This window comes from Felis catus, chromosome D1, assembly GCF_018350175.1.
Source record: "Felis catus isolate Fca126 chromosome D1, F.catus_Fca126_mat1.0, whole genome shotgun sequence".
NCBI classification, from domain to species: Eukaryota; Metazoa; Chordata; class Mammalia; order Carnivora; family Felidae; genus Felis; species Felis catus.
Window position 1 is genome coordinate 58172241 of NC_058377.1, and position 128533 is coordinate 58300773.

Consider the following 128533-nt stretch of genomic DNA (forward strand, 5'->3'; position numbering starts at 1 on the left):
TTTATTAATATACTTTATTTTTTTAGGTTTTTAATTTACAGAAAAACCGAGCAGTCCCCATATAAACTCTCCTTCCCCAGTTACCTTTATTATTAATATTTTATGTTAGTATGAAACATTTGTTATAATTAATGAACCAGTATTGATACACTGTAATTAACCAAAGTCCATATTTATTCAGATTTATTTTAGTTTTTGCCTAAAGTCCTTTTTCTCTCCCAGGATCCCATTCAGCTTAAAAGCCTATGCCGAGTTGTCCTGTTACTTACATCTACATTATACCTAGTTGTCGGGTCTCCTGAGGTTCTTCGTGGCTGTCACATTAACCTTCATTTTTTGAGTCATAAACTGGATTAAAAATCTGATGAAAGCTATGGATCCTCTCCACAGAAAAATGCACCTGCTTCAGAGGTCTAATTTAAGGGAGGTCCACCCATAACTGATTCAGAATCCTAGCTTCAGGAGGAAAAGGTGATCTTTAAAATATTTCTTCCCTCACACTCAGGCTCAAGGTCAGGCTCTACCTCTACTTTGTTGTGTGACCTTTTTGCATAGCTGTTTTCCTACTTGGACCTCAGTTTCACCATCTGTGAAATGAAGGGTTTGATTTACATGATGTCTAAATCCTTTTCTAGCACAGTGGAAGGTGGGCGTCACCCACAAAGGAACAAAGGCTGTTAACAGACCAAGCCAGGTCAGGGAAGTGGAATGGCTTATCAATAATGAGGTCGCAGAGGTTCAATGGGGGGAAAAAGACATAACCTAGGTTCCACTTTATGGCTTCGTGGATTTTGTAAGTCATTTCCTTCCTCTGAGGTTCAATTTCCTCATCTGCAAAAATGTAGAGGCTCTGCTTCTGGTAGTTATGAAACTCCTGGGAGCAACAGTGAGGAATTATGATAAGAAAAAAAAAATGGAGTAGGTGGGTGGGTGCACGGGTGAAGGGCAGATTTAAGGAATACGAGGCAGGGCTGAGGGTTCTGGAGAAGAGAAACACAGCAGACACCTTAGGGATCTCACACCACACGCACACTGTGCTGGGGTCAATTTAACCTAGGTGCCGGCCCCGCCTCCTCCCTCCCCACGCTTCCCCTCCCCTCCGGCTGCGACGCGCCACACTTCGCATGGTAGTCACCGTGAGTCGCTTTCCATCGCGCTAGGGCCGCGCGCGTTCTCGCGCCGCCACCTCACTGCCATCTCTGCCCGCCTTTGGCCCCTTCCGATTGGCTCTCACGTTAGTGACGTACATGCTCCTTATTCTACCTCCGTCACTTCCCCAGGGTTCCGCCCCGCCTCCCCCTTACTTCTCCCGATTGGCGTGGCAACCTAACCTGCCCTGGTCTCCGCTGTGAAGGAGAAGCCGGGAGAGCAGGCTAAACCAGGAAGGCGCTGGCTTGTGGCGCGCACGCGCACGCACGCACGCCGGCGGCCGGAGGGGCGGCACGCTCGCGCCCGGGCTCGCCGCGCGCCGCGCCAGAGGCTCGCGCACTCAGCAGGTTGGGCTGCGGCGGCGGCAGCTGTGGGAGCTGAGGCGCAGCGCGTGAGAGGTCCCAGACGCGTCTGCGGCTCCGGTTCCGCCACCTTCCTCTTCTCTCACCCCAGTCTCGGTGCCGGGTGCTGAGAAGGGAACGGCGCTAGCCTTGGTAACTTAGAGCCCACCCTTGGCTGCTTCCGACACCGCCATCCTTCCTTTCCCAGCCGCGGGCCTCTCGGTGCTAAGGCGACTCTGCGGGGAGGCGGCGGCGACGGCTGCCTGTCTGTGGGGAGGAGTCCTGCCCTCCAGTCTTGCTCCGCCGCCGGGCCCTGCAGGGTCCAAGAGAGCTCGGCGCCGGTCCTTCCTCTCACCTTTTTCGTTAGCCGATTGGTGCAGCGTCGGTCCGAGAGGTCTCTGAGCTGAGGCGGCGGCAGCTCCTTCGGCTTCATCATGTCCGCGGGCGGAGACTTCGGGAATCCGCTGAGGAAATTCAAGCTGGTGTTCCTGGGGGAGCAGAGCGGTGAGTGCGCGGCTCCCCCACTCCTGGCAGCTGGCCGCGGCTTCCCCGCACCGCCCCCAGTGCGGCCCTTCTGTCCGCGAAGGCTCTCTCTACCGGCCTCGCGTTTACGCTCGGTGGTAACCCCCAGCCCTGCCCGGTGTTTGCTGACCTCTGTTAGCCACCGGCTCCTCTTCGTCTTGATCCGTCGGTCAGATTTTTGACCCTTCCGTCCCCGGTTCAGACGTCTCCTTCCACCACCTCCCCCCCCCCCGCCGCAGCCCGGGCCTCTCCCGTCGGTCTGCCCCCTCCCCCCAGTCCTCACCCCGCCCAGCCCCAGCCTGCTGTCCATCCCTTTATTCCTCCCGTCTCCGCCGTCTCACCAACCGTAGCCCCCTTCCTTGAGCCCCACCCTTATCTTTGCTTTTATTCCAGTTCGTCAGCTCTGTGAAGGCCCACCCTGGGAAGCCCCACTCCGGGAAGCCCCGCTCCCGGGAACCGACCCTCTTCAACCTTGGACTAGGAGGGTGGGGGGATTAGGGCGTTGTTTTCCTTAGAGGCTTGGCCCTGGGATATGCGGATCTTATGGGAGGTGGGAAATGGGGGGTCGTAGAAATTCTTGGATGGTTTTCCCTTGGGTGGGGAATTAGTTTGGAAGATATATGTCTGAATTAGAGGCGACTTGAGGATGGAGTGGTTGGGGAGTAAGAGGGGTGGCGGCGGCAGTGGTGATTTTTGTTTCTTGGGTTAGGCTGAGGCTTGTTGGAAAACCTCATTTTCTTCTCATGACTTTGAGCCCTGACAATTCTTCTGGCACTGTTGATGCTTTGCCCATCTCTGCCAGATGCTATGTCATGATCGTTTTACTTGGAATTTTTCACATCTCACCTCTCCTCCTCTTTCAACATGAAGCAGTGTCTGATTCTCTTTAAGGTGGTGCAAACGGGGATTACCGGGGAAATGTTAATTATTTCATTTCTTCTGAGTGTTTTCAACATATAAATATATTTAGGATTCCTGTGAGAGAAGGCCTGAGAATAACGAACATCTTTGTTTTGTAGGATTTCCTTAGGGGCTAGGGAGTAATGGAGTAGAGTAGAATAGATTCATCATCTGGTTATCTAAATTAGATTTCAATATGTAATGCCGTTTCGGCTAAATGACCCTTTTATGCTTAATATTCCACAGTATATGATGAGTAGCGTGATCTTACCTGGTCAGGCTTCTGCTGTCGCTTACTTTGTATTACATACAGGATCATAGTTTTGTGATGGCTTTCTCCAAAATAACTTCTTGTGGTGATTCCAGTTTTATGCTGAATTATGAAACTTGGCACTCGACAATCTAGAGATTATCATCCTTTTTTGTTTTTCTTACATTTTTCATGACCATCTTTAAAATTCACACGTTGAGAGGTTAGTTCCTCCTAAATCATCATTGAGTTACCTGCTAGGTACCTTAAATTAGGCTGTAGGGAAGAAAATTTCTTTTGATTGGAAAGCAGATAACGGATATAAATTCAGAGCTTTTACAACTACCTTGAACTGTTTATACTTATATATATGGCATTGAAGTAGATTAACGTTAGTTGCAAAATTGCTTCTAGTTGGAGCTGAGAAATCACTTCTCTCTTTTCATATATAATCTTTGCCTCTTGCTTCCTTATCAAGGAAAAGGATAGTCTCCTCTTTGCTTATGAATATTCCTGAAGCATGTATAAACTTGTTGAAGTAACTTGGTGAGACCTGTGAGCGTGAACCCAGTCTAGGTGTTTTATGGCACTTTTAGGACAATGCCATGTGTAAAATAATAGTGTATTCGTCATTATTGATAAATAGGATCTAAAGTGCTTATTGTGCACTCTAGGATGTTATTGCCGGCCTTATGTTGTGATGAAGAACTATTTAGTTTGCATGAAGAAACCTTTAATCTCTGCCCTAGGAAGGTTTTAGTATGAGTAGAGATCATAAGTTCGATATTTAAAGGTTTCCTTTGAATTCCTTGAGTATTTATGTTCTAAATGACATTGCAGAGTTCCGTGGCTTCTCATTTTTTACTTTATTTAAGTCTTGACATTGACCTCCCTGTAGTTCCTGAAGTCATCTTAGATTTTTTTTAATAGACTATTTTTTAGAACAATTTTAGATTTACAGAAAAATTGAGAAGATTGTGCAGAAGGTTCCCATATAGCCCCACCCAGTTTCCCCAGTATTCCTCGGTGTTCTTAACATCTTAAATTAGTATGGTACTTTTTTATAATGAATGAACCAGTATTGATGTGTTATTATTAACTAAGTCCATAGTTTATTCAGATTTCTTTTCATCTTTTTTTGTTTCAGGATTCAGTTCAGGATACCACATTACATTTAGATGTCAGTGTTTCTTTAGGCTCCTCTTAGATATTTTCTAAAGTATTGTATTTACATGCTTTTAACTCTGGAACTGTGGGGTTAATTATCTTTTAAGGCTGCTATAATGCTACGTAATGCCATCGGATAGCTTTGACAGTGAAAGATTGATCTCTGTTTTCCTGGGCAGTGTCTGTAGTTTTCTTATGCATTAGTAAAGGGCTTTGGAGCCCATGTCATCTTGATGTAACTCTTCATGAATTATTTATTTTTAGGTTTTACAGTTCCACAATTCAGCTTTCAAAAACTAATCTGTGGCAAAGCATTTACCACATTTATAATTCTTATTTGTATGTGTGTGTGTGTCTGTTACCCACAGCAGAACGTAAGTCCCATGAAGATTACAACTTATTTTTTTGTTCATTGTATCCCCAGTGCCTAGCATAGCACCAGGCTCGTAGGTACCAGAAATATTTGGTAAATGAATGATGGTTGAATCTACTAGGAATCAAAGATGGTAGCCTGTATTAGTCTTTGCTGTGGTGGAATCTATGTTTTATTTTTCCCATAGACACTTAGTAGTTTAACAATAACATTTTATACTTACATTAGTTGATTGTATGCTGGGATACTTTAGATTCTTGGGGTTGGGGAGCAGGGAACCTGCTTTTTTTTTTTTTTTTTTTTTATAACTCTTGCCATTTTGCTTAAAAAAAATAATAATGAGACCAGGATTTTGCATTTTTTGGGGGGTAGGTTGGGAAAAATTAGTTTAGTTAAAGCTATTGTTAAATTGTTTGCTATTAGTGTAGAACCTAAAAGTATGTCAAATGTTATTAAAGATGTGTTCATGGAACTGATTTGGAGTTAAGTAGACTTCTGTTTAGCTTATCAAAAATAAAGCTTCTGTGCTTTGTAATGAAGATGAGTTGTTTCAGTATATGAAGTGTCAGAGCAAGTTAATGATACTAGTCTTGGTAATCTTTCTAACAAGTCTTAGGGTTTATATTTCAGTAGTATACGTGATTTAATAAAGGAATGTTGGAGTACACAATTTACAGCCGAAGTTTCCTTAAGAAATCTCTTTTATTGCTACCTCTGGCTGCCGTCTTGAAATGCTGAGGCACTTTTAGGAATGCATTCATGGTTTATAGTGGAAGATATTACTACAAACAAATGTTACAAATAGGGTTACAAATTAGGAAATATCTCAGGTAGAAGCACATATTTGGCCTAATGCTGCTTATTTTTTCATTCTGTGTTACTCTTTTTACATCAGGTCTTTTGAATTATAACATGCTAGATAGGGAAAATGTGTCTTTCCATCAGGGATCAGGAGTACTGAACAGTTTAGATTGGCTAGATCAGTGATCTTAAACTTTTCTTCTCAAGATACCGTTACCTGTTACGCTTTTACAAATTGTTGAGGCCCCTAAAGAACTGTTCATATGGTTTATATCAATATTTATTGAAAATTAAGCAAAGTTTAAAAATACTTAATTCATTTAAAAATAAAAATAAACCCATTACATGAAAGAACTATTTTGCAAACAAAAATTTAGTGAGAGAATGGCATTGTTTTACAAATTTGCAAATCTCTTTAATGTCTTTGACTCATGAGAAAATATCTGGATTCTGAGATCCTTCTCCATTCAATCTATTGTAATGTCACATGTCATATAGGCTCTGGGAAACTCCACTGTACACTCATGAGAGAACGAGAGTGAAAAAAGCCAAATAACAATATTATGAAAATGGTTTGACTCCCAGGAGGGTATTGGACCCTCTACTGAAGAGTCCTGGGGATCCTGGTGGTCAGTAGACCACACTTTGAGAACTGCTGGATTAGATGATATTAAGCCATTTGTACCATGGAGCTTCATACTGCAAGTTAGGGCAGTCAAAGAGAATGTTTTCCAGATCTGGTTTTGGAGCCTTAAAACTAAACAGTAGAGCTAGTGATTAAGAGCACAGAGTCTGGGTTTCATATTTTAGCACTGGCCACTGGCTTTGGGCAAATTATTTGACTTCTTTGTGCTTCAATTTCCTTCTCTAAAGGTAATAGGAACTATAATACAGAGCTATTGTGAAGATTAAATTAGTTAACAAATGTGAAGCATTTACAAGAGTGCCTGGCACGTGGGAAGTGCTCAAACTATTTAAAAAAATTTTTTTTCTTAATGTTTATTTTTGAGAGACAGAACGCGAGCAGGGGAGGGGCAGAGAGAGAGGGAAACACAGAATCTGAAGCAGGCTTCAGCCTCTGAGCTGTCAGCACAGAGCCTGACCTCGAACCCATAAACCAAACCCATGAATTGCAAGAGCTGAAGTTGGGTACTTAACCCAGGCACTCCATGCTTGGTAACTATTTTAATTTAACACATGTGCATGTAAAACTATGCTGTCAAGTGATTTGATAGAATATAAGCTTAAATTTACATTTTATCAGGAAAGAAATATTGCATATAATATCTAAAACAATACAGTGTAATAAGTGCAGCTGCTTAGAAAAATAGAGTTAAAAGGTATAAAGAAGTGACAGGAGCATGGGGTTTCAGGGAAGACACATTATAAATGACTAATAATTTAAGTACTTTGAGCTGAAATTCTTGAATTAGAACATTACAGAATTGGAGGAGACTTTCAGAATTCATCTTATCCATTTCTCTTAGGGCTTTAAACTGGATAACTTCCCCCCCTCTATTTTTAATAGGTAATACAAACAAAAAGGTGTACTCTGAGAAAACTTACTACTACCCTTGTTCTGGTAGCTCCTTTCTCTACTCCACCCCCTCCTGCCTTATATATTGTTTGTATATATTGTTTTCCTGTGTATAGTCTGGGATTTCTTTATGCAAATACAAGCAAATACGAATATAATTTCTTATTTTCTCTTATATAAGATGTATCAGACTCTACTCCACACCTTTCTTTTTTTACTTAACAATACATCCTAGAGATCTTTCCATATTATTTGTACATACAAAAACAGCTTTCCATTTCTGTTTTTTGTTTTCCAATAAAATTTTTGTAAGGGGCACCTGGCTGGGTCAGTCAGAGGAGCATAGGGACTCTCAGTTCATCTCAGGGTCATAAGTTCAAGCCCCACATTGGGTGTAGAGGTAACTTAAGTAAATAAAACTTTAAAAAAATATTTTTTATTTTATAATAGTTTTAGGGGTGTCTGGGTGGCTCAGTCCGTTAAGCATCTATCTCTTGATTTTGGCTCAGGTCATGATCTCACAGTTTGTGAGATTGAGCCCCACGTCAGGCTCTGCTACCAGTGCAGAGCCTATTGGGATTCTCTCTCTGCCCCTCCCTGGCTTGTTCTGTCTCTCTTTCTCTCCCCCCACCCCCCAAAATAAATAAATAAATAAATACTTAAAAAAACAGAGTAGTTTTATATTGACAGAAAAACTGCAAAGATAATTCATTTGTACATTTTCACAATTAATGAACCAGTATTGATACATTGTTAACCAAATTCCATATTTTATTTAAATTTCTTTAGTTTTATCTAGTGTTTTTTCTGTTCCAGGATTCCATCAAGGATACCACATTTGATTTGTTATTAGTTCTCCTTACGCTGTTTTTAGTTATGACAGTTAAATTGGATCACTCTTAAGTTACTTCATTTATAGAAATCTCCAAGATAACACATTTTTTATTTTTTTTAAAGTTTGTTTATTTAAGAGAGAAAGAGAGTGGGCACATGAGCAGGAGAGGGGCAGAGAGAGGGGGAGAGAGAGAATCTCACGCAAGCTCCAAACTGCCAGTGCAGAGTCCAATGCGGGGCTTGAACTCAGGAACCGAGAGATCATGACCTGAGCCAAAGTCGGATGCTTAACCGACTGAGCCTCCCAAGTGCCCCTGTAATTTTTAATATCAAATTTCCCTGTTTTGAAATTTTCAAATCTATTCCTGTGCTATATTGTTAAGCTCTTGTCCTTGGGGAGGCAACATATATTGATATAGACAGCTCCAGAGACAATCAGACTTTGGCGCTAATCCTGACCCCAGTATTTCAGTGTTATCTTGGAAAGTTTATTTAACTTTGCTAAGCGTTTTTTCCATTTCTTATATGGCAACACTAACCTGGTAGTAGTGTTTTTTTCTACCCTCTAGTTATAGATATCATACATTTTGGTTAGGTCGGTATTTCATTTATACAGTATTGTAATTAGGTAAATGATAGTCACAGCTGAGTCGTGTAGTATACTGATTACTTATACTTTTTTGCATATTTTTTTGTTTTCCTTTGTTTAATTTATATACATATCCTGAATTTATCCCCTAACTTTTTTTTAAAAATTTTTTTTTTTTTAACGTTTATTTATTTTTGAGACAGAGAGAGACAAAGCATGAACGGGAGAGGGTCAGAGAGAGGGAGACACAGAATCTGAAACAGGCTCCAGGCTCTGAGCTGTCAGCACAGAGCCTGACGTGGGGCTCGAACTCACGGACCGCGAGATCATGACCTGAGCCGAAGTCGGCCACTTAACCCACTGAGCCACCCAGGCGCCCCAATCCCCCAACTTTTTATCCACAATGTAAATCACGTCTCTGTGTATAAGAATGCATCAGGTTTTTCCTCAGAAGAAATTCATTTAATTTGAAGACCTCTTGAAGACCTCTCTTCCAGAACCTTCTGACCTATTCTAATATATACTAGTTACCACCCCCATGATGGGTGCTCAGCTGTCAACCTGGGATCTACCTTTGTCATCATTTTGAGGATTTCCTTTTCTCTTGTGTTAGATGGATCCATTGTTTCTCAGATTACATTTTCCTTTTTTTTATTGGTTTACTCTATCATGAGGTTGAACATACTCTCCAGTTGGTAGTTTCCTAATGAAACATGGGAGAAAGTTTTTTGAGACCTTATGTTTCTGAAAATGTATTTGGACAACTTTTACATTGGAAATTTGGTGGAGTTTAGAATTTTAAGTTGGATACATTCCTAAAGAAGTTCAAAAACATTAATGTATATATAGCCTTGTAGATTCTTAGTGTTACCTTTCTGACTCTTGGTCTTTTGATCTTTCATACTGATGTGTCGATTTTCATTTTGTGTGCTGAATAATAGATATAATTTCTTTCAAACTGGAAACTTATGTTCTTAGTTTTTAGGAAATTTTCTTAACTAGTATGATATCCTCTTCTCCATTTTTGGTTCCCTCTTGAATTATTAGACCTGGATTGATCTTCTGATTTTGTCTTATTTTATGTCTTTTCTTTTTCTTCATGTTTCTGTTTTAATTCTCAAAAGATTTTTGCAGCTTTCTTCCATCCTATTTTATTTCTATCATTTTCATTTCAAAGAGGTTTTTTTTTTTTGTTTGTTTTCTGAATGTTCCTTGTCTGTAGCATCTTTTTGATTCTAGTATCTTTGGTTTTTAAAGTTTCTATTTATTGATATTGAGAGAGAGAGAACACGTGTGTACATGTGTGCGAGTGAACAAGGGACAGGTAGAGAGAGAGGGAGAAAGAGAAACCCAAGCAGGCTCTGTACTATGAGTGCAGAGCCCAGCCCGGGCCTCAATCCCATGAACTGTGAAATCGTGACCTGTGCCAAAATCAAGAGACATTTGCTTAACTGACTGAACCACAGAGGAGCCCCTCCAGTATCTTTTATTATTTTGAGGATATTATTGAGATGTATTTCCTATTCCCAATACTCAGTTTTTTTGTATATTGTTAGTACCTCTGTTTATTTTGATTATTCTTTCTTGCTTGATGTGATCCTCAAAAAACAAGTAATTCTTGGCTATCCTCCTATGTTTAAAAAAGTTGAGCACTAAAAGCTTGATTTTAAGCACTTGTGCGGGTTTAGGGAGCTTCTCTGTAGGATGATCTGGCTGAGTTCTTTTGGGGGGAGTTAGCTCCTTTAATTCTTTCTTTTGCCCATCAGATTTGTAAAGAATTATCCAGTGTCTTGCTGGAGGGAGTAAGCTTAGTTCCCAGTTTTCTTGGTGCTGAATGCAGACAGAGTTTGATGATAACATAGAGTAATGGATTTAATTTCCTTGTTTTTAATACTGTTTGTATTTTAGCCCTCACTTGTTTCTGTTATTTCCCAGTCCAGAAGCACTCTATTTTCCTTTCTCATAGAATAACTCTCTAATCTTCTGGTGAAGTGGGAGAGGGACCTGGCTGTGTGGAACAGTGGAGGGGACTTTCATTTGTTCATTTTGTTTTTAGCACCACCTTTATACTTATTTCTTAGATATGCTTGGTGCCCGCAATTCCTGAGCCATTTGGGGGTTCTCTGGCACAAATCAGATTGTTTCTCAGCTTTCTCCATTGTCAGTCTAAAGTTGATCTTTATAGAACCTATTAGGTTAATTACCACTTTTCCATTTACTTTCTACCTTCAACTTGGATGATTTAGATTTTCTGAGAACCAGTACTTTTAGGTGTTTAAAATTGCTTAGGGTTTTCAGTTTCTCTTTTTTCCTTTTCCTTTTTCATTTTATAAAATTAAAACCAACTCATTTGTACCCATGTTTATAGTAGCATTCACAGTAGCCAAAAGATAGAAGCAACCCAAGTGTCTGTCAATGAATACATGGATAAACAAAATGTGTTATATACATAAAATGAAATATATTATTCAGCCTCAAAAAGGAAGGAAACTCTGATACATGCTACAACATGGATAAATATTGATGACATTATGCTAAATGAAATAAGTCAGTCACTAAAGGGCTAAATATTGTAGTATTCTTTAAATTAATGGATAATAAGCATTATCAGTACTGTCATTGTGAGACTGTATGAAACCATGCCCAGACACCCCAATAGATTTCTCTTTGAGATGAAGTCCAAACTCTTCTTCTTGGTTTAAAGACTGTCATAGTCTGGCTTCTACCCTCCTATCTCTGATCTTATACCTAATATTCATCTTTACCCTTTATTGTTATGCATATTACAGAAGAGTTTTTTTTTTTTTTTTTAATCATCATTAGGGTGTTACATGCTATGCAGAATACATGTCTTCCATTCTTAGAATAATAGAATCTTAAAGATCATTTATTCATTTAACAGATGCTCATGGTGTGCCAGGCATGGAGCTAGGTCCTGGGGGATATAGTTATTAATAAATCAGATATTCTCTATTCTTGCTTACAGTCTGACAATAAAGTAGATTTAAATCTTTTACATTGCTCTGGACCTTCCAATCTCTGTTCTTGGACCTCTTTTTCAGTCTATCCTTTAAATTATTAGAATGAATTTTATAAAAACGTAAATCAGTAACTTCTTATCTTAAAAACATTGTGAATGTACTGAATTGTACACTTAAAAATGGTAAATTTATATGTATAGTTTATCACAATAAAAAAATAATTTTCAAAAACTCAAAAGCCTCACATTTGTAGGTTTATTTGGTCACTTATTTATTTTTATTTTTTTATTATTTTTAATGTTAATTTTATTTATTTATTTATTTTTAAATGCTTATTTATTTTTGGGAGAGAGAGAGACAGAGTGTGAGGAGGGGAGGGGCAAAAAGGGAGGGAGACACAGAACTCAAAGCAGGCTCCGGGCTCCAGGCTCTGCATTGTCAGCACAGAGCCTGACACAGGACTCAAACTCACAAACTGTGAGATCATGACCCGAGCCAAAATCGGGTGCTTACCCAACTGAGCCACCCAGGTGCCCCTGTTTTGTCACTTTCAGAATAAAATCAACCTTGAAAATAAAACAGCCAGGTAGTTATTTCACCAGCAAAATGGGTTTATTTGGAATAACAGAGGAATGCCAGATCAGGAGAAGTAAGCCATCGTGAACCATTGGCAAGTCTGGAGAACAAATCAGAGATATGCTCTTTTATAGAGGAAGGGAAATTGGGAGGGGCTGTTATAAACAAAAATCCCTTGGAGTAAACTGGGAGTTTGAAGCCTAGTGACTTTTTGTTGGCTGAGTTGTGATAGTTTCCTATTGGTTGGGCTGTTGCTAGGCAAGGAGGGAATCTATCCTTCTGGGGTAGTAAAGTAGATTTCTCCCTGTTGGGAATGCAAGGTAAATCTCTTCCTGGTGGGTCTGCAAAGGGCTGCAGTGAATGGTATGGCCCGAGAACTCCCCCTTCTGGTCTCGTGACTCCATTTTAAATGAGGTTTCTGTTGTTTTCCCTCTTAGATTAAGATCTTCTGAAAGCCTCGCTGGTCAAGAGTCAGGTTTTCTGTATTTAGTGCTTTTGTCCCTTGGTGTCAGGAAAGATGACCTTTCCCCCATGTTGTGTTCCACATAGGAGGGAAAGTACATAGCAGTTGGAAACCATTTAAGGCCATATTTGAGTAACAAGAAAGTTTAGGCGGGAGAACTCTCAGACACTTCTTACCTAGTCTATATCTTTTCAGGGTCATAAATGTTAGAGAAAATCTTGAAGCACTGAGCTAGCATCATCCTATTGTATATGTCATTTTTGTAAAAGTTTGACATGTGACAAGTAAAAGACTTCAAAATAATTATGCAAAGCAGAATCAAAAGTATGTGAAAAATACAGTTTGATGGTTCTAAACCAGGAGCCCAGGCTTGAAGGTAATTAGTTAAATAGGTCAAAAGATCAGGGGTCATTAGGTGAAATTTGCAGTGATCAGAGGGCTTGTTTTCTGGTTTTGTTTAATTGAATTTCTACCTCTCCAGAGATATTTATCCATGTGCAACAGGTAGTATTTGCTATTGCACAAATGCCTCCTTGTTTAGCAAGTAGGTAATCAGGGACTGTGTAGTTATCCAAAACCACTTGATCTAATGATTCAAGTGATCATTGTTGGGCTGCCACTGCTTTGGCTGTGAAATCAGCTACCTCTCCTAAAGTTAGGGAGTTTCTGACCATGCATTCCTTGGCACTTACCCAACCTGAGGAGAAAGCTCTCCCCTGTGTAGGTAAACCTGGAGTCATATAGGCCTCCTTCAGTTTCCATTTAAAGCAGCCATGGATGTTTAATGGGGCAGAACAATGAGAGGTTTTTTATTTATTACCGATGTTGACAGGGACACTTAAATGTCCCAGTAAGCATTGACCTCCAATTTGCCAGCTATCTAACCATTTGTATGCCCATGGGAAATGCTATCTACTGTAGACAAAAGTGAATCCAGGCAGAGTGCAGAGGAGTAAGGTATCCCTTAGCTGGAATTTCCTGATTGACCTTTTCAAGACAGGGATCAGAGGAATTTAGATGGCATTCTGTGAGGTACCATCCCATACTAAAGAGGACTTTTCTAAGTCTTGCAGAAAGGAGTTAGCCCATTTGTTTATCTCCTTAGTGCAGGGGAACAGGTTATTGGAGAAATTGCCTACAGATAAGACCAAGGAATCTCTGAAATTGTGAACAGTTTCTGGTGATGGATCCAGCAGAGAGAGGGAGACACAGAACTCGAAGCAGGCTCCAGGCTCTGAGCTGTCAGCACAGAGTCCGACGTGGGGCTCGAACTCACAGACTCACGGACTGTGAGATCATGACCTGAGCTGAAGAGAGAGTGGGGGAGGGGTAGAGAGGGAGGTAGAGGATCCCAAGCAGGCTCCACACCCAGCACAAGGGCCCAGCTTGAGGCTTATCCATGACTGTGAGACCATCACCTGAACTGAAATCAAGAGTTGGATGTTCAACTGGCTGAGCCACCCAGGCAGCCTGAGGAGGTCTTTCTTTAAGAAGGTGACAGAAGCATTATCATACTGATGTTGAGTAAATAGGAAAAAAGTAGAAAACTACTAAAGTTACTACTCATTTGTAAACTTTCCATATTTATCAAGTTGTTTATTATGAGACATTTCTTTCCTTTGGCCTGTAAAACTTTTAAACTTAATATGATATGGGGAAAAGTCTTAGAGCAAGAGTTAGGAGAACTGAACTGTGGTCTTTGCTCTCCCACTTTATAAATTATGTGCTTTTAAAGAGTTCACTTTAACTTTTCCATGCCTCAATTTCCTTGTATGTAAAATGAGAAGAATCTTCCCATCCCCATATATGGTATGGATTGCATAGATGGTTCTTTGTAGGCTCTACCCATGGACTTCATGTTAGCACTGTCCTATATTTCTACATATTTAATATTTACAAAGCTTCCAGAAATTGAAAGTAGTTCCTTCCCACAAAAGATTGAGTACATTTAATTTTAAATAAAGCATTCCTTTTGTACTCTCAAAATTCTTTAATTGAACTTCTTTTTCTTTCTAAAATATTGTACATTTGTTTTCAAAGTTTCTGATACTGAAATGATTAAGTCTTTTAAAGTTTTATTTTGTTTCTGAGAGAGAGAGAGAGAGACAGAGCGTGAGCAGGGGAGGGGCAGAGAGAGAGGGAGACACAGAATCTGAAGCAGGCTCCAGGCTCTGAGCTGTCAGTACAGAGCCCTATGCAGAGCTCCAACCCACGAGCCGTGAGATCATGACCTGAGCCAAAGTTGGATGCTTAACTGACTGAGCCATCCAGGTGCCCCTGAAATAATTTAGTCTTTTATGTAAACAATCTAAATAGTTATTTCAACCTTAGTCTGGTTGGTATTATCTTAAATACTGTGATAATTTTTATTTTTCAGAATTTTTAGTCTCTAAAACTGTAGCCTCTAAAACCATGAGGCAGTAAATTTCTGTTGTTTAAACCAGTTTGTGGTGCTTTGTTATAGTAGCCCTAGCAGACCAATAAAGTGCTCAGTATTCCTTTGTAACTAAATGTAAAACTCCATGTAGCACCCCCTGACAACTGTACTGGAAAATATGTAATTCTTATCAAACCACTAAATTTTTTCAATAGTCAGAATACCTTAATTTTGTGAGTAAATTTATGTTTTGTAGTTTCCTGACATTAATATATTTGTTTTGCATACAAAGTAATAATGTCGACTGACATTTGATTACTTACTACATATCAGGCCCTGGTTTAAGTACCTTACAATCTAACTGATTTAATCCTTAAAACCAGCTCTGTGAGCTCCTGGAGAAATGGTTGATTTCAGGGCTACGGCAGGGAAAATACAAGATGAGCCCAGAGCTGCTTCTGGTGGCACAAAGTAAGGAAGTGTTTAAGAAAGAATGGGGCTTCGGGGCGCCTGGGTGGCGCAGTCGGTTAAGCCTCCGACTTCAGCCAGGTCACGATCTCGCGGTCCGTGAGTTCGAGCCCCGCGTCGGGCTCTGGGCTGATGGCTCAGAGCCTGGAGCCTGTTTCCGATTCTGTGTCTCCCTCTCTCTCTGCCTCTCGCCCGTTCATGCTCTGTCTCTCTCTGTCCCAAAAATAAATGTTGAAAAAAAAAAAAAAAAAAAGAATGGGGCTTCTTCTTAAAAGGGCACAGGAACCAATGTGAAAGAGCACCCAATAGAGAAAGTTGGGATAATTTGAGCAAAATAAATGATGATGATATTACATTATAACCCACAGATTAAATATCCATGAATCCAGAGTTAAATAGATAAGAACCACTCTTTCTTATAGAAGAATTCCAGTTAATAAATATAGATGGAATGAGGGAAATGCAAAATCACCGTTAGAATACCACAGTAATGGTGCACCCGTGTGGCTCAGTTGGTTAAGTGTCCGACTCTTGATTTTGGCTCAGGTCACGATCTCACGATATGTGAGATTGAGCCTCACATTGGTCTCTGTGCTGACAGTATGGAGTCTGCTTGGGATTCTCTTTTTCCCTCTCTCTCAAAATAAACTTAAAAAAAAAGGAATACTGCAGTAATTGTTACATGCAAGATCGATTTTTTTAAAGTAATCTGTACCCCAACATGGTGCTTGAATTCAGAGCCCCCAGATAAAGAGTCTGGAGTTGCAAGATCTACTGACTGAGCCAGCTAGGTGCCCCTGGCAAGATCCATTTTTGAATGCTAGAATTGGTTGGCAAAAGTTTGAAAAAACACAGGACGTTTGTTAATTAGTCTCAAAGTATCTCCCCTAAGATAATTATTACAAGAGGAAAAATAGTAGCTTTTATAGTAGAAAAATTATGTAGAGATGACCATAACCAAGTCATCAAGGTTAACATCAGGAATAAGACATTAACATTATATCATGTTCCTCTTGTTATGATGCAGTGAGAAATGCTTATCAGTTTTTGGTAGTCTTGTCAAAAAAATGCATGATCTCAATCTAATGAGAAGACATTAGGCAAATCTAAATTGAGGGACATACACAAAATAATTTACCAGTACTCTTCAAAAGTGTCAACGTTATGAAAACAAGGAAAGACAGGAAATGTCACAGATGAGAGGAGACTAAGGAAACATGACAACTAAATAGTGTCCTAATAGTCCTGGGTTGGATCTTGTAACAGAAAAAGGACATTGGTAGAAAACCTGGTGAAAGGCAAATAAGTTCTGTAGTTAATAGCATTGTATCACTATTCATCTCACAGTTTTGATAATTGTGCTATTTAAGATGTTCTCCTTAGGAGAAGCTGAGTGAAAGTTATACTGGAATTCTCTGTACTAGTTTTATAACTTTTCTGTAAATTTAATATTATTTCCAAATAAAAAGTTAAAACGGTCCCGTAAGATAGGGTACTACTGTTATTCCTATTTTACCTTGAGGAAACTGAGGCACAGAGAGCTTAAAGAACTTAACCCAATTGTATAAGGTTGGTAAATGGCCAAGTTGGGATTTCAGCTGAACAGGTTAGTTCTAGAACTCCAGTAATAAAACCCTAAACTATTATTACCTTTCCTTGTTAAATTTTATATAGGTGAAATATGTGCAGAAAATTTAGGTGTTCCCCCAAACACAGAAGTGAAGTAACTAATCATCTCTTGAAAGTTGAGCTATATGAACTAAATCTGTTAAAGTTAAGTGTTTCTCAGGTATTTTGCACTACCAGACTTTTGTAATTTGTATGATAGAATTCTTTTTTTTTTAAATATTTTATTATTTATTTTTGAGAGAGAGAGAGAGAGAGAGGGAGAGTGAGAGAGAGAGAGCGAGCAAGCCAGGTAAGGGCAGAGAGAGAGGGAGACACAGAATCCAGTGCAGGCTCCGGGCTCTGAACTGTCAGCACAGAGTCGGACGCAGGGCTCAAACTCACAAACTGTGAGATCATGACCTGAGCCAAAGTTGGATGCTTAACTGACTGAGCCACCCAGGCGCTCCAAAATTTGCTTTGTTAATGATTATATTACTGAGTTACCAGAATCATTTCAAAATACTGTTTATATACAAGGAAAACCATAGATCTATTTAATTATGGAATTAAAATGTGATATTCAACTGGGAATTGTTCAGTCTCATCAAGAAGGCAAAAACACAACTGAAAAAATGCTTTAAGTTTGCTATGATACTATACAAAAAAGATAATAGCTAATTACTTTGTAGGTATAAGATCTGAACAAGAAATGCTTAAGCTGAAAAAGTTGTAGATTACACTAGGTTATGAAATCACCTAGAGAATATTTCCTTTTTTAAGTGAAAAAATGATTTTTTGGAGCATTTCAGCATAATGCTGAATGAAGTTTTGTGTATTTGGTTGCACTGGAGTATTAGGTACAAATGTGAAAATAATGTTCAACAAAAAATGAATAGCCACAGTATTCAGGATAAGATTAGTTAGGCTCTGATTGAAATTGTCACATAAACTGCTTTTTATAGGAGGATATAATACATGCACTATTAGGGATTTTGAAAAGTGTTTTGGAAAAGGGAGTAAACTTAGCTTTAACAGCTTTGAAAGAATATAGAAGAAATGCAAATATAGTAGAAATGCTGATTTAAAATTGTGCCTAAAATATATGCGAAAAGGAACTATTTTAATTTCTAGAAGTGTGATCATAAATGGGTAGGAATATATGAAAAGATACTAAAATATGTCTTTGGACAATGTAAAGGGGCCACCTAAGTGGACTGTACTCCTCTTTCTCTGGAATTTTGGGGTAACCTCAGTATAAGGAGGATGCAATGACTCAAATGAACACTGACCCCATGAGAGATTGAGATCCTGATCTACTATTTGGAGATTGCTTCTTTAAAACAGAACAAAACTAACTTGAACTAAAATATGGAACAATTTATCCTGTATACCTAAGTGATATATAAAGTGTGATATTTAAAGTGTACTTATTGTTAGTTTAAGCTCATGTGAGCAAAGATGTTCATTTCCTTATTTCTTGGGACCTAAAAAACATTGATAGGCTGTAAAATTTGTTTTATTAGAGTTGAAGGAAGAATTTTTGTTTTTAACTTATTGTCAAGTTGGCTAACATAGTGTATACAGTGTGGTCTTGGTTTTGGGAAAGGAGAATATTTTCAAGCCTTGTTTTTCTTTGTTGGGGTTTTAGTTTTGATTATTATTGTAATATCCAGAAACATTTTTCCAAAGTCAAAAATTCTTGCTTAAATTTTGCCACGGGGGAAAAGTTAAGGTACACATGAGAGTTTATAGTCACAGTTTAAAGAAAGACTTAACCCATGATACAGATACTGTGTGGTAGAGTCTTAAAGTATTGTTTCATCCTCCTACAAAGTGTGTGTTCTTCATTCTCCATGAAGAAAAACAAAAAGTGTGTGGTTGGTTTTTTTTTTTTTTTTTTTTTTTTTGGTTTTCGGAATAGACCAACCTATCTTGCTTCCTTTTTTTTTTTACCTTTTTTTTTTTTTTTAAAAAGAGAAGAAGAGTGAGCAGGGGAGGGGCAGAGAGAGAGAGGGGGACAGAGAATCTGAAGCTGGCTTGATGCGAGGCTCAAACCGTGAGATCATGACCTTTGCCCAAGTCAGATGCTCAACCACTCAACTGATTAAGCCACCCAGGTGCCCTGCCTTTTTTTTTTTTTTTTTTTTACAATAATGACAACTTTTTCATGGGCAGAAAATATTAGTTTTAATGTGGTAAATGCGTTCTTTTTTAAGAAGTTTTTCCATCTACTGAGTAATGAAGATAGATTCCTGTATTATGTTTTAGAAGTGTTTTGGGGTTTATGTGTTTGTTTGCTTTGCCTTTCACATTTAGGTTTATAATCCATTGATTATAAATTGATTTTGATGTGTGTTCTGAAGTATATGTCAGTCAGGTTTAAATTTTTTCAGCATGGGTGCATATTTATCCAAACATGTATTAAAAAAACAGTACTTTTCCTCACTGCTTTGCCATGTCAGTTTTGTAATAATCAGCTGTCTATAAATTAATCAGTTTGGTTCTGGAATTTCTGTTCTGCCAGTTGGTTTGTCTACCCTTATAACAATACCAGACTTACCATAAGTTTATATTAAAGTGGCTAATTTGGGGCACTTGGGTGGCTCAGACAGTTAAGCAGCCTGCTTTTGGTTTCAGCGTAGGTCATGATCTCATGTTCATAGGTTTGAGTCCATGTTGTGCTGTGTGCTGACAACATGGAGCCTGCTTGGGATTCTCTCTCTCCTCTCTCTGCCCCTCCCACATCTGTGTGCATGTGCACTTTCTCAAAATAAACAAACTTAAAAAAAATTGGCTGAGGGGTGCCTGGGTGGCTCAGTTGGTTAAACGTCTAACTTTGGCCCAGGTCATGGTCTAATGGTTTGTGGATTCAAACCCCGCATTAGCCTCTTGCTGACAGCTCTGAGCCTGGAGCCTGCTTTGGATTCTGTGTGTGTGTGTGTGTGTGTGTGTCTGTCTGTCTGCCCCTCCCCTGCTTGTGTGTGCTCTCTCAAAAAAAAATAAATAAGCATTTTTTTTAAAAAATGACTGATTTCCCAGAGAGTAAATCCTTCCACTTTATTTTTTTTATTTAAGAGTGGCGTGGCTTGGCAATTCTAGGCCTTTGGCAATCTTGAAGAAGGTTGTTAAAATAGAACTTCAGGGGCGCCTAGGTGGCTCAGTTGGTTAAGCATCCGACTTCAGCTCAGGTAACGATCTCATAGTCCATGAGTTCCAGCCCCACATTGGGCTCTGTGCTGACAGCTCAGAGCCTGGAGCCTGCTTCGGATTCTGTCTCCCTCTCTCTCTCTGCCCCTCCCCTGCTCATGCTCTGTCTGTCTCTCTCTGTCTCAAAAATAAATAAAAAACATTAAAGAAATAATAGAACTTCAGTTTCTTTAGTAGTCATAGGACTATTAATATTTTGCCTTCTTAGTGTTTTTCTAGGATTTTGAACATTTCACCTAAGATTTTAAATTTATTACTACAAATTATTCATATTGCCCTTTTATGTCTGTGGGATCTGTAATCATGCTTTTTTTTTTTTTTTATAATTTTTTTTACACTTATTTATTTTTGAGAAACAGAGTGAGACAAAGTGTGATCAGGGGAGGGGCAGAGAGAGAAGGGGACACAGAATCCGAAGCAGGCTCCAGGCTCTGAGCAAGCGGTCAACACAGAGCCTGATGCGGGGCTCAGACCCATGAACTGTGAGATCATGACCTGAGCCAAAGTCAGACGCTCAACCGACTGAACCACCCAGGTGCCCAAGTAATCATGCTTCTTCAATGTCTAATACTGGCTATCTGTATCTTCTATCTTCTTGATAAGACTTGCTAGAGATTTATAAATTTAATAGTGTTTTTTCCCCCAAAGAATTATTAGTCTTCTCAGTTGTGTGTTTTGTTTTTCATTAATTTCTGCTCTTTAATTCCTGTATTATGGTTTCTTTTGCTGGTCTTTTCCAACTTCTTGAGCAATACATGTAGCTGACTGACTTTTAGCTAATACATGCTACATGTAAGTGTGCATGTTGTATAAATTTCCTTTTAAATACTGTTACAGTTGTGTTTTGAAAATTTGATATGCAATACTTCTGTTACTCAGTACAGAATGCTTTCTGATTTGTATTGTGATTTCTCTTTTGACACATTGGTTATTTAGAAGTATATTATTTCCAAACACTTGGGGATTTTCTAGTTTTCTTTATATTTTCCACCTTAATTGTACTGTAATCAGAGAATATATTTTTAGTATTTTTAATTTTCTTGAGAATTTTTTGTGGCCCATGTCATATCAATTTTATTTTATTTTTAAAGGTTATGTATTTTTTGAGAGAGAGCAAGTGGGAAAGAGGCAGAGACAGAGGGAAAGGGAGAATCACAAGCAGGTACTGTGCTGTCAGCACAGAGCCTGATGTGGGGCTCCGTCCAGTGAATCATGAGATCCTGACCTGGGCTGAAACCAAGAGTCAGACACCAATTGACTGAGCCACCCAGTTGCCCCATATCAATTTTAATAAATAGTCCATGTTTCCCTGAAAAGAATGTATTTTATAGTTGTCAGATGCTGAATTCTTTGTAAGATTACTAGATCAATTTTGTTAATCATGTGGTTCAAATATTCTGTCTTTATTGAATTTTTGTCTATCCTGCTATTGAAAGAGATATGTTAAAATCTCCCCCAGTGATTATAGTTCTTTTCATTTTTACTTTATGTGTTTTTGAGACTTTGAGATTAGATATATACAAATGTGTAATTGTTATATGTTCTTGGTGAATTGAACCTTTTATCATCTTCAAGTGTTCCACTTCATTTCTAGTAATGCTTTTGGCCCTAAAGTTTGTTTTGATGTTAATTTAGGTATACCATGTTTCTTTTAATGTTTTTATGGCATTTATATTTATTTCTTTTTACTTTCAACTTTTTTATATTCTTAGGTTTCAGATGTGTTTTAGTGGTCATCCAGTTAGGTTTTGTGTTTGTCCAGGCTGATAATCTGTTTATAAAATTGGAGCATTACTACGTTTACATTTAATATAATTGTATATTTGGATTTAAAGTAAATCTACCATTTTAATGTACTTATTTTTGTCCTTGATATTTCTTTTTCTTTTCTGTTACTTGAATTTATAGTCTTTAAAAATTATTCTATATTCTTGGAGCACTCAGCCGGTTGAGCATCTGACTTTGGCTCAGGTCATGACCTCACGGTTCATGAGTTCAAACCCTACGTCAGGTTCGCTGCTGTCAGTCTGTCAGTGCAGAGCCTGCTTCTGATTCTCTCTTCCTCTCTCTGCCCCTCCCCTGCTTGCGTTTTCCCAGTTTAAAAAGTTATTCCATATTCTTTGCTTTATTAATTGGGAAGTTATAAATTTTTTTCCATTTATTGATTACCGTAGAAATTGTGGCAGGTAGCCATGACTTACAAAAGTTTGCAGCTAATTGATTCCTTTACCCTTCTGGACAATGTAAGGACCTTAGAACTCTACTTACTACTCCTTCTGACTTTACTATGTGTATTTTAAGTGTGTGTGTATGTAAAACCCTGTATGATGTTATTGTTTTAAACAATGACTATTTAGATTTTTTTAATAAGGAAAACTTTCTTGAAGTACAACAGGTAAAAAAGCATACAAATCATAAGTGTACAGCTTGAATGAGAAAATTTGCTAGTCATATTGACTTGAATATTGCCATACTTATGAAAGTTATTTCTTACTGTAAATTAGTAAATTTGACCTTCTGATTTTAAAATCTCAATTTCCTGAGCTTTATTTAAGCATGTCTTATGAGCTGTATCTACTTCCATCTTTTCAAGAATGAAAGGCTGTCATAGACTATTGTATGCTACACTCTGGGCCACCTTTGTAATGAATGTTGTCTACTTGGTGAAATTTCTGTTTATTGGTTAATTTTTCAGTGCCAGCAGGAACTGATACTGTGAGTGTAGATAGCATGAACAAGATAGATGAAGTTCCTGTTCTGCAGCTTACAGTTCATAAGTTGGGAGAGGTAAACTAGTAAATAAATGCACAAACAAGATAATTTGAGATGAGTGTTTTTGGTATTGCCATTTTTTTCTTATTTTTCTTTTTTTCTTTTATTTATCATTTATTTTCTTTATTATTTATTATTTATCTTTTTATCTTTTATTTATTTATCTTTTTATTTTTTATTATATCTATTATTTATTATTTATTTTCTTTTTATTTTTTCTTTTTATCTTTTCTATTATTTCTTATTTTTTCTTATTTTTTCCCATAAGAACAAGCAGATCATGCTTTTTATTATGTTAAATGTCTACACCTGGACTTAATATTTTTTTTTTTTCAACGTTTATTTATTTTTGGGACAGAGAGAGAGCATGAACGGGGGAGGGGCAGAGAGAGAGGGAGACACGGAATCGGAAACAGGCTCCAGGCTCTGAGCCATCAGCCCAGAGCCTGACGCGGGGCTCGAACTCACGGACCGCGAGATCGTGACCTGGCTGAAGTCGGACGCTTAACCGACTGCGCCACCCAGGCGCCCCTGGACTTAATATTTTTCAGTAAAAATGCTGGTAAAATGAATCTTATGCTGGTACTTATTTTAAACTTTCCACTGGACTATTCTTTGAGAGTACAGATGATTTCCAATCCATTTTTTTTATCCTTAAAATACATCCATAGATGGATGTTCACTTTGTTGTAGGAATACCATAAAAGCCTTGCTGCCATCTAAAATACTTGTAGAAATACAATCTTAGGCTGAAAGTAATTTTGAGAGGTAATTTAGTTTTTCTTTCTTTCAGGCAGAACCATAGCTGATACTGAATTTATAAGTTCATAATGTAACCAGGAAAGAAAAGTTCCACAAAATTAGGTTCCATGAGCAAAATCTCAGAGGCTTTAAGGTACATGTTATACTTGAAGAATAACTAATAGCTTTCTATTCTTGTCAGATGAAGTTTGTTTGGCAAGAGTAAGAGATGAGTCTAGAAGGCTAGGTTCCAGTTTGATTGTAAAGGTCCTTGAATACCTGCTAAGGATTTTTAACTTTATCTTATGGACACTAGGGAGCCTTGAAAAATTTTTTAAGTTTATTTATTTATTTTGAGAGAGAAAAAGAGAGCACAAACAGGGGAGGGGCAGAGAGAGAGGGAGAGAATCCCAAACAGGCTCCGCACTGTCAGCTTGGAGCCCAGTGCAGGGGCTCAAACTCATGAACAATGAGATCATGACCTGAACCGAAATCCAGAATCAGATGTTTAACCCCTGGAATGTTTTATAGATTGAGAAAAGATTCCTCTAGCAGTATAGAGGCTGGACACTTTGCCTAGTGCTTTCTTCTCTTGTTCATTCTCTTATACGTATCTCTTTCAGTGGATTGTGAACTCTTTTGTGGTAAGTGCTTTATCACTTGTTTCTCATTCTCATCCACCAACCTCATTGTTCTCTAGCACTTGGTTTTGGAATGAAGTGAGAAACATAGAATTAAAATATTTCTTTACTTTTTTAAAAAAATGTTTATTTATAGAGAGAGAGTGAGAGTGTGCAAGCATCAGGGAGGGGCAGAGGATCCAATGCTGGCCTCAAACTCATGAACCGTGAATCACTACCTGAGCCTAAGTTAGATGCTTAAACGACTGAACCACCCAGGTGCCCCATTTACTTTTTTTTAATGCTTATTTATTTTGAGAGAGAGAGAGAGAGAGAGAGAGAGAGAGAGAGAGAGAGAGAGAGAGACATTCAGCAGGCAGTGTGCACAGGGGAGGGGCAGGAAGAGAGGGATAGAGAGAGAATCCCACTCAGGCTTTGCACTGCCCGAGCAGAGCCTGACACAGGGCTCACAGTCCCATAAACAGTGAGATCATGACCTGAGCTGAAATCAGGAGTCCGACGCTCAACTGCCTGACCTAGCCAGGTGCCCCCAAATATTTATTTTTTATTTATCTTTAGTAAGATTAGCCAGTCAGTCTTTACCTTCATGTGAGTATCTTTCCTATCTTTATCTCTTTTTGTTTATTTAGTTTTTGTTTTAATTCCTGTTAGTTAACATACAATGTTATGTTAATTTCGTGTATAATGTAGTGATCAAACAATTCCAAATATCACCCAGTGTTTGTTTTTTTTTTTAAGTTTAAAAAAAATTTTTTTTTAATGTTTGTTTATTTTTGAGAGAGAGAGAGAGAGAAACAGAGTGTGAGCTGAGAAGGGGCAGAGAGACACACACACAGAATCTGAAGCAGGCTCCAGGCTGTCAACATAGAGCCTGACATGGGGCTTGAACCCACAAACTGTGAGATCATGACCTGAGCTGAAGTCTGGCACTTAACCGACTGAGCCACCCAGGCACCCCTTAAGTTTTTATTTTAATTCTCCTGTCTTCATCTCATGTTCTAATTCCCTCCCCCCCCCCCCCCCCCCCCCCCGGATATCTCAATTTCATCATCCTGGAAACCCGCACTAAAGGTCTTATGCCTCTCATATAAATATTATTGGAAAGCTAAAGCACCTTTATTAAAAACAACTTTCAAGACATACATATCAAATTACTTATTTCAACAAATCTTCTACACAAACTCATAATCCCTATTTTTTAATATGATTGTATAAGGATAGTTGTTTTTTTTTTTAACTTTGGGAGAAACAAAAAATTTTATTTAAGTTTATTTAAAAATTTTTTTAACATTTACTTATTTTTGAGAGACAGAGCACAAGTGGGGAGGGGCAGAGAGAAAAGGAGACAGAATCCAAAGCAGGCTTTAGGCTCTTGAGCTGTCAGCACAGAGCCTGACACGGAGCTTGAACTCACAATCTGAGATCATGACCTGAGCCGAAGTCTGGCACTTAACCGACTGAGCCACCCAGGCACCCCTTAAGTTTTTATTTTAATTCTCCTGTCTTCATCTCATGTTCTAATTCCCTCCCCCCCCCCCCCCCCGGATATCTCAATTTCATCATCCTGGAAACCCGCACTAAAGGTCTTATGCCTCTCATATAAATATTATTGGAAAGCTAAAGCACCTTTATTAAAAACAACTTTCAAGACATACATATCAAATTACTTATTTCAACAAATCTTCTACACAAACTCATAATCCCTATTTTTTAATATGATTGTATAAGGATAGTTGTTTTTTTTTTTAACTTTGGGAGAAACAAAAAATTTTATTTAAGTTTATTTAAAAATTTTTTTAACATTTACTTATTTTTGAGAGACAGAGCACAAGTGGGGAGGGGCAGAGAGAAAAGGAGACAGAATCCAAAGCAGGCTTTAGGCTCTTGAGCTGTCAGCACAGAGCCTGACACGGAGCTTGAACTCACAATCTGAGATCATGACCTGAGCCGAAGTCAGGCGCTTAACCAACTGAGCCACCCAAGCGCCCCTAAGTCTATTTATTTTGAGAGAGAGAGAGAGAGGATGCATGCAGGCAGAAGGAGGGGCAGAGAGGGAGGAGAGAAAGAATCCCAAACATCCTCCACATGTTGTCGGTGCAGAGACCAACGCAGCAGACTTGATTCCGCGAACCGTGAGAACATGACCTGAGCTGAAATCAAGAGTCAGATACATGATGGGGCGCCTGGGTGGCTCAGTCGGTTAAGCATCCGACTGCAGCCCAGGTCATGATCTTGCGGTCTGTGAGTTCAAACCCTGTGTCGGGCTCTGTGCTGACAGCTCAGAGCCTGGAGCCTGCTTCTGATTCTGTGTCTCCCCCTCTTTCTGCCCCTCCCCTACTCATGCTCTGTCTCTCTCTGTCTCAGAAATAAGTAAACATTAAAAAAAAAAAAAAAAAGAGATACATGCTTAACTGGGTGGGCCACTCAGGTGCCACTAGGAGGAACAAAATCTTTATTCAATTCAGGTTTTTAGAAAAAGGCCACTAGATTTATTGAACTTTAGTACTGTTGACTAGGTTAGCTATATTGAAGTAGCATTAGCTTGGTTAATTGATTTTTCTGAGTTTCTCCCCCACTCCCCCCCACCCCCAAGTAAACTCTACTCCCAACCTGGGGCTCAAACTCACCACCCTGAGACCAAGAGTCACATGCTATTCCACCTGTGCCCCACTTTTCTGTTTTGCTATAGAATTGCATTACCTATGAGCGATATCTTTTACATGATATTGCATTGGATTTTGCTTGCAGTTGAGCATTACTCCTATGGTCCCCTTTTTAGCTGCTTTCATTACCATGATGGAATAGTGACTCCAGATAGGGGTTTTTTTGTTAGCTCTGTTACTAAAATCATAGCATCTGATTTAAGTTACTATTAGTATCATAGCACAATAATCTTTTATAGTGGCTTATTTTTGTGGGAAAAAGTTAGAAAAATATAAATAACCAGTTGGTCCGTTTCAGTATTTTCTGACCAGTATAATTGGCTAAGAATTACAAAGCAGTTCATATATTTTCATTATATAGGTTGTAGAATAATTCAGACTTCTCTTATTATACAAACATCTGTCTTCTTTGAATCTTAAGTATTCTTGAAGAGTATATTATGTAAGGAATTATTATACAACTTACAGAAATTCTGCCCTAAATTAGTATAAATTGTTTTTCTAGAGGTCCAATAAGGAGTTTCTCTAATCTTTTTTTTTTTTTTTTTTTTAATTTTTTTTTTTTTCAACGTTTATTTATTTTTGGGACAGAGAGAGACAGAGCATGAACGGGGGAGGGGCAGAGAGAGAGGGAGACACAGAATCAGAAACAGGCTCCAGGCTCTGAGCCATCAGCCCAGAGCCCGACGCGGGGCTCGAACTCACGGACCGCGAGATCGTGACCTGGCTGAAGTCGGACGCTTAACCGACTGCGCCACCCAGGCGCCCCGGAGTTTCTCTAATCTTTAATAATCTGCCCCTTTTAAAGCATTCCTTTTAGTTATCTTTGGTGTTCCATTATTAGATTTTTTTATTTTTAATTTATTTTTATTTTTTTAATTTACATCCAAGTTAGTTAGCATATAGTGCAACAATGATTTCAGGAATAGATTCCTTAATGCCTCTTACCCATTTAGCCCATCCTCCTACCACAACCCCTCCAGGAACCCTCTGTTCTCCATATTTAAGAGTCTCTTATGTTTTGTCCCCTTCTCTGTTTTTATATTATTTTTTCTTCCCTTCCCTTATGTTCATCTGTGTCTTAAAGTCGTCACATGAGTGAAGTCATATGATATTTGTCTTTCTTTGACTAATTTCACTTAGCATGATACCCTCTTGTTCCATCCACGCATTGCAAATGGCAAGATTTCATGTTTTTTGATTGCTTAGTAATACTCCATTTTATACCACATCTTCTTTATCCATTCATCCATCGATGGACATTTGGGCTCTTTCCATACTTTGGCTATTGTTGATTGTGCTGCTATAAACATTGGGGTGCATGTGCCCCTTCGAAACAGCATACCTGTATCCCTTAGATGAATGCCTAATAGTGCAATTGTTGGGTTGTAGGGTAGTTCTGTTTTTAATTTTTTGAGGAACCTCCATAGTGGCTGCACCAGTTTGCATTCCAGCCAGCAGTGAAAAGAGATCCTCTTTCTCTGCATCCTCGCCAACATCTGTTGTTGCCTGAGTTGTTATTGTTAGCCACTCTGATAGGTGTGAGGTGGTATCTCACTGTGGTTTTGATTTGTATTTCCCTGATGATGAATGATGTTGAGCATTTTTTATGTGTCGGTTGGCCATCTGGATGTCTTCTTTGGAGAAGTGTCTATTCATGTTTTTTGCCCTTTTCTTCACTGGACTATTTGTTTTTTGGGTGTTGAGTTTGGTAAGTTTTTTATAGATTTTGGGTACTAACCCTTTATCTGATAATGTCATATGTAAATATCTTCTCCCATCCCATCCGTTGCCTTTTAGTTTTGCTGATTGTTTCCTTTGCTGTGCAGAAGATTTTTATTTTGATGAGGTCCCAATAGTTCATTTTTGCTTTTGTTTTCCTTGCCCCCCGAGACGTGTTGAGTAAGAAGTTGCTGTGGCTGAGGTCAAAGAGGCTTTTGCCTGCTTTCTCCTCAAGGATTTTGATGGCTTCCTGTCTTATGTTTAGGTCTTTTTGAGTTTAGGTCCATTTTGAGTTTATTTTTGTGTATGGTGTGAGAAAGTGGTCCAGGTTCATTCTTCTGCATGTCGCTGTCCAGTTTTCCCAGCACCTTTTCCTTAAGAGACTGTCTTTGTTCCATTGGATATTCTTTCCTGCTTTGTCAAAGTTTAGTTGGCCATATGTTTGTGGGTCCATTTCTGGGTTTTCTATTCTGTTCCATTGATCTGAGTGTTCTTGTGCCAGTACCATACTTTCTTGATGTTTACAGCTTTGTAATACAGCTTGAAGTCTGGGATTGTGATGCCTCCTGCTTTGGTTTTCTTTTTCAAGATTGCTTTGGCTACTCAGGGCCTTTTCCATACACGTTTTAGGATTGTTTGTTTTAGCCCTGTGAAGAATGCTGGTGTTACTTTGATAGGTATTGCATTGAATATGTAGATTGCTTTGGGTAGTATTGACATTTTAACAATATTTGTTCTTCCTTTCTAGGGGTGTGAAATATTTTTCCATTTTTTTTGTGTGTGTGTGTCTTCTTCAGTTTCTTTCATAAGCTTTCAATAGTTTTCAGTGTATGGGTTTCTAACCTTCTTGGTTAGATTTATTCCTAGGTATTTTATGGTTTTTGGTGCAATTGTCAATGGGATCGATTCCTTGATTTCTCTGTCACTTCATTGTTGGTGTATAGGAATGCAGCCGATTTCTGTGCATTGGTTTTATATCCTGCCACTTTGCTGAATTCATGGATTAGTTCTAGCAGTTTTTTCGTGGAATCTTTCCATATAGAGTATCATGTCATCTGTGAACAGTGAAAGTTTGACCTACTCCTGGCCAATTTGGAGGCCTTTTATTTCTTTGTGTTGTCTGATTGCTGAGGCTAAGACTTTCAATACTATGTTGAATAGCAGTGGTGAGAGTGGACATCCCTGTCTTGTTCCTGACCTTAGGGGGAAAGCTCTCAGTTTTTCCCCATTGAGGATGATATTAGCATTGGAATTTTCATATATGGCTTTTATGTTCTCCAGGTATGATTCTTCTATCCCTACTTTCTTAAGGGTTTTTTTTTTATCAAGAAAGGATGCTGTATTTTGCCAAATGTTTTCTCTGCATCTATTGAGAGGATCATGTGGTTCTTGTCCTTTCTTTTATTGACGTGATGAATCACACTGATTGTTTTGTGGATATTGAACCAACCCAGCCTCCAAAGTATAAATCCCTCTTAGTTGTGGTGGATAATTTTTTTAATGTGTTGGTGGATCCAGTTGGCTAATATCTTGTTGAGGATTTTTGCATCCACGTTCATCAGGGAAGTTGGTCTATAATTCTGCTTTTTAGTGAGGTCTTTGACTAGTTTTGGAACCAAGGCAGTGCTTCATAGAAAGAGTTTGGAAGTTTTCCTTCCATTTCTGTCTTTTTGGAATAGCTTCAAGAGAACAGGTGTTAACTCTTCCTTAAATGTTCGGTAGAATTCCTCTGGAAAGCCATCTGGCCCTGGACTCTTGTTTTTTTTGGGAGAGTTTTGATTACTAATTTGATTTCCTTACTGGTTATGGGTCTGTTCAAATTTTCTTCCTGTTTCAGTTTTGGTAGTGTATATGTTTCTAGGAATTTGTCCATTTCTTTCAGATTGCCCATTTTATTGTCATATAATTGCTTGTAGTATTCTCTTATTCTTGTTTGTATTTCTGCTGTGTTGGTTGTGATCTCTCCTCTTTCATTCTTGTTTTTATTTATTTGGGTCCTTCTCTTTTTCTTTTTGATCAAACTGGCCAGGGGGTTATCAATTTTGTTAATTCTTTCAAAGAACCAGCTTCTGGTTTCATTGATCTTTTCTACTGTTTTTTTTGGTTTCAGTAGCATTGATTTCTGGCCTTATCTTTATTATTTCCTGTCTTCTGCTGGTTTGGGGTTTTATTTGCTGTTCTTTTTCCAGCTCTTTAAGGTGTAGGGTTAGTTTTGTATCTGAGATGTTTCTTCCTTCTTTAAGAAGGCCTGGATTGGTATATACTTTCCTCTTATGACTGCCTTTGCTGCGTCTCAGAGGTTTTGGGCTGTGGTGTTACCATTTTCATTGGCTTCCATATACTTTTTAATTTCCTCTTTAACTTCTTGGTTAGCCCATTCATTCTTTAGTAGGATGTTCTTTAGTCTCCAAATATTTGTTACCTTTCCACATTTTTTCTTGTGGTGGATTTCGAGTTTCATAGCGTTGTGGTCTGAAAATATGCATGGTATGATCTCAATCTTTTTGTACTTGTCAAGGGCTGATTTGTGTCCCAGTATGTGATCTGTTATGGAGAACATTCTATGTGCACTGGAAAAGAATGTGTATTCTACTGCTTTAGGATGAAATGTTCTGAATATATCTGTTAAGTCCATCTGGTTCAGTGTGTCATTCAAAGTCATTGTTTCCTTGTTGATTTTCTGTTTAGATGATCTGTCCATTGCTGTAAGTGGGGTGTTGAAGTCCCCTACTATTATGGTATTATTATCAATGAGTTTCTTTATGTTTGTGATTGATTTATATATTTGGGTGCCTCCACATTTGAACCATAAATGTTTACCATTGTTAGATCTTCTTGGTGTATAGACCCCTTAATTATGATATAATGACCTTCTTCATCTCTTGTTACAGTCTTTATTTTAAAGTCCAGATTGTCTGATATAAGTATGGCTACTCCGGCTTTCTTTTGGTGACCATTAGTATGATAGATGGTTCTCCATCCTCTTACTTTCAGTCTGAAGGTGTGTTTAGGTCTAAAGTGGGTCTCTTGTAAACAACATATAGGTGGATCTTGTTTTCTTATTCATTCTGTTACCCTGTGTCTTTTGAGTGGAGCATTTAGTCCATTGACGTTTAGAGTGAGTACTGAAAGATTTGAATTTATTGCCATTATATTTCTTGTAGAGTTGGAGTTTCTGGTGGTGTTCTCTGGTTGTTTCTAGTCTGTATTGCTTTTGATCTTCTTCTTCTTCTTCTTTTTTTTTTCCTTCATCTTTTCTCCCCTCTGAGAGTCCCCCTTAAAATTTCTTGCAGGGCTGGTTTAGTGTTCACAAACTCCTTTAATTTTTATGTGTCTGGGAAACTTTTAATCTCCCCTTCTATTTTAAATGACATCCTTGCTGGATAAAGAATTCTTGGCTGCATATTTTTCCGATTCAGCACATTAAATATATTCTGCCACTCCTTTCTGGCCTTCCAAGTTTCGGTGAATAGGTCTACTGCAAACCTGATCTGTCTTCCCTTGTAGGTTAATGACTTTTTTTTCCCTTGCTGCTTTCATGATTCTTTCCTTACCTGAGTATTTTGCAAATTTGATTATGATATGCCTTGTTGATGGTCAGTTTTTGTTGAATCTAATGGGAGTCCTCTGTGCTTCCTGGATTTTGATGTCTGTATCTTTCCCCAGGTTAGGACAGTTTTCCAATATGAATTGTTCACATAACCCTCCTACCCTTTTTTCTCTCTCTTCGTCTTCTGGGACCCCTATGATTCTGATGTTCTTTTTAATGACTCACTGATTTTTCTAATTCTTAAATCGTGCTGATATGCTGCTTTACCTCATCCATCCTTACCGTGGTGGCATCCATTTCAGATTGCATCTCAGTTATAGCGTTTTTTATCTCATCCTGACTAGCAAAAGCCAGAAGTAAAAACTTCTTTTATCTCCACAGAAAGGGATTCTAATCTATTTTGACCCCAACTAGTATTCTTATAATTGTGATTCTAAATTCTGGTTCAGACATCTTGCTTGTATCTGTGCTAAATCCCTGCTTGTCGTTTCTTTGTACTCTTTCTTTTGGGGTGAATTCCTTCATTTTGTCATTTTGAAGGAAGCAAAGGAATTAGTAAGGAAAAAAATTAAAATTAAAAACAACACACACACACACAAATCAAATAAATGATGCTAGATCCTAGATGTGTTTTGGTCTGGGTGTTGAAAGGGGCTTTATAGATTAGAGAAAAAAGGGAAAAAGAAAAAAAAAGAAAACGTTTGAAAATTTGAAAAAAATGAATACAATGAAATAGAATAAAATGAAATGATGGAAGTAAAGTAGAATTTGAAAAATTGACAAAAAAGTAAAAAATATAGTAGAAATTAAAAATATTTTTAAGAAAAATTGAAAATAAAAATAAATTTTTTTCTTTATTCAAGGAAAAGAAAAGAAACAAACAAACAAACAAAAGAAAATTGAATAGATGGACCAGTGAACATCCTGAAATATGATTGAAATTACACTGTTTTCCCCTAGAAGTCAAACTATGAAGCACTTTATAGTCCATAAACTAAGCAGGCAGAGAGACTTGTATTGTTCCTGAAGAGCAAGGTTGGCCCAGTTGGGTGGGGCTCAGTTTAACAGCTCCGTTCTCCACTAGAAGGCGCTGCTTAGCTTACTAGGGTGGATTGTTGTGGTGCTTTTAGGTATGTATGTGCATGAGTGGGAAGGGTGAAAATGGTGTCACCCACCTACCCAGTCTCTAATATCAGAACTCTTTTCTCCCCAGTCAGCAACCACGCACCCGTCCTTTGTCTGCAGCTTCTGTCCACTCCCTGCTTTTACACTGTCTGTGACCAAGCCATCAGGTTGCCACACGGCACCTCCCTCCTGAGTGTATTCTCAGATACTGCTGTGTTTCCCGACCCCTCACTTATGAGGGACTGCCTTTTTGACCCGTTCTGACCCTCTGCAGGAGGGTCTCACCAAGCAATGGCTGGGTGCCGGCTGCACCCAGGAACGTTCGCGGGATTGTGCTGCTGCTGATGCCCAGAGACTGTGGCTGGGTGCCAGCCCGCCCCAGAAAAAGTTAACGCGATTGTGTAGCAGCAGCGTTTCAGGGATTATGGAAAATCACAACATACGTCTGGCACCAGGCTTCACCCTTAATGATCTTGTTCCAGCACCAGTGAATGTGGTTGTTCTCTGGGGTCTGCTGGGACCCCTGGGGTCTGCTGGGGTGGTCGCACAGACTCTACCAAATGTCCTCCCAGCAGGGGAACTGACTCTCCCTGTGTGGCCCGAAGACTCCCCAGACTTTACTCTGCTCCTGGGGTTTCACCCTTCCCACCAGAGCACTGCCAGGTACCGAGCTGCAAAGTTTTAGACTCGGCACTCCCTCTGTTTATAGAGTCTTAATGGAATTTAAACCCTCTCCTTTCTCCCTTTTTTTTTTCAGTCCCTATGGCTGTTTCCACTTTTCCACTTTCTCTCTAGCTGCTTTTGTGAGAGGTGCTTTTCCCATACTCTCCCCCTGTCTCCATGTTCTCTCCGCAAGCAAAAACAGCTCCCTGCCCTCCGTCACTTCTCTCTCCCCTAGTTAACTTCTCCACGCCACGTACCTGCTGAGTTCTGTGGTTCAGTTTGTGCAGATTGTTGTGTTACTCTTCAGATCAGTTTTCTAGGTGTGCAGGATGGTTTAGTGTTGATCTGGCTGTATTTCATGGACGCAAAACACAAAAAAACTTCCATGCTGTTCTGCCATCTTGGCTCCTACGTTGGAACTTTCGAGATATCTTTGAGTTATAAAGTTCTTGTTTAGTTTCACTGAGGGCAGAAAACATATCCTATGATTTCATACCTTTAAATTTGTTGAGACTTGTCTTATGACCCAGCACTTGTTTTCAGTTAGGGAATACCTAAATTCTAGATTCATCTAGAATTACCTTTACTCTTCCATTGAAGTCTTAGATTGTTACAAAGAGGACTGTCTTCTAAAATGCTAAGAATTGCTTATGTTCACTGAGCATATCGAATCACACTAACCACATTTATATGTATAAGCAACCGTTCTGTGACATAAGATTTATTATTATACTTATTTTATATAGATGAAACTGGGGAACAGAAAGATTAATTAAACTCCAAGTTACATAGATGGTAAAGGTGGGCTGGAAAACAGAAAAAAAATCCATAGCGATAGAAAGTAGATTAATGGTTGTCAGGGATGAGGATTATAGGGATTGACCGCTAATAGGTATGGGATTTTTTTGGAGTAATGAAAATGTTTTGGAATTAGTGGTAATGGTTGTACAACTTTGTGAATATACTAAAAACCACTAAATTTTGTTCTGTAGAGGGGTGAATTTTATGGTCTGTGAATTATTTCTCAAAAAAAAAAACAAAAACAAAAAAACTGAGATTCTGACCCAGAAACTGCTTCATATATTCCTTTTTCATTCAGTAGACCTTTGAGGTTGGAACAGGTTCAGTATTAGAAGTAAAATCTCATCAGAAAGACTATAATTTAGAGATATATCCTTCATATGGCCTATTGCAAATGTTCTGGTTTTTCAGTAATTCAGGTACTCCCATGTATAAATGGAATTACATATTTAAATTTATTTCATTTTGAGTATATTCCGAATAAGATTAGAAAGTTAAATAAAGCTCTGCAAGTAGGCCCTCAAATAAAGGATAGCTCATGGTGCTTGTTAAAGGCCTGTGATGCCATCTGCCCTCTCTCTTTTAGCTAACTTCACCTTCCAACCTCAACTTTAAAGTCATTTTTTTCTGGGAAGTTTTTTCTAATCTTCCAGCCTTATAGAAGACTGTTCCTGCCCACAACATCCTGTGCGTAAAGTAACCTCTTCCCCCAATGGGGGGCTCAAACTCATGACTAAAGACTGGGAGTTGCATGCCCTACCGACTGAACCAGGCAGGTGTCCCACTTCTGTACTTTTTATCACACTCAATAATTAATTTTTTCTGTCTCCCCTGTTTAAACCAAATGGGGGCTATGTTTGTTTTTTTTTGTTTGTTTGTTTTAATCTTAGCATTCGCATTATCTTTGGCATTTAGTGTGTGTGTTCATTAAAATGAAGAAATAGGAGTAGGATCTTTTCTTACATTTGCTTTGGGCTACAAATCTTTAAAAGATACAGCCCTACCATTTGGATTAGATTTCATACCTAAATTGTTTGCCAGTGGTTGTCATTATAGTAAAATGGAATTGGAATTTCACTGAAATCATTGTCATGCCTGGTCTTTAGAGAATTACAAGAGAGTACATAGTATTTTGCAGATGGTGTCATTTCAGAAATGTTATTATAAGTGTTGGATTTGAGCTAGAATTTCTATTTTATATGGAGGGAGCATTAAGACAGCATTTTAAGTGATGTTATAAGTTTTAGAGATCACTTACAAATATTTGCATCAGAATGGGATTTTTAAACTTTTCATTCCAGTTTGCTAATCTAAAATGAGCTATTTAGAGAATTATCTTTTGAGTAAATGTATACCTTTTTGTGTTTAAAACTACCGCTTCTTTGTAAAGAAATTCAGTAGACATTAGTGTTGGTAATCAGTTAACCAAAAGTCATATAATGGGGAATAACGAAAAATGATACATAGACCTTTAATTAATTAATTATTTTTAAATGTTTATTTATTTTTGAGAGAGAGAGACAGAGTGCGAGCGGGAAGGAACAGAGAGAGAGGAAGACACAAAATCTGAAGCAGGCTCCACGCTCTGAGCTGTCAGCACAGAGCCCAACGTGAGGCTTGAACTCACGAACCACGAGATCACAGCCTGAGCCAAAGTCGAAAATTTAACTGACTGAGCCACCCAGGTGCCCCTGAAGTACAACTTTTAAATATTTTTCTTTTATACTGCTTTTTGAGCCCTATTTAAGAAATCTCTGCCTCCCCCAGCACATGAAGATAGTATCCTGTACTTTTGAAGCTTTAGGGTTTAAACTTAAAATTAGGGCTGTGATCCATCTCAAAGTAATTTTTTTGTATATGGTGTAAAGTGTTGTAGGGATTAAGATTCTTTTATATTTTATGTTTAGATGTCCAGTGTCCCTTATCTTCCCCACTGAATTCTGTTTACACCTTTGTAATAAATTAAGTAGCCATACATATGTGAGTTCATTTCTGGACCCTTCTCTATTGGCCTGTTTGTGTGTACATTAATATCATATTGTCTTATTTATAACTGTAGCTTTATAGTAAATCTTGAAATCTGGTAGTGTAGGTTCCTCTGGTAGCGTAGATTCCTCAGTGTTACTCTTCACGATTGTCTTGGCACAGCAACATGTCGGTGAGGACGTGGAGAAAGAGGAACCCTTTTGCACTATTGGTAAGAATGCAAACTAGTGCAGCCACTCTGGACAACAGTATGGAGGTTCCTCAAAAAATTAAAAATAGAACTATCCTGTGATCCAACAATAAAAACAATTAGTATTTATCCAAAGGATACAGGAGTGCTGATTTGAAGGGGCACATGCACCCCAATGTTTATAGCAACACTGTCTACAACAGCCAAACTGTGGAGAGAGCCGAAATGTCCATTGACGGATAGATAAAGAAGATGTGTATATATATACGCTGGAATATTACTCGGCAATGAAAAAGAATGAAATCTTGCCATTTGCAGCAATGTGGATGGAGCTAGAGTGTATTATGCTAAGCGAAATAAGAGAATGATAATATCCTATGATTTCACTCATGTGAAATTTAAGATACAAAACAGATGAAAATAAGGGAAGGGAAGCAAAAATAATACAAAAACAGGGAGACAAACCATAAGAGACTCTTAAGTACAGAGAACAAACTGAGGGTTGCTGGTCAGGTGTTGGGTGGGGGCATGGGCTAAATGGGCAAGGGGCATTAAGGAGGACACTTGGGGCGCCTGGGTGGCGCAGTCAGTTAAGCGTCCGACTTCAGCCAGGTCACGATCTCGCGGTCCGTGAGTTCAAGCCCCGCGTCAGGCTCTGGGCTGATGGCTCAGAGCCTGGAGCCTGTTTCTGATTCTGTGTCTCCCTCTCTCTCTGCCCCTCCCCCGTTCATGCTCTGTCTCTCTCTGTCCCAAAAATAAATAAACGTTGGAAAAAAAAAAAAATTAAAAAAAAAAAAAAAAGGAGGACACTTGTTGGGATGAGCGCTAGGTGTTATATGTAAGTGATGAATCACTAAATTCTATTCCTGAAATCATTATAACACTGTATGTTAGCTAACTTAGATTTAAATTAAAAAAAAAAAGATTGTCTTGGCTCTTCTAAGTTATTTGCTTTTATAAATAAGTTTTTGAATCACTTTGTCAATTTATACCAAACTAACCTAGACCCTGCTCTTTAAATTGGGATTGCATTGAATTTATTTTTTTATTTTTATTTTTTTTATGTTTATTTATTTTTGAGAGAGAGAGAGAGCAAGCGAGTAAGCATGAGCGGGGTAGGAGCAGAGAGAAGGGGAGACGCAGAATCCCAAGCAGGCTCCAGGCTCTAAGCTGTCAGCACAGAGCCAGTGCAGGGCTGGAACTCATGGACTGCGAGATCATGACCTGAGCCAGATTCAGATGCTTAACTGACTGAGCCACCCAGGCACCTTGGGATTGCATTGAATTTAACAATATTGAGACAATACTGAGTTTTCCAATCCTTGGACGTGGTATATTTCTCCATCTATTTAGTTCTTAAGTTCTCTCAGCAGTGTTTCACAATTTTCAGTGTAGAAATCTTGCATATTTTATTAGATACCTAGGTATCTTGTTTTTGATACTGCATAAATAGTATTTTTAAATTTCAGTTTTCATTTGTGGCTAGTGTGTAGAAATACAGTTGATTTTTGTATAATGACTTTGTATGCAGGGCCTTGCCAAATTTACTTATTTAAAAATTTTGTAGATTATTTTGTATCTTTGGTCATGAATGATATTGGCCTGTAATTTTCCTTTTTAATAATCTCATCACTTTAAAAAAATAAATCAGAGTTATATAGGCACGATTGATTTCATATTTGAAAGTCGGCCATTCTAATTCATTCCATTAACTTAAAGGAGTAAAACCATATAGTCATTTCAGTAGATGTAGAAAAAGCATATCACAAAATTAAAAACCTATTTGTAATTAGTTACACTTAAAATTTTTTTTAATGTTTATTTTTGAGAGAGAGACAGAGCACTAGTGGGGAAGGGGCAGAGAGAGAGAGGGAGACACAGAATCTGAAGCAGACTCCAGGCTCTGAGCTGTCAGCACAAAGCCTGATGTGGGGCTTGAACTGTGAGATCATGATCATGACCTGAGCCGAAGTCAGACACTCAACTAACTGAGCCACCTAGGCGCCTCTCAGTATGCTTTTAATTAAGAACAGAAGTGAACATCCTAAATCTGATAAAGGATATTTACCAGGAACCCCCTTCCCCCAAAATAACCTACAAATAACATCATACTTGATAAAAATACCGACCTCATTTCTTTTGAGTTTGGGCAGAAGACTGATGTCCATAGGAATATTTTAAAATCTTTTTTAATGTTTATTTTTGAGAGAGACAGAGAGAGACAGAGCACAAGGGGAAGGAGCAGAGAGAGAGGGAGACAGAATCCAAAGCAGGCTTCAGGCTCTGAGCTGTCAGCACAGAGCCCGATGTGGGGCTCAAAATCACAAACCGTGAGATCATGACCTGAGCTGAAGCTGGACACTCAACTGACTGAGCCACCCAGGAGCCCCTACATAGGAATATTTTAAAGCCAGCCCCATAAATCTAATCATCCTATCAATAGTTCTGGCAATTAGCCTACAAAACAATGGAGAGAAAATATCAGAATGCATAGTCCATAGCAGTTTCATAAAACTTTTACTTCAGTAATATAATTGTATACTGGATTGGGATTTTAAATGTATATGTTAATGTGCTTTTATAGTCAGAATACTTAGGAGCCCACTGTCCTAGAATATTGAATCTTTGAGAAGTCTACCGATTGCTTGAAACTTCACTTAAATGAAACTTTTGCAGTTTGTTTTATTGAGGCTGTTTTGTGACAAATTATTTTTCCTTACTAGTTTTACTGAGGAAGGCTGTTGTCTAATTTATAAACAATAAACTGCACTTCAGGGGCACCTAGGTGGCTCAGTTGGTTAAGTGCCCTACTCTAGATTTTGGCTCAGGTCTTGATCTAGTGGTGTTGAGATTGAGCCCCACGTCAGGCTTTGCCGATCCTGCTCGGGATTTTCTCTCTCCGTCTCTTTGCCCCGCCCCCGCTGGCTCATGTGTTCTCTCTCTCTCTCTCTCTCTCTCTCTCTCTCTCTCTCTCTCTCTCTCTAAGTAAATATTTGAACAAAAAAAGGGGCAACTGGGTGTCTCAGTCAGTTAAGTGTCTGACTCTTGGTTTTGGCTCAGGTCATGATGTCCTGTTTCGTGAGATTGAGCCCCGCATTGGGCTCTCTGGATATGGAGGCTGCTTAGGATTCATTCATTCTCTCTCTCTCTCTCTCTCTCTCTCTTTCTTTCTCTCTCCCTCTCCTTCCCTTTCTCTCCCTCTCTCTCCTTTTCTCTCCATCTCTCTCCTTCTCCCCCTCTCTCCTCCCCATCTGTCCCTCAACCTTGCATGTGTTCACTCTCTCTCTCAAAATAAATAAATAAACTTAAAAAAAAGTTTCTCCTTCCTTCTTCCTCTGCCCCTCCCCCACTCATACTCTCATGCTCTTAAAACAAAAACTACAATTCTTTGAGGCTTGACAGTGCAATAATCACAAAATAAAGAACATCTCCATCATGCCTGAAAGATTCTGTACTTTACCTACTAGCCCTAAGAAACCACTGATCTACCTTTCTTGTTTGCTTTATTTTGTTTTAAGGATAAATGAATAATGAATTAAACAATTTTAAAATAAACTATACTTTTTAGAATAGTTTTAGATTTACAGAAAAACTGAGAAGATAACTATAGTTCCCATAAACCTGTACCCAGTTTCTCCTATTATTGACATCTTTTGTTAATATGGTACGTTTTTCATAATTAATGAACCAATATTATACATTATTATTATGTAAAATTCATAATTTATTTAGGTTTTCTTACTTTTTTCCCCAGTGTCCTTTATCTGTTCCAGGATTCTGTCAGATATCTTATTACATTAGTTTTCACGTCTCTTTAGGCTCCTCTTGGCTGTAATAGTTTCTCAGACTTTTTTTTTTTTTAATGTTGATTTTTGAGAGAGAGAGAGCGTGAGCAGGGGAAGGGCAGAGAGAAAGAGGATCCAAAGCAAGCTCTGCGCTATCAGTAGAGAACCCGATGGGGGGGGCTCCAACTCACAAACTGTGAGATCATGACCTGAGCTGGAGTTGGAAACTTAACCGACAGAGCCACCCAGGCACCCATCAGATATTTTATTTTATTTTATTTTATTTTATTTTATTTTATTTTATTTTATTTTATTTTATTTTATTTTATTTTATTTTATTTTATTTTATTTATTTTTTAACGTTTATTTATTTTTGAGACAGAGAGAGAGCATGAATGGGGGAGGGTCAGAGAGAGGGAGACAAAGAATCTGAAACAGGCTCCAGGCTCTGAGCTGTCAGCACAGAGCCCGATGCGGGGCTTGAACTCACGGACCGTGAAATCATGACCTGAGCCGAAGTCGGCCGCTTAACTGACTGAGCCACCCAGACGCCCCAGATTTTTTATTTTAATAAACTTGACAGTTGGAGGAGTACTGGTCAAGTATTTTGTGAGATGCTCCTCTGCTGGAATTTGATCTTTTCGTTATGATTAGACTGGGGTTACTGATTTTTGGAATTGATTTGCTCTTTTTATAAGAAAGAACATTCTAAAAAGTGGAATAGCCTTCTTAAGGCTGCAGTGGCTGTTTAAATGGCTTTGAGATTGAAAAAATGGTCCTGAAACATTGTGCAGTGTCTGGCACAGTATAAATAACATAATGAAAAAAGAGCCCTGGACTAAGTATAAATGCCTCTTTTTTTAGTATATATTGAGAGCACTGTTTTATTTTTGCTTGCTCCATAGAGACCCTTCATTTAAGTTTTTAAATCCCCCTTTAAAAAAAAAAAAGACATTTTACCCACATGTTCCTAAATTCATCTTAAATTATATCTATAAAATAAACTTACTTAGACCTTACATCTAATGACAGTTTTAGAGACAAATTTGCAGAATTAGGATTAATTGAAGGTATGGCTTTCATCAATGAAGAGTATTTTTGTAAGGGTTGTTAGGAAAGAAATAGAGCCACCTTGAGATTTCTCTGAAATCTTCTTTCCTAACGTATCACTTAGAAAATTTCACTTTTTCGCATTAACTGTGTTTCATTAGCTTCATCCCAGTGCTACTTTTCTCTGTTGCTAGCAAAATTAAATCTTTTCCTTAAACAAGAGTTGGCAGAAAAAAATTAGATCTCTACCAAATTTTGGAAAGGTTAAGGATTAGGATGAAAACATTTGTTCTCTAAAATTCCTTGTGATACAACAGTGTCATTATAGTGGAGATGTTTGCTTGGGAATAAAATGTTAATTTCATATTGGAAAGTTGTTTAAGATTTAAAATAAATTGTTAATTTTCTTATAATATCCTTGAGATGCTGACATGGAAGAAAATTAAAACTGTTGGTTTTCAGGTCCTTTTGTTAGGGGCATTGGGTAGGAGAAAAAATTTTGGTCTCACAGAGATAGAGGTGGTTATTCAACAGCCTAGTTGCTCACTGTTTTCAAGATTGTTTTAACTATTTTAGATCCTTTGCATTTTCCTGTAAACTTTAGAATCAGCTTCTCATTTTCCATTTTTTAAAGGCTGTTGGGATTATGATTGAGATTATGTTTAACGTGTAAATTGGAGAAAATTGATATCTTAATACTGATTCCCCTTAATTTAGTATATGGTATATTTTTATATTTATTTAGATTTTCTTAATATTCTTAAATATAGAGTGTTTTGGTTTCAATGTAGAGTTCTTACACATCTTGTTAAGTTTATTCACCATATGTGGAATTTAACATTTTTGGTTTTGTTTGCTTCTGGTATTTAGAAACGCAGTTGATTTTTGTATATCGACCTTCTGTACTGAGACCTTGCCAAATATACTAGTTCTAGTAGATTTTTGTTTGTTTGTTTATAGTCCTAGTAGATTTTAAAAATTCGTTTCTTAGGATTCTTCTACATGAGAAGTCGTGTCATCAGTAAAAGAGAACAGTGTTTTGTGTGCCTTTTATTTATTTTTCTTATCAGTATTGCACTGGCCAAGACCACCAATACCATACTGAATAGAAGTGGTGGATTGAGGGCATCAGGGTGGGTCAGTCAGGTGAGCGTCCAACTCTAGATTTTGGCTCAGGTCATGATCCCAGGGTCATGGAATTGAGCCCTGAGTTGGGTTCTGCACTGAGAGCCTAAGAGTCTCTCTTCCTGTATCTCTGCCCCTCACCCCCACTTACTTACACACACACTCTCTCCCTCTAAAAACAAAAGTAAAAAGTAAAAAAGAAGTGGTGGGTTGGACATCCTTGCTTCCCCCCCCCCCCCATTCTTTGGAGGAAACCATTTACTTTACCATTACAATGGTGACTATAGATTTCATTGTACATACTGTTTATCTGATTGCTACATTTTCCTTCCATTTCGGGTTTACTAGTTTCCTTAGAGTTTTCATCATGAATCTGTTGAATTTTGTCATATACTATGTTTATATATTGAGATAAACTTACGTATTTCTTTTATTCTGTTAATATTCTGGATTACATTATTTTATTTATTTTGTATGATCTAACCTTTTATTCCTGGGATAATCCCCACCTACTTATGAAGATATTTTTATATTTACAGGGATTTGATTTGCTAATACTTTGTTAAGGAATTTTGAGTCTGTGTTGATGAGAGATAATTGATCCACAATTTTCACTTTATTGTAATGTCTTTGTTAGGTTTATGCTCATCTCATATCATGAGTTGGAAAGTCTTCTTTGTCACTTAAAAAAAAAAAATGTCTATTTTTTTTTGAGCCAGGGGTGAAGAGCAGAGAGAGAGGGAGACAGAGAATCCTAAGCAGGCTCTGCACTGTGAGCACAGAGCCTGATACAGGGCTCAAACCCATGAACCATGAGATCAGACCTGAGCCAAAATCAAGAGTCACTTTTTTTAAAAAAAAGAGTTTAGGGGCACCTGGGTGGCTCATTCAGTTGAGCATCCGTCTCTTAATTTTGGCTCCGGTCATGATCCCAGGGTCATAGGAAGTTGGGTTCAGTGATGAGCATGGAGCCTGCTTAAGATTCTCTTTCTGTCCCTTTCTGTGTGTGTGTGTGTGTGTGTGTGTGTGTGTGTGTGTGTGTGTGTGTGTGTGTACATGTTCAAATATATATTCGGCTCAGGTCATTCAATATATGTGTGTGTGTGTGTATATATATTATACATGGGGGGCACAGAGAATATATCTATAATCGCAGCATTAAATCCTTGTTTTCTAACTATAACATCTGAGTCATCTTGGATTGGAGCCTGTTTTCTTTCTTTCTTTTTTTGAGTATGAATTATGTGTTTTTATTTCTTTGCATTTACTGTTTTTTTTTTTTATTATATAGTAGACATGATGGAGAAAGTATACAGAGACTCTGGATTTTGTTGTTCCTCCAAAGAGTTTTTTGTGGCTGAGAAGGCAGTTACCTTGGCTTGATTCAAACTCTAAACTCCCCGTGTCCTGTAGTAGCTCAATTGTTTCAAAACCCAGCTGCTACTTTTCACTGGGAATCCTGAAGTCTTCCCATCAATCCTCATAGGTAGTTTAGGAAATCAGCTAAGGATTTGGAGATGTTTTATGTTTTAAATGCAGATTTTCCAATTCACTTTCTTTGTAGCTTCTTCTCCATAATCTTTCTAATTGTTCTGTGCCCTGAACTTTGTCCTCCAACTCAAGTCAGTTAGGTTGTGGGCTGCCAGAAACCAAAGTATGGTTGTGTTTCATGCAAAAAATTACAGACTGGAAAACCTCACTTTGCTATTTTTCATTCAAGGATATAGTATCTTTCATTTTGTATTTTCTTACGGTCTGTGTTCAGGTTCTTTAAAACCTGGAGGCTGGGTAGGTAGTGCAACATAATTTCTTCTGCCATTATGGCCATGTTACCTTTTTTTGTTTTTTTTTTAAGTTTACTTACTTATTTTGAGGGGGTGGAGAGGGGCAGAAAGAGAGGGAGAGGGAGAATCCCCAGCAGGTTCTGTTTGGAGCCCAATATGGGGGTTGATCTCATGAACCATGAGATGATGACCTAAGCTGAAATCAAGAGTCAGGCACTCAACCAACTGAGCCACCCAGGTGCCCTACATTTACTTTATAGAGTCCAATCAGTGTTCAAAATAGTACTGCGTATATTGTTTCTGGCTTTCCTTTGAATGATTCTAGCATTTTACCTTTAAGTATGTATTTTTAAATATAAAAAATATTTCAGAAAAACATATACTAACATTAGTTATATATGGGTGGTATGATATACATAATTTTCACTTTGTTCTTGTTATTTTCTGTGCTGCCTGCTTTACAAATATACATTTTACTCTTTTATGTGAAAGAGGTGGTGGGTGTTTTTTTTTTTTTAAATGAAAACTATATGTACTATTTACTAATGAAGAAGTACATAGTTCCAGTGTTGCTTTATAAAGAGACTTCTTCTCAAACATCAGTTTGCTTTTGACTAGGGTCTGGGGACTAGTTATAGCTTTTCTCTTCAACATGCTGTTTTAGGCTTTCTGAAATAAGACATTTGGGGTACATGATTTAGTGGGATTCTTCCTTCTTTGGCCCATTTTTTCCCCTCAGGTTTTCATATGATATATGATTAGAGAATATAATATAGAGGCCAGGATCACACCTCTTTTACATTTGGGGGAGCATTTGAGATACTTATTTGCACAGCTCTTTAATTGACATAATTAATACACTTACTTGTATTAATTTAGTATTTGTTGGATCTGTGTCAAGCTACTGGAAAAATAGGAAAATTAGATATGGCTCTTGCCCTTGGAGAGTATGCCCATTGGTAAGGAAATTGCCAGTATTCCTCTATTTTTTATTTAGTGACACTTTCCTGTGGATTAACCTGAAAATACCAGTACAAAGTAGTATTATGAATCTTTGGGATTGCCTTGCCAGAGAAGTGGAGAGATGTGATCCTGAGATGAGTTTCAATACAGTTTTCCTTGTCACTTCTTTGTTACTCTTAAAACATTGTAGTTCTTGGGGCGCCTGGGTGGCACAGTCGGTTAAGCGTCCGACTTCAGCCAGGTCACGATCTTGCGGTCCGTGAGTTCGAGCCCCGCGTCGGGTTCTGGGCTGATGGCTCAGAGCCTGGAGCCTGTTTCCAATTCTGTGTCTCCCTCTCTCTCTGCCCCTCCCCCGTTCATGCTCTGTCTCTCTCTGTTCCAAAAATAAATAAACATTGAAAAAAAAAATTAAAAAAAAAAAAAAAAACAACATTGTAGTTCTTGTGGCCCTCCTATTCCTCCTAGGATTCTCCATCTTTAGTCTTTATACTCCCAGGAGTTTGATTCATTAAATGAAGTGAATGTGAACCTCAGTTTTTCCAGGTTACTGTCCAATAAGTGAATTATAATTTCTTCAGAGTCTAATCTTAGTTCTGTTAGGGCCCAAGTGAATATCTGCTTTCCCTTTTGTGAATTAGAAATGTCAACATAATTGATTGTTTTCCTCCATCTTTTCATTTTCCTCAATTCTTAACTATATACTCCTTACCTGTGCTCTTAATTTGAGAGATTGTTATCTGTTATTAGAGAAAGGTGTTTCAACAAACTAGGGGCTATATATCTTAAAATTATTATTAGTAGAACCATTGCAGATATTTCCCACTGACTGTAATTGCAGTCCTCTGTAGAAAAATGGCTTGAGAACCCAGTGTAATATGTTAACTAAGTGAATCTTTTTCCTTTTCATTTCAGTTGGAAAGACATCCTTGATCACCAGATTCATGTATGACAGTTTTGACAACACCTACCAGGTATTTTATTTTTGCCAATTTACTGATTGTCTCTATTTTGTGTTAGAAGTAATATTTAAGGACTTTTTAAAAGTTCACATTTACATAAAAGCACTTTTGTAATCTGTAAAATGTTTATAAATACAGAGTATAACTGATTTTGCTCATTGTCCTCAGTCTTTTCACTTGATTTCTTTATCTCCTCTTCCAAAGTCCTTTCCAAAAGATTATTGGTAATTACCATTTGGGATAGAGGTAGAAGTGATTGTAGATACTCTGTTTTGTGGTTCAGGCCTAGGATTATCTGACCTTTTGATCTACACTTAAAGTCAAGAATAAACGAGTAATGTAATTAGAAATCATTAACAGAAGGAGATTTTGGAAATCCACAAATGTGGAAATTAAATAGCAAATTCCCAAATAACCAGTGAGTCAAAGAAAAAAAATCACAAAAGAAATTAGAAAATACTTTGAGACAAATGGAAAAAAAAAACCGAAACCACAACATACCAAAATTTATATGATAACAGCTAAAGCGGTGCTGTAAGGAAAAGAAGAAATACATTAAATCAGTAATTTAACCTTCTACTTTAAGAAATTAGAAAAGTAAACTAAACCTAAAACAAGCAAAGGACACATGATAAAGAACTGTTATCCCAAACATACAGAACTGTTAAAATCTCATAGTAGTAAAGAATTAACTCTTTACATTTTGACATGTTTTGATAGATGTGTATACCTATGAAGCTACCACCACAGTCAAGATTAAGAACATTTCCATCATCCTAAGAAGGAATTTGTTTTTAATTAAGCATTTTATTAACAACCATAAATATCATAGAACAGAAATGACTCATCCATAAATCTGACATTTTAGAAAAGTCTCTTAAATAAAAACCCAGTTAATATGTACTGTATATATTTTATTAATCTTTTGAATATCTCAGAAATGGTTTAGCTACTTCATAAGACATGAGAAAAGCGAGTTTAAAAATGAAAAATAGCTCAGTCAACAAGAGTGCTTCAGTTTCTTTTGGACTCCTTTATATCATATATCCCCAATTCTCTAGGTCCCTACAACTCTATGGCTTATAGGCCTTACTTAGATGACCTTGTCTTTTGTACAGTATCTTGATTCTGAGCAATGCTCTGTCTCTTCTCATCAGAAAAACTACAAATACAAGTCTTAGAGACTAACAAAAATATTGATGTCATTGAGCCATATGTGGAAAATTCCTGAAAAGTGTAAGCTTAACTGTTTGGGAGTAGACCCAAATACCATAGGCTAAAAAATCTGAACTCGGGTCAGAGTCTTGGGCTAAAGACTCACTAGCTAGAGCCTATTTAGAGTTCTCTGGATGTTTCTAAAGGATTTTGTTACACTCATGGTCTCAGTGAAATTAAGTAGATCTTTCAAGCATATATTAAAGTGCCATTGCTGTTTCTTCATGCTGCTGTTCAGTCAGACATATATAAGGGTAGTGATGTTGACATAAATATAGTGATATTGATAGAATTTGACAGATAGGGAAGGATTTTGATTCTTTGTGGAAAAGTTGTTGCTAATGAAGCTAAAATATTGTACTTTGGCATTAACAGGAGACGTTTATTAACAATGTGAGTTACAGGTTTTTATAACAATTAGGTACAGTTCTAGATATTCTTTTAGTTTAGCTCTAACAGGAAAATTTGGACAATGTAGTACCCTAGGTCCTTATTTAATGAAATCAGCTTGACAATATATTAAGTATTATCTTTGAATATGAAGAATTGACCTTCTGTAGTTAGCTGCCAACTTAGTTATCAGGTGAAGAGTTCTTCAGTGAATCATTTGAAGATTCCCCTATACACCCCGTCACACACACATCAGAAAGACTTCTGAAATGACTAATTAAAGAGCTAGTCTCATTGCTAGAAATTTATTATTGGGCTTATAGGAGCCATGTGTAATGTATGTATCAAACTTAGTTTAAGTGAAGTTTTATTTTACAAAAATGATAAACTTTAGTTAATAATTCATGTTCTCTGTATGATTCCTTTGCACTTACTTCATTTCATTTAAAAAGAAGGAAACTGGCCAAAAGAGTCCTTAATTGACCAAAATTTGGGCAGTATGTCAAAGTGAAAAAAAAAACAAACCTGTTCTTTTTAAGTAGAGCGTCTGGAATTGATTCTCTTAAAGTTGCTCTTCTTATTCACCACTTATTTTCTTTATCCAGTTATAAACCCACAGATTTTTCTTTTTTTGTTTATTTCTGTTTTAGATTCATTCGTTTATTTGAGAAAGATTATATTGCTCAGACTAACTTCTGAGATTACTTTGAATTTAGAGGGTTTCTTATTCCAAAGGCTGTTACAAAGTGACAATCAACATAAATTCACCTTCATGGTAGACAATGAGGCTATCTATGCTATCTGTCGTGGAAACCTCAATATAGAATGCCCAGCCAACACTAAACTAAATAGGTTGATAGGTCAAATTGTGTTCTCCATCACTGCTTCCCTCAGATTCGATGGAGCCCTGAATATTGATCTGACAGAATTCCAGACTATCCTGGTGCCTTATCCCCACATCCACTTCTCTCTGGCCACATATGCTCCTGTTATCTCTGCTGAGAAAGGCTACCATGAACAGCTTTCTGTAGCAAAGATCATTAATGCATGCTTTGAGCCAGCCAACCAGATGGTGAAATATGATTCTCACCATGGTAAATACATGGCTTGCTGTGCACCTGGGTGGCTCAGTTTGTTAAGTGTCCAACTTCAGCTCAGGCCATGATCTCACGGTTTGGGGGTTTGAGCCCCGCGCCAGTCACTGTGCAGACAGCTCAGAGCCTGGAGGCCACTTTAGATTCTTTGTCTCCCTCTCTGCCCTCCCCCACTCGTCCTCTCTCTCAAAAATAAACATTAAAGGGGCGCCTGGGTGGCTCAGTCGGTTGAGCAACCGACTTCAGCTCAGGTCGTGATCTCACAGTTTGTGAGTTCGAGCCCCGCATAGGGCTCTGTGCTGACAGCTCAGAGCCTGGAGCCCGCTTTGGATTCTGTGTCTCCTTCTCTCTCTGTCCCTCCCCTGCTCATGCTCTGTCTCTGTCTCAGAAATAAATAAACATAAAAAAATTAAAAAAAAAAACATTAAAAAGAAATAAAAAAAAAAATACATGGCTTGCTGCATGTTGTACTGTGGCAACATGGTTCCCAAAGATGTCAGTGCTGCCATTTCACCATCAAGACCACGGGTACCATTCAGTTTATGGACTGGGGCCCCACTGGCTTCAAAGTTGGCATTAATTATCAGCCTCCCATTGTGGTATCTGGTGGATACCTGGCCAAAGTACAGCCATGCTGAGCAACACCACAGCCATTGCTGAGGCCTGGGCTCACCTGGACCTGATGTCCTGATGTATGCTAAGCATGCCTTTGTTCACTGGTATGTGGGTGAGGGCATGGATGAAGAAGAGTTTTCTGAAGCCTCTGAGGGCATGGCTGCCCTTGAGAAGGATATGAAGAGGTTGGTGTGGATTCAGTTGAAGGAGAAATGAAGGAGGAGAGGAGTACTAAAGTTAAAAATATCACAAAGGTGCTGCTTTAAAGTTGTGCTCTGATCAGTTTAATTTGTATGTAGCAGTGTATACTCTTTATATACAATTACTGATCTGTGCTTTAAAACATAATGCTTTGTTACAACCCACGCTGTCCATTTCTCTGATGGATTTGAATAAAGTATTTGTCTTAATTGGAAAAAAAACCATAAATTCAGGGTTGTATAGTTTAAAATACTGAAATGTTTAAAACAGCTTAAGTGAATTTTTCTAGGAAGATGGTGGTGATCAAATACATCCTTAACCTCTTTAAGTTAAAGTTTTAAATTATTCTACACAAAATTATACTTTGTTATATGGAAATAAAATCTGCACCCAACTCCCACCCCTCCCCCCCCCGCCCCACTAATGGGACTACTTTTCTCATCCAGTGTTTGATTTCTTATTTTTAAATTTTCTTTAATTTTTAAGGACTCTTTTTTCTCCTATCAGAAGTATTGTCATTTTATGGGAGGTAGGGGGAGAACAGTTCCTTTTTTTTCAAACTGTGCTAAGAACACTTAATATAAAATCTACCTCCTAATCAGATTTTTAAGTATACAATACAGTATTAAATATATGCACAATGATCTCTAGAACTTGTTCACCTTGCATAAGTAAAATTGTATGCCTATTATAGCGACTCATTTCTGAAATAGATTCTACATACTTTCTGTTCTAAGTAATGTGGCACAAAGATATCTAAGAGAAAAGTATACATACATACATACATATACACATACATAAATATATATAAACATGTGTAGTAATGGGATGGTTACCTTTCTAAAATGGAACCCATATCAGCGTCTTGCTTCTGGGATCCTTTGCCTTTCTTCATTGTTTTTACTTATCTCTGTTAGTCAGTGTTAGATAGACTCTTCTTTAACTTGTCCACTCTTTTCTTTCTTTATTCTAGTCTTTGCCTTTCTCAACACTTATTCTTGATTTATTTTCTCCTGCTAGGGAAAGCAGCAACTAGGCAACAGAACTTTGTATGTTTGGACCACAAAGGAAGCTGATTATCATTGCTTGGTACAGAGGAAAACTTGTTTTCCTTACTTAATTACTTTTGTGTAGGAAAACTCATGTTCCTTGAAATCATGATGTTGAGGGGTCTCGACTGTGTATGGCATCAGAAAAGGTGATAAACAGTTATGTAGGAAGGAAGTCAGACAAAATAGTAGTTTACATCTGCAGTATTTTATAAAATTGCTATTGGGGCAGATAAACACTGTTCTGAGTGGAGAGCATCCAAGTATAAATATCCAAACTACAGTTATCATTATTATCTTGATGCTGATGTATTAGGTAAGTCATTATTCAATCTTGAATTGTGTGCTCCCACAGTAAAAGTACTCAGTTTAATTTTTTGTCTTTTACAAAGTAGACTTTCCTTACCCAGTGAATTAATTAACACTTAAAATAATGCGAAGCTATAAATTAAGATATGTGGGAGAATTTTCTCTAACCTTTGGTTTCTTCTACAATTATTGCCTTCTGCATTTCTATAAAGAAGATGAGCAAGAGGCAGCACTGATGTCTCATCCCTCTTTTATGAAAGTTTGAATTAGTTCCACATCGGTAACATTTAAGATCCTAGAATAGCTGATAATGTTTAGTTTCCTAGCCATTCTTTCTATTTTTCCTGCTGTTGGCTTAATTCCTGTGGCTGATCGACTTCTTTGCCATTGTAGCTCTGCTTGGAATAAAATTAACTGAAAAGAAGAGCAGGCAGGAACAGGCTATGCTTTTCAGGTTAATTTTGACCTTTATGAGTTCAGTGTATGAATGATGTCCCAAAACTAGGACAGTACAGTGGAAGGAGGGGATTATTATACATTTTATCATAAAGTCTTACTTTGTACTAATTTTAAAAACATTTATATGTGTTGACTGTGAGATCTGAGAATGCATATTTTTGTTTGTAGCTATTAAAATTATTTTTGGCTGTTTATAATAAACATAAAATAACATTGGTAAGTGATATGAGAATTTTTTTCATGTAAAAGAAGTTTAGAGGTAAAGTAGTCCTGGGCTTGTGTGGCAGCTCCATGGTCATCTGGGACTAAGATGCCTTCTAAATTTAATCAGATCTCATTCATATATGACTTCCTTGTGAAGGTTGCTTCATGGTTACTGAATGGTTCCTGGAGTTCTGGGTGTGGTATCCATATCCAGGCAGGAAGAAGGAGAAAAGGAAAAATACCAACAGTGCACCTCTCAACTGAGCCAACCCCATTTAAAGCATAAAGACTGGAAAATGTAGTCTTTTTAATGGGAAAAGTATGGATTTAAATAAATGTTTGATTTTTTTAATAAGGAAGAAGGGGAAAATGGGATATTTGTCTAGACAATTAGCTGCCTCTACCACATTATCTGATTAAATGAGGTTCTACTAATGAGATTTCTTAAATGTAGCCCTATACCATTCCTGTATATTTTTCAGGTTTGTCAATTAGATGCTTTTGCACAATAATTTGAATTTATAAGCCCATTATTCCCAGCCTATAACAGAATAGGATACACACTTTCAGATTAAATGTCATAAGATGGAATTAGAGAGAGAGAGAGATATACTTGTAATATGTAGTCACATAGTTTAGGATAAAGGAGAACGCTAGCTTGCTTGCTTGCTTGCTTGCTTGTATGCTTGTTTGCTTTCTTAATAAAAGTCGGTATATAATTGAAATCTACAAAGCACTGCTCACAAAAAAAAAAAAAAAAAAAATTAAAGATGACTTAAGTAAGTGGAGAGACATCCCAGGCAAAGGGATTGGAAGACTTAATATTAAGATGTCAATACTAACTACTCAAAGCAGTCTACAGAATCAGTGCAATCCCTGTCAGATTTCTACTGCCATTTGTGTAGAAATGAAAGAGTCAGTTCTAATTTACAGAAGCCAAAATAGTCTTGAAAAAGGAAAATAATAATTGGAAGACTAATACTGATTTCAAAAAAAATTTTTAACAGTTATTTTATTTTTGAGAGAGAGACAGAGACAGAGACAGAGTGGAAGCAGGGAAGGGGCAGAGAGAGAGAGGGAGACACAGAATCCAAAGCAGGCTCATGAGCTGTGACATCATGACGTGAGCCAAAGTTGGTGCTTAACCAGCTGAGCCACCCAGGCTCCCCCACCCCCAATTTCAAAATTTACTGCAAAGCTACAGTAATCAAAATAAAGATAGACATATAGGCCAGTGGAATAGAATTAAGAGTTCATTAATAAATGCATATATCTATTGACAACTGGTTTTCAATTAAAGCACCAGGCCCAACCTATAGAATGGGAGGAAATATTTGAAAATTACATATCTGATAAGGGCTTGATATCTAAAGTATATAAAGAACTATAAATCAATAATAAAATGACACACTTAATTTTAAAATGGGCAAGGGAGGGGCACCTGAGTGGCTCAGTTGGTTGGGCATCAGACTTCAGCTCAGGTCATGATTTCATGGTTTGTGAATTGGAGCCCCACGTTGGGCTCTGTGCTGACAGCTCAGAGCCTGGAGCCTGTTTCGGATTCTGTGTCTTCTCTCTCTGCCCCTCTTCCACTTGTGCTCTGTCTCTCAAAAATAAATAAATGTAAAAAAAAAAAATTAAAAAAATAAAAATGGGCAAGGGACTTGAATAGACATTTCTTCAGAGAGGATGTACATATGACCAGTAAGCACATGAAAAGATGCTCAACATTATTAGTCACTAGAGAACTGCTAATCAAAACCACAAAAAGATTCCATTTCCTACCTTCTAGGTTGAGTATTATATATTTAAAAAGAGAAACTAACAGATGCTGACAAGGATGTGGAAACATTGGAATCTTCATACATTGCTATTGGAAATTTAAAATGATGCTACTACTGTGGGAAGACAGTCTAGCATTTCCTCACAAAGTTTAAATAGAATTATCATATGGCTTAGCAACTCCACTGTTAAGTATATACTGAGGAATTGAAAATAGGAACTCACAGTAGCCAAAGGATGGAAACAACCCATGTCCAACAGTAGATGAACGGATAAAGAAATTTTGGTATATCCATACATTATAATAAGTTATTGCTTAATGGGCACAGAGTTTTTGTTTGGGGTTATAAAAAAGTGTTAAAAACAGATAGTGTTGACAGTGGTACATCATTGTGGATGCAATCACTGCTGTGGAATTGTACACTTAACATGGTCAAAATGTCACATTTTATGATACATATTTTACCACAATTTAGAAGTAAAATCTGTCTTAAAAAAATACATGAGTGTCAGGGACGCCTGGGTGGCTCAGTCTTTTAAGTGTCCTACTTAGGCTCAGGTCATGATTTCATGGTTTGTGTGTTTGAGTCCCACATCAGGCTCTGCTCTGACAGTGCAGAGTCTGCTTGGGATTTATTCTCTCATTCTCTCTCTCTCTCTCTCTCTCTCTCTCTGCCACCCATCCCCCCTTCCCCGGCACATTTGTGCTTTCTATCTCAAAATATATAAATAAACTTAAAAGAAATTATATATATGTGTGTATATATGTGTGTGTGTGTGTGTGTGTGTGTGTGTGTGTGTGTGTGTAATTATATGTATATATAATTTTAAGTTTATAGATTTTATATTATTTATTTGTATAATATATAATGTTTATATTTTATATATACTTATGTATATGTATAAAATCAGTGTCAGTAGGTTCATCAGCTGTAACAATGGTACTGCTTTGGTGGGGGATGTTGATAGTAGGGGGTTTTATGCATATGTGGGGGTAGGGGGTATGTGGAAAATCTCTGTACCTTTCAGTTTTGCTGTCAACCTAAAACTACTCCCAAAAAGTAGTATTTTTAAAAATGGTTAAGGTGATTAATTTTGTTATGTGTATTTTACCACAGTTTAAAATTTTACATATATGTGTGTGTGTGTGTGTGTGTGTGTATAAGTATAAATATATATAAATCATTATATATTGGAAAAAGCTGGGCTTTTACTCTTAGCTCCATAGCAAAAGCTTTGTTTCCCTAGACAAGTTTTTTAACTTCTCTGAACCCCAATATTATTAACGATAAAAGATTAAAATAGGGATGACAGGGGCGCCTGGGTGGTGCAGTCGGTTAAGCGTCTGACTTCAGCCAGGTCACGATCTCGCGGTCCGTGAGTTCGAGCCCCGCATCAGGCTCTGGGCTGATGGCTCAGAGCCTGGAGCCTGTTTCCAATTCTGTGTCTCCCTCTTTCTCTGCCCCTCCCCCGTTCATGCTCTGTCTCTCTCTGTCCCAAAAATAAATAAATGTTGAAAAAAAAATTAAAAATAAAATAAAATAAAATAGGGATGACAATAGCTACCCTTGCAGAGATGTATGAGGATTAGAGATGGTCATGTAAAGGGCCTTAAAGAATCCCTTACTACACAGCACATGTTCAGTGGTGGAAGCCATTATCACTAAAAATTTTGGTCATTTATACTTAGCTATGATATGTTTATTAATTATTTCTTCTAATTATAGAAGTCATAATTATCATTTGAACCCTAAACTGCTGACTGCCATTAAACTATTATTATTATTTAATTTTTTTGTTTTATTTTGTTTTACAGGCAACAATTGGTATTGACTTTTTATCAAAAACAATGTACTTGGAGGATCGAACAGTGAGTAATGTTTTCAGTGTGCAATTTTCTGCAGCACTCCAGGATAGAAAACTGTGATCAAAGCTGTAATCAGTAATTGTCATCGTAAGAAGTTCTTAGTAAAGTTGACAAAGTTAGTGTATAAGCTTTGAGAAAAACTGTTATTACAGAGTGGTAGTACTTAGCATTCTGACTTAATCCCCAAGTAAAATGCAAAGGGGAGAGAAGGCCAAGTTATTGGAAAGCCCTGAAGGCCCTAGGCTTGCTAAATAAAATATGTAATCCTGATTTGGAAAAATGATAGCAGATAGCATTGAGATAATGAAGAGTATTTTCATCAAGAAATTAGAGCTGCTGGGGCGCCTGGGTGGCGCAGTCGGTTAAGCGTCCGACTTCAGCCAGGTCACGATCTCACGATCTCGCGGTCCGTGAGTTCGAGCCCGCGTCGGGCTCTGGGGTGATGGCTCAGAGCCTGGAGCCTGTTTCTGATTCTGTGTCTCCCTCTCTCTGCCCCTCCCCCGTTCATGCTCTGTCTCTCTCTGTCCCAAAAATAAAACGTTGAAAAAAAAAAAAATTAAAAAAAAAAAAAAAAGAAATTAGAGCTGCTAAAGACTTTTTGAGTGCTACTCTTGAAGCATTCAGAAATATTTCATTTGAATATCACATCATTTGTGAATTTCGAGATTTAATTTGTCAGAATATGATGTATACCGAAGTGACTGTGAATAGAAGAAGTAATATGTATTTATTTGTTGGATTTAGACACCTGTCTTTTGGAATGCTCCCTTTAAGCACAGTGTATTCCAGCCTATTGTCTCTGGAAGAGATTCCTATCAACTAAGCAGTGACTGTCTTAAATGCATTATTTCAGGACCTAGACCCAAAAAAACATTATTGTGCTTCTAATATTATTTCCTAGAAGTGTGTGGGTTTTTCTTTTATGTTTTAATGTTTAGCATGCCATTTCTTAAATTTTGAAAGCTTAGAAATTGCTTTGTAATAGTACAGTACTACTTGTTTTCAGGCTTTTCTTCCTCAAATGTAGATGTGAAAAAGTAAGAAAATAAAGAAATTTTTATGTAGAGTTGCAAAAAGATATTTTTCCTTTTTTGTTGGGTTATGTACAGTGTTCTGGGAAGAAACATGTGGGAGAAACATAAGCACAGTAGTCAAAGACCCAATTTCTGGACTCAACAGAAAAGAGATGCTTTTAACTTCAGAGAGGCTTTCAGAGAAGCATTCACTCCTTTACTCTGATAGCCAGGGCTGCTTGTTGACATTTACTTTCATTTTTCCCTTTTATGCTCACTGAACGTCAACAGAATCTACTTTTTGCTGTCTGGAAGGCATAAGATTCAAAGAGAGGTTATAGGGAGTGAAAAAAAGGGAGCTGTATTTCTGATTCTGTGAAATATTCCCCTATTGCCATTTTTAAGTCATGTACCTTCAGAGCAAATTTTTAATACTATTCTCTTTTGAAAAAGGAAAGGAGTTTTGTGTTATTTTCATTCTTCTCATCCCTGCAACCTTTTGCATGAGTCTACTTTTTACCTCCTTCCCACCTTCTCCCCTTTAAAAACATTTCTTTTTTCTTTTTAGTATGAGTTTGGTTTTTTTTTTTTTTTTTATTTATTTTTTCCCATCCCACAGATCAGGCTGCAGCTGTGGGATACTGCGGGTCAGGAACGTTTCCGTAGCCTCATTCCCAGTTACATCCGTGATTCTGCTGCAGCCGTAGTAGTTTACGATATCACAAGTAGGTATTTTGCAACGGGTTGACCTTTCTTATTTTTCTTGCTTGTTTGACTGATTTTGTTGTTAGGTACGATTGCAATTATGGGACACAGCAGGTCAAGAGCGGTTCAGGAGCTTGATTCCTAGCTACATTCGTGACTCCACTGTGGCAGTTGTTGTTTATGATATCACAAGTGAGTGGGGGGAATTATGCATTTCTAATCTTCTTTCAACCTTTAGCTTAGCTGCATGCATGTTCTTGTCTTGTGCTTGTTTTCTATACTAGCATGTAAAAATGAGTTTTGTCATAGCAAACCTTATAGACCAGCTAGGTCAGAAATATTTGCTTTTGTGTTTGTACCAATATGCTTTATTTCCACTGTGCCAGGTTTTTTTGCCATGGAAATTTTCCTTCAGATCTAATCATGAATTCTCTCCAAGGCTTTCTTAGTATCCTGTTATCCCTAAGTCACACCATAATTATGGTTGGAAGAATGTCTCCTTTTTCATTTAACTTGATCTCAGATTTCTCTAAAATAAAATAATCTGCATTTAAGCCTCTTGCCAAAATTTTCAGATTCTCCAAGGCTCTCTGTTGAGGCTATTAAAAGCTTCTGCTAGCCAACTTTTCTCTGCTTTCCACTTCCAGCCATCCTCTCTCTAGAGAAGGCAGAGAAAACATGTAATGTGCAGTTTTCTATTAATCATTTTCATTTGAATCACATCTGGATTCTGTGACTGACTTTTTTTGCTAACAAATTACACTTTCATTTCTCTCCAAAAAGAAATTTTAAATAGGAGACTAAAACAAGTGATGATCTTCCTTTTTCTTTTCCCTAAAGACTGAATAATGTCTTTGGCATTTTAAGTGCCTGTAAATTTCCCACAGAACATGGTGACTGACAGGGAAATGCTCTCTGATTAAAATTGTCTTTGTAAATTGGTTTATTATATATATCAGGCAATATTAAGCCATCATTCCATATAGTAGTCCATAATTTGTAGGAAAACCAGAATAGTGTCACATCTTAGACTTATTTCAAAAAGAGTGTTACATATACAAACTATTGATTTGCGTTAGTGATACTATACATTTTTGTATATCTGCTAGAAGTCATACCTACTTAATAATTGCAATGGCAGAATTATAAGTTATAAGTTTGCATTCAGAGACCTTTGGGGGGGTGGGGTATGTGCTATATGCAATCTTTCTTTTCTTGAAGCTTTACTTTGGGTTGCTACTTGTTTAAAACAATGTATGTTCATTGTGCATTGACAAGTTTTGCAGCTTTAAAATGTTTGTGCTTACTTTAACCAAATCAAGTGAAACCTGGTGTCTTTTTCTTTAAAAATGCACATGTGGTTAAAATATTAGTAAACTGTTTTCTGGAGCTGCTATAAAAAGTGTTTAAGTATTCTACTTAGAATTGGGTACTAGGAAAGATGGATTTTGTTACAAGTGATTCTGGTGCATTAAACTAATAAACTTCAAGTTAAAGTGATCACAAACTGAACAAGCCGTGCAAACAGTGGTGTTTAAAGCTATTTAAAGCTTTACAAATTTTCTGGATGTATTGGGATTTACTGGCTGACATACTTTTGGAGATGCTTTCTTTGTCATGTTGGGTATGTGTAAGTAAGCAAAAAAACGTTGTGGCAATGTGACACCATGTTATCTGCCGTAGCTGTCCGTAAATTTTAAAACGCTTTTTTTTTTTAATTTTTATTATATATGGTACATTGCATTCATTTGGTCATGTTCAAAATTTTTATACTATAAAAGGAACCTTGAGGACTTTATTTTTGTGATTTGTCACTGACAGTTGTACTCAGATAAAATGGAGTTATGTTGCAGGCACATTAAAAGTGGGTCCTAATGTGCCACCCCCCCTCCAACTTCCAGGGTTTGTTTTTGTTTATTTTTGTTTTTTTAGTCTGTCACTTGGGGAGACTTTGCGGTAACACTAATCTCTCTGTCCACCCTCCTATACCAGATGTTAACTCATTCCAGCAAACTACAAAATGGATTGATGATGTCAGAACAGAAAGAGGAAGTGATGTTATCATCATGCTAGTAGGAAATAAAACAGATCTTGCTGACAAGAGGTATAGAGTGATTTTGTATGTGTATCAAATGTTTGATTTCTTCCTTAACCTGTTATTTTTATTACTAAAGAATTGTTTTGAAAGGAGACATGTTTAATTCTTAAGTTTATATCCCCCTTTTCTTCAGTGTGAGAACCTGAAATATAAATGTAAACATTGAACATTTCCTTAAAGGAAAATGAGTTTTTTTGTTTTGTGTAAGCCCGTGTGTAAATAGTTCTTGTGCAAGATTGTTAACGTGGGGGGAAACAAAGATTGTTTACACACGAAGCTGGTAACTATTTTGCATTTTTTAGGCCTCATAGACATGAGCAGTATTTTGTTAAAGAACAAAATGTTTGAAGAAACAAATCCTATCTTTAAAAATTATTCATAATGATTAAATGCACACTCTTTTGGTAGACTTCTTATAAATATTCATTATAATTCAGTGGTGTAGTTTTTCTTTTCTTTTTATAAGTTGTATGGTTGAACCAGACTTTGTAGTTGAACTGAATAGCTTGATTGTAATACCTTAGTCAAATGAGCAAAGCCATATTCAAGTCACAGGATGCAAAATTATTAACATTCACTGTAGAGCCCATGGCTTGAATATCTGCCTTCAGCATCCTAAGTAATCTACTGGATAGTCTTTCTGCTTTAAATAGTCTTGACCATTTCACTTAATAGTAGAAGCTTTTACTATTGCTGTTTGTTTATTCATGAGATGGATATTGAAATTCGGGTATTGAATTTGTACTATTAATTAAAATGTTGCAAAGAAATCCAATATGTTCCAAGGCTTGTGCAAATGTTAAGCCCATTTCTTCCCATGGTACTTCATTTGGAATTGGCAGTACAGTGACAAAAAAGTTTTTCTTGATTTAAAAGTAAACTCAGAGTATAATCATCTTTCCTTTATGAAAATAATTGTTTGGACATCAATTGGCATCATAAATTTTCACTATTTTATTTATCTACACTATGAGAATTTAAAGATGATATAGGTATATATTCTTCTAGTAGAGAGTCTCTAGTTCTTTTATATTCTTTTTTAATGTTTATTTTGAGAGAGAGAGAGAGTGCGTGCGCGTGTGTGCAGTGGAGGGGCAGAGAGAAAGAGGGAGAGAAAATCCCAAGCAGGCTCCACACTGTCATCATGGAGCCCAATGCAGGGCTTGATCCCATGAACTGTGAGATCATGACCTGAGCTGAAATCAAGAATTGGATGCTTAGAACTGACTGAGCACCCCCCCCCATACTTTAATTTTTAAATAGAAAAATTGTGTATCTGAATTGTTTTGTTTTAACAGGTAGAGTTAGCCAAATGGATGAGTATATCATCTTTTATTTTATTGTGTAATATTTCAGTTGAGTACACAAATGCTAGAAAATTATACTTAAAGTAATTTTTTCTTCAAGGTAATGTATGTCCATTGGTTTGGAATTACTGCCTTTCTCAGCAATTTTTGCCAGACTATCACCCTTCAACTGTTAACATTTTTTAAAAATTAAAGCCTTGTTCATTCCACTAAATTAATTAAAAAAAATTTTTTTTTTCAATGTTTTTATTTATTTTTGGGACAGAGAGAGACAGAGCATGAACGGGGGAGGGGCAGAGAGAGAGGGAGACACAGAATCAGAAACAGGCTCCAGGCTCCGAGCCATCAGCCCAGAGCCTGACGCGGGGCTCGAACTCATGGACCGCGAGATCATGACCTGGCTGAAGTCGGACGCTTAACCGACTGCGCCACCCAGGCACCCCTCCACTAAATTAATTTTAAAATGAGTAAAAGATTTAAATGTTTGTTAAAAAAGAATTAGAAGAAAAATGTTTTGGTAGTGAGTGGGTGACCTTTTATAAGCATGACATGAAGAGCGCCTGGGTGGTTCAGTGGGTTAAGTGTCTGACTTTGGTTCAGGCCATGATCTCACTGTTCAATAGTTTGAGCCCCACATTGAGCTCTGTACTGACAGCTCAGAGCCTGGAGCCTGCTTCAGATTCTGTGTCTTCCTCTCTTTGCCCCTCCCCCACTCACATTCTATCTCTCTCTGTCTCAAAAACAAACATTAAAAAATACTGTTTTTAATAAGGGGAGCCTGGGTAGCTCAGTCGGTTGAACGTCTGACTTCGGCTCAGGTCATGATCTCATGGTTCATGAGTTTGAGCCCTGCATCAGGCTCTGTGCTGACAACTCGGAGCCTGGAGCCTGCTTCGGATTCTATGTCTCCCTCTCTCTCTGCCCCTCCCCTGCTCATGATCTGTCTCTCTCTGTCTCAAAAACAAATAAACGTAAAAAAATTAAAGAAATAAAAAATATTGTTTTTAATAAAATTTTTTTCTTAGAATCATGACATGAAACCTTAAAGCCGTAAAGACAAAGATTGGTTAAGTCTGAATATTATCGATTGAAGGTCATATTTACCTGTTAGATCAACCGTTATTCAGAAGATTGATAATACACAGTATTGACAAGAATTTAATAAACAAGAACTCTTCATATACTGAAAATGTAACTAATATATTGGGATGAAGCAGTTTAACAGTATCAGAATTTAAAATACTCATGGACTCAAACCCACCTCCAGTAATTGCACAGATACACCTGCACAAATGTGGGGAAAAAAATGAACATATAAGAATGTTTATTTCAGGGGCGCCTGGGTGGCTCAGTCAGTTAAGCGTCTGACTTCGGCTCAGGTCATGATCTCACAGTTTGTGTGTTCGAGCCCCACGTTGGGCTGTGTGCTGACAGCTCAGAGCCTGGAGCCTGTTTCAGATTCTGTGTCTCCCTCTCTCTCTGCCCCTCCCCTGTTCACGCTCTCTTTCTCGAGAATAAATAAACATTAAAAAAAAAAAAGAATGTTTATTTCAACATTATTTGTAATATTAAAAATTAAAATCAATCTAAATGTCCATCAGTAGCAGTAGCATTTTATAAATGAAGTACACATAGCTACTAAAAAGAATGAGAGGAATTTATTGATGTCTAACACATGAAGCTTAAAAAATGATTTGATCAGTATGTATAGCATGATATTCTTTGTGTTAAAAAAAAAAATCGATGGTAGGGGTGCCTGGTTGGCTTAGTCTGTTGAGCTTCCGACTTTGGTTGAGCTTCCGACTTCGGCTCAGGTCATGATCTCACTCGTGAGCTCAATCCCCGCGTCAGGCTCTGTGCTGACAGCTCAGAGCCTGGAGCCTGCTTTGGATTCTGCGTCTCCCTCTCTCTCTGTCCCTAACCCATTCGCATTCTGTCTCTGTCTCTCTCAAAAATAAATAAACATTAAAAAAAAAATTTTAAGAAAATTGATGGTAGATGTATATATATTTTTTTTCTTTTATTTTTTAGAATAAATCTGTATAAACATACGTGGGACTTAACTGTCTCTACATCTTTGAGAAGGAGTAGGATTATGGAGGACTCTAATGTTAATGAGTTCCCTTTCTTTTTTTTAAAGGTTTGTTTATTTTTGAGAGAGAGAGAGAGAACAAGTGGAGGAGGGGCAGAGAGAGAGGGAGACACAGAATCTGAAGCAGGCTCCAGGCTTTGAACTGTCAGCCCAGAACCTGACGCAGGTTTTGAGCTCACGAACCGTAAGACTATGACCTGAGCCGAAGTCCAGTGATCACCCAGCTGAGCCACCCAGGCACCCCTAATGATTGCCCTTTTTAAAAATTACTTTGGTAATTAGAAAAAGTTTTAATAAAAATGATTCAAAGATAAATGTCTTTATCACATTGAGAATTACATTTGTTGTGTGTAAAAGCTTGTAGAAAAGACCAGAGTATATCTGTTTCAGTGTTTCAAAATAAATGCCCTGATGCTCAATACTTTCTGTCCCCTGTAGCCCAGTGATTCCCAGGTGTTTAAATTTTGAGAATCAGTGGGTAAATTGGCTTATTAGACCCTCTTTTAAGATTCTGGCTATAAAGATCATGGTCAACTTTTTCAATTTTTGTTTTTTGTTTTTTTTATTTAAATTTTAGTTAACTTACGGTGCTGTAGTTGTTTCAGCAGTTAAATTTGGGGGTTTTAGATCCTACTTTTAGATGCTGTGATTCAATGAGTTTAGAATGGTATCCTTAAATCTGTATTTTAATGAATCTTCTAGCTGATTCTGACAAAGTTATTGTATATGTATACCACATTTTCTTTATCCATCCATCCATCGATGGACATTTGGGCTCTTTCCATACTTTGGCTATTGTTGATAGTGCTGCTATAAACATGGTGGTGCATGTGTCCCTTCGAAACAGCACACCTGTATCCCGTGGATAAATGCCTACTAGTGCAATTGCTGGGTCGTAGGGTAGTTCTATTTTTAGTTTTTTGAGGAACCTCCATACTGATTTCCAGAGTGGCTGCACCAGCTTGCATTCCCATGATTCCGACAAAATCAAATCACAGTTGGGACCATTGCTATAGCTGACCTTCAACCATTTGATTAGGGTGACTCCTAGTTTTAAAACTAGGAAGAATTTCTCTGGAATCCTTTACATGTAGGATAGTCATTCACTCATAATAATCATTCATTCAGAAGTATTTATTGAGTACCACTTATGTTTCAGAAGATGCTACTCTAGGGTAGAATAGTAAATAAAAAAAGCCAAGTCTTCAAGGAACTTTTATTTCAGAAAATGAACCAGGCAAATAAATAAGTCAAAAAAACACATAGTAAAAAAAAAAAAAGCATGGTATGTTTGATAATGATAACATGCTAAAAGTACAAAAGAAAGCAGGGAAAAGAAATATGAAATGTCAGGTGTGAGTTTAAGATATTAGATGGAGGGGCGCCTGGGTGGCGCAGTCAGTTAAGCGTCCGACTTCAGCCAGGTCACGATCTCGCGGTCCGTGGGTTCAAGCCCCGCGTCGGGCTCTGGGCTGATGGCTCAGAGCCTGGAGCCTGTTTCCGATTCTGTGTCTCCCTCTCTCTCTGCCCCTCCCCTGTTCATGCTCTGTCTCTCTCTGTCCCAAAAATAAATAAACGTTGAAAAAAAAATTAAAAAAAAAAAGATATTAGATGGAATAGAAATGGCAGACTTCATTGAGAAAATGGTGAGTTTTGAGTAAATATGCTAAGGAAGCAAGGGAGTCAACTATGCAGATATCCTGAGGAGGAAAAGATTCTAAGCTGATGGCCCAGAAAATGCAAAATCCTTGAGTTGGGAATACATTTAGTTTATTTGAAGAACAGCAAGGAATCATATATAGCTGGTGAGGAGAATAATGGAAAGTGTAGTAGGCAATGAGGTTAAAAAATAATAGTTTTTGAAAAAGACAATAAAGACCAGGTCAAGTAGGGCAAAGTAAAGACTCTGAATGAAATTGGAGGATTCATGGGGTGCCTGGGTGGCTCAGTCAGTTGAGCAACTGACTTCGGCTCAGGTCATGATCTCATGGTTTGTGGGTTCAAGCCCCGCATCAGGCTCTGTGCTGACAGCTCAGAGCCTGGAGCCTGCTTCACATTCTGTGTCTCCCTCTCTCTCTGCCCCTCCCCACTCATGCTCTGTCTCTCTCTGTCTCAGAAATAAATAAACATTAAAAAAAAAATTGGAGGATTCAAGCAAAAGAGTACCTTTTCATAAATCACTGTTTGCTCTGTGGAAAATATGTAAGAGTAGAAGTGAAGAGAGTAATCCAGGCTGAAATCGAAGCAAGAAATGATGACTTGGACCAGGATAGTGGTAGCATGTGTAATGATCAGTGGTCAAATTCAGATACATTTTGAAGGTAGAACTGTTGAAGATATACTCATGCAATGGATAGAATACATGATGATGGACAGAATATGGGGTGTCAAGAATGATGCCTAGATTCTTGGCCTGATTAACTGTCATTAACTGAGATAGGGAGACACTTCATAAAGAGGTGGTTTAGGATGGAATATTATGACTTCAATTTTGGTCATTTTAAATTTAGAATTGCTATTAGACATTCTAATATGTAATTAGATGTCAGGTAGGCAATTGGATATATGAGCCTGGAGTTCAGAGCAGCAGTCCAGGCTAGATAAATAAGTTTGGGATTAATCAGCATGTAGATGGGTATTTAATACCATAATACTGCCTGGGATCACCAAGGGAGTAATTATAAATAGAGAAGAGGTCCAAAGAGTAAATTTTAGGGCGTCTGATAGAAGTGTTTTAAAGAAATGCACACTGTTGGGACACCTACATAGCTCAATCAGTTAAGCATCTGACTCTTGATTTTGGTTCAGGTCATGATCTCATGGTATGTGAGATTGAGCCCCATGTTGGGCTCTGCGCTGACAGCACGGAACCTGCTTGGGATTCTCTCCCTCCCCTACTCTCTCAAAATAAGTAAACATTAAAAAAAAAACCCACATTGTTGATATATTTAGGGCTAAAGGTCTGCAAATTGTCAACTTACTCTCCAGTGTGTGTGTTTTTTTTAATTTATACACACACACACATACACACACACATACATAAATACATAGAAATGAGAGGATAAAACAAGCAGATGTAGTAAAACATTATTAACAGGTGGATTGCTATATAAGAGAATTTCTGTGCTGTTGTTCTCTTTGCTTAAGAATACTCATTTTCAGGGCGCCTGGGTGGCGCAGTCGGTTAAGCGTCCGACTTCAGCCAGGTCACGATCTCGCGGTCCGTGAGTTCGAGCCCCGCGTCGGGCTCTAGGCTGATGGCTCAGAGCCTGGAGCCTGTTTCCGATTCTGTGTCTCCCTCTCTCTCTGCCCCTACCCCGTTCATGCTCTGTCTCTCTCTGTCCCAAAAATAAATAAAAAAAAGTTGAAAAAAAAATTAAAAAAAAAAAAGAATACTCATTTTCTTCTTTCCTAACTTTTATAGAGGGTGGAGAATTTCTAGAATAATATCTTGTAGGCAAGAAGAGAGTGGAATCTAGTACAAAGTTGAAGTTTGGTAAGTAAGGACAGTTTCCTCCATAGTAGCAGGACTAGAAGTAGAATATAAGGGTACACACACATAGATTGGTGGATAGATGTGAGAGCTTGTGGAAATTCTCTTGCATTGCTTTGGTTTTCTGTGTTGTAGGAAGCTGAGTTTTCAGCTGATATTTTAGATCCATTTAATTAGAATATTTGCATATTTATTACATATCTATATGCCAGCTAGGCACTAGGAACACCAAGATAAGTGACATAATCTTGTACTTAAAGAACATATTACAATTTGAGACACATTGCTGCTAATTATAATGTGTCACCAAATGCCCTATAAAATGTATCAAGAGAATTTAATATACATGCCTTTTGACTCCACTTAGAGAAATCCACAAAATCTGTCCTAAAGATCCACAGTGCATAAAATATTATACACAAAGATATTTATAGCAACATTTTTCACAGTAGTATGAAATTTGAAAGAAAATTTTTTAGCATTTTTAACAGTTTGGGGGTGGTCACATAAATTATAGTAGCAAATTGACCAATTGTCCAGTAATAAAAAATTATTTTACATAAAGTTTTTAATCATAAGACTAAATGCTTATGATCTAATATTAAGAGAAAATAGCAGGCTATTAAGATTTTAAAAATAAAAAAATTACAGGATGAGGTCAGCCAAATAAAAGCAAATCATTAAAAAATGCCTTTTTAAAAAATTTTAGTTAGGTATAACATACACACAGAAGTACCCAAATTTTAAGTGTACTGCAGCTTGATGAATTTTCAAACTATTCTTACCTGTATAACCAGCACACATACGAGGGAAGTTATTTTCATAGGCATCTTGGTGGCTCAGTTGGTTAAGCATCCAGCTGTTGGTTTCAGCTCAAGTCATGACCTTGCAGTTCCATGGGTTCGAGCCCTACGTCAGGCTCCATGCTGATGGCCTGGAGTCTGCTTGTGATTCTCTGTCTCGCTCTCTCTCTGTCCATCCACCACTCGTGCTGTCTCTCTCAAATAAATAAACTTAACAAAAAGAAAAGTTATTTTCAGAATCTTGTTTATACTCTTTACAATACCATCTTGCAAAAAAGAGGAATTTATTTTTTGAATTTGTTTTACAGGCAAGTATCAATTGAGGAAGGAGAGAGGAAAGCCAAAGAGCTGAATGTTATGTTTATTGAAACAAGTGCAAAAGCAGGATACAATGTAAAACAGGTGAGTGTCCTTAGAGTATGGATAGAGGTTATCAAATTGAAAAGAGATGTTATAAAATAATTGTGGGAGTATTCTCTAGTTTGTAAGATTTTCTTTTGGTTGGTAACAGCAGACCTCATGAACTAGTAACATGATAAACAGTGAAAAAAGATAAATGTGACACAGTTTTTGGAAAAAGAGAAAAGGCTTGCCAAACTTTTCAGATTGTGCACAGGACAACTATTTCATTATGGTCGCAAGGTTGTAAACTTAACCATACCCTGCCTCCTATTGCATTGTTTCAAGGTAAAAAGTTTTTTTTTTTTTAATTTTAGAGTTTAATGACAAAAGAAAGTACCATGAGAAAATGCCATGAGAATGGTATTTTGCTTGTGGTTGTCAAAGTATATTCTGGTTACTTTATCCTTAATAACTGCTGCTGTTTTAACAGTGTTTATAACAGCAGTGTTTGGGGGAGCTGGAAAATATGAAGAGACCTCACATTATCAAACTTCTCTAAAAGATGGAGTAGCCAAAAACTGAACTGCTTAATTTTCTAGGGCTGCATATCATATAGAGTAGTGGTCCCAGATTTATAGGATTTTCAAACCAATAAATTATTTTTTTTATTTCTAGGTGATCAGTAGAAGGTTAAAATAAAATCCTATAAACTGAATAAGTTCAGCTTTAAGAAAAATTTTATATATTATTTTCAGTTTTGACACTTTCTTTCCCATCTCTCCTTGTCTTGAGATATATTTAAGTAATTTTGAACTGTTACTAATTCCCTCCTTGTAGCATACTCTTCCATGGCTCTAAATCTTTGTTCATGGTGTTCTCTTTGATTAGAATGTTCAGTTTCTTTCTTGACTGATAACGTATTCATCCTTTTAAGTTTCATTTTAGATGTCAGCTCTTCAAAGACATTTTTTTTCCTGACATTCTTTACCATACTGTATCTACATGCTATTCTGTTTAGCAGTAAATGAGTTTTCTGTGTTTTCTCAGGCCCCTGACCTTTGTGAAACCACTGTCATAGAAGTTACCACGTTATACTGGAAATATTTCTCCCATCAAAATTATGTACTCCCAGAGCCTACCAATGTCTATGGAATTTAGAAAATGATATGTAGGGGCACCTGGGTGGTTCAGTTGGTTAAGTGTCTGACTTCAGCTCAGGTCATGATCTCGTGGTTCATGGATGCCATCACCATGTTGGGCTCTGTGCTGACAGCTCAGAGCCTGGAGCCTGCTTCAGATTCTGTGTCTCCCTTTCTCTCTGTCCCCCTCCCCCACTCATGCTTTGTCTCTGTTTCTCTCTCTCTCACAAATAAACATTAAAAAATGTTTAAAAAAAAAAAAAGAAAGAAAGAAAATGATAAGTAAATGAACCCATTGGAACCACAGATAATTTAACATTTTGAGTAATATTTGGGTGCTTGGTTGGCTCAGTCAGTTAAGCATCCAACTTCAACTCAGGTCATGACCTCGCAGTCTGTGGGTTTGAGCCCTCCATCGGGCTGTGTGCTGACAGCGCAGAACCTGGAGCCTGCTTGAGATTCTGTCTCCCTCTCTGTCTCTGCCCCTCCCCCACTCATGCTCTTTCTCTCTCAAAAATAAATAAAACTTCAAAAAATTTTTTTGAGTAATAGAAGTAATTAGCACAATTATTATCATCTGTCACTGTTCTAGGACAAAGCAGTGGGTAGCCTCATCTAGCTTTTTCTATTACAGACATTTTGATAACGGTATGAGCTAGTTGCTTATATGTCAAAGTATGGCCTTTGGGACATCTTTCAGGCTGGGTTAATGTCTAAAGGGATTGCTGTGGCCCTCTAGTACTAACCCTGAGAAGTCTCATAGGTTTGGAGGTCTAAAGTCCTCAGCATACAGTGGTCACTAGTGACAGCTAGCATCTTGATGATATTTAATTGCTTCTAAGTTTAGATAACTCTCAGGATGTTGAGAAAATGAGGTATGTCATTCATTTGCTATTTTATAAGCACATTATTTCTTAATAGTTTTATTGAAGCATAATTTCCATACCACAAAATTACTTGTTTTAAATGAATAATTCAGGATTTTCTTGCTTTTTTTTCTTCTAATTTTTAAAATTTTATTTAAATCCAAGTTAGTTAACATATAGTGTAATAATGATTTCAGGAGTAGTATTTAGTGATTCATCAGTTACTTACCCAGTGCTCATCTCAACAAGTGCCCTTCTTAATGCCCATCACTCATTTAGCCCATCCCTCCACCCAGCAACCCTCCAGCAACCCTGTTTGTTCTCTGTATTTAAGAGTCTCTTATGGTTTGCCTCTCTCTCTTTATCTTATTTTCCTTTCCCTTCCCCTGTGTTCATCTGTTTTATTTCTTAAATTCCACATACGAGTGAAATCATATATTTATCTTTCTCTGACTAACTTATTTTACTTAGCATAATACATTCTGGTTCCATCCATGTTGTTGCAAATGGCAAGATTTCATTCTTTTTGATCGCCGAGTAATATTCCTGTGTGTGTGTGTGTGTGTGTGTGTGTGTGTGTGTGTGTGCGCGCGCGCGCACGCATACACCACATCTTCTTTATCCATTTATGAATTGATGGACATTTGGGCTCTTTGTATAATTTGGCTATTGTTGATAGTGCTGCTATAAACATTGAGGTGCATGTGCCCCTTCAAATTAGCATTGTTGTATCCTTTGAATAAATACCTAGTAGTGCAGTTGCTGGGTTGTAGAATAGTTAATTTTAATAGGTGTGAGGTGGTATCTCATTGTGGTTTTGATTTGTATTTCCTTGATGATGAACGATGTTGAACATCTAGGGTTTTTTTTAGAGAATTTATAGAATTGTGCAACCATTACCTCAATTTGATTTTAGAACTTTTTCAGCATTTGGCACATAATTTTTTCTAAAAGCCTGACCCATACAAACACTAGATATAGCTAGCCAGTGATAACGAAGGGAGAATTCTTTTATAAAACAATCTTACTCTGAATTTAAAACCTATTTGCTACTTTATTATTTCTCCTTATTTATTTGTTTTATTTTAATGTTTATTTACTTATTTTGAGAAAGAGAGAAAGAATGTGCAAGCATGAACAGGGAAGGGGCAGAGAGAAAGAGAGGGAGAGAGAGAATCCCAAACAGGCTCCATACTGTCAGTAAGGAGCCTGACCTGGGGATCGATTCCACAAACCGCAAGGTCATGACCTGAGCCAAAATCAGGAGTCAGATGCTCAACTGACGGAGCCACGCAGGTGCCCCTATTTCTCCTTATTTAGATGTATCTGAATATGTGATCTTGCTGAAGTGCCTAATTCTACTGGGACTTGATTTTATTGTCTTTTAAATACAAATATGATTAAAATTAATGTTTTCAAATTTGGAAGAGAGCTAGCTGCCTTCGGTTTTGTTTTTGTTTTTTTTTGTAGCTTCTTTCTTAACTCATGAAAACCATTACTTTGCATTTTATAGGGACTACCATAGTAATAGAATTTTATTTCAATATTTATAGACCTTTGCTTTGTAATCTTGCATAATTTAGTTAAGACAAAAATCCTGGAACCACTGTCCCTCTCCCCCACCAATTAAGACAGTGAAACCAAAAAATGAATTTAAATCTTACATTAATAAGCACATTTAAATAATAGGTTCAGATCTTTCCCTTTGTCAGTGATTAATCATGGAGTATATTTCTGTCATGTAGGAAAATTACTGGTTGATTTTAAATTTTAGCTAAAAAATACATCTCATTATAATGGGTTGTCTTTTCCTTGAATTCGTTTTTATAAAGGACCTTAAAAGTAAACAAATAGGGTATCATTTAAAGTGTTAATTATTTAAATGTCTAGAAATGGAAGAAATGTTTTTTTTTTCTTGTGGTTGCACTCACAAACTACCCCGAAGTTTAAAAGTCAAAAAACATATCCTTTGATATCACTTAATATATTGGCCATATGGAAATATTTAAAAAAAATTTTTTTTAAATTTTATTTATTTTGAGAGAGAGAGAGAGTGAAGGCAGGGGAGGGCCAGAGGGAGAAGGAAAGAGAGAATCCCAAGGAGGCTCCGCACTGTCAGCACAGAGCACTATGTGGGGTTCAAACTCACAAACCATGAGATCATGACCTGAGCCAAATTCAAGAGTGAGTGAGATGCTTAACCAACTGAGCCACCCAGGCAGCCCTGAAATATTCAGATTTTTTAAAAATAAAGCCTAAGTCAAATCTACTTACTGACTTTGGGCAGTAAACTTTGTGTGGCTGGAGTTCAGTGCCTGTTTTGCAAATCTAATGTTTATCATGCCTTGGAAACGTTGGCAGTAGGGGAAAAAACCTTAGTGACAAGTTGTCCCTAAGACAGATATTTTTGAAACTCATATAGCATAGTATGGAGATTAGGAATGTGTTTTTCCTCCATCCTATTATCTTTGGTAGAGAGTAGAATACCTGATATCCAAACAAAGGTAAGAAAGTACAGAGGTTTTTAGAATGGCACATTGTCCCCAGGAAGATCTCCTACCATTAAAGAATTGCTTAATGGTTTTAAACTTTAATGTGGATAGTAGTTTCCTGGAAACCTATATAAAATAACAGGTTCCTGGGGCACAACTTCTGGATATTGATTCAGTAAGTCTAGGATAGTGCCCTAAAAATCTACATTTTTACACAAATTTCAAGAAGTTTCTCATGCAAACTATACTTTGTAAGAAGATCTATTAAGCCATGGAGATGGTTCAGCAAGTATGTCAAATGTATTCATTTTGATAGGACAAATATTGATTCTCTAACCCTTGCTAGATACAAAAGACAGATTTCCTACACTTAAAAGGCCCTGTCTTGTGTACAGCCAAAATAAGGAATTAAATACATATCCCGGTGCCAAAATGTGTCTCCATGCAGTAGGAGAACAAACCTGTGAAACTCATTTCTTTTGACTCATTTGTATTCAAGTCTTATAAGCAGTCATTTGGATACCTACTCTTGTTGATTCTCCTGCATTAAGGCCCTGTTGTCTATTGCCTTGCCTGCTGCCATAGCTTATTAACTGACATCTGCCTTCAGTCTTGCCCCACTTGAGATTACTCTCCATCCTGCTATCACGGTCTTCGTTTTTAAATACACATTTGAGGGGTGCCTGGGTGGCTCAGTCGGTTGAGCGACCAACTTTGGCTCTGGTCATGATCTCACGGTTTGTGAGTTCGAGCCCCGTGTCAGGCTCTGTGCTGACAGCTCAGAGCTTGAAGCCTGCTTCTGATTCTGTGTCTCCCTGTCTCTCTGCCCCTCCCCCACTCATGCTCTGTCTCTCTTTGTCTCAGAAATAAATAAACATTAAAATTTTTTTTTTTTTAAAATACACATTAGAACAGGTTACTTATGAATTTTATCCTGAATTTTAAGCAAAGTCCTTAGTATGCTATGCCCTGCTATTCAAAATCTTGGCCCCCGTATACATTGCTGTCTTGATCTTTGGCCACTATATACCCATACAATACTGCTCAAAGTCTCCTGGGTTTACTGTGTTCCCATATTGCCATTGTATGTTACTGTCCCTCTGTAAAATACTATTTCTTCTCTACCTGCTATTTGTAATTTAAAAAGTCAGTTCAGACATAATCAAATTTAGATTAAATGCCTTTCCTAATAATTGAAGTAGCACTCCTTACTTTTAATATAGAAGTTTTTTTGTCAGTTCTGCCTCCCACCATAATGAACTCAATAAATGTTCATTGAATAAGAGAATAATATGCTGTATTTTTTTAGCAGATGCTTAGAGCTGCCATGTTATGCCATAAGAAAAATATCTACTTAATGAGCTTGACTCTGTCTTAAGAATTTTCATAGACTGAACAAGTGTAGAGAATCTAGGTTACATGAGAAATTGTCCTTCATTCAGTATTTTGACTGCAACTTAGATGTAGATACTCCTACATCTTGAGTTTCTTTGAATTTAGGTAAACATATATTGAACTTTTTTCCCATTAATTTTTTTATTGAGCTAAACACTTGTATACAGTGAAATACACATATCTTAAGTTTACAATTAGATGAATTTTGATAAGTGTATATGTGGATGTAATGACTACATCAATGAAGATACAGAAATATGTTATTTAATTTGCAAAAATTTGAAGCATTTCTAGATACCTATACTATTCCAGCTTCTGATTTAATTCTGTTGTGGTCAGAGAATATACTATGTAACATTTCAGTCATTCATAATTTATTGATATTTGTATTATGGCCTACCATATGGCCTGTCTTGGTGAAGGTTCCATGTATACTGGAAAATAATGTTTCTGTACAGTTGTCAGGTATAATGTTTTTAGCTCTCAGTTATATCAAGATGGTTGATAGCATTGTTCAAATCTTGAAGAGTTTACTAATTTTTGTCTATAGTTCTATCAGTTACTGAAAGGGGAGGTATTAAATGTACAACATTTGTATTTGCCTGTTTTGCCACTTAGTTCTGTCAGCTTTTATTTCATGTATTTTGAAGTTCTGTTATTCAGTGCATACATATTTAGGATTATTATTGTCTTCCTAATGCTTTCACTTTTTAAGTCTTCACAAATGTTCCTCTTTATCTCTAATAATACTCCCTTGTCTCCAATTTTTTATCTGATCTTATATAGCCACACTAGCTCTCTTATTGCTATTGTTTGCTTGGTATATCTTTTTCCTTGTAAAGTGGATTGCTTTTAAATGGCATATAGTTGCATCTCACTTTTTTAAAAAATCCAGTCTGAAAAATCTCTACTTTTTAATTGGAGTATTTGGTTTATTTAGATTTAATAAATAGTTGGGTTTATGTCTGTCATTTGCTCTTTGTTATCTGCTTGCCCCTCTGTCATTTTTAGTTTAATCAAATATTTTTATATTGTAATTTAATTCCTCTTTATTTTTAGCTAAACCTTTCATAACTTTTTTTTAGTGGTTGCATTAGGGATTATACTAGAGTGTATATACCATTTCATCCTTTGCACCTATGCACCTATCCTTTGTGTTATTCTTGCCACACATTTTATATTTACATACATCATGGCCCCCATAATAAATGTCTTAATTTTTGCTTTAAACGATAATTAAGAGGGGCATCTAGGTGGCTCTGTTGGTTAAGTGTCTGACTTCAGCTCAGGTCATGATCTCACAGTTTGTAGGTTCCAGCCACGCATCAGGCTCTGTGGTAACCACTCAGAGCATGGAGCCTGCTTGGGATTCTGTGTCTCCCTCTCTCTCTCTGCCCCTCCCCCTCTTGAGCTCTGTGTCTCTCTGTCTCTCAAAAATAAATAAAAACGCTAAAATTTTTTTAATTTTTTTAATGTTTATTCATTTTTGAGATAGAGACAGAGCATGAGTGGGGGAGGGGCAGAGAGTGAGGGAGACAGAATCTGAAGCAAGCTCCAGGCTCTGAGCTGTCAGCACAGAGCCCGATGCGGGGCTCGAACTCACAGGCTGTGAGATCATGACCTGAGCTGAAGTCGGACGCTCAACTGACTCTGAGCCACCCAGGCGCCCCTAAAAAATTTTTAAATAAATAAACAGTAATTAAGAGAAGAAAAGGACAGCCTTTTCTGTTTACCCATATATTTACCATTTCTAGTGCTCCTCATTCCTTCTTACAGATAGAAATTTCACCTGGTATCACTTCCCTTTAGCATATATAACTGTCTTTACCGTTTTTTCTTTTAATGTTTATTTATTTATTTTGAAGAGAGAGTGTGAGTGGAGGGGCAGAGAGAGAGGGAGAGAGAATCCCATGCAGGCTCTACACTGCCATTTCAGAGCCCAGCATGGGGATTGATGTCATAATCCATGAGTTCATACCTGAGCCAAAATCAAGGAAACTTAACCTTATGGTTTTTGTGGGTTTTCTTTTTTTTAACACTTACTTATTTTTGAGAGACAGAGCACAAGCAGGGGAGGGGCAGAGAGAGAGAAGGAGATACAGAATTCAAAGGAGGCTCCAAGCTCTGAGCTGTCAGCACAGAGCCCGACATGGGACTCAAACCCACGAACCATGAGATCATGACCTGAGCCGAAGTCAGATGCTTAACCAACTCAGGCACCCCAAACTTACTGTTTTTTATTAAGGTCTCCTGGTGATGAATTTGCTCAGCTTTCACTTAGCCTAAAAGGCCATTTTAAGAATAATTCTATAGGTAATGTGTCATTTTTAAGTATTTTTCCTCCATTTTCTTCTTTCTTCTTCTTCTGGAATTCCAATGGCACATCTGTTAAATGGCTTGATATTATCCCACTGGTCATTGAGGCTTTTGCTCATTGTTTTTATCCTGTTTTTACTCTTTCAGATTGGATAATATTCTTGATGTGTCTTAAAGTTCACCAATCCTTTTCTTCCGTATCCAAACTGCTATTGAGTCCATCCAGTGAATTTATCGTTTCAGATACCGTACTCAGTCATAGATTTGTCCTTTATTTCTTTACATTTCCATATCTCTTTTGGAATACCCCAATGTTTGATAATTGTGGCATTGTTACCTTCAAGTCCTTGAACATACCTATAGTAGTTGCTTTGAAATTATTGTCTAATCCAACATATGAGTCATCTCTGAGTCTGTTTCTACTGGCAGTTTTTCTCTTGCCTTTAGGTTAAATTGTCCTGTTTCTTTATGTGTCTAGTAAGTTTTGGTCGTATGCTCAGCATTGTGTATAATACATAGAGACTCTGCTTTCTGTTACTTTTCTCTGCAAAATGCTGAGTTTTATTATGGCAGTGTTTTATATTGCTGACTGATCACCTTGAACTTGTGGGATCTTAATGTTATGTTCTGCTTTGATGGATCTGTAGAAAGCCTGTAGTATTTATCAAACTTTTTCTGTTTTTGTGGGATTCAGACTCTAAACTTTATCCCTGAGGCAGGCAGTAACTAAAGTCTGCTCATTTCTTCCTGCCTTCTAGCTGTTGTTTTCAGATGGACTCCTTGTAGTGTCTCCTACATATGTACCATTAAAGAGTTAACTGAGATCTGCAGGAAATTTATATGTAGACTTTAGGGTTCCTCCTCTTGGCTTGTTCCTTTTTGTTATTTCCTTTCTCAGTCCAGCCACACTAGCAGTCTACTGGCACCTCAAACCTTTAAAATTCTAGTTTTCTGCATGAGCTCTCACCACCCCATTTTGTACAGGCCCAGTAGGAATAGCTCTTGGGAAAACCTGTATAAACATGGATGCTACCCAGTGAATGTGAGTTCCCTTCTTCCCAGGGTTGAATTCCCCCTAATTCGTATCTGCTTTTTGTTGCTCTTAAGAACCTTTAAATAGTTGGGGTTTTTTTATAGTTTCTCCAGAGTTAATAGTTGCTATCTGCAAGAGTGTTAGTCCTATACAAGCTAGACTGCTATTACCAAAACTGGAGTTAATATTAAATTTATGGGGGTAAAACTTAACATATCTGATCAATGTAACAACTATTTAGCATGTACATACTTAGTTTTATTTTGTTTTTTTAACATGGAAAGCTAGTTTATTCCTGAATTCTGTATGTTATCTAATAACAAAATAAATAGATTTATTACTTAAATTATATATTCAATAAGTAACACATATTGGCAGAAATTATTATGAAGAAATAATCTCAGACTCCTGAGTTTTTGTTGTAGGTCAGTCACAACTCAGAATTGGTCCTGGTGGTCAGAAATTCACCAGGTAAATTTCACAGTTCAGTCACTATCTTGGAAAACACTGGGGATCACAGTCTTACATGCCTGTTAAGTAAGCATTGTGTGTGTTTGTTCAGCCATATATGTTTTCAAAAGCACAATTACTTTTGATGATTGTGCATTGTACTGATTTTGACAAAATCATCATGTGTTTTCACTGGAAGGTACGTAGTAGTCTTACCATATAGAGGATATGTTTATCAGTATTAAAAGTACCATCTGGTTGTATTTTCCATGCAGAGATGTTTTCTAGCTTTCTGCTCATCTGCTAATTGGATTCCTTCTCCCTACTCCCTTATATACTGGATTATAATATACATAATAAAAGCTGAAAATGGGCTTTCTCTGTTGCTCCATTTACTTTTTAAATAATTTGGGCACCTGGGTGGTTCAGTTGGTTAAGTGTCCAACTTCAGCTCAGCTCATGATCTCATGGTTTGTGAGTTTAAGCCCTGTGTCAGGCTCTGTGCTGACAGCTCAGAGCCTAGAGCCTGCTTCAGATTCTGTTTTTCTCTCTCTCTCTTTCTCTGCCTTTCTCCCTCCCTCTCTACCCCTCCCCCACTTGTGCTCTGTCTCTCTCATAAATGTAAAAAATTTATAAATAATTCTGGAAGAGATTTTATTAATGCATCATTAGTGTCTGACCATGGTTCAAGTGATTGGCCTTAATGCCTGTGAATTCTGGCTTAAAATAAAGCAAATTTATTCCTGCACAGTACTGCTCTTCTGTGCATAAGCCTTGCTCTTTTTTTTTTTTTTTAATGTTTATTTTTGACAGAGAGAGCACGTGAGTGGCGGAAAGGCAGAGAGAGGGATACACAGAATCCGAAGTAGGCTCGAGGCTCTGAGCTGCCAGCACAGAGCCCAATGTGGGGTTCAAACTTAGGAACTGTGAGATCATGCTCTGGGCCAAAGTCGGCCACTTAACCGACTTGAGTCACCCAGGTGCCCCAGCCCTTTGCTCTTTAATCTGGTTTAAGCATTCAACTCTAAGATCCTGTTTATGTCTTAAAGAATTTTGTCATAGTTGTTTTTTTTTTTTTTTAATAAAAATACTATCAGGGCTAGAACTATAATAACTAATAATACCTCACACAATCATTTGTATTATATAAGATATTTAAGTAATATTTTTCATTGCATTCAATATTTCACAAAAAGATAGTCTATGAAAAAAATTTTATCCCTCTTTTTTCTGTTTTTTAAAATGCAGTAATATTGCTTTCTTTTATGAAAGTGGTATGGTGCTTAAATTGCTGAAGGAAATGGTAATGAGAAAGTAATTATTTAAGGCTTCACCTGACTTTTCATCTGAGAATTAGTACATTCTTTTAGTGGAGTATTAAGTGTGTGGGTGTCACCTTTCTTATTATATTCTATAATTTTACAGTACTGGGAAATGGGAAAAGAACAGAAATACTTCTTGATCTTTAACTTCTAAACTCATCAATGCTTGTCAGAAGAAAAACATCTTATATGAAAGAAAGTAAGGACTTCGTGAAAAATTAGTGATAGCTGATGTGCATCAGTGCTAACAGATCAATGAAAGCTTGCATGTGTACAGGGGGGTTGCGCACATGCACGTGTGTGTGTAAATTATATTTACCTTACTTTAAGCATTGGTAGGGGCACCTGGGTGGCGCAGTCGGTTAAGCGTCCGACTTCAGCCAGGTCACGATCTCACGGTCCGGGAGTTCGAGCCCCGCGTCGGGCTCTGGGCTGATGGCTCAGAGCCTGGAGCCTGTTTCCGATTCTGTGTCTCCCTCTCTCTCTGCCCCTCCCCCGTTCATGCTCTGTCTCTCTCTGTCTCAAAAATAAAATAAAAACGTTGAAAAAAAAAATTAAGCATTGGTAGGGATAGTGTATTTTCTATACCAGTCTATTCCATGTCTGCCTTAGTTCTTGATCAGAACTTTTATCTTCTACTTTTGTCGTGTACCTTAAGCCACAAGTATCAATTACCTACAGTATGTAAGACCATCGTAGGTTCCTTGGAGAACTTAAAGTTATGTAAAATATGATTCTTGATTTCTAAAAAACTTATGATACAGTTGAGAAGAGTCACATTCTCATGAAAACTATATAGTAAAGGGTAAGTAGTACATGATAAATGCCAGCCAATGCTACAGAGACAGTAAGATCCACAGTAATTATTGAGATATAAAATTAGTTCTGGCACAAGGAGGTGTATTTGTTGAAGAAATGAATAAGATCACATACAGGTAGGATGATCAAGGAAGGCCCCATGCTTAGTCATCTGTGATTCCTAATAAAGCAAGAGCTCTGTTAGCATATCATTGACATTTAAAAAATGGATTTTCCTTTAATGATTATTTAAGACAACTTAATCCTCTAAGGTTTTTTTCCTTCCTGTCTTACATATGTTTCTGTAAGGATAGAACTTTGCTTTTGTAAAAAGCTTTTTCTTGGCTCATTTTAAGGATGTCCTGAGTTGAGTTTAGGTTAATGGCATCAATTCTTTTAATCTAATTGAAATATTTTGAGGGAACACTAAAATTTTCAAATACACTGGTTAAAACTATAGATAAATTAAAAAAAAGAATTTACTGTTTATTTATTTTTGAGCAAGAGTGAGCAGGGGAGGGGCAGAGAGAGAGGGAGACACAGAATCTGAAGCAGGCTCCAGGCTCTGAGCTGTCAGCACAGAGCCTGATATGGGGCTCAAACTCACAGACTGCGAGATCATGACCTGAGCCTAAGTCAGATGCTTAACTGACTGAGCCATCTGGGCACCCCTAAACATTTTAAGTCCTTGAAAATGGATTAAGTTTTTATGTCTGTGATTTGTGTGTAATAATAGTATTTCACAAAGCAAACTCCTCTTACTCAGGATTGTTAGCTGTTTCTTCACACAGGCCTTTCCACAATGCTTTTCCATATAGAAGAGACTTCTATTTATACTAGGCAACATAAGGTAGTAGAAAAAAATATGAATTTCGGAGTCTTGGCTCTGCTATTTTATTTGGTGTATTGTAAATTCTCTCTTCAGCCTTAGATTTCTATAAAATGAGGACACTAATATGTTCCTCATAGGAAGATATTAAAATGAGAAAACATGAAGATTCTACAACGTAGCCACTCCGTATTAGCTTCTTTCTTGCTTTATTTGATGATTACTTCACACTCCTTACAAATTAGTATTCCAGCATTGGTCTTTAACCATGGCTGCACATTAGAATCATCCAGAGATTTTTTAATGACTGGTAAGGGCCCAGTCCAACCCCAAATTAGTTAAATCTATTTTTGGCGGTAGGACCCAAACATCTGGTTTTGTTTTTAGTTTCCCAGGTAATTCTGATGCATGGTAGGTATCAAGAATCACTGGTCTAGAGGGAATGATTTCACACATAACCTTTCAAGGAAATTCCTAACATAACTTTTTTCTAATTATTTTCAAAGGTATAATAATAATAAGTTGAACTTCACAACTGTAGCCCCATTTTTATTAGAAAGAATCTACGGATTAGAGAAATTAATATCCTCGAGGTCACAAAGCTATAATAACGGGGAAGTTAGTATAGTTTCTTGGCTCAAATTTTATACTCTTTCTAGAAACACATTAAAAACTGTGTTATATTATGAGAATAGGTAGACAGGTAAGAATATAATAATACCCTCTCTGAAAGACCTCATTAGATATGTACTTTTTTTTTAAGCATCAAAACTTAAAAACCATTTTATTCCATTTTCACAGAAAGTAAATAAACCTTCCCAATGTCTCCACACACACAAAAAATCCATTTTTTAAATGATTTTTTTTAATGTTTGTTTATTTTTGAGAGAGAACATGTACACAAGTTGGGGAGGGGCAGAGAGAAGGAGTACAGAGGATCCAAAGCAGGCTCCACACTGACAGTCGAGAGCTTGATGCAGGACTCGAATTTGCAAACTCCAAGATTATGACCTGAGCTGAAGTCGGACCCTTAACTGACTGAGCCACCCAGGCATCCCCCGCAAAAAATCCGTTTTTAAGCTAGCCTGTAATAAACTTTGACATTCTTCAACGTTTATTTATTTTTGGGACAGAGAGAGACAGAGCATGAGCGGGGGAGGGGCAGAGAGAGAGGGAGACACAGAATCGGAACCAGGCTCCAGGCTCTGAGCCATCAGCCCAGAGCCCGACGCGGGGCTCGAACTCACAGACCGCGAGATCGTGACCTGGCTGAAGTCGGACGCTTAACCGACTGCGCCACCCAGGCGCCCCAAAACTTTGACATTCTTAAGAGCTGAAAAGGTTGTACATTTTGAACACATAAACAGTTTAATAAATATTTCATGTCAGAAGCGAACTATGAGATCTTAGGAAAGATTTCTAGATATTCCTAAGTAAGAACATTTCATTTCTGCCCTGATATTTTCAGAAGGTCTTTCCCAACTCCCACACCTTTCCCACCAGTTTTAAATAGCTTCTTAAAGCAGAATTTTACACCTGTTAGTGTTTTGCTATAGTCCTAGAATTCACTGCCAGATTTCATAATGTGGAAAAATTTTGTTTCCCTAGCCCACAGGGCTAGGCTAGTCTCTAATAGAAATAGAGCTACTGTTTATTATAGATTTTCTGTATAACATATTGGTTCTCAGCAATTTACCTAATGATTTCCCTTAATTTCCACAATAATCTAGTCAGTTAAGTATACTATTATTTTAAGCCCATTTTACGGATGAGAAAACTGAGGAACAGAAAAAAGACCTGTCCCCTAAGTGGCCTGCCCACAATATAAACTTTGCACTTCACCTTTTAGCTTTTAGGGTTTTGCCATTCCTCCCTTTCACTTTCAATATGTGCTTTGTAGATCTTTGTAGCCATAGTAAAATAAATAGAACCCCTGATAAAATTCCTTATGCAAACTGCAGTTTTTAGTGCCTACTTTTACCTGCAGGACAAAGTTAATATGCTTGCCAGAACATTCTTAGTCTGGTCTTTAATATATACAGCTTCTTTCTAATCCTTTTATATATTCTGTGCTGTAGCCAGTCTGGACTACCTAAATACTCTTGAATATACCTTGTGCTTTTCTCTGAACATGGTTCAGGGATTTGATTGTCTAGCAGCAGACAAATGTGGTGCTAGATCAAACTGTGCATCCTGGAAATTCATTCTATAATGGTGATATTCAGTCTTGGCCTCAGTGATTTTCACACTTAGCTGTGTAGCCATAATGTATAGTCCCCACATTTCTGATTTCAGTAGATTCAGGCACAAGGGGGAATATTGAGGCTAGCCCTTACTTTAGTACATCTCTAAAATGCCACTAAACCTTAACCAAAACAATTATACTTTTTCTCAAGTCTTCCCTAATCCTATCCCACCAGACTGTTGCCTACAGATGAAAATTTTGTCCTTTTCTGTATTCCTTTCCCTAAACAGATTAGAGTTCCAGTCTTTCATTCCTTTGCTGGCCTTCTATTGTTTCTGTTCCTTCTCACTTTAATTCAGCAACATTTGTGGAACACTTAAACTCTGAGTACTTGGCATAGTGAAATACAACCAAGTGATTTTTTTTTTTTTTTTTTTTTTTAAAGAGAGGGCAAGGGAGAGGGGCAGAGGGAGAGAGAATCTTAAGCAGGCTGCATGCTTAGCATGGAGCCCCATGCAGGGCCAAGTGCCACAGCCCTGGGATCATGACCTGAACCAAAATCAAGAGTCAGACACTCAACCAACTGAGCCACCTAGGCACTCTGGCCAATAAAAACTTTTAACTGCCTTTAAATCCCAACCGAAATGTTACCACCTAAAGATTTTTCCCAGTATCCTGAGACGGGCCTTCTTTTTTTTTTTTTTTTTTTAATGTTTTTTAATATTTTTATTCATTTTTGAGAGACAGATACAAAGCACTAACGGAGGAGGAGCAGAGAGAGAGAGGGAGACACAGAACCTGAATCAGGCTTCAGGCTCTGAGCTATCAGCACAGAGCCGATGCGGGGCCCAAACCTACAAACCGTGAGATCATGACCCAAGCGGAAGTCAAATGCTCAACCGACTGAGCAACCCAGGCGCCCCAGAGCCGCCTTTTCTTATATGTGTGTTCTCATACCATTTTGTACTTCGTTTTTTTTTTTTTTTGTTTGTTTGTTTTTTTTGAGAGAGAGATCATGCGCATGCGCGCCCACAAATGGGGGAGGGGCAGAAAATGAGGAAGAGAGCAAGAATCTCAAGCGGGCTTCACACTGTCAGTGTGGATCCCAATGTGGGCTTGTGAACCGTGAGATCATGACCCGAGCTGAAATCAAGAGTCAGACGCTTGGAGCGCCTGGGTAGTTTAGTCAGTTAAGCATCAGACGTCAGCCCAGGTCATGATCTCGGGGTTCTTGAGTTCGAGCCCCACATCGGGCTCTCTATGCTACCTGCTGTCAGCACAGAGCTCCCTTTGGATCCTTTGTTCCCCTCTCTGTACGCACATGCTCTCTCCCCAAAATAAATAAACATTAAAAAAAAAAAAAAAGTCAGACGCACTGACTGAGCCACCCAGGTTTCCCTGTACTTCATTGGTTTATAGCACTTATCACATTGTGACATAAAGAATTGTTTGCATCTGTCTCTTTCACTAGACTGTGAGCTCCTTGAATTAAAAAACTACGTTTTGTTCATTTCTATGTCCTCAAAGAACCTGAGACAATGACTCAAACAAGCAGGTATTTTGTACAAGGGAGTTATATCACATGCGTATTTAACTTATAGGAATTTTACACTGTGTACCAAAAAAAAAAAAAAACCCAAAAAGAATGAAATAATCAGGCAGTTTCACCTGCCATTCTACCCAATGAGTTGATGCCTAGTATTCGGCATATGATAGGAGGTATGAATCTGTTGTTCCCACATGTCTCTCAAAGTGACCACCTCATTGGCTTGAGTGTGATTCTTTTGAAGAGATTTTTCATAACATCATACCTCAGACACAAGCCAACCACTTCCACTGGTGCTTTTTCTAGTGATGGAAGAAAAGCCATCTGTGTTGGATATGAGAGGTGGTATGTTAGTCTCTAACATAGTGCTTTCCTAAGGAATTATCCAGGGTAATTTTGATTGGACTTTTACTATATATTCACTGGCTTTAGAAGCTAACCCTTTATAAAAGACAGGAATACCACTATCCAGTTTTCCTAAATGAGCAATCTATCCTTTCTCAGAGTTGTTATAGAAGTTTGTTTTTATGACTCAAATGGCATTTTTGCTGCTTGCTTCTTAGCTCTTTGTTCATGTCTGATATCACCAGTTGGAAAGTAAGGATCATATCTTTGTACCTCTTTGTATGTGGCATACCACACATAGTACTCATTTATAGAATAAATAGATATTTTTATATGTTTTCATTATGCTAAGTCTAAATGAGAAATAACCCAGAAGCCATATCTTTTAATTCACCATCCAGTGGTCATCCACTTTCACTTGATACCATTTGCTAAATTTTCCCTTCCAATTATCACATTTCTTTCTTCCACAGCTCTTCCGACGTGTTGCAGCAGCTTTGCCTGGAATGGAAAGCACACAGGACAGAAGCAGAGAAGACAGTATCCTTTTTGTTTCATCAGAAAATTTTATTGTTAACATTAGTCTTTAGAGCTCCACTTGGTTGGCTAAGGAATATGCCATCATATGGCAGGAATTGATGACCAGGAATTGATGACTTAGGAATGTAGAAGCTCCAAGATTTTCTTTTTTTTTTCTTTTTAACATTTTTTAACATTTTATTATTTTTTGAGAGAGAGAGCAAGCGAGCAAAGGAGGGGCAGAGAGGGAGACACAGAATCTGAAGGAGGCTTCAGGCTGTGAACTGTCAGCCTAGAGCCTGATGCAGGGCTCAAACCCACGAACTGTGAGATCATGACCTGAGTCGAAGTCAAGATGCCTAAGTGACTGAGCCACCTAGGGACCCTGAAGCTCCAAGGTTTTCTGTAGCACATGAGATCTGGTGGTTCAAGGGCATCCTTTGTAGCCCGCTTCTCACTGCAATTAATCAGTGAGAGGGTTTGTGTTTGTTTACTTGCTTTTTAATGAGCAGGAAACTTAGAATCACCGCCCTCTGCCTCTTAATTTTGAGTCCCATTGGCTCTGGGCTTTTTCCCTACAGTATATATCATATTTTCCTCCCTTGCTTTTTCTTGAGCTTTCTGCTTGGCACAGGCAAGAAATAATTCAGTCTTGAGTGTTATTGTGGCCTCTGCTTTCAGAAACAGGACATAGTGAAGTACATGTAATAATAGTTATTTCAAAGGATTTTGAATCTTAATATTTTAATTGTTTTATATTTAGCGTTTTTCCATATGCATTTTTATTAAGCCATAGAATTCATAGCACTTTGTGTTCAGCTTTTCCCACTGCTAGATGTTTTATGTTTTCTAAGCCTTTATTTTTTTAAGTTTTTTTTTTTTTTTTAAGTTTATTTATTTTGAGAAAGAGTGTGCACAAGTGGGGAAATGACAGAGAGAGAGAGGGAGAGAGAGAATCCCAAGCAGGCTCTACTATCAGCAGTGGAGCCTGGCATGGGACTTGATCTCATGAACCGTGAGATCATGACCTGAGCTAAAATCAAGAGTCGGATGCTTAACTGACTGAGCCATCCAGGTGCCCCTAAGCCTTTATTACTTCTAATAGCATAATGTGTTCTATGGAGTTGAAGTCCCATTATTTATTAAATTCTCTCCCTGAACTCTTTTGTAAGCTATTTTCAGAGTTTCAGATAATCTCATAAGGAACATAATCTTTACATGGTTTCTTGCTCCTATAATTTCCTTAAAACAAATTCTCATGAATAGGGCTTAACTTTATTCTGACCTTTGTTGCATATAGTAGATATAAGCAAGTTTATTCCCTTTGAGCATCTCGTTATAGTGAGCTAGCTATACTAGAAAATAATGGCTGTATCAGTTCTGAAGCCAGTAGGAATGGAAGGAGCTTGCAAGAGATGTCAATGTTCAGCAGAATTGGAATTGTACTTTCCCATTTATAGCTCCTTAACTTTTGTTTCAGTGATTGACATAAAACTGGAAAAGCCTCAGGAGCAACCAGTCAGTGAAGGAGGCTGTTCCTGCTAATCTTCCATGGCATCTTCAACTTTTCTTCAGAAGCTCACTGCTTTGGCCCCCTTACTCTTTCATTGACTGCAGTGTGAATATTGGCTTGAACCTTTTCCCTTCAGTAATAACGTATTGCAATTCATCATTGCTGCCTGTCTCGTGGAGATGATCTATTAGCTTCACAAGCACAAAAAAGTCAGTGTCTTCATTATTTATATTTTACAAAAAGCCAAATGATTCCAACATATTCCAGTGATAACTTTAAAAATTAGATACGTTTTCTCAATTTTTTTTTCCTTTTCAATGTTAGGATAACGTACTTCAAAATGATGGAAATTCCAACAGTCTGTGGCTAGGTTAAGGAGCAATTGTTCACAGCAGCACTTGCCTACCTACTTGATCTCTCTCTGCTTTTCTCACCTCTCCCTTATTGCATTCCCTGTTCTTACCATCTCTCCCTCAAAACAAATGAGGTATGACAAAGCAGGAGTCAGACCAAGCCGAATGGAGTTATCCTTCAAATTTAGTGATACCACTTGCTCTAGGCCTTGGGCCAAGATGTCCAAAATTATTCTTGAGCGCTGATATAAATTACTTAGACTTTATTTGAGGTCAAAACTCAACTATCATGGTAGGCAGTGCTTGAATAAGAAAAGGGTTCTGATGCATCTTCAAAATGAGTCCTAATGAACACAGTGAGTACTTACAAATTAAATGAACATAAAATGTATTTCAGACCAAAACAAATGACCCTTTCACATGTTAGTCCCTGGGAGAGAAGAGTTAACAGTGCTTCAGAACATGTTTTTAATACTGAATTCTCCCAGTGAACTATTTCTCCCAGGATTTTAAAATTCTCAACATAGAGTTATTCTGTTTGTTTAAAAAAAGAAGAAAACTTTTGTAAGCAATAGATTTCTCTTGGGTTTTTCTTTGTTTCAAAAAATGCTATGCAGGCAAGGCACTACAGAAATCAAATTCTTTTAAGAAGAACCAGCGGAAGAATTTAAACTTGGTACCGTGATCAAAACTACAATAAACAATGATATCTAAAGCTATCATTGTAGAAACAATGATATCTAAAGCTTAACAACAAAAGAATCCTCAACAGAATAGCAAATACTTTGCTCAGGACATTTGAGGTCAAATTGAAAATGGAAACAGGTTTCTTATAAGCCCCTAGCGGCAGATCTGGAAAAGCATACATAGAAGAGGGAAAGGAGAGAATGGAAGTAAAACTTAATATTATGCAGATTTATGCCTTATTTTTTAGCATTTTTTTTTTTTAATGTTGGGTCTTTCAGGCTGGTTTTGCTTTTTATTAGATCTGTATAGTTTGGTTAATTAACTAGTGATTTAGTTTTATATTTAAGCTACAATTAATCTTTTTTCTTTGTTGATATTTATTTCTTTGCCTTTTTTTTTTAAACTACTTTCAGTTTTTAGATGTTTTGTCTGATCTATTTAGAGCTTCATCACCATGGCAATATATATTTCCCTTAAAACACTGTAAACAAATATACTAGGAGTGCACCATTTTAATCTTTACTAGTTATTGTGAGATTGCTGTGTAAGTTAATAAACACATTTGTAAATACATTATTTGCAGGACGAAAATTTCTGAGTTACAGCTCAGGAAAAGCCTGCTGAATTTACGTTGTAAGCATTACTTAACACAGTATAAAGATGAAAAGACAACAAAAAATATCTTCATACTTCCTCATCCCCTCATTGCAACAAAACCCTTAACTGGGAACCTTATTCCCCTCTCTTTCCTCTTCCTTCTCCAGTTCCCACTTATTGTCACCTTGTAATATTCAGAGAGCACTTGGATTATGGGTCTGAATAGAGAAATGCTTTCAGATAATCATTAGCCCACATACCAGTAACTTATACTCAAAGATGGGATGGAGTTGTAAAGTGCTTTTATAATACAATATTATTGTTAAAGGCAAGGGTTGACTCTTTTGTTTTTATTTTGACATGGCATGTCCTGAAATAAATATCAATTCAATATGGCAGATGGGTCATATTCTTTATTTAGAAGAAGTTGTGATTTCTGACATGGGGGTGATTGTCTTCCTACACTGTAGTGTATGATTCTTTTTATGTATCTTTAAAACAGTAATCAGTTATGCTGCTTTTTAATATTGGTCTTTTTATTTGGCCTGGGGTTCTTCAACTGAAGCAGTGAAGTGTGTTCATAGTCTAGATTTTTTTTTTAATAAACAATTTTGCTGCCAAAAATATATAAATAAAACACAAACAAAAACAACTATTGACTTGGTTTCTATTCCTGCCAAGGTAGTAAGTTAGTATGAATTTCTTACTTCCTCCTTAGAATTATAAAGGGAACTTGAAATCCAGAAAAATAAAAAAACAGCACTAAGAAACCCCTAGGGAGTCAGAAGACTTTTCAGCTGTTACAAGTGGGGGTGAGTGGCTACAACTTAAAAGACAGGGCCACTGGTAGAGGCAATAATATATTAAGAAAAGTAATTTACATTCTGCTTTTGCCTCCTCCTAACCCCACCTTTGCCTAGGGACAGGGACAGCAAACTCCTGCGCTCCCACCACATCCAGCCTGCTACCTGTTTTTAAATTAAATTTTTTTTGGAATTCACTGCAAAGGTGGGGTTGAGTAGTTGTGACAGAATGGCCCCAAAAGCCAAAAATATTTACTGTCTGGCCCTTTACAGAAAAAAGAGCTGGCCCTTGCCTTGGCACAAATGATAGCTATTTCCCTTACTACAGAAAGGGAGGCTACAGGCCAGACTACGGGTACAGGTGTCCACAGGGGTAATATCAGGGCAGTGTAAACCAAGTGAGGAGTTGATGAAAATAGGTGGAGAATGACTTGCCTGCCTTAGGCCTTTCACTCACTCTCTAGCCTTTCCCTTTCAAAACTTGCGTTAATGAGCTGTAATCTAGGTGACTGCCCCCTGCAAAGCTGCTTCTTCCTAAACTAGTTTAAAGGTAAGACTCTGAAATAAAGTGTGGTTTAGTGGGATGTTACTGAATGGGAACAGCTACATGTATGGTCTTGTGGTTCCTGGAACTCTGTCCCACAGTTTGTCTCCTCCCCTTCTTAAACACGACATTCTGGTCTTTGTCCCTTGCCCAGTATACCTTCCCAGACTTGTAACACATACCCCCAGGAGAATTTGGAGCCACAAGCCAGAGTAGTTGGATACCTGAAACCCCCTCAAAAGAAAAAGTGAATACTGGGGCGCCTGGGTGAGTCAGGACGGTGAAGCATCTGCCTTCAGCTCAGGTCATGATCTCACGGTTCGTGAGTTTGAGCCCCATGTCAGGCTCTCTGCTGTCAGTGCAGAGCCTGCTTCAGATCCTCTGTCCCCTCTCTCTGCCCCTACCCCATTCACACTCCCTCTCTCTGTCTTAAAAATAAATAAATAAATAAATAAATAAATAAATAAATAAATAAATAAAAAGTTTAGAAAAAGTGAATACCATCTGGAGTAGAAATACTCAAAAAGACTAAAATGGTGTGATAAATATTGAAGAATGGAGATACTAGCAATATGGAGCAAGAATCATAAAATAACCGAATACAACTATTAAGTGTGAAAAATAGTTGAAGTAAGGAACACATTAGATAAATGGTACATACACTGCATCCCACTGATTAGTGAGAACATTGAATTGAGGAACTCCTTCACTAGAAAGCAAAGAAATAGAAAAGATTAAGAGGATAATAGTACACATAGCAACTTCTAGTAGCAATTCCAGAAAGCTAAAAAAGCAAGAACTAAAGTACTGAAAATGAAGACAGTATTTATGATAAGCATCTGCATAGAATGCAGCTTCTAAAATAGTTCCTGATCCCTGCCTCCTGGTATTCATGCCTTTGTAGGATCCTTTTCCTCTAAGTATAGACTGGACCTGGTAAGTTGCTTCTAAGGAACAGAGTACAGCAAAAGTGATAAGATACCACTTTGAAGATTAGATTATGAAAAATACTTTTGCCAATCTCTGACTCCCCTCATTTGCCTCTGTGCAGCAGTCTGTTTGTTATGAGCTCCTATGGAGAGGCCCACTTTGTAAGGAGCTGACAGCAGCCTCCAACCAGCAGCCAGTGAGGAACCGAGGTCCTCAGTAAAACAGACTGCAAGGAATTGAATAAAAAACAAGCCACAGACAGAATATACTTGTGAATTTCTTTCATGCTTCATAAAGGACCAGTATTCAAAATATATGAAGAACTCTCTTAATAGGAAAACAAGCCAATAAAAAGGTGAAAGATTTGACCAGACGCTTCACCAAAGAAGATATATAAATGGCAAAAAAAAAAGACATGAAAAATGCTTGACATCGTTAGTCACTGGGGAAATGCAAATTAAAACCACAGCGAGACACCACTACACACATATTAGAAAGGCTAAAACTTTAATTTTTTTTTTTTAACGTTTATTTATTATTGAAAGACAGAGAGAGTCAGAGAGTGAGCAGGGGAGGGGCAGAGGGAGAGGGAGACACAGAATCTGAAGCAAGCTCCAGGCTCTGAGCTGTCAGCACAGAGCCCGACGCGGGGCTCGAACTCACAAACCGTAGGATCATGACCTGAACCAAAGTCGGACGCTTAACCGACTGAGCCACCCAGGCGCCCCAGAAAGGCTAAAACTTTAAAAGACGCCATATCAAGTGTAGGTGGAGATGAAGAGCAATTGGAACTCTCATACACTGTAGTCTGAGATTTTGGAAAAACTGGCAGTTTCTAAAGAAGTTAAATATACATTTATTTAACTTAGCCATTTCATGCTCAAGTATTTACTCACAAGAAATGAAAGCCATGTGTCTATATGAAGACTTGCACACAAATATTCATAGCTTTACATGTCCAAGAACTGGAAACAACCCAAATGACCATCAAGAGGTGAATATACTGTATAAATAAATTATGAAACATGCATACTATGTAATATAGTATGCAGTGAAGCAGAATAAACTTGATACCCATAATATAGATAAATCTCAATATAGCCTAATTGAAAAAAGTTGAGAAAAAAAGTACATATTTTATGTTTTCTTTTATGTAAAATGTTAGTAAAAAATTTTTTAATGTTTATTTTTGAGAGAGAGAGAGAGAATGTCAGCAAGGGAGGGGCAAAGAGAGAGGGAGACACAGAACCTGAAGCAGGCTCTAGGCTCTGAGCTGTCAGCACAGCCTGACGCAGGACTTGAACCCAGGAACCGTGAGATCATTAACTGAGCTGAAGTCAGACACTTAACCGACTGAGCCACCCAGGAGCCCCTGGAATGCAAACTATTTTAACAACTCTCAGTTTTTCCATTCTGCTTTCTGTCTCTAAATTTGCCTATTCTAGATAACTGTGTAAGTGGAATTACACAATATTTGTCCTAGTGTCCACCCATGTTGTAGCTTATATCAGACTTTTATTCCTTTTCATGGCTGAATAAAAGCCCAAGTTATGTATATACCACATTTTGTTTACTCATTCATCTGTTGGTGGACACTTGGATTGTTCCCACCTTTTGGCTATTTTATTTTTTTAATGTTTATTTATTTTGAGAGAGACAGGGTAAATGGGGGAGGGGCAGAGGAAGAGGGAGACACAGAATCCAAAGCAGGCTCCAGGCTCTGAAGTGTCAGCACAGAGCCCTACATGGGGCTTGAACTCACAAACCGTGAGATCCTGACTGAAATTGGACGCTTAACAGACTGAGCCACCCAGGCGCCCCTGGCTATTTTACGTTTTATTTTTTTATAAGCCTAGCATTTTCAATTTTTATTTATTTTATTTTTTGAGAGAAAGAGTGTGTGAGCAGGGGAGAAGGGGGGGAGAGAGGGAGAGAAAATCTTAAGCAGGCTCTATGCATAGCATGGAGCCTGACAGAGGACTCGATCCCAGACCCTGGGATTATGACCTGAGCCAAAATCAAGAGTTGGATGTTAAACCAACTGAGCCACCAAGGCGCCCCATGGCTATTTAAAATAATGCTGCCAAGAAAACTGGTGTATAAGTACCTGTTTGAATCCCTGTTTTCAGTTCTTTTTAGTGTATACCTGGGAGTAGAATTGCTGGGTCTTACAATTCTGTTTAACTATGTTAACGTTTTGAGGAAATACCAAACTGCTTACCACAGCAGCTGCACCATTTTACATTCCCAGCAGCAATGACTATATGAGGGTTCCAATTTTTACACATCTTCATCAACACGTTTTATGTTCTGATGTTTCTGATAATAGCCATCCTTGTGGGTGTTATAGTGGTACCTGTCTCATGGTGATTTTGATCTGCATTTCCCTAATGACTAGTAATGTTAAACATCTTGCTTACTGGCTGTTTATATAATTTATTTAGAGAAATGTCTATTGAAGTCCTTTGCCCATTTTTAAATGGGGTTGTTTATTGTGTTGTTGAATTACAGGAGTTCTTTATATATTCTAGATATTAATCCTGTAATAGATACATGGATTTACAACTATTTCCTCTCATTCTGTGGGTTGCGTGTTCACTTATTGTGTCCTTTGATGCCCCAAAGTTTTAAATTTTGATGAAGTTCAATTACCTTTTTTTTTTTTTTTTGGCCTGTGCTTTTGGTGTCATATGTAAGAAATCATTGCCAAATCCAATATCACAAAGATTTTCTCCTATGTTTTTATTCAATGAGTTTTATAGTTTTAGCTCTGATGTTTAAGTCTTTGATCCATTTTGAGTTAATTTTGTATACTATGTATGGTAAGGGCCAAGCTTCATTCTTTTGCATGTGGACGTATTTTCCCCAGCAGCATTTGTCAAAAAGACTGTCCTTCCCTCATTGAATGAATGGTCTTTGCACCCTTGTTGAAAATCAATTCTCCATATGTAAGAGTTTATTTCTGGGTTGTTTATTCTATTCCATTGGTCTGTATGTCTCTCCTTAATGCTAGTACTCTACTGTGTTTATTACTGTAGCTTTGTAGTAAGTTTTGAAGCACATTGCATTTATTTACGCCTTTAATTTCTGTCAGCAATGTCTTAGTTTTCAGCATACAAGTCTTTCACCTCCTTGGGTGTTAGGTTTATTCCTAAGTATTTTATTCTTTTTGATGCTATTGAAAGTGGAATCTTTTTTCTTAATTTCTTTTTTGGATTGTTCAGTGCTAGTTTATAAAATGCAACTGATTTTTACATTGATTTTGTATCCTGCAACTTTGCTAAGTTTATTAGATCTAACGATTTTTGTATGAAATGTTTAGGGTTTTTAAATATAATTGACCCTTGAACAATGCTGGGGTTAGGAGCACTGACCCTGTGCAGTCAAAAATCTGCATATAAGATACAATAAGCGTTGGCAAGGATGTGGAGGAAAAGGAGCCCTTTTGTGGAGGATGCAAATTGATGCAGCCACTGTGGAAAACAGTAAAAGGTTTCTTCAAAAAGTTAAAAATAAAACTACCCTACAATCCAGTAATCACAATACTAGCTATTTAGCCAGAGAATACAAAAACACTAATTCAAAGGGATATATGCACCCCTATGTTTATTGCAGTATTATTTACAATAGCCAAACTATGGAAGCAGTTCAAGTGTCCATCAACAGATGAATGGATGAAGATGTGGTACATATACACAATGGAATATTAGTCCGCTATAAAAAAAGAATGAAACCTTGCCATTTGCAACAACATGGATGGAGCTAGAGAGAATATACTGCTAAGTGAAATAAGTCGGTCAGAGAAAGACAAATAACATATGATTTCATTCATATGTGGAATTTAAGAAACAAAACTAACAAAGGGGAAAAAAACGAGACAAAACAAAAATAGACTATAGAGAACAAACTGATGGTTACCAGAGGGGAGGTGGGTGAGGGAATGGGTGAAATAGATGATGGGGATTAAGGAGTGCATTTGTGATGAGCACTGGGTGATGTATGAAATTGTTGAATCACTATATGGTACATCTGAAACTAATATTACACTGTATGTTAACTATACCAGAATTAAAATGAAAACAAATGTATAACTGGTTTTTGGTTTTTTTAATGTTTAATTTTTTAGAGAGAGTGCATGGGAGGGAGGGGCATAAAGAGAGAGAGAGAATCCCAAGCAGGCTCTGGCATTGCCAGCGTGCAGCCTAACACAGGGCTTGATCCCATGAACCATGAGATCATGACCTAAGCCAAAATAATAGAGCCTGCCATTCAAGTGACTGAACACCATCCTGGTGCCCCTGCATATAACTGTTTAGTCCCCCAAAACTTTACAAATACTATTGACCAGAAGCCATACCAATAACATAAACAGTCAATTAACACATATTTTGTATGTTATTTGTATTATATACTGTATTCTTACAATAAAGTAAGCAAGAGAAAAGATTTAAAATCATAAAGAAGAGAACGTATCTTTACAGTACCATACTGTATTTCTTGAAAAAAAAAATCTGCATATAAGTGGACCCATGCAGTTCAAACCTGTGTTGTTCAGGGTCAACTGTAATAAGATATGATCTGTAAACAGCTGATTTTACTTCCATTCCAATATGGATGCCTTTTATTTATTTCTAAACTAATTCCTCTGGCTACAACTTCCAGTATATGTTGAATATAAGTGACAAAAGTGGGCATTCTGTCTTTTTTCGGATCTTAAGGGAAACCTTTGAGTCTTTTACCATTGAGTATATTTACCATAGATTTTTAAATGTAGTATTTATCATGTTAAGGAAATTCTATTCCTAGTTTATTGAGTGTTTTTATCATAAAAACGTGTTAAATTTTGTCAAATGCTTTTTCTGCATCAATTAGGAAGATACGAGTTTTTTCCCCTTTTATTCTACTAATTAGTATAGTATACTGATCAGTTTTCATGTGTAGAACCATCCTTGCATTCTGAGAATAAATCATTGTGTGTATTTTCTGGTCATTGTGTATATTCTTCTCAATATGCCGCTGAATTCAGTTTGCTAGTTTTTTGAGGATTTTAAAATCAATATTGGTCTGTAGTTTTCTTGTATTATCTTTGGCTTTGGTATCAGTGTAATGCTGCTGTCATGGAATGAGTTAGGAAGTGCTTCCTCTTATTTTTTTTTTTTTTTTTTTTGAGAAAAGTTTGAGAAGGACTGATTGTTAATTCTTCAAGTGTTGTTTTTTTTTTTTTTTAATCTGGTATAGTTAATACAGTGTTATATCAGTGTCAGGTGTACAATATAGTGATTCAGCAATTCCATACATCACCCGGTGCTCATCTTGATAAGTGTCCTCTTGAATCCCTTACCTATTTCACCCATCTTCCTACCCACCTCCCCTCTGGTAAGCATCAGTTTGTTCTCTGTAATTAAAGAGTCTGCTTCTTGGTTTGTCTTTTTTCTTTGTTCATTTGTTTTGTTTCTTGAATTCCACATATGAGTGAAATCATGTTATTTGTCTTTCTCTGGCCAACTTATTTCACTTAGCAGTATACTCTCTAGCTCCATCCATGTTGTTGCAAATGGCAAGATTTCATTCTTTTTTATAGCTGAGTAATATTCCATTGTGTGTATGTACCACATCTTTATCCATTCATCTGTCGATGGACACTTGAGCTGTGTCCATAGTTTGGCTATTGTAAATAGTGCTGCAACAAACATAGGGGTGGGTGCATCTATTCCTTTGAATTAGTGTTTTTGTATTCTTTGGGTAAATAGCCAATAGTCGGCCTACTGGGTCATAGGGTATTTCTATTTTTTTAACTTTTTGAAGAACCTCATAACTATTTTCCACAGTGGCTGCACCAGTTTACATTCCCACAAGCAGTGCACAGGGGTTCCTTTTTCTCCACAACCTCGCCAACACTTATTTCTTCCCATGTGCATCTTTGACTTATCAGCATACACTTAAGTCAATATTGTACTACTTCCCATGAAGTATAGAAAACTTTGCATAGTATAACTCTATTTTCCCACTTTCCCTTCACTCCTTATTTTTTTTTATTCACTCTCAATTTTACATGTACTTATGGGTAATTTTCATTGAACAGTATTCCATTTTGTGAGTGGAATATACCATAGATCCACCTATTCTAGAATTTAAGTTTTTTCCACTACTTCTGTGATACTTTTATACCTATTATTTTTTGGTAAACATACGTACGCATTTCTCCTTGGTGTACCCTAGGAGTATAATTGATGGGTTATAAGGTATGCATATATTTGTCTTTACGAATTAGTTTCCAAAGCAGTTGTACCAGTTTACAGTCATGTGAGATTTCCATTTGCTTAATGTCGCCAGTCTTTTTCACCTTTAGCCTTTTAGGTGGTGTGTAGTGGTATCACATTTTAATTCAAAACTTTTTAATTTTATTTTAAATGTTTATTTATTTTTGAGAGCGAGAGAGCACAAGCGGGGAAGGGGGCAGAGAGAGAGAGGGGGACGGAGGATCTGAAGCAGGCTCTGCGCTGACATCAGGGAGCCGGACGCAGGGCTCGAACTCATGAACCGCGAGATCACGACCTGAGCCGAGACTCAACCAACTGAGCCATCCAGGTACCCCTTAATTGAAAACTTTTTAAAACCACTGTACTGACCAAACAAAAGAATGTGTGAGCCAGATATGGTCCATAAGTCAACTCCAGGTCAGACTGTTTTCTGAGAATGTTTGTTTTAATGTATATGTGAACAATTGTCTACTGGACAGCTGGAAGATAAAAAATTCGTGCCACAATCCTGTTAGTGGAGAGATTTTGAAGCAAACTACATCTGAAACATCCATTTGTCTTGCCCTGTTCAATGGGGTGAGTGCAAAGAACCAGGTCTCATCAGGGTGATAAATGGTAGTCCTGCGGCTGTAGGGGCACAGAGAAGAGCACTTAACCCAGCTGTGGGAGGTTCTCTATAATATTGCCTCATCTACCATCCCTCCTCACCATGAAATAGACTGTGACATCAGGCTGAACTTCATTGTGCTCTCAAGTCCTCTGAGGCCATTGCTCATGCCATTTCTTCCATGTGTTCTTTGTGTGGAAAGCTCTCCCTCCCTTCCCTGCTTGGCCTTCAAGGTTCATCCCTGCCCCAGATCTTTCCCCACTTCCTTTGGCAAGAGTTGGATACCTCTTCTCAGAGCTCTCACTGTACCATGTTCCTCACTTACCTCATCTCATTGAATCACTGGTGTTTGTTTATGTCTCCCTCTAAGCTGGTGTCTCTGGGAATGTGGCTGGGGAAGACACCTGATGTTTTTGCCACTTATCCATCCTACTTCCGGGCAACAGTGCCCTAAGCGTTCTTTGGGACACCACTCCACCCCTGTTGTAAGCCCTGTTGTTTTAGATCATCTTTTCCAGATCACCATGGACTCATGGATGACCACAGGACCCAATTTGGGATAATGCTCTTCAGTCCCAGGACTTTTATTCATACTATTAGGAGAAGAAAAGCTCTCTTGGCTAGACTTGAACCCAGAAGGGCATTTGGTCTGGAGCTGCTGAATATCACTGAAGCCTCTGAAAGGGCAAGCCCAGTGGCTATAAAGATGAAAACAAAGTCTAAGGGACACTGAATTTCTGCACCAAGCAGTTTCTGGACTTCTCAGTTATATGACCCAATGCTTTCCCTTCTTTAGCTTGAATCAGTTTGAGCAGGGGGTCTCTGTCACTTGCAGCCTCAAAAGGTCTGATGCAAGATGGTTGTTTCCTTCCCTGACCACCTGCTTTCTGAGACCAACTCATTGATTCAGCTCTAGAAGGATAAGAACCTACTGCAAAAGACCTCAACACCACTGGACTCTCAGCAGACAGGGCACAGCCTGGATCACTCATTAGTTCAGATGACAGACACCCTGAGGCAGCGTCTCTTTTTTTTTTTTTTTTTATAGTTATTTAAAAAAAATTTTTTTAATATGAAATTTATTGTCAAATTGGTTTCTATACAACACCCAGTGCTCATCCCAACAGGTGCCCTCCTCAATACACATCACCCACCCCCCATCAACCCTCAGTTTATTCTCAGTTTTTAAGAGTCTCTTATGTTTTGGCTCCCTCCCTCTCTAACCTTTTTTTTTTTTTTTTCTCCTTCCCCTCCCCCATGGTCTTCTGTTAAGTTTCCTAGGATCCACATAACAGTGAAAACATATGGTATCTGTCTTTCTCTGTATGACTTATTTCACTTAGCATAACACTCTCCAGTTCCATTCACATTGCTACAAAAGGCCATACTTCATTCTTTCTCATTGCCATGTAGTATTCCATTGTGTATATAAACCACAATTTCTTTATCCATTCATCAGTTGATGGACATTTAGACTCTTTCCATAATTTGGCTATTGTTGAGAGTGCTGCTATAAACATTGGGGTACAAGTGCCCCTGTGCATCAGCACTCCTGTATCCCTTGGGTAAATTCCTAGCAGTGCTATTGCTGGGTCATAGGGTAGATCTATTTTTAATTTTTTGAGGAACCTCCACACTGTTTTCCAGAGTGGCTGCACCAGTTTGCATTCCCACCAACAGTGCAAGAGGGTCCCGTTTCTCCACATCTTCGCCAGCATCTACAGTCTCCTGATTTGTTCATTTTAGCCACTCTGACTGGTGTGAGGTGGTATCTGAGTGTGGTTTTGATTTGTATTTCCCTGAAGAGGAGCAATGTTGACCATCTTTTCATGCTGAGGCAGCCTCTCCTTATGAGCCCTCAGGCATGGCCAACTTCAACCTACCACCTTATGGATGGGAAAACCAAGATCCAGACAGGTTAAGTGAATTGCCCCAAATTGCTCAGCTAAGATGCTGTCTCCAGTTCTACTTGCCCTCAGAATCCACACACTCTTCTTACTATACCAAAGAAGGCACAAGTAGGTGCTGAGTCCCAGGGAGACAAGTACCGTGGCGGGGAGGGGGAGGTGGACAAAAGAGCCAGAGCCAGGGCTAGAGCCAACCATATCTTTATTAGTCTCTGCAGCAGGGCCACTAGAGCCCATACCTACAAGGGAACTTTAGCAGGCTACTCTGGCTACTGGGTAGGAATGTTAGCACTTCTGTTAGGACAGGGTGGGAGAGGAAATTGTAAAGGAGCCAAATGGAGAGATTGCTGGGCCACTTACAGGGAGGCACACATGGGGCTTCCCACTGGATCAGGCCCTAGAGGTGAACACTGCCATCTCCCCCAGAGTGAAGGAAGAGACAAAGCCTAAGATGGTGACAGCCACAGTTACGGACAGAGGGCCAAGTTCCTGGGGACCAGGAATGCATTTCCTGATGGAAGCACCATCCTAGGGCTGGAGGTCCTGAACAGAGCTTATCTGCCCCCCAGCAAGGGGACCCCAGGTTCAACTCAATTGCTGCCCCAGGCACCCCTAACATGGGGAACAAGTGTTTTCTGAGCACTGAAGGAACAGGGGACCCTGGAAGCTGATAGTGGGAAGGATGGGGCTAACCTCAGAGAGTTTTGGATTTCAGTATGTGTCAGTATTAACAGGCAATATATTCATTATAGGCGCAATCATGAAACTTCCCTCCAAAAAGCTCACATCTCCCCTTTACCCAGCAAGCTCTTTAGCCTGGAGGGCCATCATGATCTTATCCCAGTCCCCACCCCAGCCTAAATGAACTTTTAATTCCTTGGACATGTCCATGATCATCATTGCTCTGCACTCTTGCAACAACCCTACTCCTAGCCTACCTTCTGTTCTTTACCCTCGTGTCAAAGGATTGATAACTCTGTCCTGTCAAGTGTTTGTTTACTTCTGTTTTTCCCAGCAATCATGGAGGTGCTGGAGGAAAAAACCTGACTCCTTGGTCTCCAGTACCTGGGAACTTTAAGTCACATGAGTCGTTTTCTGTGTCCTGGTGTATTGGAGGGAACCATGTCTATATGTGTCTATAACAAAAGTCTGGTGTGTCTGGCAATAGATACAAGGATTTTGAGCTATGTTTGTGCCTGGGATGATAGCTTCTTGCAACACAAGGGGTGAGAGTGGGGGAGGGGGATATGGATGATCCAAGTCCAGGGGGACTAGTGGAGAAGAAGGAGCCGAAGTACAGCAGGACTTAAATCGTGGAGGGTGGGGTCAAGGAGGAAAAGGGGTCTGTTGGTCTAGGCGCAGGGTCCACACTCCCAGTCCCAGGGCTCAGAACCAACAGGGAGACCACATGAGCGAGCCGAGCGCGGCACCTGTGGCGGCCCCCGCGAGCATGCCCATGGCCAGCGGAGCGCCCGCACTGTAGCAGGGATCCTCCCGCACTACTACGTGCGTCACGCCGGGGCCTGTGGAGAGAGCGGTGAGGGACGGGGACTTCAGAGCAGGGAGCAGAGAGATCTTCACTCCTCTCCTCCCACTAGACTCATGCCCAACCCAGGGTAAAGAGCTGAGCCCACTCTTCTGCACCTCAATCGGAGAAACTGAGGCCTTGATGCGGAAAGGACTTGCACTCCTTCTCCAGGGTTTACAGGCCTTGGATCTGCCGGGACCATGGGGCTAGAGTGCAACAGCGAGGAAACCCAGTATCTCTAAGAACCTCCAGGCCACACCAGAGGATGGGCGTTCCCAACCGCCAGCCCCTGGGGCGGAAGGAGGCGGCCGCTCCCGCGTTAGCCACCAGGGGTCGCCAGCAGCTCAGAAACGGGTATTGCTGGTCAGACAGCCTAGAGAAGTGAGGTCAGTTCTGGAGTGTGGAGGTACACTGGTTCAAGAGATATTCCGAGTTTCGGTATGGGGAGGGCCCAGTGGTGGGTACCGCCTGGAAAAATCCGTGGTCCCCACAAGAGTGGTTTCTGTCCCAGCTGCAGGGGCCTGGGGCTGGATCTGGGCAGGGGGCGAGCCAGGCTGGAGACTTACCTGCATAGGGCGGTCCGTAGTAGCTGCGTACGTATGTGGCTTCATGAGCATTGGGAGTTACCACCTCATAGTAGTCCTGGTACGGGCTGTAGACACGCACCTGGGGAGCCCCACTGGGTTACTGCCCAGAAACTCCCTGGCCCAGGTTTGGGCCCCTACCCACCACACCCTGCTTAGGTTCTTCTGGGCCTACAAAACCACTTCTTCAAGGTTAGAAATGGATCCCCAGGAACCAGCAAGCTCCTGGAGAAAGACCCTGCCTGCCCACATGGTCCATGGTCCTTGTCCTCTAAAACTGTAGCCCCTACATCCAGATCCCATTTTCTCACCCTACCCTCCTACCTATCACTCCCCTGGTCAAAAATCCTCCACAGTGGGGCACCTTGGTGGCACAGTTGTTTAAGTGTGGGGCCCTTGATTTCCATACAGGTCATGATCTCATAATTTGTGAGCTTGAGCCCCGAGCCCGAGTCAGGATCTGTGCTGTCAGCCTGGGATTCTCTCTCTCTCTGTCTCTCTCTGTCTCTCTCTGTCTCTGTCTCTCTCTCTCTCTGTCTCTGCCCCTCCCCTGCTCATGTGCTCTCTCCACATAAACATTAAAAATATATAGATTTTTAAATTCCCCATGGCTCCCAACTTCCGTATGTAATCTAATATTTGCTAGCTGCTCTCCAATGGTCCCATTTGGAGAAAGCCAATGGATTTTTCTACTCTCCTAGTCACTGGGTAGGGCACCTGGCCAGCCCCCAGGCCCGGAAGTAAAAGCAGGTTGGGGAGGAAGGAAAAGAAAGGAGGGGATGGATGGAAAGTAACTAAAGTATTATCAAGCATCCACCATGTACCAGGTTCTGAGGGAGGTGTTCATATGTATTACTTCCTCTAATCCTTACTGCAGGCATTATTATCTCCACATTACCACAGAACTGGGGGTGGGAGGCTCAGAGAAGAATGGTCATTTTTCTCTCTCTGAGGGAGGAAAGCAGTCTCTCCATTAGAATCAACCCCTCAAAGCCTAACTCAGAAATCATCCACTCCAGGAAGCCCTTTTGGTTTCAGAAAGAATTCTTTCTTCCTAAGTTCTCTATGGACTATCTTTCCTCCTGGACTTTCCTGCCTGTACCCCAAATGTGAGCTACTTATAGACATGGACTCTGATTAATTTCTGTTACATACGGGATCTAGTGAATAGCAAGAACCAATAAATATACGCTGAATTAAATAGAAACTCCTACTCCATGCCCCTCATTTTACCCATGAGGGAGTAGACCTAGAGAGGGAGCAAGATCCCCTAGTCTCCTGGCTCCTTCTTCTTAGCCCCCTTCTACTCTATATCTCTCTCAAACTAGGTGTCGCCCCTGAATGGTCCAACTCCTCTTAGAAGTCAGGTGTCTTAAACTCCACCTATCTCGAAGGGATTTCATCACCTTTCTATCTCCTGAACCTGCTCTTCCACAAATGCTTTTCTCTAAATGCCACTACCATGTACTCAAACCAAGGCATCAGGTTGGCACTCTCATCTTCACACGCTTGTCTTCCATATCACACCAGCCACCAAGTCTCATGATTTTATCTTCTAACTATGCTGTTCTGTCCATCCTTTTGGCCAGTGCCAAGAGAATAATAAGCCATTGATTTGGCAACTTGGAAGTTGTGGATGACCTTGAAAAAACATTTTTCAGAGGAGTGGTTGGGGGGGAGAATCCAGACTATGGAGAGTTGAAGAATGGTTGAGAAATAAGGGATGGAATCAACATGTCATGACATCCCTTTCAAGAAATTTGGTTGTAAAGGGGGTTTCTCTAAATACATACCTGTGATTTCAAATCTCCATGCCATTTCTTTCTTTTTTTTTTAATGTTTATTTATTTTTGAGACAGGGAGGCAGAGCACAAGCAGGGGAGGGGCAGAGAAAGAGGGAGACAGAATCCAGAGCAGGCTCCAGGCTCTGAACTGTCAGCACAGAACCTAACATGGGGCTTGAACTCACAAACCACGAGATCACGACCTGAGCCAAAGCCTGACCCTGAACCTCCTGAGCCACCCAGGCACCCCTCCATGCCATTTCTCTTTGATGAGGATGCCTTTCTTCCCTTTTTTCATTCAATTACCTAACTTATCTTTCAGACTGAGCCCAAGTATTACTCTCCCTGAACCTCAGGTTCTGTTGGGAGAACAGACTTAGCCCTTAGACTCTCCTTATCACAGCACCAGTCACTCTGCAGTGTCATTGTTTGTATCCCTTTGAGTGTGTGTCTCTCCCATCAGACTTGAGACCCACAAGGGGGTCTAATTAGGCCTCATTGGAACATGATAGCTGCCTAATGTACTGAATTTATCTCAAGTGAGTCAAATACAGAGCCAGACTGAACTAAGGTCACCCAGCTCTAAGTCCAGCCTCAATTTAGGGACAATGACCAGTTCCAGGGTAACACAGTAGGCTCAAACAATGCTCAGTCTCAAGTGACTTCCCTCACTGTGCTCTTCCCTAAAAGTGATCCAATAGAGCTTTCTGGTGGTGGGTAGCCAGGATCTAAGCTCCATGCCTGGAAGGGTCTAGAGAGATCCAAGCACTCAGATCCCCATTTTTATTTGTAGAGACTTTAGGATCTAGAGCCTGTATCTGCACGGCAGCTGCACAGTGAGCCTATGGCCTCATCTGGCCTTAGAGAGAATGGAAAACACCAACTCATGCCCCTTGGCGGCACCTGTTTCTACCCTCTAGGTCTGGGAGGCCCAGAGGTAAACTCATATGGGTCACCTGGCAACGAGGCAGGGGATCCTCCAGGGACCTTAGGGACAGAACCTAAGGGCTTGATCCCTGATCCTCTCCCTTTCTGCAAGCCCAGCCCCTTTTGCAAGTGCAGGGTCAGCCAATCAGGAGGCCACATACAAATAAGTTCCCTTCCCTCAGAAAAGCTGTTGTTATAAGGTTTACAGCTTTTTAAACCCCATTTTTAGGCATCCCCACTTTAAACAAACTTACATCTTTGGGGTGCCTGGGCGGCTCAGTCGGTTAAGCGTCTGGCTTCGGCTCAGGTCATGATCCCACTGTTTGTGTGTTTGAACCCCGCATCTGGGTCTGTGCCGACAGCTCAGAGCCTGGAGTCTGCTTTGGATTCTGTGTCTCCCTCTCTTTCTGCCCCTCCCCTGCTTGTGTTTTCTCTCTCTCTCTCTCTTTCTCTCTCTCAAATAAACATTAAAAAAAAAATCTTTAAACAAACCTGCATCCTCATTTGGGTAGGGGGGATGTCTCAGAATGCTGGGATGGGAATCCTAGTCCTGCCACTGAAGAATCAAGTGTCCCGGTCAAGTTATGTAGCCTCTCAGAGCTTCAGTTTTTACATCTGTTAATAGGGATAGTCTTTCCTACAATGTCTTTCCTACAATGCCCACTCCCAAGGCACAGTGAGAATCCAACTGAGCCACGTCTACGCACCTGGACCTAGGTAGACCTAGCCTTCTGGGTTCAGTGGTTCTGCACATCAGAATTGCCTGAATAACTTTTTTAAACCACAGATTTCCAAGGCCCCACTCCAGACCTACAAAATTAGAGCATCCAGAGGTAGGATATGAACGTTTAGATTTTTTTTTTTTTTTAAGCCCTGAAGTGATTCTAACTCACAGCCACATCAAACACCACTGTACTAGAAAAGGAGTTCACAGTTGACTATAAGACCACCAGCACTCGAAGATAGGCCCCCACTGTACCCACCCCATGCCCTGCTGAGCACTGGGGACAGAGATAGGATTCATCCCCCAATCCTGCTTTCCAGAAATTCTGGGGTAGGAGGAAGGGAGACAGATGTGGACTAAATTATGACATGTGACAGTGATGCCATTAACAGAGGTTTTTCACTCCTCCTTCCTCCCTTTAGTCATTCACTCATTCGCTCATTCGGTGAACACTGCCTGAGGCCCACCTGTGCCCCAGCTCCATGCACCAGGAAGAAGGAGGGTCAAAACAGACTGTCCCTATCACCGAGTACTCATTGAGCACCTGCTGTATACCCAGCACTGAGCCAGGCTCCATAGAGGCAGAGCTGATCAGACCCAGTCTTTGCCTTGGAGGAAGTCCCAGGTCCCATGGGAGAATAGAGACCGAAATAAAGGGACTTGAAACGAGGCCTAATAAGATGATACTAAGCATTAGTGCAGCAGGCTGTGAAGGGAGTGACGATACCTGGAGGTCTGGGAAGTCCTCCCTGAGGAGGTGGTAGCCTTTGAAGTGGCTCTTAGAGGCTAAGCATCAGTTTGTCAGAGGAATAAGGAAACTAAGAGTCTTCACGGCAGAGAGTACGGCATCTGCAAAGCCTGGGAAGAGGCAAGAGGTCTGGTGCAGCTGGGAAGCTGGAGGAGCAGCTACAGCACAGGGGATGAGGGGATGTGGTAGGTGAGATTGGCTCAGGCTGGATCCTGAGAGAATGGGACATGAGATCCTTGAGATCTCAGGCTGGATCCTTGAGAATGGGACTGTGGTTGGTGTTCTGTGAGTGATAGGTAGCCATGTAATGTTTGTGAGCAGAGAAGGGATGTGACTGGGCCCAGTTTTGGAGGCACATCTTTGTGGCCAGAATGGAGGCAGGGAGGGCTGAGCCAGCACTTACCCAGATCCGCCTCTCAACCTTACAGGGGCTCCACGAGCGGGTCACACACCTGACCTTGGGGCAAACCCGGCGGCTCCTGGGAGGGACGGTGGCTCCGGTTGGGGCCTGCTCAAGCCACAGAAACCCAAGAAGGGGGAGGGAGGGAGGTGTCAGTGGCCCTCTACATCTGGAGAAACTCAGTTTTTAACAGGCCCAACCTGAGCCCTCTGCCAGCTGGGCAGTGGAAAGAGTGGTCCTCTTCCTCCTCAGCCCATGGTAATGGAGGGAGGCTCAGAGGGGGACACTTTGCCAAAGTTACCCAGAGAAGGATCAGTAGTGTCCCTCCATAATTAGCCCACCTTCACCGGTTTTAGGCTGCTGAGGCTCTATCTCCAGAAAGGACAGAACAACTCTGATCCGCCCTCCCACCCACCTGTCCTCCCCTTCACTGGCCTCCCAGCCTTGTCCTTGGCTGTGACCCTGGCCCTATATTCCCTGGAAGAGCCTCTGTCCAGAGTGGGGTATAAATCTGCAGGACATGGAGGGACAAAGCGCAGGTCACTCCTACATAGGCACAGAACAGAGAGAAGTCACGGACACAGGCGTGAACACTCAGAGACAAGCAGACACTGGTACAAAGACTGAGGCACAAACACATTCCACTCAAGCAAGCCCTGGGATCAGACAGGTGTGTGTGACGGCGGACAGTGGGAGGGGGAGTAGAGGGTCAGAGCAGAGACTGTGGTAAGCAGAGCAGCAGGAAGGTGCACAGGCAGAGGAGGAACAAGGCAGCTTCATAGAGTCACAGAGTGCAGAACAGAACGGTCAGCCCTCACCTCCTTCTGCCTCTTTTGGGTGGGACTCGTTTGCTCTGCATATGGGGAATTTGGAGCTCAGAGCCAGGTTAGCCAACAGGGGTGTCTCCGCCTTGTAGACCACTGCTCCAGCCTCCTCACTTCCAGCTTTTTCTAATCCAGTTTCCACCCAGAAGCCTGAATCTGCTCCCCAAAGTCTGGCCAAGTCCCCCCTTCTTAATGCCCTTTGTCATTCCCCACAATGCTCCTCAGAGGTCATTTCCCCCATTTCTTTCCCTCCATGTATTATCGTCCAGCCAGGACAGACTCCTGGCACTTACACACACATACACACACATGCACATCTCACCTCTCACCTCTGCTCATGCAGTTCTTTCTACCAGTAATGTCCTTCCCTCCAAATCTCACTGACCTAGGCTCCAATACAGGCTCTTCCGCTGACTTAAGACTATGAGGCTTTGGACAAGTCACTTCCTCTCTGAACCTCACCTTCCCTACTGTAAAATGGAACTAAAAGTACAGCCCTACCGGAGCTGTTGGAAGATTAAATGATATAACTGATGGCAGGTACTGAGCACAATGCTCAGCCCTCAGCAGGTGCATGTCTAAGAAGGGTTCTAAATGCAATCCAGTCTTCTCTGCTACTTTCCAACAGAGTCTCTCTAGGTGAGATTGGGCTCCACTGCACCACACATAGAAGGAGCAAGCACACAATGTGGAGTCAGGCAGATGGGGTCAAGGCCAAGCTTGGCTATCATTGAGCTGGGGGCCTAGGGCAGCTCCTCAAACCCACACCTCCATCAATCAGTAGGCTCTGTTGACTCTGTCTTATCCTCATTAGCAAGGCCTTAGACCAGACCTCCAGCCAGTCACCAGGACTCTGTCCCAGCCTTCTAACTGGTCTCCTGGCATCCACTCTTACCCTCTACAGGCCATTCCCTACCTACCAGCCAGACTATATTTTTAAAACACAAATCTGGTCTGATCTGTTCATATCATCCCACTGCTTAAAAGCTTTCAATGACTTCCTGGTGTTCTTAGCAGAAACCAACATCTTAACACATCCCATAATGCCTGGCCCTGCCAACCCTCCTTCTCCCTTGCTCTCCCTTCCTAAGCTCCAGCTGCCCCAGCCTTCATTCTGTTCTTAAACTTACTGAAGTCTTACCCTTTCTCAGGGCCTTTGCACATGCAGTTCCTCTGCCTAGAAAGCTGTTCCCTTTACCCCACCCCACCCCATCCCTTCTACACAGTCAATTTCTGTTTATCCTTCAGGGTCTCATCTTTAGCCTTGTCTAAACTCCCATCTGGACCAGGCCACCAAGGTGGTCACACATTGAATGCACGGTGCACATCTCTGTCAAAGCAGTTACCACCGTTGCAATAGAATCATTAACTGTGTGATTAGTTGCTTCCTCACACCCGGCTGCCCACTAGATTGAATCCAGGAGAACAGGACCAACATCTCTTTACTTAGTTTACCTCTGATCCCTGCCCTTTGTCAGAGTGCCTGAATATAGTAGGAACTCAGTAAATACTTGTTGTGTGGATGAATGAAGCTCAATCTTATTCTTTGCAGAGAGGTAATAATAATCCCAGCCTCACAGGACTGTTGTCAGGAGTAGGTGGAACTGCACCTGTGCCACACCTAGCACATAATAGTTGCTCAATAAAAGATAGTTTCTTTGCCCCAGCTTACATGCCACCCCCTACAGTCTCTCTCTCTTCTCCAAGCACCAGTTGTCTGTCTTCTGTCCTTTTACACTTGGACTCACAGACTCTGAGTCCACACAAGCCTATTCACTCACATTTATGGGAATTGAGAATTCCTGGCAGGTGGAGACCGAGTCTGAGTCACCCATGATTCCATGGCAGGAAGGGGTGGGGAGGGGAAAAGGAGGGAATGGGGGGCTCACCGGGGTAGAATTCGCCTCCAGTAACGCCGTCTTCCACGCTCTGCAAAGCAAACCCATCAGACCTTGAGGAGGGAGTTTGGGAGATTGGGCCCCTAGCTGTTAAGACTTTTGTCCTCAACACAGCCTCAGCCCCAGTCTCCTGTAAAGGGGGGAGGTCCCCTTGACCCCCTTGGGTAGGCAAAACCCCTCTCCCACCCCAGTCACACAGACAGAGCCCTCATTTGAGCTGGAGGCTCCTAATTCATTCTTAGTCCACAGACTTCCCCTCTTCCAGCTTCCCCGTCTAGACACTAGACAGCTGGGCTTGGGTGGTCTCTTCGGGGCCTTCGGATTCTGGCATGCTTGGGCTGGTTCTCTAGCTGCAGCTCACCTCCACACCCCAAACCTACACACACACAGTTCCCCAACGCTCTGACCCCAGAGCCCTGTGAGGGCCGAGTGGACACAGGACAATCAGGCCTTTGTTGGTTGCCATGGCACCTGGCTAGGGTGGACAAGGCGGCTCTGTGCTTTGTCGGGCCAGAGCTCAGCTTCCCCCACTCCCACACACCCCATCTCTTTCACTCTCCTACAATGCAAAGGCCTACTGACCCCTCGGCCCGAGGGTAGGAAGGGAAAGAATGTGAGTAAGCAGACACACCCGGCCTCACAGTGTGGATCCGCATCGGACACTGGCATGTCTCTGCAACACAGTGGGCTGCCTCTGTGAGGAGGGGCAGGGTCTCCACCTCAGATCAAAGGCCACCCACTAAGGCATCTCCTCAGGAGGCAGTGGCAAGGGAGGTCCTTTACGGATGCCACAGGGTTGTCTGTTCCTTTGTATCACCCCCAAGTGAGGGTTCATCTCAGAGCCTGCTAAATACATGACCCTGTATGATCAAGGACCACACACCTGAGGCCGGTGTGCCCACTCCTCCCTCCATAGTCCCGGGTTCCATCACAGGGTGATGTGAGGACTTTTCTGGGTACCACACCAATCACCACGAGCCATTCAAATCCACTCTGCCCAACCTCTTCCCTGTTGACTGATCTTTGTCCCTTCTTCCTACACTTTGGGAATCAGAAGGCCCAGTGAGGAGGAGGCATCCGGTTACGTTCCCCAAGACCTCTCCCTATCCTCTCCTGAGAGGACTTACACGGCATCGTCCTTGGTCTCTGCGCACAGATACAGGCGGGAGCCCTCCCGGAGGTTCACAATCAGCAGGCCGTCTCGGCTCCGGCCCTCTGGGGGCTGCACATCTAGAGACAGACACACACATATGGGGTTTCCAAGGGGCACAGGCCCCAGTAAACCAGAAACAAGAATAGGGACGGACCTCCAGGTCCTGTTTATTGGCCATTGCCAACCTCCTCTGATCTCACACACTTTCTCTGGGATTCTGCTTTACTCTTCAGAGCCTTTCAACCTTTCCACGTTGCCTATTGCCATAGTTAGACATCTATCAGTTACTCTGTTATAACTGTGGCCTGAGCCCTGGTTGAGGAGATTTGCTCTGTGACTCTGGGCCAGTCACTTAACCTCTCTGATCCTCCTTATCTCTTTTCATCTTTATCCAGTTTCTAGCACCCAGAGGGCAGGAACCTTGTCTGACTTGCCTCTGTGACCCCAGCATAGGACCCAGGCCCAGCACAGGGTAGGAACTCAATAAGGAACCGCTATCTTAATTCAAACCCACATGAGTTGGAGTTGAGAGACCCAGAAGCAATGTCTATGGAAGCCCTCTGAAGCTGGCAAGAGCCTCATGCGGATGTTATCAGACAGACACAACGGGAGGGCCATGGACATAGTCACAGTGCCAGAGGGAAAAGGGCTTCTCACCGTGGCACTCTTGGCCGATCTTTATGCTGCGGACATTGAACTGGATGAGCACGCGATCCTCCTCGTCCTGTGCAGTCTCATCATGGTAGTAGCCCAGGGTCCCATCCAGCCACAAGGCAAACCAGTTTCGCTTCCAGCGGCGGAGGATGGAGCCTGTGCAATAGTTCACATTTGCTAGGCAGGCTGATTTCAGAGCCTGCTAGGGGGCAGGAGCCCTGGACGGGCTCCCAGAATCCCCTCACCCGCAGCTCCCAGTGTTATAACCATGCCTTTCTTGTCTATCTACCCCCTGAAATGATGGCAGAACCTCTTTCTGCCTTGCTCACCCAGTGCCTCCCTATGTGCCTATGGGCCTAACACAGCAGAGGCTCCATAAATGTGTTGAATGGTAAATGAATGACCAGATTCCTTCCTTGGGGGCTTCCAAGGCCAAGCCCCAAGTTTCAAGGGCAAAGGCCTCTTCCTACCCTGAGCCTCCATCTAATCCCTTATCTTGCACTTGTGTGACAGTTGTTTCTGTAGTGTCAGCCTCTTCTACCAGACTGGGGTGTCCACAGCTCCCCACCCTGGACTTGGCACCCAGCAGGACCTGGGTTCAGTGTTTGCTGAATTGAATGAACTGAGAATGGGTCATGGGGTGTTGGAGAACTCCTAACCCAGGAGAGCTCTTCTTCAGATCATGATTCTAGTCAGAGGTGGATCTGGAAGCCTGAGCCCTACCTTTAGACATTTTACGACTGAAAATCTTAACAGAAAAGGCAAAGTCATAAAGAAGCTTCTTAAGGCTTTACAGATCCCAAAGCATAGAGGCGTTTCCATATTATTCTGAACCTCGTTCCATGGCCAGCCCTGGCTAGTGCTGTGGATATGCAGAGCATCAAACCCAGTCCATGCCCTCGAGGAGCTCACAGTCTGGGGTCAGTATGGAGTGGGGGAGTGGTAAGACCCATAGATGAAGGCAGTTACATTATAGGGGGATCCGTGCTATAACAGAGGTATGCACTGGGAACAGTGTAGGGAGCCTCTAACCCAGCTTGGTGCTACAGCAGAGGCAGAGTGGAGGTTAGAGGAAAAGTCAGAGAAGGCTTCTCCCAAAAGGGGACATTTTCCAAGCAGTCAGAAATAGGAAGGACACTCCAAGCAGAGGAAAGAGTATAAACAAAGGAGAAAGGGTAAAAAGGGTCTTGTTTCTTGGGAGAAGGGTTCACTGTGGCACACCTAACAAGCCACTTCCTTCACCCCTGTCCCTGGACAAGGTACACAATGGACAAGGATTTGGCCCAAGGTTACTTACTCTGTCTCCACAGCCAGCCGCCCCTCACCAGGGCCATTTCTTCAAAAGGACTTTCCAGGGTGGAGTCAGGCGGAACCTGTCGGAGGATTCACAGGACACACAAGCCTCATCAGCAGCTCCGGGGCAGCTCCCCAAAGAGAAGCCCCCAGCCCTGCCCTCCCTGGGGAAGCCACTGAGGAAACGTGGAAACATTTAAGGGAGTGTTAGTAAACAAACAAGGGCAAGCCTGCCGGTCTCCTTCTCCTTCTCGGTCTCCTTCTCCTTCTCGGCTCTAGAAAGATAATGGGAGCACTGTCCTCGTGGGGTCAGCAGGGCAGCCACCCGTTGTGCGGGGGTGGGGGTCAGGAGCCTGGATTCCAATCTCAGCTCCATAACCTTTGCCATGTCCCTTCTCTCTGGCTTCTGTTTCTAGATTTGTGTCTATGAGGCAAGTAGAGGCTGGAGTGGGGAACAGTTATGTTGGAAACCCTGGGATTTTGAAATGCTGGCAGCGCAGAATATTATATTAGAATCATGACAATGAATGAGGGACTTTCATGATAAAAAAAAAGCTTCCCTCCCATTTGAATCTCACCTGAGCCGTTTACAAAGTGTGTAAAATAATAGTTCAATAGCTTCTATTATTGACTGAGCATTATATGCTGGATATGCTTCTCAGTGCTTTTGTCTATTATCTCATTGAAACCTCACGAAAATCCTTGTTACTCCCAGAAAACAGGCCTGGAGAAGTTCAACCACTTACGCAGATCCCCTCGATTAGTAAACAGAGGAGCCAGCATTCACACCCAGCAGTCCCAGCTTCTAACCATTACAACAGTAGGAGCTTTTAAAACTCTCAATACCCAGGTCATACCCCGTAACAATTAAATCAGAAGGTCTGGGGCTGGGACGCAAGCATTGATAGTTTTTAAAGATCCCAGGTGATTCTAATGTGCAGCCAAGTTCTGAAACCACTGCATGTACTATACCACGTCACCTTGTCCCCACTGTAACTCTGTTGGATGGGTAGAATCTTGACTCCTATTTTACAGATGGACAAACTGAGGGACAGCAAACGACTTGTCCGTGTATGTGATGGAGCTTGGACTGGAATCCAGGTTCCCTCTGTTCCTGAGGGCGACTTACTTGCGAATAGGTGGCTCTGCCCCTCCCCCACCTGCTTACACCTGTTGCTGCGTAGCAAGAGCTGGAACACCTGAGCTGGAAGGCCTGGCTTTGTCCCTCCTTCTCCTGCCACTCCCTCCCCTCTCCAAGCCCTACACTGGTCAGACAAAGAGGGTCAGGTGCAAACTCCCTCTCCAGCCTCCCCTTGATGCACCCACCTGTCTACACCTGTGGCGGATGCTGCTGCCAAAACGGCCGCTACTTGATGCTTGCTGTTACCCAACCTGCTGCGCCTGCGCTTTGTGTGCCCCAGAGAGCCTGGGGCATTTCAATACCCGGGCTGCGCCCCGGGCCTGGCTGCCCCTGGGCCCCGCCCCCAGGTCCCGCCCCATCTCCTGGGAGGGGATGGGGCGGGGAGAGATGCGCGATCACGAGGCATTCTGGGACTTGTAGTCTGAAGCCTTAGAGCTGGATTGCACAAGGCCTGTCCTGGGTGGAAACCCTGTGTTGACCTGGAGCACAGGTGAGCAGATGCACCTGCAATTTTATTTTGCCAAGACATCTGTGCACTCATTTATCATGAAATACATTTCCTAAGAATCATTAACTCATTCTGTAGAAAAAAGTAAGGTAGCAAGTAAGTAAGCCAGGCTCCTAGTCTTGTCAGGTTTTTTCAATACTCGGTTTGTGCCTGGCACTGTTCTCGATGCTAGTGGAGGGCACAAAGGAGCATCTGACAAGGCCTTCCCTCCTTCCTTCCCCAGCTTCCAGTCTGGTGGGGTAGACTAAATGGAAACACAAGTAGAGCACAGGGTATGATTTAACAATGGGAGAAAAGAGTCTGACTTTGCCCAGGAGGTTCAGGAAGGCCTCCCCAGGAGGCTAAAAAGGGTTCTTGAGGGATAAGTAGTTTCCCAGGGGGTAGACCTAAGAGAATCATATGAGCACTGATCAGAAAGTTCAAAAGATGGGGCAGCTGGGTGCCCCAGGCAGTTAAATGTCTAACTTCAGCTCAGGTCATGATCTCACAGTTCATGGGTTCAAGCCTTGTGTCGGGTTCTCCTGACAGCTCAGAGCCTGGAGCCTGCTTTGGATTCTGTGTCTCCCTCTCCCTCTGCCTCTCCTCAGCTCGTTATCTGTCTCTCTCTGTCTCTCAAAAATGAATAAACATTAAAATTTTTTTTTTAAAGGAAAGTTCAAAAGAATATGCAGTATTTCAGTGTGTTTGGAAAGTAAAGTGCAGGGGTGGGGAGGGCATGGGGAGTGGAAAGGGATGAAGCTACAGGTTTTGCAAGGACATAACATGAAGCCTGGGATGACAGGCTCAAGACTTACTTGGGTATTATGACATAGTGACTGGAGCTTTGGGGGTGGGGGTTTCAAGATGGAGAGTTAGGTGGTTTGATTTGTGGGTAGAAAAGATCTCTCTAGGGCATAGTCAAAAATGATTGAAGGAGGCCCAACTGGAGAAAGAATATTGTTTCTGTATCTACAACCTGGGCTCCTCTTCCAGGATCATTTCCTGAATAGCTTAACCCCACCAAACCCCAACTAAGAGCAGATCCAGGATGTCATTCAGAGAACAGGGATGTCAGGGCCTGAAGGGCTCTTGGTCCTAAACCCCGTCTGAGAGGGGCACCCACCCTGCCCTGGACCCTTCTTCCTGTCCCAGAGACCTGTTCCTTACCGGGGCTGCAGGACTCATGGTTCCTGGGCGGCCAGGGCAGCATTTCCCAGAAGGTTCCTGCAGGGGGTCATTTTCCTGAGCGCCTTAAGAGATAAAGGGATCAGGAAGATGCTACCAAGTGGGAGCCGGAAGGGGGAGGTATGAGGAGGTATACAGATCCTAGAGAAAAATCGTCCTCCCTCTCCAGTCACTCCCCAACCTCCCGGACTGATCTCAGCTGCTGACCTTCATTCAGTTCATTGGGTAACAAATCCTCGGTAATTTGGTTGTGGTCTTGGCCTAGTATCTCTAAGATTCCCGAAGCAGGGGCGGCCCGGGCCTCCTCCCACGGTCGGGGCGTGGCTAAATCTGCTTTCTCCAGCCTGGCTGGACAGTGCCATCACCCCAGCCCTGGCTGCACAGCCTGGCTCTTTAAGCTTTCTCTCGCTTCTGAATTTCTGTAATCCTGACCTTGAGCCACCCCGGCGCTTCGCCCCTTCGTGCTGTGCGCGCCTTGCTGAAGGATTCGCCATGACCAATCCTATTAGCCGCTGAGCTCCTACGTCTCCGTGCATCCCCAGGAACCAGCTTTACCAAACCACAGTGCCTTTCTGACCCTGAAACGTCCCACCCCTGCCTTCTCCTAATTAAATATCCGCCTCACAGTGCAAGGAAGGAAGGGAGAGAGTAAGGGAGGGAATACAGACGGTAAGGAGGGGAAGGAAGAGAAGGAAGTGGAGGAAGAAAGGAAGGCAGGAAGAAGGAAGGAAGAGAGGGAAGGAAGGTAGAAAGGTGGTAGAGAAGGGAAGGAGAAGCAGAAAGGAAGGATGAACGGAAGGAAGGAAGGAAAGGGTGGAGCTGGCCTCAGGAAATCTAGACCTGGATTCTGCCCCTCTCCCCAACTCTCCTTGCTCCCCTCTGTGAGGGGCTGTTTGGTGTCCTTCATAGAGGAGTGGGGGAACAGGGCAGACAGCTCCTAGATTACATACTCTGGATTTAGCAACTATATGAAAAGGGAAGATTCTCCTGCAACAGTGTGTAATTCAGGGGGACGAGTCCTCCACCACCCTTCCAAAGAGGGGGTGCTATGACAAGAAAAAGGAGAATGGTGAGTGGCAAACTAAAACCACGGGTACCTGTACAGAATCTAAATGCAGCCCCATCTGGCGTATGTGTCTAAAATGTTGGTCAATGGCCCTCTTTGAGAAGCTGATAAAGGGGCGCCTGGGTGGCTCAGTCGGTTAAGCGTCCGACTTCGGCTCAGGTCATGATCTCATGGTACGTGAGTTCAAGCCCCGCGTCGGCCTCTGTGCTGACAGCCCAGAGCCTGGAGCCTGCTTCAGATTCTGTGCCTCCCTCTCTCTCTGACCCTCCCCCGTTCATGCTCTGTCCCTGTCTCAAAAATAAATAAACATTAAAAAATTAAAAAAAAAAAAAGAGAGAAAGAGAGAAGCTGATAAAGGAGCCTGGAGCCTGCTTCAGATTCTGTGCCTCCCTCTCTCTCTGACCCTCCCCCATTCATGCTCTGTCTCTCTCTGTCTCAAAAATAAATAAACATTAAAAAATAAAGAAAAAAATAAGAGAGAAGCTGATAAAGGGTGTAGATTCTGCTCGCAGGAAAAAATGCACACACATACACATTTTACATTTTGCATGTAATTCCTGGGAGTTCATAGACCCTGAAGCCATGACGATTACTGCTGAGATTGTCTTCAATTTCCAGAGCTGTGTAGACTGTTGGAAAGAGTGTGGGTCAACAGGTGAGAGATGCTGAAAGCATAGCAGGAGTCCCAGCTCAAAAGTCTTGGCTTTGAGAGACTGTTTAATCAACTGAAATGTATTGAGACCAACAAGCTAACAAGTAACTTGCAGGTTTCTCTTGTAACTGTGGTACGTAGAACCATTGGCAGAGAACAAGTATTTGGCTATTTCAAATGTCTCTAGTGGGTGAACAGTTCATATAATATATTGTTTAGAGAATAGTGAACTAGCTCATCAAGTTAAAATTTACCACTCATATTTTCAAGACAGTATGATATAATGCGAATAACACACTAGCTCTGTTTTAAAATTCTGAAATTTATTTTAAGGTGCAATTTGATCGAAAGTAAAAAGTTATGTGAAAGGTTTTTCATAATAATCTAGTGACATATATACCATAAAATTCGGTCTTTTAAAGTGTACAACTCAGAGGCACCTGGGTAGCTCAGTCAGTTAAGTGTCAGACTTCAGCTCAGGCCATGATCTCACGGCTTGTAGTTTCGAGCCCCACATCGGGCTCTGTGAGGACAGCTGAGAGCCTGGATTCTGCTTCGGATTCTGTGTTTCCCTCTCTCTCTGCCCCTCCCCTGTTCATTCTCTGTCACTCTCTGTCTCTCAAAAGTAAATAACCATTAAAAGAAAAAGTGTACAATTCAGTGTTCTAATATATGCAGACTTGTGCAACCACCATCACTAAATAATTTCAGGACATTTTCATCACCCCAAAGAGAAACTCTATACCCTCTAGTGGTCATTCCTTTCCCCCACCCCCTGGCAACAACCACTACCTACTTGGTCTCTATGGATTTACCTCTTCTGGACATTTTGTTTGAGTGGAATCATGCAACATGTGGCCTTTTGTGATGGAATTCTTTCACTTAACATGATGTTTTCAAGGTTTGTCCACGTTGTGGCATGTATCTGTATGTGTATTTCATTCCCTTTTTTTTTTTTTTAAGTTTATTTACTTATTTTAAGAGAGAGAGAGCATGCACACAGGGAAGGGGCAGAGAGAGAGAGGGAGAGAGAGAATCCCAAGCAGGCTCCGTGCTGTCAGCACAGAGCCCTATGTGAGGCTCAGCCTCATGAACTGTGAGATTATGACCTGAGCTGAAATCAAGAGTCAGACACTTAACTGACTGAGCCACCCAGGCGTCCCCAGGGTACTTCATTCCTTTTTATTGACAAATACTATTCCACTGTATGGATATACCATATTTTATTTATCCATCAGTTGATAGACATTTGGGTGGTTTCCACTCTTTAGCTACTGTAAACAGTGCTGCTATGAACATGTGTGTGAGAACTTTTGTGTGGATATATGTTTTTATTTCTTTTGGGTGTGATATTGCTGGATCATATGGTAACTCTATGTTTAACATTTCATGCTATCAACCTGTTTTTCAAAGGGGCTACACCGCTTCACATTCCCACCAACAGTGTATGAGAGTTCCAGTTTTTCCACATCCTCATCAACTTTGTCATTGTGCATCTTTTTTATTATAGCTGTCCTAAGTAGGTGAAAAGTATTATCTTGTTATGGTTTTGATTTGCATTTCCTTAAATAGCCAATGATGTTGAGCATCTTTTCACGTGCTTATTAGCCATTTGTACATCTTCTTTGGAGAAATGCCTATTCTAATCTTTTGTCCATTTTTAATTGGATTATTTGTTTTTTATTGTTGGGTTGTGAAAAGCTTTTAAGCTAAAAAGTTATAGATAATTCAAAAATAATTTTGAAGAAAATTAAGTGAAATGGTATAGGGCCCTTCTTGTGTTTCAGGAGTTTGAGTAGAAGGGTTATGTGGAGGCTCAATGGACCCGGAAGGTGACATACTTCCATTTCCTGGTTGGGAGTGTCCAGAGAAAAACCCAGCCCATGAGGGAGTATAAAGAGCACAACTTCTTGGTGGAAAGCCGTGGGTTTGGGACGGGGTGAGGGATGACCAGTATCCAGGCTTCCTGGGGCATAGGGAATCAATTTTCTGTGTCAACCTGGCTAGGTTATAGTACCCAGCTTTTCCATCGAAAGCTAATCTAGGTGTTGCTCTGCAGGTATTTTGTAGATGTGGTTAACCTCTACAACCAGTTGAGTTTAAGTAAAGGAGGTTATTCTCAATAATCATCCAATTAATTTAAGGGCCTTAAGAACAAAACCGAGATTTCCCTGAGGAAGAAGACTAGTCAGTCTATAGACTATAGTCTCAGCCCCTGCCTGAGAGTTTTCAGCCTGCTGGCCTGCCTTACTGATGTCAGACTGGCCAGCCCGCACTGTCACATAAGCCAATTCCTTGAGATAACTCTTTATATATGAATATGTAGCCTACTGGTTCTGTTTCTCTGGAGAACCCTTACCTATACGGGGGGAGGTAGATGTCTTGTCATGAACTTCCCATTTGAATCTATTGTAAACACCAGATGTGTCTGACAGAAGGGGAACTGAGACCCTCCTATCTCAGAAGAAACAGCACCCCATACCAGGGATGGGGGGCAGTGCAACTGCTCCCTGAAAACTGCTCCATCTGGATCATCATCTAGAAGCTCAAGTTTAATTATGGCTTCCATTGTTCTTTGTTTCATGTTTACAATCTCTTTTCTTGAGATAAAAAGGTTCCTTTCAGCCTCCTGTGCTCTTGTCCAATGGTCATGATCTTTTAGTTCAAGGCAATAAAAGGATAAATGATGCTTTCCAGATTTTCTTCAAGGTTTTTTTAATGTTTATTTCTTTCTGAGACAGAGAGAGACAGAGCATGAGCAGGGGAAGGGCAGAGAGAGAGGGAGACACAGAATTTGAAGCAGGCTCCAAGCTGTCAGCACAGAGCCCGATGCGGGGCTTGAACTCACAGGCCGTGAGGTCATGACCTGAGCCAAAGTCGGATGCTCAACCGACTGAGCCACCCAGGCGCCCCTTCAAGGTCTTTGACTTGCACTCAGAAGGTCTTCAGCTCTTCATTAGCATGCTCATCTTGTCATTTGCTTCAGAACTTTCCTCTTCTTGCTCCAAGTGATAATCTTTCTGGACAGAGAATTTCGCAAGAGACTCCATTTCTTTCTCTTGATAAAGTTCATCACTTCACGTCCTCTCCCCTGGAGATTTTGGTCTGTACTTTTTCAGTGGAGGTTTGTACAACCTGAAGACTTTTTTTTTTTAATTTTTACTTAAAAATATTATTTTTAATGTTTATTTTCGAGAGAGAGAGAGAGATGGAGTGCGAACAGGGGAGGGGCAAAGAGAGAGGGAGACACAGAATCCAAAGCAGCCTCCAGGCTCTGAGCGGTCAGCACAGAACCCGACACGGGGCTCCAACCCACAAACTGGGAGATCATGACCTGAGCCAAAGCTGGACGCTCAACCGACTGAACCACCCAGTCGCCCCTCAACCTGAAGGCTTTTAAGATGATCTGTCCTGTTGGCTTTTCTGTCCCCTTCTTCAGCAGTGTTGATGTAGAATTGATGTCTCTCTCCATCTTGGATTTTTAAATGTGTAGTCGACTTTTCAATATCAGCCAGTGTCCTCCTGGCTCTTCTTGTCTGGTCATAAATACTGTCTCCACCTCCTGATTCCAACTTATTATGTATGTTGCCTTCCCCAAGGGAAGCTGTTAGGTCTTTCATCTTTAGCCAACATTCCTCCAGAGACTTGATCTGACTCTTCACACAGGCCATGGAGTTCTGTATGAAGGCCCTAAACAAAAGGTGCTTTTGTTACCTGTATGGTTTTAAATTTGCTTTTGCTTTTTCCACTTGTACTTTTATAGATTTGGTTTCTTTTTATGGATTTGTGGGGTTTTTTTCTTTTTTTCTTTATTTGAGAGAGAGACAGAGAGCATGAGCAGGGGAGAAGGGCAGAGAGAGCGAGAATGCCAAGCAGGCTCCACACTCAGTGTGGAGCCCCACGTGGGGCTCGATCCCATGACCCTGGGACCGTGACCTGAGCCGAAATCAAGAGTCAGACACTCAACCAACGGAGCCATCCAGGCTCCCCACAGATTTGGGTTTTTTTTTAATGGATTTTGGATCTTTCTCATGAAAAAAGAGATGGGCTTATCTTGATCTAAATATTGAGGATTTTCTTTTCCTGGCTGGTTTGCTATTAAGCAGAAGATGATCCAAATCATGGGGTTTGATGTATCAGGTCATCAGTCACTTCTGGGCTTTTATCTTCTTTCACCTCAGGGTGAAACTGATGGGAACTTTCACTTTATGAGAACTATGCTGAATTGTTAATGGTATGCTCCTTGACTCTTGGTATAGAAAAAAATTTTTTTCATTGACTAAAAAATTCTGCCTAAAACCAAGAGAACTGTTAACATAGCTACCATCACTGCACACATGACTCTCTCCCTTGACTCTGGGAGAGCGACACTGGTCTCGTTCTGCATAGAACTTTACGGCATCTCCCAGTTTGCCAACAGCGCAGATTCAAGGCAGGATGAAACCCCTCCATGGCACCCAGGCTGCACAGAGCCCCCTGCTGTCACCGAGTCCTGCTGTGCCACATTGTGGAGAACACTGAGCAAGGTTCCTTCCAGAACCAAACCTGTCTGGCAACTGGGCAGACCAGAGTGAGAGGGTCAAGGGGGCACAGCCCTGTGTCAAATACCCTGATACCCTCAACCTTATGCAGGGCTCCTTCTTTTCTCCTGCTTCCTTTTCCGCTGTGGCCCCCAGGAGGACTCATTCTATTCTCTGTGCACACTGCTCCCTCCGCCTGAAAGCACTTTCTCTTGCTGCCCATCCTGTAGTCACTGGGCCTAATCATCCCTGTGTCCCCAGTGCCCAGTGCAGGGCCTGGCACAGAATAAGTGCTCAATGCTCCACACGTGTTCATGAAGAGAATGAATGGGTGAACGGATGAAAGAGGGACAAAGCCATCATTTGCTCTCCCTGCAGATTTACACATAACGCCCACTCTGTTGCCTCAGCAGATGGTTCCCTTAGGAGAGCTTAAAACTCCTTTCAGAACCGAGTGCCAGATGGTGGAGAGAAGGGGAGGAGGTGGCAGCCCTGTCCTGGCTCCCCATTCCCCCTGCCACCCCCAGTAAGAGACTTTGAACAGGTTAGCTGACCTCTCTGAGTGTCCTTTCCTCATCTGTAAGCGGGGAGAGCAAAGCCTGCCTCCTGCCATGTTATGAGGATTAACACAAGGGCCGATAGAAAGCCCTGCAAGTAAGGAGTTCAAAACATTTTAGTGAACTTTTTGATTCCATTATCAAGGTATTTAGCAACTCTTTCCATTCTTCAAGTATTCAGTTATTCCATGCAGGTTTAGCAAGAGCCTCATGGTAAAATAGCTTATAAACTTAAGAAAAAAGAGATAAAATTCTCTTTACTGTTAAGATTATATACCGAGTAAACATAAGAGACTCTAGTAAAAACTACTAGAAGTAATGAGAGAATTGGAAAAAGTGACAGCATATGAGATAAACATAGAAAGCAAAAAGAAAAAAATTTCTAAGACCATTTTATGTTGAGGGGCACCTGGCTGACTCAGAAGAGCATGACTCCTGATCTTGGAGTTGTGAGTTCGAGCCCCACGTTAGGTGTAGAGATTACTTTAAAAAATAAAACCTTGGGGTGCGTGGATGGCTCAGTCAGTTAAGTGTCTGACTTTAGCTCAGGTCATGATCTCATGGCTCTTGAGTTCAAGTCCCGCATCAGGCTGTGTGCTGACAGCTCAGAGCCTGGAGCCTGCTTTGGATTCTGTGTCTCCCTCTCTCTCTGTTCTTCCCCTGCTCATGCTCTCTTTCTCTCTCTCTCAAAAATAAATAAATATTAAAAAATAAAAATTAAAAAAACCTTAAAACAAAAAAGAACAAAAAAACTTTTACGTTGAGGTATAAAAAACAGCAGCAGATTTTTGGCTCCCCTTTTCTCCAGTCCCTCCTCCTCCGGAAGCTTAGTGCCCAGGCCTGGTTGGTTGAGAAGTTCTTCACCCCCTTTACACATTTGTTCTTGGGTGGACAGGGAGGCTATTTCATCTAGTTGTTCTCCGCGGGAGCACCCACTGCTAAAAGCTGCCGTCTCGTACTTGGACGCGAAGGTGTCAGTCTTTTCTTCTACTCTTCGAGTGAGGACTCAGAAACAAAATTGGGAGGAAAACTACCTCTAGAGCAACCAAAACTATGAAATACTTCAGAATACACTTAAGAAAAGTATAGAATCTATAAAGGGAAAACCATAAAATTGTATTTAAAAATATAAAATGAGATTTGAATGAATGAAAAGACATGCCATGTTCTTGGACAGGAAGATAGAAATTCATAAAATTGTCAATTCTCCAAAATTACTATGTAAATTTAATTTAATTCCAACTGTAACACTAACACATTTCTTTCTTCCCCCCTTCTCATCCTCCTTCTCTTTCTTCGTTCTCCTTCTCCTCCTTGCCCCTGCTCCTGCCGCTCCCCTCCCCATCCCTTTCCCCTCCCCTCCCCTTCACCTGCCCCTTTTCTTTCTCTGTTTTATTCTTCTTTCAGAGTTGATAAAAGGAAGTATGAAAAATGAGAACAGAGGAGGAGCCTTGCTCTCTAGAAAACAGAATTGACTAGAAAGCCAGTGTAATCAGAGCACTGATTGCTAGTTTATCCCCAAAATTCACTCTTCTTCTCCTTCCTTAGTAGAATCCTAGATTTACATTGGGACACATAGCCACTTGGAATTAGGACCACCTCTCTCAGCATATCTTCCAGCTTATTGCGGCCATGTGAGTAAGTTCTGGCAAATGAGATATAAGAGGTGTCCTGTGCAACTTCAGGAAATGTCCTTTGAGGGAGAGACATATCTTTCTTCGTCCCTTTCACCTTCTGTTGATCGAAAGGCAGCCATATGGCTGAAGCTTGAGTGGCCATCTTGGACCATGAGAGAAAAGTCATGTGTTGAGGATGGTGGAACAGGAGAAAAAGAGCCTGGGTCCCTGAAATTGTGGAGGGTCAAGCCAGCTCTAGATTACTTATCTCTGGACTAAATCTATGTGAGAGAAATAGATTTTTATTTAGTTTAAGCCACCATCACGTTAATTTTTCTGTCATAGGTAAACCTATTTCTTTTTCTTTTTTTTTTTAACATTTATTTATTTTTGAGACAGAGAGAGACAGAGCATGAACGGGGGAGGGGCAGAGAGAGAGCGAGACACAGAATCTGAAACAGGCTCCAGGCTCTGAGCGGTCAGCACAGAGCCCGATGCGGGGCTCGAACTCACGGACCTCAAGATCATGACCTGAGCCGAAGTCAGCCACTTAACCGACTGAGCCACCCAGGCACCCCGGTAAACCTATTTCTAATTAATGTTGAATTTGGTATCTAGAAATAGATCACTGCAAGTAACACAACTGAGGTGCTTAATTAATGAGTGCATTGGGTTGCAGATGGCAAGGACTCAGGCACTGCAGACTGGAAAGCTTGCGACTCTTGTTATACCGTAGTAAAACATTTGATCCAAAAATTGTGTGTTAGTTGCCTATTACTGTGTGGCAAACCATCCCTGAACTTAAAGGGTTAAGACAATGAACATTTTACTACCTCTCACAATTCTGTGCATTGATGGTTCCAACTGGGTGGCTCTTCTGCCGGTCTCACAAGGGACTTTGATGAGTCAGATGGTGGCTGGGGAGGGAATATCCAAGATGCCTTCACTTATATGTGTGGGTGGGATGGCTGGAAGGGCTGTGACCTCTTTCTCCATCCATGTGACTTAGCTTGGGCTTATTTACATGGCAGCTGGATCCCAAGTAGACAAAAGTGAAAGCTGCCAGACCTTCTTAAGGCTTAAAGTTAGTCACAGGACGAGCCCAGATTTCAAGGGAGGGTACTACACAGGTTGTGAATACTGGAAGGGGCGATTCATTGAGTGGTAAGCTTCAAATACTAGCTACCCCATCTTGAAAGGCAGATCATAGGCTACCTGAGGTTGTGGCAATGCAGTGTAATAATGTAGAGAGGTAGGGAAATTTAGAATGTTGATGTTTTCCAGCTCTTTCTTGCTACTTCTAGCAAAATCCTGCTGGAGAGAAAGAAATAACGAAACTCAAACTAGAGCTAGCCACTCTGTACAGCTTTACTAAGGGAGGAACTCTTTGCTATTACCTATAATCTGGGTGGACCAAGAATCCTTTAATTTTGAGTATTGTAGAGTTTAAAAAGCCAATTGCTTCTGCACTGAAGCACTTCGGTTTGTTAACTGCACAGTGGCAGCTTTAGGAGAGATAAGACAAGTACCCTCTTCAGAAAAGCAGTGAGCCTGTTGGCAAGGAAGGATGGTGCTTTCCCACCCACGTGTGTTGTTTCAAATGGTCTGAAGAGAGCCATCATCCAGCTGGAGGAATGAGTGATAAGGAAAAGATCAGAGCCTTCAGGCTCGAAAACCGTGTCTAGATGAGGTCTTTGGCTGTGGTTACTCACACGGAAACTGACCAGAACCAAATAGACCAAAGGTCTACTAAATTTTTTAAGGAATTGTGCTATCAAGGAAACCCCAAACCCAGCCTGCAGAAGCCTCTGGTTGCTCACCCCTCACCATACTCCTTGGACCCTTGAACCTGCACCAGCAGGAAGTGGACTTGGATGACTGAATTTTTCAAAAAAGGTGTGTTGTCTTATGTCTTCATGGATATGGCTCTCCAGCCTTGCGCTTGTATGCTACTTCTCAGAAATGTGGCCTATCAGGGCGCCTTGGTGGCGCAGTCGGTTAAGCGTCTGACTTCAGCCAGGTCACGATCTCGCGGTCCGTGAGTTCGAGCCCCGCGTCGGGCTCTGGGCTGATGGCTCAGAGCCTGGAGCCTGTTTCCGATTCTGTGTCTCCCTCTCTCTCTGCCCCTCCCCCGTTCATGCTCTGTCTCTCTCTGTCCCAAAAATAAATAAACGTTGAAAAAAAAAATTAAAAAAAAAAAAAAAAGAAGAAATGTGGCCTATCTAGGAATTAAAGGAGGGCTACTGATTTACCTATTAGTTTAACCAAGTTTTACCAAATGCTTCTTTGTGTCAGATATTGGCTGACACAATAGTGCTGGGATGCAGTTGTGAGGGAAAGGAGAGGCAGCTGAGAATCTAGAAGGCCTGGTAGGACCTGTACTCACTCAGACTCATCATCCACAGCTATGTCTCCTCAGTGAGGGCCTTTTGAAGGACTCCAGAAGTTTTCACATCTGTCCCTGTTGCTGATTCCAGTGATGTGTATCTTGGCTGCACCAACTTCCTTGGTCAGTCTGGTTGGATTTTTCCCCGCCATCAACATTTCCAATACACTGGTTAGACAGTGTGCAGAGGTTAGGACTCATGGACCTGGTGCCGTCAGACTGAATATCCTAAGACCTGACTGTGCAAGGCAGTGGCTTGCAATGCATTGTACCATGGCCCTTTTACACACATATCCTGTCTAGGCAACCCATTCCACTTCCAAAGGGGAAGAAAGCCTGATGATAACAGAAAGTATTTTGGGGATTACATTTTAGTGTTATGCTTTAGCAGTAGGGGTACGGGTACTTTCAATATGAACTCTAACACATTTGTCTTCTGGTCATAAAAAATGGCATACATCCCAGTCCTTTACAGATAAGTGTGCCTGATCAGGAGGAACTTTCAGAAATGGCCTGTATTAGGCAGTTTCTGGTTGTACACGCAGAAAGCTGGCTCTAGCTTAAGCAAAAAGTATGTTCTCACTCTTTGCTCCAGGCTCTGTGTCTATTGCATTCTTTCCTACCCGCCAGCTCCAGGAGGAAAAAATCCCAGGGAAGGATTCTGACTGGCCCAGCTTCTGTCATGTGCCCATATAGGGCAAGTTCTGTTTCCAAAAAGGAGGGGGTAGGAGGGGAGGAAGGGCTGCTGGGAACAATAGCCAATACATTTGGGTTTAGACAACAAGACTCCTGGGAACAGAACTTTATTTAGGAAGAAGTCGCTTGAATGGCTCCTTTGATGAGGTAAATGTAGGGTAAATAGATACCAATATTCTAAGTAAAGGATGACACTGGACTCTGGTGTCTTGAAAAAGACATCCCATCTTCACACCCCTTGATCTGGTTTCTGGGGAGGAAGTGGGAAAATTTGCTAGAGCCTCCCAGTGAGGTCACACTGTTACAACATTCTTGGTTGGTGGAATCTTACTGAGTGAACTCTGCCTGCAGAAAAAGACACCAAGGCCCAGTTCCCTCACATGAGCAATACCAGAACACAGGGCGCGGTTCTGCCACAGCTCGTGGCTAGAGTTAGAGCTCTGTACTCCACCTCTCCATATAGAAAATATTTATGTTTCAAGAACAGTAACTGAACACAAGGAGGGAATGCAAAGAACTCAGTGCCCATCAAGTTCAGAATGACGCCCACAGGAGGAGGGCCTGACCCCTTGGAAGGTCCCTGTGGCCTGTGCAAGGATCTGAATCAGCACGAGTGTCATGCGAGCAACAATCAAGGGTGCCTTCACAAGCACTAGAACAAGATGGCGAGAAGTGGATAAATTTTGCATGCACTTTGGAGTTTTTAATTAGCCGGTTGATGGACTGGGTGTAGATCCTGAGGGAAAGGGAGAATTTAGGAAAGGTTCTTAGGTGTCTAACTTGAAGTGGAGGCATTTGCATATATATGAATTTTACATAAATATTAAACACATATACTTATGTACATATGCATTTGTTTAAACACGGACAAAATATTTCTAGAGGGCTATGTAAGAATTTCCATGGGAGATGTGGTAGATTGCAAAAAAATGGTCACAAATTCCTCCCAGTCCTTGTGTGTGTGGCCTTTTGCAATGTGACTGTGCTGTTCTCCCATCAAGAGGTGGAGTCTGTTTTTGCCCACTCTCAAAGCTGTCTGGCCGGTTACCTGCTTTAACCAATAGAATGCCACTGAAGTGATGTCAGAGCTCTGGGCCTAGGAAGCCTTGCAGTTTCCGTTCTTACCACCACGCAAAGAAGCTTCCTTGAAGATGAGAGCGATCACGGGGAAAGAGAGGCCCCCAGCCAGCCAGCCTGAACAGTCACACCTGTGAGTGAGGCCATCTTAGGCCTGTAGCCTCAATCCATCAGCCAAAAAACTGAAGCAGCATGATTCACCCCAGGCAAGGCCAGCAGAAGCCCTGCCCGGCTGCGTCCAGCCCAAATCACTGACCCACAGAGTCGTGAGCAAATACAGTGGTTGTTGCTTTAAGCCACTGAGTTTGGACCAATTTATTGCACAATAATAGATAAGTGTTATAGCCGGGAACTGAATGCCTAAAGAACAGGAGTAGGGGAGATTTTCATTCACCCTTTGGTATCACTTGAATTTTGAAACTTGTGAATAGATTACCTATTAATTCCCAAAAACTTGTTGTCATTTTTGCATAAGCCTCTTATTTTGAACATAAAGAGTATAGTTTTTAATTGATCATTGATTTTTTAAAAATGTTTATTTGTTTTTGAGAGAGAGAGAGATGGAAACAGAGCGAGCTGAGGAGGGCAGAGAGAGAGAGAGGGAGACACAGAATCCAAAGCAGCCTCCAGGCTCTGAGCTGTTACCAGAGAGCCTGACGCAAGGCTTAAACCGGACTATGAGATCGTGACCTGAGCTGAAGCTGGATGCTTAACCGATGGAGTCACCCAGATGCCCCTGACCATTGATTTTTTAATAAACTTTTCTTGAGGCACAGCATACTTACAGATAAGTACACAAATCATAGTACAGTTTGATGGACTTTCACAAAATGAACCCTACCTGTGTAACTGGCACCCAGATCAAGAAACACCACCAGTCTCCTTTATGACCCTCCTAGTTGCTACCCACAAGGAGTGTGTGTATATATGTTTATTTATATTGTATTTACATACTGGGGGTACCTGGTGGCTCAGTAAGTTGAGCATCTGACTTTGGCTCAGGTCACGATCTCACAGTTTGTGAGCTCAAGCCCTGCACTGGGCTCTGTGCTGACATTCAGAGCCTGGAGCCTGCTTCAGATTCTGTGTCTCCCTCTCTCTCTGCCCCTCCCCGGCTCACACTCTGTCTCTCTCAAAAGTAAATAAATAAACATTAAAAAAAACTATATTGTATTTACATACTTATATATGTATTTACATATATAATTTTTTAGTTTTTTATTTATTTAGAAAAGCAGTTTCTTTTCTTCCCCACGAAATACATTTGAGCAAGTATTTAAAGAATGTCATTTTAAAGGCACATCAGGTTATCTGCCTTCACAGAACACCCGCAGATCTCCATCTGGCCCTTCTGCTTTAGCAGGGTGAACACATCTGAGCTGTTCCTGGTGGAAGCCAAACCCCTGCAGTTGGGAAGATGCATTACTTCCCTCTTGTGGCCATATTTGGTTACTGCACAGAAGCTGGGCATGGGGGGTCAGTGCAGGACTTTTCCA

The 128533-nt window shown here is 40.0% G+C and overlaps 2 protein-coding genes across 9 annotated transcripts; one reads left to right on the plus strand and one right to left on the minus strand.

Annotated features, from left to right (window-relative positions):
- The first annotated feature begins 1329 nt into the window (after positions 1-1329).
- RAB6A (RAB6A, member RAS oncogene family) lies at positions 1330-88484 on the plus strand. Of its 2 annotated transcripts, none has more exons than XM_019811842.3 (8): positions 1330-1994; positions 46617-46675; positions 55798-55851; positions 57481-57586; positions 59559-59670; positions 67668-67761; positions 84891-84957; positions 86417-88484. In XM_019811842.3, the coding sequence occupies exons 1-8, from the start codon at positions 1925-1927 to the stop codon at positions 86479-86481; spliced, it is 627 nt and encodes a 208-aa protein (XP_019667401.2). In that variant the 5' UTR covers positions 1330-1924; the 3' UTR covers positions 86482-88484. The 2 variants fall into 2 exon arrangements, with proteins under 2 accessions (XP_019667401.2, XP_006937019.2); XM_006936957.5 differs by lacking the exon at positions 57481-57586 and adding an exon at positions 57653-57758 and having other exon boundaries at positions 1336-1994.
- A 10838-nt stretch (positions 88485-99322) lies between these two features.
- Positions 99323-114691, minus strand: PLEKHB1 (pleckstrin homology domain containing B1). 7 transcript variants are annotated; one of them, XM_003992744.6, is made up of 9 exons: positions 114675-114691; positions 114450-114532; positions 111659-111734; positions 110365-110517; positions 109682-109784; positions 108546-108585; positions 105836-105940; positions 101232-101331; positions 99323-100660 (listed from the first exon to the last, which is right to left on the minus strand). In XM_003992744.6, exons 2-9 carry the CDS (start codon positions 114465-114467, stop codon positions 100524-100526), a joined length of 732 nt encoding a protein of 243 aa, XP_003992793.1. In that variant the 5' UTR covers positions 114468-114532; positions 114675-114691; the 3' UTR covers positions 99323-100523. The 7 variants fall into 7 exon arrangements, with proteins under 7 accessions (XP_003992793.1, XP_019667405.1, XP_044894703.1 ...); XM_019811846.3 differs by lacking the exons at positions 114450-114532; positions 114675-114691 and adding an exon at positions 112981-113138; XM_045038768.1 differs by lacking the exons at positions 114450-114532; positions 114675-114691 and adding an exon at positions 112401-112423.
- Between the last annotated feature and the right edge of the window lie 13842 nt (positions 114692-128533).

Excerpts from the sequence above, each read along its gene's own strand:
- RAB6A (XM_019811842.3), top strand. The coding sequence starts at position 1,925 with ATGTCCGCGGGCGGAGACTTCGGGAATCCGCTGAGGAAATTCAAGCTG. Across the intron at positions 67,762-84,890 it reads CAGGATACAATGTAAAACAG|CTCTTCCGACGTGTTGCAGC; the intron begins GTGAGTGTCCTT and ends TTTCTTCCACAG. Across the intron at positions 84,958-86,416 it reads GGACAGAAGCAGAGAAGACA|TGATTGACATAAAACTGGAA; the intron begins GTATCCTTTTTG and ends CTTTTGTTTCAG.
- PLEKHB1 (XM_003992744.6), bottom strand. Across the intron at positions 109,785-110,364 it reads GATCGGCCAAGAGTGCCACG|ATGTGCAGCCCCCAGAGGGC; the intron begins GTGAGAAGCCCT and ends GTCTGTCTCTAG. Across the intron at positions 108,586-109,681 it reads GAGACCAAGGACGATGCCGT|AGCGTGGAAGACGGCGTTAC; the intron begins GTAAGTCCTCTC and ends TTTGCTTTGCAG.